We start from the raw sequence: 127500 nt of genomic DNA, 5'->3' as shown, positions 1-127500 counted from the left end.
CGATAATTTATTGATACTATTATTGAAACATGAACATGTTGAAGCCTTAAACTTCCCAAATAAAATCTACTTATTTTATTTTAAAACATCAATTTTAATTTCTGAAGATATAGGATAAACATTGAATTTCAACTTTTTAATATTTTTCAAAGTTTACTAAGATGTGGACAGAAGTAAAGATTTGGAGTTATAGACTTTTTATTTAAAAAATATCAAAATAGATAATGATATATTTTTTTATTTATCAATTTATCGGTTTTTAGTTATCAGGTGATAGATTTATAGCCAATTACCGATAATTGATTTTTTCATTTTTGTATGTGGGAGTAGATAACTGGCCAGGGACGACAAAAAGAATAAATAAAAATGTTAATTTAATTGCCAGTTCTCGTGCAGGTCAGAGAGAGGCAACAAAGAAGGATAAATGTCTAAAATCTCCCTCTGATTTGAGTTTAAGTCATAGGAAAATGGAAATTCAGTAGCAGGTACAGAGTTCCAGAGTTTATCAGAGAAAGGTGTGAATGATTAAAAATATTAGTTAGTTCCTGCATTAGATGGTGGACAGAATACGGGGAAAGACTTGTGCAGCGAACCCGTGGGATTAAGGAGGCAAGCAGTTAACAAGATCAGAAGAACAGTTGGCATTAGAAATAACGATAGAGGATGCAACTTTGCGGCTGTGAGAAAGAGGCTGAAGCGAGTCAGTCAAAAGAGAAGAACTGATAAGACAAAAAGCTTTTCATTCAACCCCTTCTACTAAAACTATGTGAGGGGAACCCACATACATGCGAAGAGCTAGTGCTCCATACATAAGCACATAAGGCTCTTGTACAGAGAGCAATTGGGTGGAGCTAGGAAAACTGGCAGAGACGCTTAAGAGTGCCTATCTTCATAGAACCTATTTCAACAGGAGATGAGATATGACTGACTGACTGACTGTCTTCAGTGTCTTTCTCACCGCCGAAATGTTGCATCTCTTTCTATCTTTTGTCACTACTTTCATGCTAAATGTTCTACTGATCTTGTTAACTGCATGCTTCCCCCCTCTTGTGGCCTCGCTGAACAAGGCTTTCTTCTTCCTCTCATCTCTATTCTGTCCAGCTCTCCAATACAAAAGTTAACCAAAACTCTGGAACTCCATGCCTGCTTCTGTATTTCCATCTTCCTACGACTTGACTTCTTTTAAGAGGGAAGTTTCAAGATATTTGTCACATACTTTCTACTAAGTCTTTACTATTCCTTTAGGGAGCTTGCATTATATGACAATCAGTGAAAGCGGCTACAATGTGTTTTTTTCTTCTTCTTTAAAAGTTATGCCATCTGATTATTCTTTACTTTCGACTGCAATATCTCAATGGATTGTTGTCATAGGTCAAGTACAGCAGAATGGGGTGGTAGAGCACGATGATGCAAACTTCACTCTCTGTTACTGCAACTGTACGTCTACTTCCTTCGTACAGGTTCTTGGTCCCCCTAGTGGGTATTTTGTACGTGGCAGGAGCAGCATTCTCGTTCCATCTTCCCGCTGCCCAGTTCCCGATCTCCCTTAACCTCCTTGCTGGGTAAGACAACATTGCCTTCTCCACTCTGACTATCTTGGTGTGTTTTTATTTTTTTATGATATATATATATATATATATATATATATATATATATATATATATATATATATATATATATATATATACATTTTTTTTTCTCTCTCTCTCTCTCTCTCTCTCTCTCTCTCCATATATGTGTATATATATATATATATATATATATATATATATATATATATATATATATATATATATAGAGAGAGAGAGAGAGAGAGAGAGAGAGAGAGAGAGAGAGAGAGAGAGAGAGAGAGAGAGAGAGAGAGAGAGAGAGAGAGAGAGAGAGAGAGAGAGAGAGAAATTATTTTCTATTATGTGTGTCCTCACAAGAACTTTGGCACGGTGTTTTACATGTTAGGAAAGCTTTGTTTATTCAGAGTAAATGTTTATTCTTATTTATGTCCTTTCTCTGCATAGCCTTTTGGCTTTTAGACAATACTTGTGTTGAAATTATTGCAGAATATGATATGAGGTAAATTTATTATTTTCGTAAATCTTTATTTCATTCTACACAAACTTCAATGTCGTTTGTGTTTGTTAAAGTGGAGTTGTCACAATCAGCAATTCACCTGTACACTATGTACTGTTTTGTTATCTAGACTCTCTGTCTCACTCCTTTTGTTGTTGTTTTTCTGTGTGTCTCAACAGTTTTTGCCTATCCGTATTTACGTTTCACTTTTGGAGGTGTGTTCCGATTTGTTTCTGCCTTTCCATATTTTTTTTTTATTCATCCACTTTTTTTTTCACCCTTTAATGTCTCTCCATCCCTCCTCCATTTTCACGTTCACTTTATATCTCTCTTTCCAGATTCGGTTCTTCATTTACCTCTATGTTTCTCTCCAGTTTCCTCTCTTCCCGAGCCTCCCCATTTCCACTTTCATCTACTGATACCTCAACTTTCCTTCAGTCTTCTTCACTTCCTTCCACTTTCCTCCACTTATACACGCTTGTGCCCACACTTGTCTAATCATACCTGCACCTTCTTCCATCTTCCATCTCCTCTACTCTTCTCATCACCTATATGTGTCCTCTCTTCCCTTCACCTGTGCCTTTAAACTCCCCTCTGACTTCATCCACTTTATCCCACTGTCCTCTCCACTCTCCCATCTCTCACCGGTGTCTCACTTCTGCAGGGATGTGGCTTTTGACCGAGTTATCCATCCACGTCTTGGAACCACTGATGATGATAATCCACGCACGGTGAAGTCCATCTCTGCTTCTCATTATGATTTGTCTCCGAATGAGCGTGATGGTTCTCTAAGTCGTAGTGCCGCTGTATCTGATTCTAGTTCACGTATGATGAGATCCGACTCTAATTCCAATTATGATTCTAATTCTTCAAATGATTCACGTATGTTGAGATCCAGTTCTTTTTCTCATTCTGATTCTGATTCAATTTCTTCAAATGATTCACGTATGATGAGATCCAGTTCTTTTTCTGATTCTGATTCTGATTCTAATTCTATGATTTACGTATGATGATGAGATCCAGTTCTTTTTCTGATTCTGATTCAATTTCTTCAAATGATTCACGTATGATGAGATCCAGTTCTTTTTCTGATTCTGATTCTGATTCAATTTCTTCAAATGATTCACGTATGTTGAGATCCAGTTCTTTTCTGATTCTAATTCTAATTCTAATTCTATGATTCACGTATGATGAGATCCAGTTCTTTTCTCATTCTGATTCAATTTCTTCAAATGATTCACGTATGTTGATGACATCCAGTTCTTTTTCTGATTCTGATTCAGATTCAATTTCTTCAAATGATTCACGTATGATGAGATCCAGTTCTTTTTCTGATTCTGATTAAATTTATTCCCATTATCTCAAAGAAGACTAAGAAAGGACTTATCACAAGTGTTTAAAATCATCAAAGGAATTGATAGCATGACTGCAATAAGTGTTTCACTATACATTATTCAAATTACATACGAGGAAATGGTTACAAAATTAATAGAAAATTCTTCTACTCTCATGAATAAAAAAAAAAAAATAGTTTCCTTGGTATCGTCAACCTTTGGAATAGGCTTCCTTCAGACATGATAGACTGCAATACAATACAGAATTTTAAATGCCGTCTTGATTAATATTTTCCCTCAAACTCGCGGTTAATTAACAGCGTACTTCTTGTTAGAAATTAAAATTCTTTGCCTCCAGAAAATGGAAGCATTTCTCTTCATTTATTTTCATTCTTTCGTACAAAAATCTCCATCGTGTTTTTACTTCTCTAACACAATAAGGTATTTATTTCCAATCTATTTCCTGTACTGCTTATATAGGAGAGAGTGGAGAGTGGGGAGAGAGCTTTGTTTTTCTGTCCTTTTCCTATACTATGAAATATTCATAGAGTAGATCACCTCGTGAAGACTAAAAGGTCTGTTGTAATCTATATCTATATTTGCACATAACATTGACCCATGTGGTCCTTCCGTTCGTCGGTCTTGTATTCGACTGTCTTGTGACTAGTGATCCCCTTAATTCATGAGAGGCAATGGTGCCTCTACGTAACTCAAAAGAACCAACAGTTATCTTTCTAATTCAAGAGAACCCGTGATCTCTTTAAATAAAGATCACTTAAGGAGAAAAAAAAATTTTACTCAAGAGAAGCAAAGGTGCCTTCAATTCCAGAGTCGATATAATCCACCTAACACAAGAGAATCAACTATCCCTCTAATTCAGAAGAAAGAGTGTTAGTTAGAAAAACGTTTGCAGCAAGATTGAGGCTGACAGTGAGCACTGATACCAACGAAGAATGAACACTATGAACGTACAGCTGAATACACGATGAGTGACCACAATCATGAAGATGGACCACGCCTCTATGTAACCACTTGTGCTACTGGGCGAGTAATTGTGATCATAATCCATGGCACCAAGTAAAACCAAAATATCCATTCCTTTATCTCCTCTCATTTACAATCAAAGATGTAAACATGGAGAGTAAATAAACTATCAATTGGCTGATGTTTTCTTTGTATTACCGTTAGAACTAAAGAATGAAGTGGTCAGTCAGTGATGGAGGTAATTAAGACGAAAGGTGCTGATATACAGTGAGTCTTTCGGAAAGAATTAGCTCGTGCAAAACATGACAAGAAGGGCAAGACGTTAGTTTACTAAGGTGATCCAAAAATCCAGACGTAAAAAAAAAAAATATATGTTTTTAGTATATTTCTTCAATATTTGTATCTCAAGTTCTGTGTCCACCATAAGAGATGCAAAGTTTCTTACATTTTCTTCTGAGGAGCACGTGAAACCAATGCAGTAGCAAATGAGAATACGTAATAACAGTAATAAAAACAATTATAGAAGCAACAACAATAACAACGAAAATAGTAATACTAATAGTAGTAGTAGTAATACTAGCAGCAGCAGTATTATTATTATTATTATTATTATTATTATTATTATTATTATTATTATTATTATTATTATTATTATTATTATTAGTAGTAGTAGTAGTAGTAGTAGTAGTAGTAGTTGTTGTTGTTGTTGTTGTAGTAGTAGTAGTGGTAGTAGTGGTAGTAGTAGTGAAAGCAGTAACAGTACTAGATTTTTTTTATGTAAAGTAGAGCGAAAATTGGCCAAGGGCAACAAAAATGATTGAACCAAAACGCCCACTAAAATGACAGTTCCTGAACATGGTTGTAAGAGTTACCCAAAATAATAGGATAGTAGCTGTATGTTTTGAAACCTCTCTCTTAAATGAGTTCAAGTCGTTGGTAGATGGAAATACGGAAGCAGATAGCGAGTTCCGAGCTTTCTAGAGAAAGAGATGAATGAACGATTGAAGGTACTTGTTAACTCTTGGGTTAAAAAGGAAGACTTAGAATATGGATGAGAGGAAAAAGGTCTTGTTCAGCGAGGCCAAGGGAAGATGGGAGGCATGTGGTTAGTAAGATCAGAAGAACAGTTAACATGAAAAAAAGCGGTAGAGAATTGCAACATTGTGGCAGTGAGAGAGACTGGAGACTGTCAGTCAGAGAGGAGTTGATATGAAAAAATCTTTTGATTTCATCCTATCTACGAGAACCATATGAGTGGAAGCCTCCGTACAGTTGTGGATTAGGTCCATGTACTGAGTTGGCAGTTGGAGGATTGAAAAAAAAAAAAAAAAAAAAACTGGCGGAGACGACTTACAACACCTAACTTCATAGAAGTTGTTTTAGCTAGAGACGAGGTGTGAAGTTCCAGCTTAAATCATAAGTAAAGGACACATCAAGGATAATTCACTGTAGAAGAGGGGGACAGTTGAGTATCATTGAAGAAGAGGGTATGGTTGCCTATAAGGTTGTATCGAATTGATAGGTGGAGAAATTGAGTTTTTGAAGCATTGAACACAATTATTATTTTCTGCCCAAAGCAGAAATCTCAGAGAGATCAGAAGTCAGGTATTCTGTGGCGTCCCTGCGTGATCATAATGTAAGAATAGCAAATTTCGGCTAACTCTTTCGGAGTTGCAAGGGAACTGGCAACTAAATGGGCATTTTTTATTATAAGTTGGCCTTGGCCAGCTTTCCCCTATTACATAAAGAAATATAGTTGTCATGCATATTCTATAGAAAAAAGGGATGGATTTAATTGAATCTTATACTGGGGTAGTAATTTTATGTACAATGGAGCCAAACCAAAGACAAAAAGCAAAATAATTGAAAGAGGTTCGCTATTGTATCCTTGTAGCTTATTGTGATGGGTGTATTTGCATCGTGTCTCCCTTTGTGGCGGTAATGACACAAAGTCCAGAGTTTCTTTCTTTGCTTAAAGTAGAAAAGAGGCTGACAACACAAAGCGTGGCCCTGCAGCTTGCAGTAGCGCTGACTAGAAGATACAAATGTTTGGTGAGCAAAGGCCTCAGTGTGGTGGTGGTCGCCTTGCTCCGCTCGCTCTGCACGCCTACCCACGTCTTGCCCGCACCTCATCTGTCTTGTGGTCCCAAACTAGACAGTCGGTACCACGCCGCCGGTTACCAACAAACTACCATAGTGCTAGTACAACAATCAGAACATCTAACAATACAACAATGGTATGGAAAGCACAAACACACACACATCAAAAGTCCGCACACGCACACGCACACTCACATACACTCGCACTCGCACTCACGCCCTTATATATAGAGAAATATATATTGATACTCCATCTGTTTACTGAAAGGCTGTTACTAAAAACCACATACGATTATTATTATTATTATTATTATTATTATTATTATTATTATTATTATTATTTTATGATTATTATTATTATTATTATTATTATCATTTTTATTATTATTATTATTATTATCATTATTTGTTTTCATTATTTTTTTCTAATAACTATAGTTACTGTAGCATTCTAGCATAGTACACAAACAGTTTGTGGATTTTATGTTTGGGATCTGTTGATTGTATTTGTAGAATTACTTGAGATATTTTTTATATAAGGAGGAAAACTAGCAAGGACAACAATAAAAGTAAAGGAAAATGCCGATTTATAGTTGCTGATTCCCGTGCAGGTCTGAGAGAAACAGCGAAAAGAAAAGGATAAGTATCTTGAAACCTCCCTCTTCTTTAAATGAGGACATGTTCATAGGAATATGGAAATACAGAAACAGGTAGGGAGTTCCATAGTTTACCAGAAAAGTTATGATTGTAATTACTGCTTAACTCTTGCATTAGAGAAGTGTATAGAATAGGAGTCAGAGGAAGAAGAAATTCTTTTGGAGGGAGGCCGCAGAAGGTGAAGAGGCATGCAGTTAGGAAGATTAAAGGCGGTATCTCACTACCACTTTCTCCGTCGTTGTCTATGATTTCTGTCGTTTTTTTACTGTTTCGTCGACTGTTTCCGTCGTCTTGAGTCAGACGATGGGCACCGTTTTTCTCTATCACCAATTTTTTTTCTTTTCTTTTTTTCTTTTATTATGCAGGAGGGGCAACTGGCCAAGAGCAACAAAAAAAAAAAGCCTCACTGTGTTGCCAGTTCCTTGAAGGTCAAGTGAGTTATCCAAAATTCAGGGACAAATGTCTTGAGACCTTCTTCAAAGAAGTCAAGTCGTACCAAGATGGAAGTACAGAAGCAGGCAGGAAGTTCCAGAATTTAACAGAGAAAGGTATAAATGATTGAGAATACTGGTTAACTCTTGCATTAGGGAGTTGGATAGAATAGCGATGAGAGGTCACAGAAGGAGGAGAGACATGCAGTTAGCAAGATCAGTAGAGCAGTTAGCATAAAAACAGCGATAACAGATAGAAAGAGATGCAACATTTCGGCCGTGAGAAAGAGGCTAAAGATAGTCAGTCAGAGGGGAATTGATGAGACGAAAAGCTTTTCATTCCATCCTATATAATAAAACTGTGTGAGAGAAACCCCCCCCCCCCAAATATGTGAAGAGCACGCCATACAAGGACGGATATGGCCCTTGTATAATTAGCAGTTGGAGAGGCGAGAAAAACTGGCGGAGACGCCACAGAACGCCTAACTTCGTAGAAGCTTTTTAGCAAGACATGAGATGTAATGTTTCCAGTTAATATTATGAGCAAAGGACAGGCCGAGGATATTCAGTGCAGAAGATAGTCAAGTGTCATTGCAGAAGAGGGGATACTTGTCTGGAAGGTTGTGTCGAGTTAATAGATGGAGGAATTAAATTTTTGAGGTATTGAAAACTATCAAGTATTTTTCTGCCTCAATCAGAATTTTTTTTCTTTTTTAATATTATTATTATTTCTTTTTTGTTTTTATGTTATGGCCAATAGCGCCTGTAGGCATACTTGAAGAGTATATGTGAGAAGCGCTGTTCAGCTTCCGCCCATTAGTGGCGCAGGCAATTTTATTTATAGTGGTAACCATATTAGGGCCCATATCACCGATCCCACGCTCACCTTATCCACTGCGCCACTGCCACCCTTAAAAAGATCAGAAGTCAGGCGTTCTGTGGCGTCCCTGCGTGATCTGATGACTTCCTGAAGGGTGATATTATCAGCGTAGGAGTAGATAGGGCAAGAAGTTCGGTTAAGATAATTAATGAATAATAGAAAGAGAGTGGATGACAGGACAGAACCCTGAAGAATACAACTATTAACAAATTTAGGAGAAGACCAGTGGCTGTCTACCACGGCTGCAATAGAACGGTAAGAAAAGAAACTCGAGATAAAGTTGCAGAGAGGATAGAAACCGTAAAAGGGCAGTTTTGGAATCAAAGCTTTGTGCCAGACTCTATCAAAAACTTTTGATATATCTAACGCGACAGAAAAAGTTTTACCGAAATCTCAAAAAGAGGATGACCAAAACTCATTAAGGAAAGCCAGAGAATCACTAGTACAGCGACCTTGACAGAAGCCATACTGGCGATCAGATGAAAGATTGTGAAGTGACAGATGTTTAATAATCTTCCTGTTGAGCATAGATTGAAGAACTTTAGACAAACAAGAAATTAAAACTATAGGACGGCAGTTTGAGGAGTCAGAAAGATCACTCTTTTTAGGAAAAGGCTGAATGTACTCAAACTTTCAGCAGGAAGGAAAGGTAGAAGTCGATAGAAATAGTTGAAACAGTTTGGCCAGGCAAGGTGCAAGCACGGAAGCACAGTTTTTGAGAACGATAGAAGGGACCCCATCAGGTCTATAAACCTTCTGAGGGTTTAGGCCACCTAGGGCATGGAAAACATCATTACGAAGAACTTTAATTGTAGGCATGAAATATTCAGAAGGACGAGGAGAGGGAGGAACAAAGCCAGAATCATCCGAGAAGGACTTGTTAGCAAAGGTTTGAGACAGCTTTAGAGAGAGAAGAGATGGCAGTGGTGCCATCAGGATGAAATACAGGAAGGAAAGATGAAGAAGTATTTAAAATGTTTTCAGATACAAACTACATAGATGTGAGATCTTTCTTTACCTTAGAGGAGGGAAGTAGGACTAGAAATTATGGCAGGAAGATTAGAAAGCAAGGCTGCAGGTTAGATATAAGAAAATATTTCTTTAGTAATAGGGTGGTAGACTTCTGGAATGCATTGCCAGAGAGGGTTGTAAATAGCAGTAGTTTGACAATGTTTAAAAACAGATTAGATAAGCACTTAAATTTATTAGATTTATAATTATGTATAGCGCTGCATGATAGTTTTTATAAGAAATATACTATAGTTAAACAAGACATGATCCCCATGTATGGGGATCACAGATTGTTGAGGAATTCGCTGCAGGACTTAGCCCTGTTAATGGGCCAAATATTCAGAATTATTATATAATGTATTGTGTACTTGTAAGTGTATCTTTAAGTACTGATGACGAGGTCGCTGTGCGACTGATACAGGATAACCTAGATGGGCCCTGGTGGCCCTTTGTTATCCTATTATTTATATTATATGTTATGTTATGAAGTAAGGCTATTGGAGATTTTTTGGGCAGATGACATAAATCAGGAGGGGAGTTGGAGTTTGAAAAATTTTGGTATTTTCCATTTATGAAAAAGTGTTTGGCAAGTTGAAGAACAAATAGATATAGAGATGAGATTTAGGAGATGGAAGACTCAAATACTTTTGTGGGCAACCTCTCTATCATGTATAGCACGAAAACAGGCTGTGTTAAACCAAGGTTTAGAAGGTTTAGGTTGAGAATAAGAATGAGGAATGTACGCCTCCATGCTAGACACTATCACCTCTTTAATGCTTTCAGCACACAGAGATGGGTCTCTGACATGGAAACAGTAATCATTCCAGGGAAAATCAGCATAATACCTCCTCAGGTCTCCCCAACTGGCAGAAGCAAAACGGCAGAGACACCTCCACTTTGAGGGATCTTGAGGCGGAATTGGAGAAACAGAACAAGATACAGAAGTGAGATTGTGGTCGGAGGAGCCTAATGGAGAAGATAAGGTACCAGCATAAGCAGAAGGATTAGAGGTAAGGAAAAAATCAAGAATGTTGTGTGTATCTCCAAGATCTATGGTTTCTAATCAACTTTATTACATTGATTCTTTTTTGTTTTTGTTGCTGATTGGAATGGTACTATAATGCCAACTTAATAGTATCTTAATAAATAAATAAATAAATAAATAAATAAATATATATATATATATATATATATATATATATATATATATATATATATATATATATATATATATATATATATATATATATAATTTATTCATTTATTTATTTTTTTTATTTATTTATTCATTTCTTTTTTTTTTTGTAGCATAGCAGTGAAAAGTGGCTCAGTTATTTATTTACATTTCTCTGGGACTGCGACGCTCCAAGGCAGAACTAAGTAGGAACTAGCTAAGATGAGCTGCTCTGTTCTTTATCAGCTAGTGCATAATGCTTTCTGAATAGTTGCTCATAGAGAGCATTAGATGCCAAAAATAGGAACGGCAAAATTGCTGGGGGTGAAGGGGCAGCCATGTTAGTTTACAGTTGACAAACGCGACAGAGGCGGAAGCAAGCTTGTGTGTGACGAGAAACGTTGTCAAAAGTCGACAGTCTTCAGAAAGCTGACAGAATAAGTTGACGGAAAAGTGCTAGTGTGGCACCGCCTTAAGAGTGCAGTTGTCATGGAAATAGTGGTGCAACATAGCAAGAGAAGCAGCATTGCGGTTGTGAGAAAGAATCTGAAGACAGTCAGTCAGAGGAAAGGAATTGGTAAAAAAACAAACTTTAGATTTCACCCAATCTAATAGAACTGTGTAAGTGGAACCCTGCCTTACATGCGAAGAGTACTGCATACATATAATGTATGTGGATAAGGCCCTTGTACAGTGTCAATAATTGGGAAAGTGAGTAAAATTGGCAGAGATGACTCAGAATGCCTAACTTCATTGAAGGTGTATTAGCAACAGATGAGATATGAAGTTTGCAGTTTAGATTACAAGTAAAGGACAGACTGAGAACTTTTAAGGGGGTATCACACTGGCCTACGATACGTGGAAAGAGGAACATTCGCTCCAGGTGGCTGCAACTTTCCTGAGATTAGCGGAGCAAAGTTGGGATGGCTTCATATCCTTTCCAGTTCTCCATATGCTATCCTAATAAAATGATAAACATAAGATATGTAATAAAAACCTTTTGTTCAAGCTGAAAAGAAGGTGCCTAAATTTCTCATATAGGGACATTAAATAATATTTCATCAATCTAGAAATATATATATATATATATATATATATATATATATATATATATATATATATATATATATATATATATATATATATATATATATATATATTATATATATATATATATATATATATATATATATATATATATATATATATATATATATATATATATATATATATATATGATAGGAAAACACAAGTTGAGACAAGGTACTTACCCTCTCTGATTTCCGCCAATCACGGGCCATCATACCCACCCACCCGGCAGGCTGACTTGCCAATACAGTATATAAGCTGCCATTTTCCGTTATGGCAAGAGATCTCGCTCCTGGAGACCCCAGGAAAGATGCTGGAGAGGGTGATCACGAGGCGCTGCAAGGCCACCTGGAGAGAGCTGGCGCCTACAGTCCAGGGCAGTATGGATTCCGGAGTGGGGTGGGGACGACCCACGCTATCGCGGTCGCCACCGAGACTCTGGTGGTCCAGGAGGCATCGGGCAGCCGATGCAACCTCGTCCTCCGGGATGTCAGCAAAGCATTCGACAAAGTGTGGTATCTTGGCCTCAAGTACAAGATCCTACACCTGGGGCTCCCGGGCCCCGTAGAGCGTCTGCTTTGCGACTTCCTGGAGGATAGGATGGCCAGCATCAAGGTGGGTGGCTGCGCTGGACGGCCGTTTCCTCTCTGCTCTGGCGTCGCCCTGGGGAGTGTACTCTCCCTACACTGCACACCATCTACACCTGGGACTGCCCTGAGTCTGCTGCTGGTCTCAATGTTCAGTATGCAGGCGACGTCACCCAGCTCGTGTACCACCCAGGTAGGTCCTCCAGGATGCTGAATTCCAGGACCGGGAGAGAAATTGCCAGAGTCAACACCTATGAGGCTGAATGGCGAATTCAAACCAATCATCACAAATTCGCCGTCATAGCCCTGGCCACTCACAACTTGACACCCCTGCTGGTCAAAGAGGAGCTGGTTGACTTCAGTCCCAGTGGGAGGTTCCTCGGCCTCAAAGTCTCGGGAAGAGGCTACTCCTCCCACATTAACAGTAGGGTCCGCCAAGCCAAGCATGCCCTGGGGTCCCTTTACAGGTTCCAGGACCTGGAGCCCAGGTTAAAAATCCGCCTCATCAAGACTCTGGTGCTCCCGGTACTGATGTACCCCCCTGTCCCCACTCACGCTCTCAGCAGGGCCGCCATCAGCAGGCTCCAAAGAGTACAGAACGCAGCACTACGGTTCGCCTTGGACATCCGATGGGATGACTTCTGTACGGCGGAAGCCATGCACATCGAGGCCTCTGTCCCAGCCCTTAATGTCAGACTGCATGACCTCGCGGTCGGAGTCTGGCAACGCCTGCAAAACTTGGGCTGGGAGCAATACAACTCCCTTCGTGAGCTGCACCAAGATGCCCGTCAGCAGCAACACGCATGGTTTCCGTGGAGCCTGCTAGCACTAGAGCGAGACCCTGACCTGGAGCCTCGATACCGGTAGATGAGCCAGGTCACGAAAGAATATCGTGTTCACCATCGTGTACAATAACCACTATATATATTTATCTGCGAATGCCCATTGTATATATTTAGTTTATTATGTATGTAAATCTCTTCCTCTCGCCTCTGATAACATATCTGTATTTCCTCCCCTTCCTTTTGTTTCTACTCCTATTCCAGTCCTCACGACCTCTCTACAAACTCACCCTTGCTCTCCTCCACATCCGATCTTCATCACCTCCTCCTTACAAACCCTGTTTCTCCATTAATATCCCACCCCCTCTCACTATATGTGTGTGAATGTACATATATGTATCTAGCTATCATTAGCTTATCTCATTAAATCCTCACCATTGTAATCTTATATATGTCAACAATATCTTATATGTTTATCTTCATCACTATTAAAAAGCAGCTTCCCGGACTGCCCAGAAACTTTCACTCTTCTACTGTATTTCAATATTTCACCTTCTTTATAAGCCCCACTCTCCCTATCCCACCCCCCTACTCCTTTGTATCCCAACTTTTCTACTAAAAATTTGAATTTGAATTTGAATTTATGTCTTGGGCAAGATGGCAAGCCAGCAGCACCACGGCCAGCTGAAGTGGTACAACTTCAAGTGCGGCTACGGCTTCATCACCGACCTGAGTACAAAAACAGATGTTTTTGTACACTTCTCCGGCCTGAAGAGGTCTTTACAAAACGTCTCCCTCGTGAAGGTGACATGGTTCACTTCACCATCCACAACGGAGACAAAGGACCAGAGGCCCGAGATGTTTCGAGGAACGGCAAGAGCTCCAAGGCATGTGCTTCACGCTCCACACCACCTCGCAGGAGTTGGAATATGGAAGCTAAGGTAACAGCTGGCATTTGCACGGCAAAAGCCCTCGCTGGCAGCAATGTCCGTCGCTTGCAAGTCTAAGAGAATTAAGGAAGAATTAAAAACGGTAAGAGATCTGTTCAAAAATCTAAATGATGATGAAAAAAAAAGACCTACAAGAAGAAGTGGAAGAGATCCATAGACTGGGTCTGTATAACAGACCAATGTAGTACTGAAGTCACAACAATCTGCAGAGGATATCCTATATAGAACATCAAAGTTAAGAGAGATAGAAGGTTGTAAAGAGGTGTTTGTGAGAAAGAATAGAAATGAGGAAGAGAGGAGAAGATATAAGGAATTGGTGGAAGAGGCGAGAAGGAAAAATGATGAGCGGTCTGAGGAGGAAAGAGAACAGTTTTTTTGGAGAGTTATAGGAGAGAGAGTCAGAAAGTGGTATGTGGAAAGAAGGAATACGGAGGAACCCCTAGAGGGAGCAGTGGGTGGACCGTAATGTATACTAATATAGATGGGATACTGTCAAGTAGATTGGAATTGCAAGACTATATGATGGTGGAGAAGCCTGATATAGTGTGTTTGACTGAGACAAAATTGCATGAAAAACAAAGATAAATTTGGATAATAAATATAATATATGGAGAAAGGATAGAGAGTAAAGGTGGAGGAGGAGTTATGATTATGACGAAGAAATAAATAAATGTGGATAAGGTTTGGTATGGGAAGAACAACGCAGAAGTGATAAGCATAAGGATAAAAAGTGATGGAAAAGAATTAATAATCATGGTGACCTATGTACCTCCTAAAACAAATTCTTGGACATTAAGGGAATACGACAATATGATCAAGGATACTTTACAGAGTTTGGAAAGTGTATTATCTGGAAAAAGAAAGGTGATACTAGTAGGAGATTTTAATTGTAAGGAGGTGGATTGGGAAAATCTAGTAAGTGGTGTTGGAGAGGAAGCATGGGAGAGAGATTTCTTAATCTAATGATGGAAAATATGATGGAACAGAGGGTGAAGGAAAATACTAGATATAGAGGAGATGATGAACCGGCTAGACTGGATTTGGTGTTAACAAGAGAAGTGTACCTATGTGGAGATATACAATACAAGTGTCCTTTGGGAAAGAGTGATCATGTGGTTATGGAAATGCAGATAGCAACAACACAGCGAAGGAAGGACGAGACATACAGGAGTGGTAGATTGAATTATAGAAAGATGGACACAGAAAGTTTGAAAAATTATTTCAGAAAATTAGATTGGGAGGAGATGTTACAAATCAGAGAAGTGCAAAAGAAATATGAGATTTTTATGAAATATTATAAAGAAGGAGTTATGAAATTTGTACCAAAGTATAAACCGAGAGAGGAAGGAAGAAAGGATTGGTTTAATGCAACTTGTGTTAAGGCTAAGGAAAAGAGAGATGTGGCTTGGAAAAGATGGAAAAGAGCAGGAATATACTAAATAAGGAGAATTATAGAGTGGCGAGAAATGAGTATGTGAGGGTAAGGAGGAGGAAGAAAGAAAATTTGAAAAGATATTGTAGACAAGAGTAAGGAACATCCAAAATTGTTTTACAGGTTCATAAATGGTAAACTTAAAAGAGAGAGTCCATTGAAAGATTAAAAGGAGAGCAAGGGATAGTAGATGACCCTAAGAATATAGCGGAATTGCTAAATAATAGGTTTCAGCAAGTATTTACTGAAGAAACAATGTTTGTAAAGCCTCAGAATGTACAAGGAAATGTGCACATGGATGACATTAAGATACCTAAAAGGAGTTATATAAAATGTTGGAGGAACTTAAAGATGATAAAGCGATGGGACCAGATGAAGTTTCAGGAAAATTATTGAAGGAGTGTAGAGAAGAATTGATTGATCCATTATATGATATTATAAGGTGTTCATTAGAAACAGGGAAGTACCAGTAGAGTGGAAGAGAGCTGAAGTGGTGCCCATTTATAAGGGAGGCAGTAAGGAAGAGCCTCTTAACTATAGACCTGTGTCTCTAACAAGTGTGGTCGGTAAGATTTGTGAGAGGGTGATAAAGAAATATTGGATACGGTTCCTGGAGGATCATAAGTTATTATCGGATCATCAATTTGGCTTTAGGAAAGGGAGGTCATGTGTAACAAATCTACTGAGCTTTTATTCAAGAGTGGTTGACAAAATACAAGAGAGAGAGGGATGGATGGACTGTGTATATTTGGATTTAAAGAAAGCTTTTGACAAGGTACCTCACATGAGACTGTTATGGAAATTAGAGATTTATGGAGGACTGAAAGGAAAAGTGTTAAAGTGGATGGAAAACTACTTGAGATGGAGGGAGATGAGAACGGTAATAAGGGATGCAAAGTCGGACTGGTTGGTGGTGGAGAGTGGAGTCCCACAAGGCTCAGTGCTGGCACCAATACTTTTCCTTGTATATATTAATGACATGCCAGAGGGAGTAAACAGTTATATTAATTTGTTTGCGGATGATGCGAAGTTGTGTAGGTGTGTGAAGAGTGAAGAAGATTGTGAAATTTTACAGGCAGATCTGGATAAGATTTGGGAGTGGAGCAAGAGGTGGCAAATGGAATTTAATCTGAGCAAAAGTCATGTGATGGAGATGGGGAAGAGTGGAAGACGGCCAAGAGGGTCATATAAGATGGGTGAAGAAGTAGTGTTGAAAAAGGTGGAAAAGGAAAAGGATTTGGGAGTGATAATACAAGACCATGGGCAGTTTGAGGCTCATATTGATAAGATGTTTGGAGAAACGTATAATTTGATAAAAATATTGGATTAGCCTTCCATTATATGGATAAAGATATGATGAAGAAATTAATTAGTATGGTAATTAGACCAAGATTGGAATATGCTGGAGTGGTTTGGTCCCCTTATAAAAAGAAGCATATAAGGAAGTTGGAGAGATTGCAGAGAATGGCAACAAAATGGTTCCGGAATTGGCAGAAATGACCTATGAGGAGAGATTAAAAGAAATGAATTTGCTTACCTTGGAACAAAGAAGAGAAAGAGGAGATTTAATACAGGTTTATAAACTGTTGAATGGACTGGATGAAGTGGATAATGAGCAAATGATGTTGAGAGAGGAAAACTTAAATAGAACTACAAGATCGCATAGTAAAAAGATAGCCAAGGAATATGCTTGAAGGATGTGAAGAAATATAGTTTCCCACAAAGATGTGTGGAGGTGTGGAATGGTTTGAGTGAGGAGGTGGTGTCAGCAAGGAGTGTGCATAGTTTTAAAGGAAAGTTGGATGTGTGTAGATATGGAGACGGGGCCACACGAGTATGATACCCAGGCCCTGTAAAATTACAACTAGGTGAATACAAAACACTCCTCCTAAACAGTGAATACACACAAAAGTTTGACAATTCCTCAAACACGTACGAGTATGTTGGTGTCTTGGAAGTGTTTGTAACTTGTTGTTGAGTAGGAATTATGAATTATGAATTAAGATCAAAGTCATTTTGTAACAACACTTCAAAATTTTACAGGTTTCTCGCGGAACCCCTGGTGATGGTAGGCGGAACCCTGTATTCCGCGGAATCCCGGTCGAGAATCACTGTTCTAATGGCTTTTATCCTTTCTGTGCAACATCATCCCAAGTTTCCTCTCCGACCGTTCTCTTGTTGCTGTGGTAGACGGCTACTGTTGTTCTCCTTAACTTATTAACAGTGGCATTCTTCAGGCTTTTGTCCTGTCTCTCACTCTCTTCCTATTATTCATCAATAATCTTCTAAGCCAAGCTTCTTGCCCTATCCACTCCTAAGTTCATCCTATCACCCTACACTTTCCTACGTCTTTACAGAGACGACCAAACCTTCAGGATGTAAACATATCATGCAGGGACGCCACAGAACGCCTGACTTCTGATCTCTCTTTTTCTGAATGTGATAGAGAAAACCTAATAGAATTCAATATCTCAGACTCAATATCTCCATCTATAGTATCTACGTACTTGGTACAACCTTCTAAACAACTATTCCCTCTTCAATAACACTCTTCTGTTCCTCTTCTACTCGTATACTAAGAGGGTACCACACTGGTCTATGATACGCCAAAAAGTGGGTCATAGTTCTTGGTGCGAAAGCAGGAACATTATTACACACAATCTGTTCGCGTTCTTGCTATGCTAGGCAAACGGCCCAGCAACCAAGACCAAACCTTATCAAAACAAACCAGAACAAAACCATGCCGCTTATACCTCAACATGTGCTTCATGCTGGAATTGCATTTGCACTTCCTATTATTCAGGAAAACAAAGAAAGAAAAAAAATCTAGAGGAGAATCGAGAAGTGAGCGACGGCAACTTTGGAGTCGGGGATGGTTGTCATGAGCCCAAACTATCGACATGATATATATATATATATATATATATATATATATATATATATATATATATATATATATATATATATATATATATATATATGTGAGTATTGAGTGGTATAGGAATACACAAGTTGAGACAAGGTACTTTATTCTCTAACGTTTCGGTCACAAGACCATCCTCAGAGATAGTGTACAGGCAAGGAAATAGGAATAGGAATATAGATAGAAAAGGCGGAGGGGGAGAAGTATGGATAGGGGAAGAATAGGTGGGTGATAAGAAGGGAGCTTTAGTACGAGAGTAAAGTCACTGGGGCTTGACCCAGGCGCAAGATGATGATGTGTTATGAGCTACTCTTCTTCAGCAGAGGTGGTGCAGTATTTCTTCAGCGTCGTTGAGTCGGTGGGCAGGAGAGACAAGGTCTTGTCAAGTAGGGCCGCAGCGTCGGTGGTGTCAGGAGTGGAGAGGACGGCTACGTAGTGAGTCCTCCACGGCGGGCAAGTTGGCGGATTGTGTTCTGGTTGGTTGTCCGCTTCTTCGTGTCTAGCTGGTTCTTGTCGAAGTCCATCTCTGCTTCTCATTATGATTTGTCTCCGAATGAGCGTGATGGTTCTCTAAGTCGTAGTGCCGCTGTATCTGATTCTAGTTCACGTATGATGAGATCCGACTCTAATTCCAATTATGATTCTAATTCTTCAAATGATTCACGTATGTTGAGATCCAGTTCTTTTTCTCATTCTGATTCTGATTCAATTTCTTCAAATGATTCACGTATGATGAGATCCAGTTCTTTTTGTGATTCTGATTCTGATTCTAATTCTATAATTTACGTATGATGATGAGATCCAGTTCTTTTTCTGATTCTGATTCAATTTCTTCAAATGATTCACGTATGATGAGATCCAGTTCTTTTTCTGATTCTGATTCTGATTCAATTTCTTCAAATGATTCACGTATGTTGAGATCCAGTTCTTTTTCTGATTCTAATTCTAATTCTAATTCTATGATTCACGTATGATGAGATCCAGTTCTTTTTCTCATTCTGATTCAATTTCTTCAAATGATTCACGTATGTTGATGAGATCCAGTTCTTTTTCTGATTCTGATTCAGATTCAATTTCTTCAAATGATTCACGTATGATGAGATCCAGTTCTTTTTCTGATTCTGATTAAATTTATTCCCATTATCTCAAAGAAGACTAAGAAAGGACTTATCACAAGTGTTTAAAATCATCAAAGGAATTGATAGCATGACTGCAATAAGTGTTTCACTATACATTATTCAAATTACATACGAGGAAATGGTTACAAAATTAATAGAAAATTCTTCTACTCTCATGAATAAAAAAAAAAAATAGTTTCCTTGGTATCGTCAACCTTTGGAATAGGCTTCCTTCAGACATGATAGACTGCAATACAATACAGAATTTTAAATGCCGTCTTGATTAATATTTTCCCTCAAACTCGCGGTTAACAGCGTACTTCTTGTTAGAAATTAAAATTCTTTGCCTCCAGAAAATGGAAGCATTTCTCTTCATTTATTTTCATTCTTTCGTACAAAAATCTCCATCGTGTTTTTACTTCTCTAACACAATAAGGTATTTATTTCCAATCTATTTCCTGTACTGCTTATATAGGAGAGAGTGGAGAGTGGGGAGAGAGCTTTGTTTTTCTGTCCTTTTCCTATACTATGAAATATTCATAGAGTAGATCACCTCGTGAAGACTAAAAGGTCTGTTGTAATCTATATCTATATTTGCACATAACATTGACCCATGTGGTCCTTCCGTTCGTCGGTCTTGTATTCGACTGTCTTGTGACTAGTGATCCCCTTAATTCATGAGAGGCAATGGTGCCTCTACGTAACTCAAAAGAACCAACAGTTATCTTTCTAATTCAAGAGAACCCGTGATCTCTTTAAATAAAGATCACTTAAGGAGAAAAAAAAATTTTACTCAAGAGAAGCAAAGGTGCCTTCAATTCCAGAGTCGATATAATCCACCTAACACAAGAGAATCAACTATCCTCTAATTCAGAAGAAAGAGTGTTAGTTAGAAAAACGTTTGCAGCAAGATTGAGGCTGACAGTGAGCACTGATACCAACGAAGAATGAACACTATGAACGTACAGCTGAATACACGATGAGTGACCACAATCATGAAGATGGACCACGCCTCTATGTAACCACTTGTGCTACTGGGCGAGTAATTGTGATCATAATCCATGGCACCAAGTAAAACCAAAATATCCATTCCTTTATCTCCTCTCATTTACAATCAAAGATGTAAACATGGAGAGTAAATAAACTATCAATTGGCTGATGTTTTCTTTGTATTACCGTTAGAACTAAAGAATGAAGTGGTCAGTCAGTGATGGAGGTAATTAAGACGAAAGGTGCTGATATACAGTGAGTCTTTCGGAAAGAATTAGCTCGTGCAAAACATGACAAGAAGGGCAAGACGTTAGTTTACTAAGGTGATCCAAAAATCCAGACGTAAAAAAAAAAAATATATGTTTTTAGTATATTTCTTCAATATTTGTATCTCAAGTTCTGTGTCCACCATAAGAGATGCAAAGTTTCTTACATTTTCTTCTGAGGAGCACGTGAAACCAATGCAGTAGCAAATGAGAATACGTAATAACAGTAATAAAAACAATTATAGAAGCAACAACAATAACAACGAAAATAGTAATACTAATAGTAGTAGTAGTAATACTAGCAGCAGCAGTATTATTATTATTATTATTATTATTATTATTATTATTATTATTATTATTAGTAGTAGTAGTAGTAGTAGTAGTTGTTGTTGTTGTTGTTGTTGTAGTAGCAGTAGTAGTGGTAGTAGTGGTAGTAGTAGTGAAAGCAGTAACAGTACTAGATTTTTTTTATGTAAAGTAGAGCGAAAATTGGCCAAGGGCAACAAAAATGATTGAACCAAAACGCCCACTAAAATGACAGTTCCTGAACATGGTTGTAAGAGTTACCCAAAATAATAGGATAGTAGCTGTATGTTTTGAAACCTCTCTTAAATGAGTTCAAGTCGTTGGTAGATGGAAATACGGAAGCAGATAGCGAGTTCCGAGCTTTCTAGAGAAAGAGATGAATGAACGATTGAAGGTACTTGTTAACTCTTGGGTTAAAAAGGAAGACTTAGAATATGGATGAGAGGAAGAAGGTCTTGTTCAGCGAGGCCAAGGGAAGATGGGAGGCATGTGGTTAGTAAGATCAGAAGAACAGTTAACATGAAAAAAAGCGGTAGAGAATTGCAACATTGTGGCAGTGAGAGAGACTGGAGACTGTCAGTCAGAGAGGAGTTGATATGAAAAAATCTTTTGATTTCATCCTATCTACGAGAACCATATGAGTGGAAGCCTCCGTACAGTTGTGGATTAGGTCCATGTACTGAGTTGGCAGTTGGAGGATTGAAAAAAAAAAAAAAACTGGCGGAGACGACTTACAACACCTAACTTCATAGAAGTTGTTTTAGCTAGAGACGAGGTGTGAAGTTCCAGCTTAAATCATAAGTAAAGGACACATCAAGGATAATTCACTGTAGAAGAGGGGAAAAGTTGAGTATCATTGAAGAAGAGGGTATGGTTGCCTATAAGGTTGTATCGAATTGATAGGTGGAGAAATTGAGTTTTTGAAGCATTGAACACAATTATTATTTTCTGCCCAAAGCAGAAATCTCAGAGAGATCAGAAGTCAGGTATTCTGTGGCGTCCCTGCGTGATCATAATGTAAGAATAGCAAATTTCGGCTAACTCTTTCGGAGTTGCAAGGGAACTGGCAACTAAATGGGCATTTTTTTATTATAAGTTGGCCTTGGCCAGCTTTCCCCTATTACATAAAGAAATATAGTTGTCATGCATATTCTATAGAAAAAAGGGATGGATTTAATTGAATCTTATACTGGGGTAGTAATTTTATGTACAATGGAGCCAAACCAAAGACAAAAAGCAAAGTAATTGAAAGAGGTTCGCTATTGTATCCTTGTAGCTTATTGTGATGGGTGTATTTGCATCGTGTCTCCCTTTGTGGCGGTAATGACACAAAGTCCAGAGTTTCTTTCTTTGCTTAAAGTAGAAAAGAGGCTGACAACACAAAGCGTGGCCCTGCAGCTTGCAGTAGCGCTGACTAGAAAATACAAATGCTTGGTGAGCAAAGGCCTCAGTGTGGTGGTGGTCGCCTTGCTCCGCTCGCTCTGCACGCCTACCCACGTCTTGCCCGCACCTCATCTGCCCAAAATTCAGGGACAAATGTCTTGAGACCTTCTTCAAAGAAGTCAAGTCGTACCAAGATGGAAGTACAGAAGCAGGCAGGAAGTTCCAGAATTTAACAGAGAAAGGTATAAATGATTGAGAATACTGGTTAACTCTTGCATTAGGGAGTTGGATAGAATAGCGATGAGAGGTCACAGAAGGAGGAGAGACATGCAGTTAGCAAGATCAGTAGAGCAGTTAGCATAAAAACAGCGATAACAGATAGAAAGAGATGCAACATTTCGGCCGTGAGAAAGAGGCTGAAGATAGTCAGTCAGAGGAGGGGAATTGATGGGACGAAAAGCTTTTCATTCCATCCTACATAATAAAACTGTGTGAGAGAACACCACCCCCAAAAAAAAAAAAATATGTGAAGAGCACGCCATACAAGGACGGATATGGCCCTTATATAATTAGCAGTTGGAGGGGCGAGAAAAACTGGCGGAGACGCCACAGAACGCCTAACTTCGTAGAAGCTGTTTAGCAAGAGATGAGATGTGATGTTTCCAGTTAATATTATGAGCAAAGGATAGGCCGAGGATATTCAGTGTAGAAGATACTCAAGTGTCATTACAGAAGAGGGGATACTTGTCTGAAAGGTTGTGTCGAGTTAATAGATGGAGGAATTAAATTTTTGAGGTATTGAAAACTATCAAGTATTTTTCTGCTTCAATCAGAATTTTTTTTTCTTTTTAATTATTATTATTATTTCTTTTTTTATGTTATGTCCAATAGCGCCTGTAGGCATACTTGAAGAGTATATGTGAGAAGCGCTGTTCAGCTTCCGCCCATTAGTGGCGCAGGCAATTTTATTTATAGTGGTAACCATATTAGGGCCCATATCACCGATCCCACGCTCACCTTATCCTATCCACTGCGCCACTGCCACCCTTAAAAGATCAGAAGTCAGGCGTTCTGTGGCGTCCCTGCGTGATCTGATGACTTCCTGAAGGGTGATATTATCAGCGTAGGAGTAGATAGGGCAAGAAGTTTGGTTAAGATCATTAATGAATAATAGAAAGAGAGTGGATGACAGAACAGAACCCTGAAGAATACAACTATTAACAAATTTAGGAGAAGACCAGTGGCTGTCTACCACGGCTGCAATAGAACGGTAAGAAAAGAAACTCGAGATAAAGTTGCAGAGAGAAGGATAGAAACCGTAAAAGGGCAGTTTTGGAATCAAAGCTTTGTGCCAGACTCTATCAAAAACTTTTGATATATCTAACGCGACAGAAAAAGTTTCACCGAAATCTCAAAAAGAGGATGACCAAAACTCAGTAAGGAAAGCCAGAGAATCACTAGTACAGCGACCTTGACGGAAGCCATACTGGCGATCAGATGAAAGATTGTGAAGTGACAGATGTTTAATAATCTTCCTGTTGAGCATAGATTGAAAAACTTTAGACAAACAAGAAATTAAAACTATAGGACGGTAGTTTGAGGGATCAGAAAGATCACTCTTTTTAGGAACAGGCTGAATTTACTCAAACTTTCAGCAGGAAGGAAAGGTAGAAGTCGATAGAAATACTTGAAACAGTTTGGCTAGGCAAGGTGCAAGCACAGAAGCACAGTTTTTGAGAACGATACAAGGGACCCCATCAGGTCTATAAACTTTCTGAGGGTTTAGGCCAGCTAGGGCATGGAAAACATCATTACGAAGAACTTTAATTGTAGGCATGAAATATTCAGAAGGACGAGGAGAGGGAGGAACAAAGCCAGAATCATCCAAGAAGGACTTGTTAGCAAAGGTTTGAGACAGCTTTAGAGAGAGAAGAGATGGCAGTGGTGCCATCAGGATGAAATACAGGAAGGAAAGATGAAGAAGTATTTAAAATGTTCTCAGATACAAACTACATAGATGTGAGATCTTTTTTTTTTATCTTAGAGGAGGGAAGTAGGACTAGAAATCATGGCAGGAAGATTAGAAAGCAAGGCTGCAGGTTAGATATAAGAAAATATTTCTTTAGTAATAGGGTGGTAGACTTCTGGAATGCATGCCAGAGAGGGTTGTAAATAGCAGTAGTTTGACAATGTTTAAAAACAGATTAGATAAGCACTTAAATTTATTAGATTTATAATTATGTATAGCGCTGCATGATAGTTTTTATAAGAAATATACTATAGTTAAACAAGACATGATCCTCATGTATGGGGATCACAGATTGTAGAGGAATTCGCTGCAGGACTTAGCCCTGTTAATGGGCCAAATATTTAGAATTATTATATAATGTATTGTGTACTTGTAAGTGTATCTTTAAGTACTGATGACGAGGTCGCTGTGCGACTGATACAGGATAACCTAGATGGGCCCTGGTAGCCCTTTGTTATCCTATTATTTATATTATATGTTATGTTATGAGGTAAAGCTATTGGATATTTTTTGGGCAGATGACAGAAATCAGGAGGGGAGTTGGAGTTTGAAAAGATTTTGGTATTTTCCATTTATGAAAAACTGTTTGGCAAGTTGAAGAACAGACTTGCCATGATTCCGGGCATAGATATAGAGATGAGATTTAGGAAATGGAAGACTCAAATACTTTTTGTGGGCAACCTCTCTATCATGTATAGCACGAGAACAGGCTGTGTTAAACCAGTGTTTAGAAGGTTTAGGTTGAGAATAAGAATGAGGAATGTGCGCCTCCATGCTAGACACTATCACCTCTTTAATGCTTTCAGCACACACAGATGGGTCTCTGACACGGAAACAGTAATCATTCCAGGGAAAATCAGCATATTACCTCCTCAGGTCTCCCCAACCGGCAGAAGCAAAACGGCAGAAACACCTCCACTTCGGGGATCTTGAGGCGGAATTGGAGAAACAGAACAAGATACAGAAGTGAGATTGTGGTCGGAGGAGCCTAATGGAGAAGATAAGGTAACAGCATAAGCAGAAGGATTAGAGGTAAGGAAAAAATCAAGAATGTTGTGTGTATCTTTAAGATCTATGGTTTCTAATCAACATTATTACATTGATTTTATTTTGTTTTTGTTGCTGATTGGAATGGTACTATAATGCCAACTTAATAGTATCTTAATAAATAATATAAATAAATATATATATATATATATATATATATATATATATATATATATATATATATATATATATATATATATATATATATATATATATATATTTATTTATTTATTCATTTTTTTTTTTTTTTTTTGTAGCATAGCAGTGAAAAGTGGCTCAGTTATTTATTTACATTTCTCTGGGACTGCGACGCTCCAAGGCAGAACTAAGTAGGAACTAGCTAAGATGAGCTGCTCTGTTCTTTATCAGCTAGTGCATAATGCTTTCTGAATAGTTGCTCATAGAGAGCATTAGATGCCAAAAATAGGAACGGCAAAATTGCTGGGGGTGAAGGGGCAGCCATGTTTGTTTACAGCTGACAAACGCGACAGAGGCGGAAGCAAGCTTGTGTGTGACGAGAAACGTTGTCAAAAGTCGACAGTCTTCAGAAAGCTGACAGAATAAGTTGACGGAAAAGTGCTAGTGTGGCACCGCCTTAAAAGTGCAGTTGTCATGGAAATAGTGGTGCAACATAGCAAGAGAAGCAGCTTTGCGGTTGTGAGAAAGAATCTGAAGACAGTCAGTCAGAGGAAAGGAATTGGTAAAAAGACAAACTTTAGATTTCACCCAATCTAATAGAACTGTGTAAGTGGAACCCTGCCTTACATGCGAAGAGTACTGCATACATATACTGTATGTGGATAAGGCCCTTGTACAGTGTCAACAATTGGGAAAGTGAGTAAAATTGGCAGAGATGACTCAGAATGCCTAACTTCACAGAAGGTGTATTAGCAACAGATGAGATATGAAGTTTGCAGTGTAGATTATAAGTAAAGGACAGACTGAGAACTTTTAAGGGGGTATCACACTGGCCTACGATACGTGGAAGGAGGAACATTCGCTCTAGGTGGCTGCAACTTTCTTGAGATTAGCGGAGCAAAGTTGGGATGGCTTCATTTCCTTTCCAGTTCTCCATATGCTATCCTAATAAAATGATAAACATAAGATATGTAATAAAAACCTTTTGTTCAAGCTGAAAAGAAGGTGCCTAAATATTTCATATAGGTACATTAAATAATATTTCATCAATCTAAAAAATACATATATATATATATATATATATATATATATATATATATATATATATATATATATATATATATATATATATATATATATATATATATGAATATTGAGTGATAGGAAAACACAAGTTGAGACAAGGTACTTACCATCTCTGATTTCCGCCAATCACGGGCCATCATACACACCCACCCGGCAGGCTGACTCGCCAATACAGTATATAAACTGCCATTTTCCGTTATGGCAAGAGATCTCGCTCCTGGAGACCCCAGGAAAGATGCTGGAGAGGGTGATCACGAGGAGCCTGCGAGGCCACCTGGAGGGAGCTGGCGCCTACAGTCAGGGCAGTATGGATTCCGGAGTGGGATGGGGACGACCCACGCCATCGCAGTTGTCACCGAGACTCTGGTGGTCTAGGAGGCATCGGGCAGCCGATGCAACCTCGTCCTCCGGGATGTCAGCAAAGCATTCGACAAAGTGTGGTATCTTGGCCTCAAGTACAAGATCCTACACCTGGGGCTTCCGGGCCCCGTAGAGCGTCTGCTTTGCGACTTCCTGGAGGACAGGATGGCCAGCATCAAGGTGGGTGGCTGCGCTGGACGGCCGTTTCCTCTCTGCTCTGGCGTCCCCCTGGGGAGTGTACTCTCCCCTACACTGTACACCATCTACACCCGGGACTGCCCTGAGTCTGCTGCTGGTCTCAATGTTCAGTATGCAGACGACGTCACCCAGCTCGTGTACCACCCAGGTAGGTCCTTCAGGATGCTGAATTCCAGGACCGGGAGAGAAATTGCCAGAGTCAACACCTATGAGGCTGAATGGCGAATTCAAACCAATCATCACAAATTCGCCGTCATAGCCCTGGCCACTCACAACTTGACACCCCTGCTGGTCAAAGAGGAGCTGGTTGACTTCAGTCCCAGTGGGAGGTTCCTCGGCCTCAAAGTCTCGGGAAGAGGCTACTCCTCCCACATTAACAGTAGGGTCCGCCAAGCCAAGCATGCCCTGGAGTCCCTCTACAGGTTCCGGGACCTGGAGCCCAGGTTAAAACTCCGCCTCATCAAGACTCTGGTGCTCCCGGTACTGATGTACCCCCCTGTCCCCACTCACGCTCTCAGCAGGGCCGCCATCAGCAGGCTCCAAAGAGTACAGAACGCAGCACTACGGTTCGCCTTGGACATCCGATGGGATGACTTCTGTACGGCGGAAGCCATGCACATCGAGGCCTCTGTCCCAGCCCTTAATGTCAGACTGCATGACCTCGCAGTCGGAGTCTGGCAACGCCTGCAAGACTTGGGCTGGGAGCAATACAACTCCCTTCGTGAGCTGCACCAAGATGCCCGTCAGCAGCAACACGCATGGTTTCCGTGGAGCCTGCTAGCACTAGAGCGAGACCCTGACCTGGAGCCTCGATACCGGTAGATGAGCCAGGTCAGGAAAGAATATTGTGTTCACCATCGTGTACAATAACCACTATATATATTTATCTCCGAATGCCTATTGTATATATCTAGTTTATTATGTATGTAAATCTCTTCCTCTCGTCTCTGATAACATACCTGTATTTTCCCCCCTTCCTTTTGTTTCTACTCTTTATTCCAGTCCTCACGACCTCTCTACAAACTCACCCTTGCTCTCCTCCACATCCGATCTTCATCACCTCCTCCTTACAAACCCTGTTTCTCCATTGATATCCCATCCCCTCTCACTATATGTGTGTGAATGTACATATATGTATCTAGCTATCATTAGCTTATCTCATTAAATCCTCACCATTGTAATCTTATATATGTCAACAATATCTTATATGTTTATCTTCATCACTATTAAAAAGCAGCTTCCCGGACTGCCCAGAAACTTTCACTCTTCTACTGTATTTCAATATTTCACCTTCTTTATAAGCCCCACTCTCCCTATCCCACCCCCCTACTCCTTTGTATCCCAACTTTTCTACTAAAAATTTGAATTTGAATTTGAATTTATGTCTTGGGCAAGATGGCAAGCCAGCAGCACCACGGCCAGCTGAAGTGGTACAACTTCAAGTGCGGCTACGGCTTCATCACCGACCTGAGTACAAAAACAGATGTTTTTGTACACTTCTCCGGCCTGAAGAGGTCTTTACAAAAACGTCTCCCTCGTGAAGGTGACATGGTTCACTTCACCATCCACAACGGAGACAAAGGACCAGAGGCCCGAGATGTTTCGAGGAACGGCAAGAGCTCCAAGGCATGTGCTTCACGCTCCACACCACCTCGCAGGAGTTGGGATATGGAAGCTAAGGTAACAGCTGGCATTTGCACGGCAAAAGCCCTCGCTGGCAGCAATGTCCGTCGCTTGCAAGTCCTTATCCCACTCCTGCTGAAGCACAACAATCTACCTGGCATAAGGATACCACAACAAGCCTTCGGAGCCTCCCACACACCAAAACCGCCAAAAAGTCACCAGCCGCTTCTCCACGACGTTCACCCTTGCCGTGAAGAGCCAGTTGAAGAGCCAGTGGAAGAGGCTCCGACCGTCGAGGAAGAGGAGGAAGACGAGATCGTAGATGTGGAAGGCAGCGACTCGGACCAGCCACCTCCAGACGTCGAGCCCCCTCCAAATGAAGAAGGCTAGACAACAACCAAGAGCAAGAACAAGAAGAAGAAAAAACAAGGACGAAAGGATGAGACAGAGAACCAACCAGCAGAACTAAACATCTCCACTCTTGACGCCACCAACAACAACGCTACAGCTCTCCTTGACTGGGCCCTGCCTCCACGCCCCGCCCATCCACTCAACGACGCTGCTCAACAACACCCAACATCACCTTACGCTTGGGTCAAGCCCCAGCGACTTTACTCTCCTACTAAAGCTCACTTCTTAATACCCACCTATTCTTCCCCTATCCCCACTTCCCCCTCTGCCTTTTCTATCTATATTCAATTCGATTCGATTATGGCAAGATCAATAAATCAAATAACTATCATCACCACTCAGCAATGACGGTCAGCCCGTCTCCTTTTTCTCTTCTACTTTCTTTCATATCTTCACCAAACCTTTCATCTTCCACCTTATTACCACTTCCTTCATCCCCACTGTCTATCCCCACTAAAAAAAAAAAAAAAAAAAAAGGCAAGCCAGCAGCATCACGGCCAGATCAAGTGGTACAACTACAAGCGTGGCTTCGGTTTCATCAGCGATTCCAGTACAAAAACAGATGTTTTTGTACACTTTACCGGCCTAAAGCGGTCCCTACAAAGACGTCTCCCTCGCGAAGGTGATAAGGTACAGTTCACCGTCTGCGAGGGAGACAAAGGACCGAAGGCCCGATATACCGCGAGGACCGGCAACAACACCACCAAACCATGTGCTTCAAGCTTAAAATCACCCCTCAGGATGTGGGATATGGAAGCCAAGATATCAGCTTGCATCTGCATGGCTAAAGTCCTTGCTGGCAGCAACGTCCGTCGCTTGCAAGCTCTTACCCCACTCCTGCTTAAGCACAATAGTCTACTCGGTATAAGGATCCCAACACAAGCGTTCAGAACCTTATACTCCTACACACCAAAACCGCCGAGAAGCCACCAGCCGTCTCGCCAAGACGACGTTCAACCTTGTCGTGAAGGCCCAGCGGAAGAGGTTGCGACCATCGGGGATGACGAGGAAGAAGATGAGTTCGTCGACGTGGAAGGCAGCGACTCCGACCAGCCACTTTCACCTGTCAAGCCTCCACCAGCAGACGAAGAAGGCTGGACAACACCAAAGAAAAAAAAAGAAGAACTCTACCTCCAAAACACCCGCAGCCGAAGCTGAACTGACTCCCCAGCCAAGCCCACAGAGTGAGACGACTGACCAGGACAACGCGGAGGAACTTCACACCATCCACTACCTACTGAGAAGGAAGAACACGGGCACCAGACGTGAAGACACACCGCCCAACAAAATAACCTTCTCAGATATCATAAAGAAGGGATACGACAAGAACCAGCTAGACACGAAGAAGCGGACAACCAACCAGAACAATCCGCCAACTTGCCCGCCGTGGAGGACTCATTACGTAGCCGTCCTCCACTCCTGACACCACCGACGCTGCGGCCCTACTTGACAAGACCTTGTCTCTCCTGCCCACCGACTCAACGACGCTGAAGAAATACTGCACCACCTCTGCTGAAGAAGAGTAGCTCACAACACATCATCATCTTGCGTCTGGGTCAAGCCCCAGTGACGTTACTCTCGTACTAAAGCTCCCTTCTTATCACCCACCTATTCTTCCCCTATCCACACTTCTCCCCCTCCGCTTTTTCTATCTATATTCCTATTCCTATTTCCTTGCCTGTCCACTCTCTCTGAGGATGGTCTTGTGACCGAAACGTTAGAGAATAAAGTACCTTGTCTCAACTTGTGTTTTCCTATACCACTCAATACTCACATTATTTATATATATATATATATATATATATATATATATATATATATATATATATATATATATATATATATATATATATATATATATATATATGTCGATCATTCTGCCTTCTCGATTCTCCTCTAGATTTTTTCTTTCTTTGTTTTCCTGAATAATAGGAAGTGCAAATGCAATTCCAGCATGAAGCACATGTTGAGGTATAAGCGGCATGGTTTTGTTCTGGTTTGTTTTGATAAGGTTTGGTCTTGGTTGCTGGGCCGTTTGCCTAGCATAGCAAGAACGCGAACAGATTGTGTGTAATAATGTTCCTGCTTTCGCACCAAGAACTATGACCCACTTTTTGGCGTATCATAGGCCAGTGTGGTACCCTCTTAGTATACGAGTAGAAGAGGAACAGAAGAGTGTTATTGAAGAGGGAAAAGTTGTTTAGAAGGTTGTACCAAGTACGTAGATACTATAGATGGAGATATTGAGTCTTTGAGATATTGAACACTATTAGGTTTTCTCTATCTCATTCAGAAAAAGAGAGATCAGAAGTCAGGCGTTCTGTAGCGTCCCTGCATGATATGTTTACATCCTGAAGGTTTGGTCGTCTCTGAAAAGACGTAGGAAAGTGTAGGGTGATAGGATGAACTTAGGAGTGGATAGGGCAAGAAGCTTGGCTTAGAAGATTATTGATGAATAATAGGAAGAGTGAGAGACAGGACAAAAGCCTGAAGAATGCCACTGTTAATAAGTTAAGGAGAACAACAGTAGCCGTCTACCACAGCAACAAGAGAACGGTCGGAGAGGAAACTTGGGATGATGTTGCACAGAAAAGGATAAAAGCCATTAGAACAGTGATTCTCGACCGGGATTCCGCGGAATACAGGGTTCCGCCTACCATCACCAGGGGTTCCGCGAGAAACCTGTAAAATTTTGAAGTGTTGTTACAAAATGACTGTGATCTTAATTCATAATTCATAATTCCTACTCAACAACAAGTTACAAACACTTCCAAGACACCAACATACTCGTACGTGTCAGGTACTACCATGTATATAGTCATGAGAACAAATGATATGCGTGAACAGGAGTTACTGCTCTTAAGAAGACACCCGTATACCATATATAGGGGTTCCATGGAACAAGAAAAATTATTATGGGTTCCTCCAAAGTACAAAGGTTGGAAGTCACTGCATTGGAGGGCAATTTGGAGATCAAGGCTTTGGGCTTGACTCTATCAAAAGGTCTTGATGTGTGTAAGGCAACATCAAAATTTACACCAAAATTTCAAAAAGAGGATAACCAAGACTCAGTAAGGAAAGTCAGATCGGTAGTAGAGCAGCCTTGACGGAAGCCAGATATTGGCAATCAGATAGAAGATTAGGAAATGACAGATGTTTTATAATCTTTCTGTTAAGGAGAGATTAAAAAACTTTAGATGAGCAAGAGATTAAAGAATTAAAAGCGGTAGCTTGAGGAATTGGAACGGTCAAACTTTTAAAAAACAGACAAGGCAGTTTGAGTTTGAAAGATCTTGACATTTTCTGTTTAGGGAGGAGTGTTTGGCAAGTTGAAGAACAGACTTGGCATGATTCCGAGCAGATTCAGGATATGGAAGGCTCAAGTGTGTGTGTGTGTGTGTGTGTGTGTGTGTGTGTGTCTGTCTCCGCTACAACCCGCCTGAAACCCTCACCGTGTCAGTGTTCATATTCCCTCTCTGCATCAGCCCAAGAGGGACTGGCTCCCTCATGTGCTGCACGACATGTTCATGACTAAATTGTCCAAGTACCCACACGTTCAGGCTATTCATGTTTATTGTGATGGGTCAGTCAATGGCAGCAGGTCCGGATGTGGGCTGTTCATCCGCGACTACAGTATAGTATATCTCTGCCAATCACTACACTGACACTGAGGTTTCCAGGCGGCTCCCTACACACACATGTCTTCTACTAGGACAGAACTGAATGCTGTACTGGAGGCGCTCCATATTGTAGCGCCTCTCCAAAAGAATGGTTATTTCTTTGTTGACAGTCAGGCTGCTTTGTATGCTCTTCAATCCACCTCCCCCATGGACTGTGATAAGTGTCTTGATCTCTTTCACGCCCAAGAAGGTGCTGGTGCCACGGTCCACTTTACCTGGGTACCCTCTCATGTGAGTATCCCGCTAAATGAAAAGGCAGACCGCCTTGCTCAGTGTACCCTCCAAGATAACACAATGAACCCCAGCACTGGGTACACTGTAGGTTATGTTAAGAGTAGCATAAAGGACTTTGTACATAGTAGCATTAGTGATCAGTTGGAGCTTTGTTGCCATAGAGGCAGTGGCACTAGTCTTCACTATGCACGTGTCTGCCAGCTGTGCTTACGTATATACACCTATGGGAGACACACTGCATCACATGACAGGGTGGCAATGTTCGTTCGAGGCTCAAATTAGACTACAAATACTTCTGGGAAGTCAGTGCTTCTCCTGGTTTGTGCTGCGTGCTGTGTGCTGCACCAAGGGGACACACTCTGCCTCACTATATCATGGAATGTCCTCTCATTGCTAAATTTAGGCCACAAGGTCAACATGACTTGTATAGCCTAATTGACCATCTAGACTCAACCACTCTCAGGTATATACTCAGGGAATATCCTCAGTTTGCTCCCAGACTGTAGGATGTTTAGGCAGTAAGGTGTGCAATATCTTTATTTATTTGTTTAAGTACTTGTATTCCTGTTATGTATACTGTCTATCTATTTATTATTGATACATTTGCCCAGTGGGTGGGTGGCAAGGTCCATCCTTCTCGATCCTTTCCTTTGTTGTATTGCATTATTAATGCAACAATAAATATATCAATCAAGGAGGTTAGATTATAAGAAGGCGGCGTGACGTCACAGAAGTGAAGCCAGCGCTATTGGTGGGAGGTGAGAGGTGGGAAGCTGTCTTTGGGGCAAACTTATGACTAAGAAAGGTCATGTACACATGTCAATATACATGTGCATGTAGATGTAAACATGTATCTGATTCTAGTTCACGTATGATGAGATCCGACTCTAATTCCAATTATGATTCTAATTCTTCAAATGATTCACGTATGTTGAGATCCAGTTCTTTTTCTCATTCTGATTCTGATTCAATTTCTTCAAATGATTCACGTATGATGAGATCCAGTTCTTTTTCTGATTCTGATTCTGATTCTAATTCTATGATTTACGTATGATGATGAGATCCAGTTCTTTTTCTGATTCTGATTCAATTTCTTCAAATGATTCACGTATGATGAGATCCAGTTCTTTTTCTGATTCTGATTCTGATTCAATTTCTTCAAATGATTCACGTATGTTGAGATCCAGTTCTTTTTCTGATTCTAATTCTAATTCTAATTCTATGATTCACGTATGATGAGATCCAGTTCTTTTCTCATTCTGATTCAATTTCTTCAAATGATTCACGTATGTTGATGACATCCAGTTCTTTTTCTGATTCTGATTCAGATTCAATTTCTTCAAATGATTCACGTATGATGAGATCCAGTTCTTTTTCTGATTCTGATTAAATTTATTCCCATTATCTCAAAGAAGACTAAGAAAGGACTTATCACAAGTGTTTAAAATCATCAAAGGAATTGATAGCATGACTGCAATAAGTGTTTCACTATACATTATTCAAATTACATACGAGGAAATGGTTACAAAATTAATAGAAAATTCTTCTACTCTCATGAATAAAAAAAAAATAGTTTCCTTGGTATCGTCAACCTTTGGAATAGGCTTCCTTCAGACATGATAGACTGCAATACAATACAGAATTTTAAATGCCGTCTTGATTAATATTTTCCCTCAAACTCGCGGTTAATTAACAGCGTACTTCTTGTTAGAAATTAAAATTCTTTGCCTCCAGAAAATGGAAGCATTTCTCTTCATTTATTTTCATTCTTTCGTACAAAAATCTCCATCGTGTTTTTACTTCTCTAACACAATAAGGTATTTATTTCCAATCTATTTCCTGTACTGCTTATATAGGAGAGAGTGGAGAGTGGGGAGAGAGCTTTGTTTTTCTGTCCTTTTCCTATACTATGAAATATTCATAGAGTAGATCACCTCGTGAAGACTAAAAGGTCTGTTGTAATCTATATCTATATTTGCACATAACATTGACCCATGTGGTCCTTCCGTTCGTCGGTCTTGTATTCGACTGTCTTGTGACTAGTGATCCCCTTAATTCATGAGAGGCAATGGTGCCTCTACGTAACTCAAAAGAACCAACAGTTATCTTTCTAATTCAAGAGAACCCGTGATCTCTTTAAATAAAGATCACTTAAGGAGAAAAAAAAATTTTACTCAAGAGAAGCAAAGGTGCCTTCAATTCCAGAGTCGATATAATCCACCTAACACAAGAGAATCAACTATCCTCTAATTCAGAAGAAAGAGTGTTAGTTAGAAAAACGTTTGCAGCAAGATTGAGGCTGACAGTGAGCACTGATACCAACGAAGAATGAACACTATGAACGTACAGCTGAATACACGATGAGTGACCACAATCATGAAGATGGACCACGCCTCTATGTAACCACTTGTGCTACTGGGCGAGTAATTGTGATCATAATCCATGGCACCAAGTAAAACCAAAATATCCATTCCTTTATCTCCTCTCATTTACAATCAAAGATGTAAACATGGAGAGTAAATAAACTATCAATTGGCTGATGTTTTCTTTGTATTACCGTTAGAACTAAAGAATGAAGTGGTCAGTCAGTGATGGAGGTAATTAAGACGAAAGGTGCTGATATACAGTGAGTCTTTCGGAAAGAATTAGCTCGTGCAAAACATGACAAGAAGGGCAAGACGTTAGTTTACTAAGGTGATCCAAAAATCCAGACGTAAAAAAAAAAAATATATGTTTTTAGTATATTTCTTCAATATTTGTATCTCAAGTTCTGTGTCCACCATAAGAGATGCAAAGTTTCTTACATTTTCTTCTGAGGAGCACGTGAAACCAATGCAGTAGCAAATGAGAATACGTAATAACAGTAATAAAAACAATTATAGAAGCAACAACAATAACAACGAAAATAGTAATACTAATAGTAGTAGTAGTAATACTAGCAGCAGCAGTATTATTATTATTATTATTATTATTATTATCATTATTATTATTATTATTATTATTATTATTATTATTATTAGTAGTAGTAGTAGTAGTAGTAGTAGTAGTAGTAGTAGTAGTTGTTGTTGTTGTTGTTGTAGTAGTAGTAGTGGTAGTAGTGGTAGTGATGGTAAGAAACAGTAACAGTACTAGATTTTTTTTATGTAAAGTAGAGCGAAAATTGGCCAAGGGCAACAAAAATGATTGAACCAAAACGCCCACTAAAATGACAGTTCCTGAACATGGTTGTAAGAGTTACCCAAAATAATAGGATAGTAGCTGTATGTTTTGAAACCTCTCTCTTAAATGAGTTCAAGTCGTTGGTAGATGGAAATACGGAAGCAGATAGCGAGTTCTGAGTTTTCTAGAGAAAGAGATGAATGAACGATTGAAGGTACTAGTTAACTCTTGGGTTAAAAAGGAAGACTTAGAATATGGATGAGAGGAAAAAGGTCTTGTTCAGCGAGGCCAAGGGAAGATGGGAGGCATGTGGTTAGCAAGATCAGAAGAACAGTTAACATGAAAAAAAGCGGTAGAGAATTGCAACATTATGGCAGTGAGAGAGACTGGAGACTGTCAGTCAGAGAGGAGTTGATATGAAAAAATCTTTTGATTTCATCCTATCTACGAGAACCATATGAGCGGAAGCCTCCGTACAGTTGTGGATTAGGTCCATGTACTGAGTTGGCAGTTGAAGGATTGAAAGAAAAAAAAAAAAAAAAAAAAAAAAAAAAAACTGGCGGAGACGACTTACAACACCTAACTTCATAAAAGTTGTTTTAGCTAGAGACGAGGTGTGAAGTTCCAGCTTAAATCATAAGTAAAGGACACATCAAGGATAATTCACTGTAGAAGAGGGGGACAGTTGAGTATCATTGAAGAAGAGGGTATGGTTGCCTATAAGGTTGTATCGAATTGATAGGTGGAGAAATTGAGTTTTGAAGCATTGAACACAATTATTATTTTCTGCCCAAAGCAGAAATCTCAGAGAGATCAGAAGTCAGGTATTCTGTGGCGTCCCTGCGTGATCATAATGTAAGAATAGCAAATTTCGGCTAACTCTTTCGGAGTTGCAAGGGAACTGGCAACTAAATGGGCATTTTTTATTATAAGTTGGCCTTGGCCAGCTTTCCCCTATTACATAAAGAAATATAGTTGTCATGCATATTCTATAGAAAAAAGGGATGGATTTAATTGAATCTTATACTGGGGTAGTAATTTTATGTACAATGGAGCCAAACCAAAGACAAAAAGCAAAATAATTGAAAGAGGTTCGCTATTGTATCCTTGTAGCTTATTGTGATGGGTGTATTTGCATCGTGTCTCCTTTGTGGCGGTAATGACACAAAGTCCAGAGTTTCTTCTTTGCTTAAAGTAGAAAAGAGGCTGACAACACAAAGCGTGGCCCTGCAGCTTGCAGTAGCGCTGACTAGAAGATACAAATGTTTGGTGAGCAAAGGCCTCAGTGTGGTGGTGGTCGCCTTGCTCCGCTCGCTCTGCACGCCTACCCACGTCTTGCCCGCACCTCATCTGTCTTGTGGTCCCAAACTAGACAGTCGGTACCACGCCGCCGGTTACCAACAAACTACCATAGTGCTAGTACAACAATCAGAACATCTAACAATACAACAATGGTATGGAAAGCACAAACACACACACATCAAAAGTCCGCACACGCACACGCACACTCACATACACTCGCACTCGCACTCACGCCCTTATATATAGAGAAATATATATTGATACTCCATCTGTTTACTGAAAGGCTGTTACTAAAAACCACATACGATTATTATTATTATTATTATTATTATTATTATTATTATTATTATTATTATTTTATGATTATTATTATTATTATTATTATTATCATTTTTATTATTATTATTATTATTATCATTATTTGTTTTCATTATTTTTTTCTAATAACTATAGTTACTGTAGCATTCTAGCATAGTACACAAACAGTTTGTGGATTTTATGTTTGGGATCTGTTGATTGTATTTGTAGAATTACTTGAGATATTTTTTATATAAGGAGGAAAACTAGCAAGGACAACAATAAAAGTAAAGGAAAATGCCGATTTATAGTTGCTGATTCCCGTGCAGGTCTGAGAGAAACAGCGAAAAGAAAAGGATAAGTATCTTGAAACCTCCTCTTCTTTAAATGAGGACATGTTCATAGGAATATGGAAATACAGAAACAGGTAGGGAGTTCCATAGTTTACCAGAAAAGTTATGATTGTAATTACTGCTTAACTCTTGCATTAGAGAAGTGTATAGAATAGGAGTCAGAGGAAGAAGAAATTCTTTTGGAGGGAGGCCGCAGAAGGTGAAGAGGCATGCAGTTAGGAAGATTAAAGGCGGTATCTCACTACCACTTTCTCCGTCGTTGTCTATGATTTCTGTCGTTTTTTTACTGTTTCGTCGACTGTTTCCGTCGTCTTGAGTCAGACGATGGGCACCGTTTTTCTCTATCACCAATTTTTTTTCTTTTCTTTTTTTCTTTTATTATGCAGGAGGGGCAACTGGCCAAGAGCAACAAAAAAAAAAAAAAGCCTCACTGTGTTGCCAGTTCCCTTGAAGGTCAAGTGAGTTATCCAAAATTCAGGGACAAATGTCTTGAGACCTTCTTCAAAGAAGTCAAGTCGTACCAAGATGGAAGTACAGAAGCAGGCAGGAAGTTCCAGAATTTAACAGAGAAAGGTATAAATGATTGAGAATACTGGTTAACTCTTGCATTAGGGAGTTGGATAGAATAGCGATGAGAGGTCACAGAAGGAGGAGAGACATGCAGTTAGCAAGATCAGTAGAGCAGTTAGCATAAAAACAGCGATAACAGATAGAAAGAGATGCAACATTTCGGCCGTGAGAAAGAGGCTAAAGATAGTCAGTCAGAGGGGAATTGATGAGACGAAAAGCTTTTCATTCCATCCTATATAATAAAACTGTGTGAGAGAAACCCCCAAATATGTGAAGAGCACGCCATACAAGGACGGATATGGCCCTTGTATAATTAGCAGTTGGAGAGGCGAGAAAAACTGGCGGAGACGCCACAGAACGCCTAACTTCGTAGAAGCTTTTTAGCAAGACATGAGATGTAATGTTTCCAGTTAATATTATGAGCAAAGGACAGGCCGAGGATATTCAGTGCAGAAGATAGTCAAGTGTCATTGCAGAAGAGGATACTTGTCTGAAGGTTGTGTCGAGTTAATAGATGGAGGAATTAAATTTTTGAGGTATTGAAAACTATCAAGTATTTTTCTGCCTCAATCAGAATTTTTTTTCTTTTTTAATATTATTATTATTTCTTTTTTGTTTTTATGTTATGGCCAATAGCGCCTGTAGGCATACTTGAAGAGTATATGTGAGAAGCGCTGTTCAGCTTCCGCCCATTAGTGGCGCAGGCAATTTTATTTATAGTGGTAACCATATTAGGGCCCATATCACCGATCCCACGCTCACCTTATCCACTGCGCCACTGCCACCCTTAAAAAGATCAGAAGTCAGGCGTTCTGTGGCGTCCCTGCGTGATCTGATGACTTCCTGAAGGGTGATATTATCAGCGTAGGAGTAGATAGGGCAAGAAGTTCGGTTAAGATAATTAATGAATAATAGAAAGAGAGTGGATGACAGGACAGAACCCTGAAGAATACAACTATTAACAAATTTAGGAGAAGACCAGTGGCTGTCTACCACGGCTGCAATAGAACGGTAAGAAAAGAAACTCGAGATAAAGTTGCAGAGAGGATAGAAACCGTAAAAGGGCAGTTTTGGAATCAAAGCTTTGTGCCAGACTCTATCAAAAACTTTTGATATATCTAACGCGACAGAAAAATGTTTCACCGAAATCTCAAAAGAGGATGACCAAAACTCAAAGGAAAGCCAGAGAATCACTAGTACAGCGACCTTGACGGAAGCCATACTGGCGATCAGATGAAAGATTGTGAAGTGACAGATGTTTAATAATCTTCCTGTTGAGCATAGATTGAAAAACTTTAGACAAACAAGAAATTAAAACTATAGGACGGTAGTTTGAGGGATCAGAAAGATCACTCTTTTTAGGAACAGGCTGAATTTACTCAAACTTTCAGCAGGAAGGAAAGGTAGAAGTCGATAGAAATAGTTGAAACAGTTTGGCCAGGCAAGGTGCAAGCACGGAAGCACAGTTTTTGAGAACGATAGAAGGGACCCCATCAGGTCTATAAACCTTCTGAGGGTTTAGGCCAGCTAGGGCATGGAAAACATCATTACGAAGAACTTTAATTGTAGGCATGAAATATTCAGAAGGACGAGGAGAGGGAGGAACAAAGCCAGAATCATCCAAGAAGGACTTGTTAGCAAAGGTTTGAGACAGCTTTAGAGAGAGAAGAGATGGCAGTGGTGCCATCAGGATGAAATACAGGAAGGAAAGATGAAGAAGTATTTAAAATGTTCTCAGATACAAACTACATAGATGTGAGATCTTTCTTTACCTTAGAGGAGGGAAGTAGGACTAGAAATTATGGCAGGAAGATTAGAAAGCAAGGCTGCAGGTTAGATATAAGAAAATATTTCTTTAGTAATAGGGTGGTAGACTTCTGGAATGCATTGCCAGAGAGGGTTGTAAATAGCAGTAGTTTGACAATGTTTAAAAACAGATTAGATAAGCACTTAAATTTATTAGATTTATAATTATGTATAGCGCTGCATGATAGTTTTATAAGAAATATACTATAGTTAAACAAGACATGATCCCCATGTATGGGGATCACAGATTGTTGAGGAATTCGCTGCAGGACTTAGCCCTGTTAATGGGCCAAATATTTAGAATTATTATATAATGTATTGTGTACTTGTAAGTGTATCTTTAAGTACTGATGACGAGGTCGCTGTGCGACTGATACAGGATAACCTAGATGGGCCCTGGTGGCCCTTTATCATATGTAGCACGAAAACAGGCTGTGTTAAACAAATTTTTAGAAGGTTTAGGTTGAGAAAAGAGTGATGAATATACGCCTCCATGCCAGACACCATCACCTCTGTTATGCGTTCAGCACACAGAGATGGTCTCTGACACGGAAACAGTTATCATTCAGGGAAAATCAGCATGATACCTTCTCAGGTCCCCCAATGGTCGGAGGAGCCTAATGGAGAAGATAAGGTAACCAGCATAAGCAGAAGGATTAGAGGTAAGGAAAAAATCAAGAATGTTGTGTGTATCTTTAAGATCTATGGTTTCTAATCAACATTTATTACATTGATTCTTTTTTGTTTTTGTTGCTGATTGGAATGGTACTATAATGCCAACTTAATAGTATCTTATAAATAAATAAATAAATAAATATATATATATATATATATATATATATATATATATATATATATATATATATATATATATATATATATATATATATATATATATATATATATATATATATATATATATATATATATATATAATTTATTCATTTATTTATTTATTCATTTTTTTTTTTTTTTTTTGTAGCATAGCAGTGAAAAGTGGCTCAGTTATTTATTTACATTTCTCTGGGACTGCGACGCTCCAAGGCAGAACTAAGTAGGAACTAGCTAAGATGAGCTGCTCTGTTCTTTATCAGCTAGTGCATAATGCTTTCTGAATAGTTGCTCATAGAGAGCATTAGATGCCAAAAATAGGAACGGCAAAATTGCTGGGGGTGAAGGGGCAGCCATGTTTGTTTACAGCTGACAAACGCGACAGAGGCGGAAGCAAGCTTGTGTGTGACGAGAAACGTTGTCAAAAGTCGACAGTCTTCAGAAAGCTGACAGAATAAGTTGACGGAAAAGTGCTAGTGTGGCACCGCCTTAAGAGTGCAGTTGTCATGGAAATAGTGGTGCAACATAGCAAGAGAAGCAGCTTTGCGGTTCTGAGAAAGAATCTGAAGACAGTCAGTCAGTGGAAAGGAATTGGTAAAAAGACAAACTTTAGATTTCACCCAATCTAATAGAACTGTGTAAGTGGAACCCTGCCTTACATGCGAAGAGTACTGCATACATATAATGTATGTGATAAGGCCCTTGTACAGTGTCAATAATTGGGAAAGTGAGTAAAATTGGCAGAGATGACTCAGAATGCCTAACTTCATTGAAGGTGTATTAGCAACAGATGAGATATGAAGTTTGCAGTTTAGATTACAAGTAAAGGACAGACTGAGAACTTTTAAGGGGGTATCACACTGGCCTACGATACGTGGAAAGAGGAACATTCGCTCCAGGTGGCTGCAACTTTCCTGAGATTAGCGAAGCAAAGTTGGGATATGGCTTCATATCCTTTCCAGTTCTCCATATGCTATCCTAATAAAATGATAAACATAAGATATGTAATAAAAACCTTTTGTTCAAGCTGAAAAGAAGGTGCCTAAATTACTCATATAGGGACATTAAATAATATTTCATCAATCTATATATATATATATATATATATATATATATATATATATATATATATATATATATATATATATATATATATATATATATATGAGTATTGAGTGATAGGAAAACACAAGTTGAGACAAGGTACTTACCCTCTCTGATTTCCGCCAATCACGGGCCATCATACACACCCACCCGGCAGGCTGACTCGCCAATACAGTATATAAGCTGCCATTTTCCGTTATGGCAAGAGATCTCGCTCCTGGAGACCCCAGGAAAGATGCTGGAGAGGGTGATCACGAGGCGCCTGCGAGGCCACCTGGAGGGAGCTGGCGCCTACAGTCAGGGCAGTATGGATTCCGGAGTGGGATGGGGACGACCCACGCCATCGCAGTTGCCACCGAGACTCTGGTGGTCCAGGAGGCATCGGGCAGCCGATGCAACCTCGTCCTCCGGGATGTCAGCAAAGCATTCGACAAAGTGTGGTATCTTGGCCTCAAGTACAAGATCCTACACCTGGGGCTCCCGGGCCCCGTAGAGCGTCTGCTTTGCGACTTCCTGGAGGATAGGATAACCAGCATCAAGGTGGGTGGCTGCGCTGGACGGCCGTTTCCTCTCTGCTCTGGCGTCGCCCTGGGGAGTGTACTCTCCCTACACTGCACACCATCTACACCTGGGACTGCCCTGAGTCTGCTGCTGGTCTCAATGTTCAGTATGCAGACGACGTCACCCAGCTCGTGTACCACCCAGGTAGGTCCTTCAGGATGCTGAATTCCAGGACCGGGAGAGAAATTGCCAGAGTCAACACCTATGAGGCTGAATGGCGAATTCAAACCAATCATCACAAATTCGCCGTCATAGCCCTGGCCACTCACAACTTGACACCCCTGCTGGTCAAAGAGGAGCTGGTTGACTTCAGTCCCAATGGGAGGTTCCTCGGCCTCAAAGTCTCGGGAAGAGGCTACTCCTCCCACATTAACAGTAGGGTCCGCCAAGCCAAGCATGCCCTGGAGTCCCTTTACAGGTTCCGGACCTGGAGCCCAGGTTAAAAATCTCCGCCTCATCAAGACTCTGGTGCTCCCGGTACTGATGTACCCCCCTGTCCCCACTCACGCTCTCAGCAGGGCCGCCATCAGCAGGCTCCAAAGAGTACAGAACGCAGCACTATGGTTCGCCTTGGACGTCCGATGGGATGACTTCTGTACGGCGGAAGCCATGCACATCGAGGCCTCTGTCCCAGCCCTTAATGTCAGACTGCATGACCTCGCGGTCGGAGTCTGGCAACGCCTGCAAGACTTGGGCTGGGAGCAACAACTTCGTGAGCTGCACCAAGATGCCCGTCAGCAGCAACACGCATGGTTTCCGTGGAGCCTGCTAGCACTAGAGCGAGACCCTGACCTGGAGCCTCGATACCGGTAGATGAGCCAGGTCACGAAAGAATATCGTGTTCACCATCGTGTAAAATAACCACTATATATATTTATCTGCGAATGCCCATTGTATATATTTAGTTTATTATGTATGTAAATCTCTTCCTCTCGCCTCTGATAACATATCTGTATTTCCTCCTTCCTTTTGTTTCTACTCCTATTCCAGTCCTCACGACCTCTCTACAAACTCACCCTTGCTCTCCTCCACATCCGATCTTCATCACCTCCTCCTTACAAACCCTGTTTCTCCATTGAATATCCCACCCCTCTCACTATATGTGTGTGAATGTACATATATGTATCTAGCTATCATTAGCTTATCTCATTAAATCCTCACCATTGTAATCTTATATATGTCAACAATATCTTATATGTTTATCTTCATCACTATTAAAAAGCAGCTTCCCGGACTGCCCAGAAACTTTCACTCTTCTACTGTATTTCAATATTTCACCTTCTTTATAAGCCCCACTCTCCCTATCCCACCCCCCTACTCCTTTGTATCCCAACTTTTCTACTAAAAATTTGAATTTGAATTTGAATTTATGTCTTGGGCAAGATGGCAAGCCAGCAGCACCACGGCCAGCTGAAGTGGTACAACTTCAAGTGCGGCTACGGCTTCATCACCGACCTGAGTACAAAAACAGATGTTTTTGTACACTTCTCCGGCCTGAAGAGGTCTTTACAAAAACGTCTCCCTCGTGAAGGTGACATGGTTCACTTCACCATCCACAACGGAGACAAAGGACCAGACGCCCGAGATGTTTCGAGGAACGGCAAGAGCTCCAAGGCATGTGCTTCACGCTCCACACCACCTCGCAGGAGTTGGGATATGGAAGCTAAGGTAACAGTTGGCATTTGCACGGCAAAAGCCCTCGCTGGCAGCAATGTCCGTCGCTTGCAAGTCCTTATCCCACTCCTGCTGAAGCACAACAATCTACCTGGCATAAGGATACCACAACAAGCCTTCGGAGCCTCCCACACACCAAAACCGCCAAAAAGTCACCAGCCGCTTCTCCACGACGTTCACCCTTGTCGTGAAGAGCCAGTTGAAGAGCCAGTGGAAGTGGATGAGGAGGAAGACGAGATCGTAGATGTGGAAGGCAGCGACTCGGACCAGCCACCTCCAGACGTCGAGCCCCCTCCAAATGAAGAAGGCTAGACAACAACCAAGAGCAAGAACAAGAAGAAGAAAATACAAGGACGAAAGGATGAGACAGAGAACCAACCAGCAGAACTAAACATCTCCACTCCTGACGCCACCAACAACAACGCTACAGCTCTACTTGACTGGGCCCTGCCTCCACGCCCCTGCCCATCCACTCAACGACGCTGCTCAACAACACCCAACATCACCTTACGCTTGGGTCAAGCCCCAGCGACTTTACTCTCCTACTAAAGCTCACTTCTTAATACCCACCTATTCTTCCCCTATCCCCACTTCCCCCTCTGCCTTTTCTATCTATATTCAATTCGATTCGATTATGGCAAGATCAATAAATCAAATAACTATCATCACCACTCAGCAATGACGGTCAGCCCGTCTCCTTTTCTCTTCTACTTTCTTTCATATCTTCACCAAACCTTTCATCTTCCACCTTATTACCACTTCCTTCATCCCCACTGTCTATCCCCACTAAAAAAAAAAAAAAAAAAGGCAAGCCAGCAGCATCACGGCCAGATCAAGTGGTACAACTACAAGCGTGGCTTCGGTTTCATCAGCGATTCCAGTACAAAAACAGATGTTTTGTACACTTTACCGGCAACCTAAAGCGGTCCCTACAAAGACGTCTCCCTCGCGAAGGTGATAAGGTACAGTTCACCGTCTGCGAGGGAGACAAAGGACCGAAGGCCCGATATACCGCGAGGACCGGCAACAACACCACCAAACCATGTGCTTCAAGCTTAAAATCACCCCTCAGGATGTGGGATATGGAAGCCAAGATATCAGCTTGCATCTGCATGGCTAAAGTCCTTGCTGGCAGCAACGTCCGTCGCTTGCAAGCTCTTACCCCACTCCTGCTTATGCACAATAGTCTACTCGGTATAAGGATCCCAACACAAGCGTTCAGAACCTTATACTCCTACACACCAAAACCGCCGAGAAGCCACCAGCCGTCTCGCCAAGACGACGTTCAACCTTGTCGTGAAGGCCCAGCGGAAGAGGTTGCGACCATCGGGGATGACGAGGAAGAAGAGGAGTTCGTCGACGTGGAAGGCAGCGACTCCGACCAGCCACTTTCACCTGTCAAGCCTCCACCAGCAGACGAAGAAGGCTGGACAACACCAAAGAAAAAAAAAGAAAGAACTCTACCTCCAAAACACCCGCAGCCGAAGCTGAACCGACTCCCCAGCCAAGCCCACAGAGTGAGACGACTGACCAGGACAACGCGGAGGAACTTCACCATCCACTACCTACTGAGAAGGAAGAACACGGGCACCAGACGTGAAGACACACCGCCCAACAAAATAACCTTCTCAGATATCATAAAGAAGGGATACGACAAGAACCAGCTAGACACGAAGAAGCGGACAACCAACCAGAACAATCCGCCAACTTGCCCGCCGTGGAGGACTCATTACGTAGCCGTCCTCTCCACTCCTGACACCACCGACGCTGCGGCCCTACTTGACAAGACCTTGTCTCTCCTGCCCACCGACTCAACGACGCTGAAGAAATACTGCACCACCTCTGCTGAAGAAGAGTAGCTCACAACACATCATCATCTTGCGTCTGGGTCAAGCCCCAGTGACGTTACTCTCGTACTAAAGCTCCTTCTTATCACCCACCTATTCTTCCCTATCCACACTTCTCCCTCCGCTTTTCTATCTATATTCCTATTCCTATTTCCTTGCCTGTCCACTCTCTCTGAGGATGGTCTTGTGACCGAAACGTTAGAGAATAAAGTACCTTGTCTCAACTTGTGTTTTCCTATACCACTCAATACTCATTATTTATATATATATATATATATATATATATATATATATATATATATATATATATATATACACTTCTCGATTCTCCTCTAGATTTTTTTTTCTTTCTTTGTTTTCCTGAATAATAGGAAGTGCAAATGCAATTCCAGCATGAAGCACATGTTGAGGTATAAGCGGCATGGTTTTGTTCTGGTTTGTTTTGATAAGGTTTGGTCTTGGTTGCTGGGCCGTTTGCCTAGCATAGCAAGAACGCGAACAGATTGTGTGTAATAATGTTCCTGCTTTCGCACCAAGAACTATGACCCACTTTTTGGCGTATCATAGGCCAGTGTGGTACCCTCTTAGTATACGAGTAGAAGAGGAACAGAAGAGTGTTATTGAGGAGGAAAAGTTGTTTAGAAGGTTGTACCAAGTACGTAGATACTATAGATGGAGATATTGAGTCTTTGAGATATTGAACACTATTAGGTTTTCTATCTCATTCAGAAAAAGAGATCAGAAGTCAGGCGTTCTGTGGCGTCCCTGCATGATATGTTTACATCCTGAAGGTTTGGTCGTCTCTGAAAAGACGTAGGAAAGTGTAGGGTGATAGGATGAACTTAGGAGTGGATAGGGCAAGAAGCTTGGCTTAGAAGATTATTGATGAATAATAGGAAGAGAGTGAGAGACAGGACAAAAGCCTGAAGAATGCCACTGTTAATAAGTTAAGGAGAACAACAGTAGCCGTCTACCACAGCAACAAGAGAACGGTCGGAGAGGAAACTTGGGATGATGTTGCACAGAAAAGGATAAAAGCCATTAGAACAGTGATTCTCGACCGGGATTCCGCGGAATACAGGGGTTCCGCCTACCATCACCAGGGGTTCCGCGAGAAACCTGTAAAATTTTGAAGTGTTGTTACAAAATGACTGTGATCTTAATTCATAATTCATAATTCCTACTCAACAACAAGTTACAAACACTTCCAAGACACCAACATACTCGTACGTGTCAGGTACTACCATGTATATAGTCATGAGAACAAATGATATGCGTGAACAGGAGTTACTGCTCTTAAGAAGACACCCGTATACCATATATAGGGGTTCCATGGAACAAGAAAAATTATTATGGGTTCCTCCAAAGTACAAAGGTTGGAAGTCACTGCATTGGAGGGCAATTTGGAGATCAAGGCTTTGGGCTTGACTCTATCAAAAGGTCTTGATGTGTGTAAGGCAACATCAAAATTTACACCAAAATCTCAAAAAGAGGATAACCAAGACTCAGTAAGGAAAGTCAGATCGGTAGTAGAGCAGCCTTGACGGAAGCCAGATATTGGCAATCAGATAGAAGATTAGGAAATGAGAGATGTTTTATAATCTTTCTGTTAAGGAGAGAGTAAAAAACTTTAGATGAGCAAGAGATTAAAGAATTAAAAGCGGTAGCTTGAGGAATTGGAACGGTCAAACTTTTAAAAAACAGACAAGGCAGTTTGAGTTTGAAAGATCTTGACATTTTCTGTTTAGGGAGGAGTGTTTGGCAAGTTGAAGAACAGACTTGGCATGATTCCGAGCAGATTCAGGATATGGAAGGCTCAAGTGTGTGTGTGTGTGTGTGTGTGTGTGTGTGTCTGTCTCCGCTACAACCCGCCTGAAACCCTCACCGTGTCAGTGTTCATATTCCCTCTCTGCATCAGCCCAAGAGGGACTGGCTCCCTCATGTGCTGCACGACATGTTCATGACTAAATTGTCCAAGTACCCACACGTTCAGGCTATTCATGTTTATTGTGATGGGTCAGTCAATGGCAGCAGGTCCGGATGTGGGCTGTTCATCCGCGACTACAGTATATCTCTGCCAATCACTACACTGACACTGAGCCAGTTGAAGAGCCAGTGGAAGTGGATGAGGAGGAAGACGAGATCGTAGATGTGGAAGGCAGCGACTCGGACCAGCCACCTCCAGACGTCGAGCCCCCTCCAAATGAAGAAGGCTAGACAACAACCAAGAGCAAGAACAAGAAGAAGAAAAACAAGGACGAAAGGATGAGACAGAGAACCAACCAGCAGAACTAAACATCTCCACTCTTGACGCCACCAACAACAACGCTACAGCTCTCCTTGACTGGGCCCTGCCTCCACGCCCCCGCCCATCCACTCAACGACGCTGCTCAACAACACCCAACATCACCTTACGCTTGGGTCAAGCCCCAGCGACTTTACTCTCCTACTAAAGCTCACTTCTTAATACCCACCTATTCTTCCCCTATCCCCACTTCCCCTCCGCCTTTTCTATCTATATTCAATTCGATTCGATTATGGCAAGATCAATAAATCAAATAACTATCATCACCACTCAGCAATGACGGTCAGCCCGTCTCCTTTTCTCTTCTACTTTCTTTCATATCTTCACCAAACCTTTCATCTTCCACCTTATTACCACTTCCTTCATCCCCACTGTCTATCCCCACTAAAAAAAAAAAAAAAAAAAAAGGCAAGCCAGCAGCATCACGGCCAGATCAAGTGGTACAACTACAAGCGTGGCTTCGGTTTCATCAGCGATTCCAGTACAAAAACAGATGTTTTTGTACACTTTACCGGCCTAAAGCGGTCCCTACAAAGACGTCTCCCTCGCGAAGGTGATAAGGTACAGTTCACCGTCTGCGAGGGAGACAAAGGACCGAAGGCCCGATATACCGCGAGGACCGGCAACAACACCACCAAACCATGTGCTTCAAGCTTAAAATCACCCCTCAGGATGTGGGATATGGAAGCCAAGATATCAGCTTGCATCTGCATGGCTAAAGTCCTTGCTGGCAGCAACGTCCGTCGCTTGCAAGCTCTTACCCCACTCCTGCTTAAGCACAATAGTCTACTCGGTATAAGGATCCCAACACAAGCGTTCAGAACCTTATACTCCTACACACCAAAACCGCCGAGAAGCCACCAGCCGTCTCGCCAAGACGACGTTCAACCTTGTCGTGAAGGCCCAGCGGAAGAGGTTGCGACCATCGGGGATGACGAGGAAGAAGATGAGTTCGTCGACGTGGAAGGCAGCGACTCCGACCAGCCACTTTCACCTGTCAAGCCTCCACCAGCAGACGAAGAAGGCTGGACAACACCAAAGAAAAAAAAAGAAGAACTCTACCTCCAAAACACCCGCAGCCGAAGCTGAACTGACTCCCCAGCCAAGCCCACAGAGTGAGACGACTGACCAGGACAACGCGGAGGAACTTCACACCATCCACTACCTACTGAGAAGGAAGAACACGGGCACCAGACGTGAAGACACACCGCCCAACAAAATAACCTTCTCAGATATCATAAAGAAGGGATACGACAAGAACCAGCTAGACACGAAGAAGCGGACAACCAACCAGAACAATCCGCCAACTTGCCCGCCGTGGAGGACTCATTACGTAGCCGTCCTCTCCACTCCTGACACCACCGACGCTGCGGCCCTACTTGACAAGACCTTGTCTCTCCTGCCCACCGACTCAACGACGCTGAAGAAATACTGCACCACCTCTGCTGAAGAAGAGTAGCTCACAACACATCATCATCTTGCGTCTGGGTCAAGCCCCAGTGACGTTACTCTCGTACTAAAGCTCCCTTCTTATCACCCACCTATTCTTCCCCTATCCACACTTCTCCCTCCGCTTTTTCTATCTATATTCCTATTCCTATTTCCTTGCCTGTCCACTCTCTCTGAGGATGGTCTTGTGACCGAAACGTTAGAGAATAAAGTACCTTGTCTCAACTTGTGTTTTCCTATACCACTCAATACTCACATTATATATATATATATATATATATATATATATATATATATATATATATATATATATATATATATATACTTCTCGATTCTCCTCTAGATTTTTTTTCTTTCTTTCTTTGTTTTCCTGAATAATAGGAAGTGCAAATGCAATTCCAGCATGAAGCACATGTTGAGGTATAAGCGGCATGGTTTTGTTCTGGTTTGTTTTGATAAGGTTTGGTCTTGGTTGCTGGGCCGTTTGCCTAGCATAGCAAGAACGCGAACAGATTGTGTGTAATAATGTTCCTGCTTTCGCACCAAGAACTATGACCCACTTTTTGGCGTATCATAGGCCAGTGTGGTACCCTCTTAGTATACGAGTAGAAGAGGAACAGAAGAGTGTTATTGAAGAGGAAAAAGTTGTTTAGAAGGTTGTACCAAGTACGTAGATACTATAGATGGAGATATTGAGTCTTTGAGATATTGAACACTATTAGGTTTTCTCTATCTCATTCAGAAAAAGAGAGATCAGAAGTCAGGCGTTCTGTGGCGTCCCTGCATGATATGTTTACATCCTGAAGGTTTGGTCGTCTCTGAAAAGACGTAGGAAAGTGTAGGGTGATAGGATGAACTTAGGAGTGGATAGGGCAAGAAGCTTGGCTTAGAAGATTATTGATGAATAATAGGAAGAGAGTGAGAGACAGGACAAAAGCCTGAAGAATGCCACTGTTAATAAGTTAAGGAGAACAACAGTAGCCGTCTACCACAGCAACAAGAGAACGGTCGGAGAGGAAACTTGGGATGATGTTGCACAGAAAAGGATAAAAGCCATTAGAACAGTGATTCTCGACCGGGATTCCGCGGAATACAGGGTTCCGCCTACCATCACCAGGGGTTCCGCGAGAAACCTGTAAAATTTTGAAGTGTTGTTACAAAATGACTTTGATCTTAATTCATAATTCATAATTCCTACTCAACAACAAGTTACAAACACTTCCAAGACACCAACATACTCGTACGTGTCAGGTACTACCATGTATATAGTCATGAGAACAAATGATATGCGTGAACAGGAGTTACTGCTCTTAAGAAGACACCCGTATACCATATATAGGGGCTCCATGGAACAAGAAAAATTATTATGGGTTCCTCCAAAGTACAAAGGTTGGAAGTCACTGCATTAGAGGACAATTTGGAGATCAAGGCTTTGGGCTTGACTCTATCAAATGGTCTTGATGTGTGTAAGGCAACATCAAAATTTACACCAAAATCTCAAAAAGAGGATAACCAAGACTCAGTAAGGAAAGTCAGATCGGAAGTAGAGCAGCCTTGAAGGAAGCCAGATATTGGCAATCAGATAGAAGATTAGGAAATGACAGATGTTTTATAATCTTTCTGTTAAGGAGAGAGTAAAAAACTTTAGATGAGCAAGAGATTAAAAAAACAAAGCGGTAGTTTGAGGAATTGGAACGGTCAAACTTTTAAAGAACAGACAAGGCAGTTTGAGTTTGAAAGATCTTGACATTTTCTGTTTAGGGAGGAGTGTTTGGCAAGTTGAAGAACAGACTTGGCATGATTCCGAGCAGATTCAGGATATGGAAGGCTCAAGTGTGTGTGTGTGTGTGTGTGTGTGTGTGTGTGTGTCTGTCTCACTACAACCCGCCTGAAACCCTCACCGTGTCAGTGTTCATATTCCTCTCTGCATCAGCCCAAGAGGGACTGGCTCCCTCATGTGCTGCAAGACATGTTCATGACTAAATTGTCCAAGTACCCACACGTTCAGGCTATTCATGTTTATTGTGATGGGTCAGTCAATGGCAGCAGGTCTGGATGTGGGCTGTTCATCCGTGACTACATCTCTTACAGTCTTTACACTGACACTGAGGTTTCCAGGCGGCTCCCTGCACCCATGTCTTCCACTAGAGCAGAACTGTATGCTGTACTGGAGGCGCTCCATATTGTGGCGCCTCTCCATAAAAATGTATATTTCTTTATTGACAGTCAGGCTGCATTGTATGCTCTTCAATCCACCTCCCCCATGGACTGTGATAAGTGTCTTGATCTCTTTCACGCCCAAGAAGGTGCTGGTGCCACGGTCCATTTCATCTGGATACCCTCTCATGTGGGTATCCGCTAAATGAAAAAGCAGACCACCTTGCTCAGTGTGCCTTACAAGATGACACAGTGGACCCTGGCACTGAGTACACTCTGGGTTATGTTAAGAGTAGCATTAAGGACTTTGTACATAGTAGCATTAGTGATCAGTTGGAGCTTTGTTGCCATAGGGGCAGTAGCACTAGTCTTCACTATGCACGTGCCTCCCAGAGCTGTGCTTACACCTGTGGGAGACACACTGCATCACATGACAGGGTGGCAATGAGGCTCAGATTAGGCTACAAATACTTTTGGGAAGTCAGTGCTTCTCCTGGTGTGTGCTGTGTGCTGTGTGCTGCACCAAGGGGACACACTCTGCCTCACTATATCATGGAATGTCCTCTCATTGCTAAATTTAGGCCACAAGGTCAACATGACTTGTATAGCCTCATTGACCATCTCCTAGACTCAACCACTCTCAGGGATATACTCAGGGAATATCCTCAGTTTGCTCCCAGACTGTAGGATGTTTAGGCAATAAGGTGTGCAATATCTGTATTTATTTGTTTAAGTACTTGTATTCCTGTTATGTATACTGTCTATCTATTTATTATTGATACATTTGCCCAGTGGGTGGGTGGCAAGGTCCATCCTTCTCGATCCTTTCCTTTGTTGTATTGCATTATTAATGCAACAATAAATATATCAATCAAGGAGGTTAGATTATAAGAAGGCGGCGTGACGTCACAGAAGTGAAGCCAGCGCTATTGGTGGGAGGTGAGAGGTGGGAAGCTGTCTTTGGGGCAAACTTATGACTAAGAAAGGTCATGTACACATGTCAATATACATGTGCATGTAGATGTAAACATGTACATACGTACATGTGCATTTAAATGAAGGATTAATAAACTGTATATCAGGTGAAATTTGGCCTGAAGGTTGATTTTTCTTGGTATAGCAATTACTTAACACGTCAAAATCTCTCTCTCTCTCTCTCTCTCTCTCTCTCTCTCTCTCTCTCTCTCTCTATATATATATATATATATATATATATATATATATATATATATATATATATATATATATATATATATATATATATATATATATATATATATATATATATATATATATATATATATATATATATATATATATATATATATATATATATATATATATATATATATATATATATATATATATATATATATATATATATATATATATATATATATATATATATATATATATATATATATATATATATATACATTTATATATATAAGAGATATACATTAATTAATACTCCCTCTCTCTCTCTCTCTCTCTCTCTCTCTCTCTCTCTCTCTCTCTTATATCACCACAAGCTGTAGGTATAGTAAATTTTTTTCAACCTCTCTTAAAAAAGAAAATTCAGATATCGGTATTACTGGCATTTTGATGAATTACTGGTATACCGATATCATGTTTTCGTTTTGCAAAGACCAGTACCGCGGTACATTTCACAATATCGGTAATACCGATACCGCATATCCATTATGTAGTAACTAGGTCGCGACGCTGCAGCCAAGATGGCCCTCTCCGCAGTAAACATCTCACCACTGCCTCTCCCAGCTCTCCACCACCGAGCGCCTCATTGCCCAAGTCTGCCACTCCACCTGGAACAACACGCTTCATGATTCCCTGCGCACCACATGCACGGGCCAATATTGGACGGACTCCTCCCTGCAGCCTTGGATACGGCAACACTCCCGTGTGTTAGATGTCGCCATCGGCCGCCTCCCCCTGACAGACTGTGCTCACTAGCGGTGCTTACGTCTGTCTCCTGATGTCCTCTGTCCTTGGTGCAGGGCTACCCTGAGACCATCGAACATTTCCTGCTGCCCTGCCCACACTTCCTGGCTCTCCGGATCACCACAACACTTGACTTGCCCACTGTCTTGGTGGTCACAGGCATCTAACCTTCCAGCTAGCCTGCCACCCTACGCCTCACACAACGCCTCACCTATGCCTTTCTGAGCAAGACCAGCCAACTGCCACGCTTGTGATAGTGTCACAGGGTTACCTGAAGCTCATGAGGATCACTAGATCTCAGCCGTCACAGCAACAAGTCAGTTACCCGCCAGACACTGCCTTGCTGCTGGTCCAGTGCAAGAGACTGAGTGGCAGTGCTGCCCTGTAGGTGAGTAGTGCTTACCTGCCCAGGTGTCTCGCCAGTTTGTCCCTTCAGCAATGTGACATGACAAAGTAACCCCTTCACTACTGGGACACATTTTTACCTTGAGATTTGTGTACAATTAGACTATTTTATTTGCATTAGGAGGTCAGAAGATTAATGGCCACAGTGTTCACTATTTTAATACCCCACATGAGTTTCTGAAGCTGTATAAAATCACCAAATAGTAAGCAGATTGAATGTAGAAATGCATCACAGTACTGTAGGGCTTAAATGGTCACAGTTTTCACTATTTTAATCCCCTCCATAAGTTTCTGATTTTGTATAAAACCACCAAATACTAAGCAGAATGAATATGGAAACATGTCATGGCAGTGAAGGGGTTAATGAGGTAATGTGACTGCAGTGTGGGCATGGACTGTGGGCACACCAGTTCATGTTCTTTACTCTAATTGGTTGTGTAAGTGTAATTGTGTAATGAACTGGGTTATTTTTTATTTATGAGTTTGAGTTTTGTGGTTGTTTAAGAATTATGGTAATGCTTCACTATAACTCTGGTGCATTATTATTTTTTTTTTACTAGTTATTTCCTTCAAGACCTTCACTAAACCCATTTCATGCATACATATTACATTGTAGTATGAAGTGGTGGAAAAATGTCACAGACTCTTAATGATGTACAAGTGACTCCGGATTTCTCACGACTCAGACTGTTGCATCTCCCAACAAATGGGACCTGTTGGAATGTGTAGTTTTCGGGTGGGATACAACCAAAAACAAATATTTTCCAGGAAGTAAATTATTAGAATCAGCAAAAATATGACCAAAATCATATAAATTCACCCATAAAGCACATCCTGCCATCAGTTTTCATTTGATTTGATTTGATTTATTTATTGAGACACCAAATTAGGTATGTTACATATGATATTGACACACAGCTCAAAAGGACAATGGTACACAAGTATCCACCGTCCTGATCTAATTATGTAGGATGTGGATAGTATAATCATTGTAACGTTATGAAAAAACATCTCCTTAAAATTACTCTTCAGTTCATCTACAAACTGAAGTACTACATAAGCAAACACATCAACTAACACATAGCACATCAATGTTAATGCACGTACACACAGCTACATTATACATAGCTATATACAGTTTCATATTAGCTTAGTTGAATATTTATTGCCCAACCTTAGCTTAGTACAAATGCTGTCTTTCCATGCCACTCTGTGTCTTCCATACATAAAGTTTGTTGCATTTACCACTTGCACTTAATGTCTTAATGTCTCGTTAGTATCACATTTAGCTATGTATCTCAGCTTTTTTTTTTACTTTCTGCATTTACACTTCTTATTTGGGTTTTTATTTGCTGTAAAGTTAACAAGTACTGAAATTCCACACCCATTTTGTGTGCTCCACTTTTTTGCAAGTCCATCAGTCTTTTCATTTCCACTGATTCCAACATGTGATGGAATCAATAAAGAATTGACCTGCTGCTGTGTTCCCAGGGACTTAAGTATGTCTTTACACTCCGTGGCAAGTCTCACAAGTAGCAGCTGAGGGTTTTGCAGTGTTTGTAGTGCTCCTCGACTGTCACTAAAAATGCACACCTCTCCAGCCCCTCCTTGGATCACTGTGAGGATGTAGCGGATGGCACAAAGCACTGCCTGGGTGGAAGACACACAATTTGTCATCTGATAGCTGTAATCTGTATCTTCATGTCCCCATTTCCTGAGAAGTGTTTCATGAGGACACCATGCCCTGCCTTCCCATTGTCCTTCAGAGGTCCCCTATTTTCTCCCCTGTTTTTTGATGAGGACAAACTTCAGGAGGCTCTTCATTCCTGTAAGAGCAATGCTGATATGGCTCTTCATAAGGCCAGTGTTGGTGGAGCTTGGTTAATGGCCTTCTTCCACAAGGACCAATACTTTGACCACCTGAACACCAGCCCTGTCTTTTCGCCCAAAGGATCTTCTGAGTCCCTTTCCTTTCATCCCAGTGGGGTAGGAGGTTGACAACCCTGAAGGTTGTCACAAAAAAGTGACAACCTTCAGGGGAGTTATGTCTGCAATACGTCAGGATAACTGGATGGTATCTCTGGATCTGGAAGATGTCTCCCTGCATTTCCCTATCCACTCAGACAGCTGGCACTTCCTTTGCTTTCTACTGACCCACAAGTCTTTGCTCATCTCATGGCTCCTGTCTCTGCTGAGTTCCGTCACCAGGGCTTCTGCATCCTCCGTTATCTGGATGTTTGGCTGAATCTCCAAATATGTCATCCCACTTCCAAGAGTTTTTAAGCCAGTTTTAGCTTGCTTGATTTCAATTAAACAGTAATTAAAAAGTAGAGGAATGTTTTTCATCTGATGTGTGTAGCATTTTACTCCTATACATGTAAGCTGTCATTTTATATTAATATTTTCTTTCTTCGTCAAAAAACAAAAGTAATACAAAAAAATTAAACAAAAACAAAATCTAAATAAAAGATTCTAATGGAAAAACAATTCATAACAAAATGTGTCTTTGCCATAAAAAGATGAAAGATGAAGGTTGTGGGGTTTATGATAATGACCATAATGCTTGTAAGTTTTGGTAGAGGCTGTTGAGGTTGGTGGGGCTAGGGACTAGAATGGGACTGAATGTCTAAAATTGATATACATTTTGTCAGTTCTTCACAATATAAACAATAAGAGTGATTGATGTTTGTTTACCTGAGATGTGGAAGCATTGTTCCTACCCGGATGCTCCCTTTAATTGAAATTTTTGTTGGTCTTATCTGTTTTCTCTCTTACATAAGAAATGTCAATTAGTGGTGCTATAAAACTTTTATTCCATTATGCATGTTAGATTAATGGGCAGGAAACATCTTGGGGGATTTACAAGTTGCTTTTCTTCTGTTAAATGCTGTTGGCCTGGACAGGACAGTCTTTGGAAAAAAGTCACTTTTCTTTTTATACGATGTGGGCTTTTCACAGGAATTTATAGGCTAAAGGGGATGCTTTGTGGGGTACCTCTTATCTCAAAGCCCACCCGCTAGGAAACCATTGCCCCGAGTGAGGAAGCCCAACCTACACTCGGACCGTGGACAGGATTCAAACCCGTGTGCTTGGAGACCTCTCAGACCCCAAAGCATGCATAGCTCCACTGTACCACGGCGGCCCACCTGACTTAAAAGAATCTCACTTGCTAATAAGCCATGGAAAGTAAATGCATTTTTCAGATTAGGATGAGAATCAAGAAACATCTTTTGAAATTTGTAAGTTTTTCTTTTCTTACTGTTTTTTTTTATTCCCTTTCTTCAAAACTATATATACTTAGAAAAAAAAATATTGTGGTTATAAGCCATAAAAAAATTCCTTCACTTTGCTGGTTAGAAAGCAATTTAGGAAACATCTTATATAATCTTTAGTTTCACTGAGGTTTGTTGCCCTTGTCCAGAAGTCATCCATTGAAAAGATTGTAATGAAAAATTTCATTTTCCATCATACAGGTGAGGACAGGATTTATGAAATGGTGTTCAATGTTTTCTTTTCCCTTTTTTTTTTTACCAGCTTTTGTTACCTCTGGCTAGTGAATTTGTATAAAAAAACGTTTAAGACATAAATGAATGAATCTGTTGTGCAGATTATAATAAGATTTAGGAAAAGTCTTGTGTAATCTATATGTTGATTTTTTTTAACAGGTTGTGTTGCCCTGATCAGAGGTTTTACACAAAAAAAAAAAAATATACAGATTATTGTTTTAGTGAGGAGAAATGGGAGGCAGGTGGTGAAGGAAACATGAGCAAAGGGGGCAATCCTTTAATCCTGATTAAATTCACAGCAACTTTATCAGCTAGTCTTCTTTTGATGCTTCTCTGAAGAAGCTAATGCAGATCTAGTCTGGAATTAGAGAGATACTCATTTCTCAGCCTGTTTCAAATTGAAATCTTAATTCTTTTATTTTCTCTTGCAGAACAGGGGAGGAGAGCTTATCAGCTGACCAACAATCTGTCAGATCCTTTCACACACACACACACACACACACACACACACACACTTACATTACAAGATGTTTCGCCGCTTCCTGGTTGACTGTCAGGGACTTGTGCTTCCCAGGTTAGTGTGTTTACCGTGTTTTTGCCTCTTTTTCATTTCTCTCAGGACTTGTGATAACTGAGCTACATTCAACCTTGCTAACTTGATGCCTTCTATTCTGTGTTGCCTTGCTGCACTTGGCTCTCTCTCTCTCTCTCTCTCTCTCTCTCTCTCTCTCTCTCTCTCTCTCTCTCTCTCTCTCTCTCTCTCTCTCTCTCTCTCTCTCTCTCTCTCTCTCTCTCTCTCTCTCTCTCTCTCTGACTCCTCAGTTGGCCTTTTTTTAGACTTTTTATATATAAGAGGGGAAAGCTGACCAAGACAACAGAAAGAATAATAAAAAAAAAGGTCTGAGAGCGTTAGCTGAAAGAAAGGGATAAATGTCTTAAAACCTCCCTGTTAAATAAGGTCAAGTCATAGGAAGATGGAAATATAGAAGCTGGTAGGGAGTAACAGAGTTTATGAGAGAAGGTTATGATTGATAAAGAGTACTAGTTAATTCTTGCAGTAGAGAGGTGGACAGAGTAGAGGTGAGAGGAAGAAGAAAGTCTTGTGCAGTGAGGGTGCGGGAGGAGGGAAGGCATACAGTTAGCAAGCTGACAAGAACAGTTGCCATGAAAATAGCAGTACAGATAACAAGAGATGCAGCATTGTGACAGTGAGAAAGAGGCTGAAGACTGGCAATCAAGTGGGCTTTTTTCTTGTAATTTTATGTTGCCCTTGCCCGGCTTCCCCTCTTGCATTAGAAAAAAAATCAGACAATAGAGGCCTGTTTTTGCATGAATACACAAGTAATGTCAATTCAAACATCAGTGGAATTTTTTTTTTCTTCTTTTTTTTCACACAAGGGGAGACTGGCCATGGGCAAAAAAAAATTGAAAAAAAAAAATGGCCCACTGGATTGGCAGTTCCCTTAAAACTATTAGGAGTTACCCAGAAGTAAGGGACAAATGTCTTGATATCTTCCTCTTAAAAGAAGTCAAGTCGTAGGAAGACGGAAATACAGAAGCAGGCAGAGAGTTTCAGAGTTCAGCAGAGTAGGCAGGGAGTTGCAGAGTTTACCTGGCTCCTCATGTTGGTTTGCAATGCTCAGGATATGGTGAAGAATGTGCAAAACCATAAGGACTTTTGAATGGAATATTCAAAGGAGATGGACCTAATGATCACTAAACAGAGCTTGCATCTTCATTAGCTGTGTGTTTTTCTTTTATGTAAGAGTGGAGGACTGGCCAAGGGCAACAAAAAGGTGAAAAAAGGCCCACTCTGTTGCCAGCCTCCTTACAGAGCTTATAGTTAGCCAAAGGACAGGGACAGATGTCTTAAAACCTTAAATGAAATCAAGTCATAGGAAGTTGGAAATAGTACAGACACCGGCAGGGAGTTCCAGAGTTTACCAGAGAAGGCTATGAAAGATTGAGAACACTAGTTAGAGAGTTGGACAGAAAAGGGGTGAGTGGAAGAAGAAAGCTTTGTGCAGCGAGGCCAATGGAGGAGGGGAGGCATGTAGTTAGGAAGATCAAGAGTGTGGTTAGTATGAAAACAGTGGTAAAAGATAGCTAGAGGTGCAACATTTCAGCAGTGAGAGAGAGAGGCTGAAGACAGTCAGTCAGAGGAGAGGAATTGATGAGATTGCTTCTCAGGCCACTGCCATGTGCTAATGTCACCTGTAGTTCTTTATTTCAATCTACTTCTCCTTCTAACCTCTGGCTTTGTCAGTGTTTATCACAGGGCTTGTGTAGTGGAGAAAAGGTGCTCATAGGTCCAGGTTACGAAACTTTACTGGGTCCTGAGAGAATACTTAACTTTTGAGATATGTAGGAAGTGTGTAAGTGTTCAGTGAATAGCTCTTAGCATAGATATGGACTGCTTAAGGACTTACAAAATACGTAACTCTTTAGTGAATCCTGCCCGTGGTCTTTTGAGGTGTACAATTTCATATCTTTCTTCTTTTAACAAAGGGATGGAGGAAATGATGAGATGCTCTCTATATTTTTGTCTGGAATCATGCCAAGTCTGTTCTTCAATTTGTTAAACACTCTTTAATTAACAGAAAATGCCAAAATCTTTTGAAACCCAACTCAAGACCTATGCATCAGGCATCAAGCTAAAAACATCTCCACTAACTTTACTTCTTCATCTTTCCCTCCTGTATTTCATCATGATGGCACCATTGTCATTTCATCTGCCTCCAAAGCTGAACTTTTCTCTTAAGCCTTTACTTATAACACTACCTTGGATAATTCTAGGCTTGTTCTTCCCTCTTTTCTTTCCTCTGACTATTTCATGCCTTTGTTTAAAATTCTTTGAAGTTATGTTTTTCATGCCTTTTAGCTAGCCTGAATCCTCAAAAGGCTTATGGACCTGATGGGGTTCCTCTTATTGTTCTAAAAAACTGTGCCTCTGAATTTGTGCCTTGCCTGGCCAGCCTCTTTCAACTCTGTCTATGGACCTCTATCTTTCCTTCTTGCTGGATGTTTGACTACATTCAGCCTGTTTCTGAAAAGGGTAATCATTCTCATCCATCAAAATACTGCTGTATAGCTTTAATCTCCACCTTATTAAAAGTTTTTAATCCATCTTCAATAGGAAACAATAATTTCACAATCTTTTATCTGATTGTCTGTATGACTTCTGTCAAGACCACTTTACTGGTAATCTTCCGGCTTTCCTTACTGAGTTTTTGTTACCCTCTTTCAGAGATTTTAGTGAAACTTTTGCTGTTGCCTTGGACCAGGTGTAGGCAAACTACAACCCACAGCCTGCATGTGGCCTGACAATTGGTAGTGAATTTGAAAGAGAAAGTTGATAAACAAATGCTGAAAAATATTGTGAGCATTTAATTTTTTTCCCGCAGGTGTGCTTTGGCGAGTGGCTCTTTCTTTGCAAGCACAAGCCTTTTATTTTGTATTTTGAATATTAATCATTTTTGTTTAATATAGCTTGTTGTCCTATGAGATTGTGATTTTTTAATGTGGCCCTAGTACTGGAAAGTTTGCCCACTCCTGCCTTAGACATATTAAAAGCTTTTGATATGGTTTGGAAGAAAACTTTGATATTGAAACTACCCTCATAAGGTTTCTATCCTTCTCTCTGCATTTCATATCAAGTTTCCTCTCCAACCATTCTTTTGCTTCTGTGGTAGATGGCCACTATTCTCCTAAATCTATTAACAGTGGTGTTCTTTAGCATTCTGGCCTGTCACCCACTCTCTTCCTAGTATTCATCAGTGATCTTAACCAAACTTCTTTCCAATCCATTCCTATAAAGTTGATATCACCCTATACTTTTCCATGTCTCTACAGAGATGACTAACCTGTCAAGTTAACAGTTCCTGCAGGGATGCCACAGAATGCCTGATTTCTGATCTTTCTAAGATTTCTGATTGGAGCAGATAAAACAAGTTCAATGTCTCAAAAACTCAATTCCTCCATCTATCAACTTGACACAATCTTCCAGACAACTATCCTCTTTTTCTTCAATGACGCTCAACTGTTCTTCTACGCTGAATATCCTTGGTCTAGCCTTTATTTATAATCTAAACTGGAAACTTCACATCTCATCTGTTGCTGAAACAGCTTTATGAAGTTGAGCTTTCTGAGGCATCTTCATCAGTTTTTCTCAGCTTTCCCCCATTCCTGCCCCCCCCACCCCAACTGCTAGCTCAGTAGAAGGGACTTATCTCCCCTTGCACAGGGTACTCTTCACATGTATGGTGGGGTTCCATTTTTATAGTTTTATTAGACAGGCTGAAATAAAAATCTTCCTTTCTTATCAATTCCTCTTCTCTAACTGACTTTCTTTAGCCTCTTTCTCACTGGTGTTGTGTTGCATTCCTTGCTATCTTCTACAGCTATTTTCATGCCAACTGCTCTTCTAGTCTTCCTAACTGCATGCCTTCCCTCCTCTTGTGGCCTTGCTGTTCTGTACAAGACTTTCTTCTTCCTCTTACCCATATTCTGTCCACCTCTGTAATGCAAGAGTTAACCAGTATTCTCAGTCATTCATACCTCATTCTGGTAAACTCTGAAACTCCCTATCTGTTTCTGTATTCCCATTTTTTTACAACTTTGCCTCATTTAAGATGGAAGTTTCAGGATATTCATCACATTTTTTTGGCTAACTCTCTCAGACCTACATGGGGACTGGCAACTAAGTGGGCCTCTTTATTTTTACTCTTTTTGTTACCCATGACCAGCTTTTCCCTCTTACATTAAAAATAGAATAAATGTCTATTGTTATGGACTTGGTAGGATAGGGGAGCGTTGGTAGCAGTGTCTACTTCCGCCCCTTACCGCTATGGTTCATCTGGTGCATGGTCCGAGGAGTCTCCAAGCGCACGAGTTTGAATCCTGTCCACGGTCCGAGTGTAGGTTTGTGCTTCCTCACTCAGGGCAACGGTTTCCTAGTGGGTGGGCTTTGAGATAGGAGGTACCACAAAAAATTTCCCCTTTAGCCCAGAAATTCCTGTGAAAAAGCCCACATGGTATATAAAAAAAAAGGCATTAAGTTTTGGCTGTAAATTAATATTTTCATGTTTGGATCATCATTGTTTGCATTAACAGACTTTTTAGGTTAGGTTAGGTTAGGTTAACAGACTTCTACTGTAGATGGATTCAGTAATGAAGGAAGTGCTGTACATGTCATTCAGGAGCTTGAGGAGAAGTTGAAACAAATTTATAGTGGAGGATGATATATGGAAGACATGTTTTATGTAGGGACTGATATGTATAAATATGAAAGCTTCTTGCATCTTCCTTTATTTTCTTATATTTTTGAAAATAAAGGAAGATGCAAGACATAACTATAATATGTAGTGCACAAATATATCATCATACTGTATCATAATACTATCCAAGTATCTTGTCTCTGTGTTGTCATACTAATATTTGTAAACCAGAAAATTCTTCATCTTTGAAATGCTTAAATTTGTCATCAAAGCATAACTTTGCATCATGTTTATTAGCAGTGGAATGAAAAAAAGGTCTGAATAGGAAAAAAAGGGCAGGAAATTTTTATTAAGTCTTATTTCCTTCTGTTATTTTGTTTATCACAGAAACAAACAACACTAATACAAAAGGAATATCTGCTTCATTGACAGTGCCTCAAGGGTGACAGCCAGGGCCGTGAAGATACCAGGCAGACCTATTGCATCACCACAACTACTGCAACACTGTCGCCAGCAACACACTGATGACCGGAGTGTTGTGAAAGTATTGAACATGGAGAGTGATGCTGGATTGATGGTGGATGCCATCAGCCAGGTGAGACGTTTGATTTGATTGTTTTTTGTTTTGCAATATAGTATTATCCATGTTAGTGGGTTGCAAAAATAGTGGAAAAGACAGATCTTACCTTACCACAGTACTGTGTCTAGTTGACATTGGCAACAATGGAGTGCCAAACTCTTCTCTCTTTGTATCATCTTGATTCCATGCATGGTTTTCACTCTCTGTCTCCCCTGTGTTCTCTTCTCAATCACCCCCAAAAGCTGGTCTCTCTCCACACTATCTCTTCTCAGAATATGCTCCAGATACCCAAGCTGTCTCCTCATCACGGTGATTAACTCCCTTGTCCTGCCACCCAACTGCAACACCTCATACTCAGGACCCTCATAATTTTTTCTGAAGAACCACATCTCTGCTGTCTCCAGTCTCTTCTTCATTTCTTTACTAACAGTCTAGGTTTCACAACCACATGTAACTTTTTAAAATTCTCAGCCAGATCCTAGTGGTCAGCATTAATTTACCACCCTTATACTAATTAATCTGTCACCAAAAATAGTTTTCTTTTTTGTTCTTATATAACTCAAAATGTTACAAAACAATAAGAAAAGAGTTAAAGTTTAAAGTTCTATTCTTAAATGCCCTCTTGGAGGTTTAAATATGCCTTTCACAGTGATGCTGGCTTAACTCATCAAAATTATAATCTTGTGGCTTAATATTTGCCCCATCAATCTAGTCCTATCTAACAGCAGGCCTAACTGGGTCAGTGCAGCTGTTACCTTCATCCTATCCCAGCAAAGTGGTGTTATGTGGAGGCTGGACAACAAAGGACTGCATGTTTGCCCATATGCCATGTGTCTCAACACTGCCTAGCTGCTGTGTGGATACTCTAGAGTCAAGATCATCAGACTCATCATTGGCATTATCATCTTTTACTTACAACAACAGATGATTGTTGCTTTCTACTTGATTATGGCCTAGATTTGTCATGGTGATTTTTTTTTTTTTTTTTTTTTGGCGTGTGTGTATGTGTGTGTGTGTTTGTGTTTGTGTCCTTCATCACATTTCAAAAACACTTCCTCCCGACAACATTCAGCGTGACTGTTTTCATCCATTTCTTCCCAATTTACATGTGTGCAATGTAGGTCTACTACAAGTAGCACTCTTCTGTCCTTCCTGGCATATTATCCAAGCAATTTAGCACTTTACTTTGCATTTCTTTATGTACATCAAGCCTCCATGTATTAGTCTTTGGTTGGACATGTGTTACTATGATACCCCTCCTTTCCCTCCCACTGGTCTTCATTGTTATGCTTTTAACCTCAGCCAGTTAATTTCCGAACAGTAGTTCCTCCATGTATACAGTATATCCTCTTGAGCCATTATCAATATTCCTCCAAATTTTTCTCCTCCTTTCTCTCCTCTAAACATTCTATCCCTGCTCACTAAAATTTACTTGGATATCTTCACTTAACTTTGTTTCTATTATACATACCAAGTCTGGTCTTTTTTCCAATATATAATCTCTCACTTCTAGCATTCATGAAATCAATCTGTCAATGTTTGTAGTATATATAACCATTAGTGTATTTCTTCCTCTTTCTAGACATACCATTTCCTCAGTCTCATATCTTACTCTCTCTCCAGTAATATTTCTTCTGCTCTGCCTCTGTCCTTCTCTCATTTTTTCCTTAGCTTCATTCCTCAGTTCTTTCTTTCCCTTTCTTTCTGGTTCATCCAAATGTTGCTATATTCTGTCTTTCCATCCAGTTTCCCAGTCCTCACTAGTATTTCTTCAACTACTCGAAATCTCATTTGAACTTTTAGTGGCCTTTTAGTTCCCTCTCTATATTTTCTAAGTGTACATGTTTCTTCAGTTTCTTTTGCTACACCCTGTTCCCCATCCTGAACATCAAAATAATTTATTTTAACCTCCTTTTCCCTCACAAGTTTCACTGGATTTTTCTTTTCTTGTAGTCCAGATATAACCATACACTTCTTTTTTGTCCACCTTGTCTCTCTCTTGCTCTTTTTTTTCTTTAATCACTTATATAAATATATCCTTGGTTTTTTCATGTTTCTGCTGTTTGACTACTTTTGCAAAGCAAACTTTTTTTCATTTTCATGTTCTTTTTTTTTCCATGCCTTCTCCCACTCCTATGACTCCACACCATTTTGATTCTTCGTCTTTTATCACTGTTCTCATTTCTCTGTCTTTTAAGAAGTCTGTTATTCAATCCAATACCTCTCCCTGTAAACAACCTATGTTTTTAATTTTCCATAGCAATCTTTAATGCGGTACTTTATCAAAAGCCTTTTTTTTTTTTAGATCCAAGTAGACACAGCTTGCTCATCCGTCCCTCTCTTGAATTATATCCATTGCTCTACTATAGAAACTCAATAAGTTTATGTAACATGAATTATATATATAGTAAACATTATAAACATTTTACTATCAATGTAATGTGACCCACTTGTGGGCGTATGAACTTTATGCCCACCGGTGAGTTGCATCACAGTGGTACTTTTTTTCTTTTTCTAGTGTAATATGATCCATCGGTGTTCATACAGTTTTATCTTCCCAACACACTCTGCAGACATTTAAAAGTATGCATACCTCTTCTTACATCGATTTTGCAAACCACACTGGCTAACAAAAGTTCTTGTTTCCTCAAAGGAGTCGGCCATGCTGCTAACTGCACTGAATGTGTTAAATATTGCCAAAATAAATCAAAACCATGACACAAGAAGGCTTGTGATCACACCTGGGCTTATATCACTGTAATCCTTATTCATGGTCAGACTGTCCACTGCTTTGCTGAACTCACTGAAGATAAATGGATCATCCAACACTGGAATATGAAGTGAATTTGCAAATGCATTTTCAAATTTTTTTTGTATATTAGTGGGATTTAATGCACTTTAAACTGTTTATCTTTTGGCTATTTAACACCTTGTTTAACTCCTTTACAGTTTATTGATTTCCATGTGTGTGGTTCACACAAGCAATGTTTTCCTGTGTTCAGGCAGCAATTTGGTGCCGGAACACTGTTTCGGCACCGTTGCTTGTGTTCCCGCCACCACTTTGGCCGTGTTCCCAAGGTTCTGCCAGGATGATCATTTTGTTCCTGCATTGCCCATGTTCTGGGATCTTCTGGTAGCTCTCTCACGTCAAAAAATGCATAAATCATGTCATGTGAGCTGGTGTAGCCAAAAAGTGTGGTAATACCCCTCTGTAATTTGGTAGAATGACGTAAACCTAACTGGAAGACTTGAACAAAAAATTTTGATAAAACTGATATAACATTACTAGTAAATTTTTGGATAAGTGCATCCCCAAAATCTTTGTCCTTGAAATCTCTTTACTAATTTCATCACAACCAACAGTTTACTTTAACATTACCTGTGTTACCCAAGCCAAACCTAATCAACTCCAAAGCTGTAAGAATTTTAGATGCACTGCCAAAATATGTAACATCTTTGTCTAGCCCAGGGGTTCCCCATCTCTGCACATCAAAATACATTCAGTAATAATGTCGTGCGAGTTAATGTGGCCAAAAAGTAAGGCTGAGAGAAGGGAAATGGTATGATATGTAAGTGGAGTATATTAACAGAATTTACTCGCCCAGATTGAAAGGTAAAATTCCTAGTGTCTACAGTTTTGGGAGAAAATACGTAATTAAGCCTTGTAAATCCACCAAGTAGAGTTCTCATACTCTGTACAAAACTAATATCTTGTATGAAGATAAAGAAGGTAGTCTTAGACAAATTTTATAAACAAATGTATTTCTTTATTTCTTTTTTATTTTTATTTATTTATTTATTTTTTTTATTTTCTGTTATATATATATATATATATATATATATATATATATATATATATATATATATATATATATATATATATATATATATATATATATATATATATATATATATATATATATATATATATATATATATATATATATATATATATATATATATATATATATATATATATATATATATATATATATATATATATATATATATATATATATATATATATATATATATATATATATATATATATATATATATATATATATATTTTTTTTTTTTTTTTTTTTTTTTTGAAGTGTTAGTAGAAATGACCAGCCAATAGGTGTGCTGCCACTCACAGTAATAAATTCCTATACCATGTGAACAACGAGTGTTTGGCTGTTCAGCAGGCAGGGAACAAGTTGGTAAGGAAATGGGAACATGTGATGCCAGTACTGAGGAAACATTGCTCATGAGTACCACGCTTAAAAGTCCAGCAAATTTTTTCACCTTGGTTGTGTTTCATCCCATTCATGTTGGTATCTAAGTGAGACAGAGTGAAAGTGGCAGTAGTGTTTATAATCATCCCGTGACAGCCGTGACAAAGGCTCACTGTTCACCAGGAAACATAATTACAATTTATAAATGAACATGAATTGAATAATGGAAGCAAACACAAATAGGTACATGAACAAGTATTCTGGTCACCTCACCCACTGTATCACTGTCACCAGGTTGGGTTTCGTCTGAACAATGGCCTATCAGTTGTGGGTCCTGTGGCTCTGTTCCCTAAGACAGTCCTCAGCTGGAGAGTGAGGAGTGTGGCAGACATCAATGAAAACTCCTTATCACTTTTCTATCTACTGGAGCCCAAGATTGGTAAGTGGAGTAGATTGATGTACTCAGGGCTATTCTGTCCACCTATTTGATGCAAGACTGAACAAATATTATGTCATTTATTATTTTATCTTGTGAACTCTGGAATTCCTTGCCTTCTATATTTCATTCTTCTTATTCCTTATATTCTTTCAAAAAGGAAGTTTGAAGATTCTTATCCTCCAATTTTGGGTGAAATTTTTTTTATGCTTCTTTTTGGAACTGGCATCTCAGCTGGTCTTTTCTTTTCTCTATCCTTTGACCAGTGTCCCTTTCACATTAAAAAAAATAAATAAATAAAAAAATTTATATATACATTATATATATATATATATATATATATATATATATATATATATATATATATATATATATATATATATATATATATATATATCTTTATATATATATATATATATATATATATATATATATATATATATATATATATATATATATATATATATATATATATATTCTTTATATATGATATATATATATATATATATATATATATATATATATATATATATATATATATATATATATATATATATATTCTTTATATATATATATATATATATATATATATATATATATATATATATATATATATATATATATATATATATATATATATATATATATATATATATATATATATATATATATATATATATATATATATATATATATATATATATATATATATATATATATATATATATATATATATATATATATATATATATATATATATATATATATATATATATATATATATATATATATATATATATATATATATATATATATATATATATATATATATATATATATATATATATATATATATATATATATATATATATATATATATATATATATATATATATATATATATATATATATATATATATATATATATATATATATATATATATATATATATATATATATATATATATATATATATATATATATATATATATATATATATATATATATATATATATATATATATATATATATATATATATATATATATATATATATATATATATATATATATATATATATATATATATATATATATATATAAACAGGTGATCCTCGCTATATGAATTTTCACTCATATTTATGAAATCCATGTTTTACAACCCTTTGTCTGCTTATATGAACTTGCTTTGAGTTTACAAATCTTAAATTCCCCGCCCGGTGCACCGGTGGCCCTAGAGATGCACAGCAGGCGGTTCCACAACAACAACGTAAACAAACGCTCCTGTTCCTGCTATCTGCTCTGTTTGTCTGCTTATAATCTACATTTTTCATAATTTTTGCATCAATTCCATACAGTAAGTACTGTACTGTGGTATGTATTATTTTTATTCTAGCATCATTCATTAATAAGTAATTTATGAGGGTAAAGGGAACTATCTTGATAGCCTATTTTCTGTGAATCATGTAGATGTGAGAAAACCAATGCAGAATTGCTGTTCAGTTAGAATTATGCTTGATAAAACCAATGTGCATGGTAGAGGCTGTTGGTTATGGTACAGGAAAGTTCACTGGAAATACCTAACCACTCACGTTGGAAAATATTTGAGGTTCCTCACCAATGGAAAAATCATGAAAATTTTGGTATAGACAGTTTTTTAGTTTTACTACTTTTTTACAGGTACTATTCTGAATATTCAGAGTAAATAAAATAAACACAGTGTATGTACAAGTGCTTTTTCATAGCCTCTATGCATGCTACAATATTGATAATTTCTTTTTGTACTTTAATAGGGTGAATACAGTATTGTTTAGACTGAAAAATCTTATGTCTGTGAACATAACCTCTATTTTTGTATTGCTTTAGTTATTTGCGATACAAATTTTCATTATACGAAAGGATTTTCAGGAACCTAACCATTTCATATAACGGGGATCACCTGAAGAGTAGGGAGAGTGGGGCACGTTGAACAGGTTTTGGACATATCTGGTCATAGGCAAATATCTTTCGGCTAAACTTATGTTTCTCCCATGCGATATTCATCTTCATCCTTCTACCCAAAGTTGACAATAGGAATGATTGATATATCTTGTTTTCATAGTGGAAAATTTGGCAGATTATTTTTTTTTCTAAAATGGTTCAAACTGCCCCATAGGCGGGGTACATTGAACCATGCTATGGGGTAGATTGAACCATGTCTTTAAACTTTAATAATGAAGGCAAAATAAAAAACAAAGTCTAGAAATAAAAATATTTTAATAATTCATTCAGAATACACATATTTTCTCCCTCTTTTGATGTATACAAAATATAAAGTTCCTTTTTATTATAATCGTACATGGCATGCTTAATGTAGAAGGTAAACATGTAAAATAAACGCTATAATACCTACTCTCCTTGGTATGAATGACTCATAATGTAAGCAGCATTTGCCTACCTGACTGGACTAGTATCACAAAATAATAAGTGCTAAGACAAATAAATCTAATACTCTTCTTGGTATGAATGACTCATAATGTAAGCCGCACTTGCCTACCTGACTGGACTAGTCATATCACATAATTGTAAGTGCTAAAGACAACTAAATCTTCAAGAAATTATATAAAAGAAATCTAGTGACATTTATATTCCTCCAAGTTTAGAGGAAACTTCAACATTGACTGCACTCGCTTGGTACCACCAGTAGTGATAGGTTTGGGCAGACACATAACTATTTCATTTTTCATGACTTTTGCTCTATCCTCATTAGCTGGTTTGACGAACCTTCCAGGTAACTTCTTAGACTGTCGGTAAAATCAACATCATAACATGTTTCTTCTTCATCCTTAATCCTTTCTTTTATTTGGCCAACATAAAATACCCATTTATTCTCTGAATTTTCAAGCTTCAATTTGATAAGAACATAGTCTTCATCCTCTGGGTCTTTTCTTGACTGATCATCTGTCTGATCATCAGCAAAATCCTCTTCATATTCACTTGATTCCCCATGCATTGATATGTTTTCCACTTCATCATCTGAACTTTCATCCTCAACAACTATTTTTTTCTGTGCTTTTCGTAACTTTTGTAACTTCTCTTCATAAATCCAGCCATCCAGTCCTTTCCTGCCATACAGTTATGTTTCCAAGAATCTGGGCAAGTTTTATCTCTCTTCATTGCATATTCAAATGCAAGTCGTCTTACTGCTGTCAAGCCAAGGCCATGAAACAACTGGGAGCAAGTTACGATATATTCAGAAAGTCCGTCTTCTTCTTCTTCAGTAAATACCTAAAGCAGAAACACAACTCGAATTAATAATAATAATAATAATAATAATTATTATTATTATTATTATTATCATCATTATTATATTGTCAATGAAAATATAATATCTGTTCCATTTCTAGCATGCATTTATAATAAATTCAGTTAACATGTATAAGGCAGTCAACCAACTTGTCTGGTATTGTAGTTAGGAGCATAGTCTTTTGTTTTTTCAGCTTGCCCTGCTTGGAATTTCTTAACATATCTTGACAATGTAATCCGGTTTACATCCAGCAAACGACTAACTTCCCTGATGGACTTTCCTTTGACAACTTCGTCAACAGCTCTCTCCATTAAGTTCCCATCGGCTCTTCCTCGATCAGTTTTTGCAAGATACTTTCGCACCATTTCCTGAAATGAAAACAACATCAAGCTCATTCATTAGATGTTAAACATTAGGAACCACTTAGCCTATTATTTTCTATTAATAGTCAGTATGTACAACAACTAGAACATTACCTAATAATAATAATAATAATAATAATAATAATAATAATTAATAATAATAATAATAATTTTCAATAATAATAACAATAATAATAATAATAATGAAAATCATAACAGTAGGCCTATAAATAAGAACAAATCAATTACAATGCTATGGGGTACATTGAACAGTATTGTGGGGCACATTGAACCATATTTCAATGTGCCCCTATTTTAATGGTTCAAAGTGCCCCATTTCCAGCCATTACAAAAACATGTGTTTCAGAGAATAGCAAAGTTGAATTCAAATTTGTTTGGTATCCTGTAATAAACTTCACTTACCACGTAACTCACTCGAATAATTTGATCATAAGCATCAGTTATGTGGAAAGTGTTAGAAGGTTTGGTACTTACCTCAACAGATGAACAAAGTAGGTCAAATATTAAAAAAAAAAAAAACCAGCACGTCCTCCCTCAATGAAGGCTGCCACTCAACTGGTGCTTGAGTGGAGCTTCTGAAGAGCGTTGTACACAAGAGACATCTGCTGATTGGGAGACAAACTATTCCTGAAAAATCCAATGGTTCAATGTGCCCCTATGTTCAACGTGCCCCACTCTCCCCTACTGGTTAACTCTTGCATTAGAGAGGTGGACAGAATATCAGTAAGAGGAAATGAAAGTCTTGTGCTGTGAGACCATGGGAGAAGGGGACACATACAGTTAAAAAGTTCAGAAAAACAGTTGGCATTAAAATTATGATGGAAGATAGCAAGAGATGCAACATTGTGGCAGTGAGAAAGAAGCTGAAGACAGTCAGTTAGACCAGAGGAATTGATAAGACAAAAATCTTTTGATTCCACCTTATATAAGAAAACTATGAATGGAACCCCCCCTGACACATGCAAAGAATACTCCATACATAGACAGATAAGGCTCTTGTACAGAGTTAGCAGTTGGGTGGGTGACAGAAACTGAATGAGTTGCCTCAGAACGTCTAACTTCATAGAAGCTGTTTTAGCAAGAGATGAGATTTTCTGTAAAGGTCAGACAGGATATTCAGTGTAGAGGGGGACAGTTGAGTGTCATTGAGCAAGAGAGATAGTTGTCTGGATGGTTGTATTGAACTGATGGATGGAGGAATTAAGTTTTTGAGGCATTCAACAATACTAGGTTTTCTTTTCTCCATTCAGAAATCTTAGGAAGATCAGAAGTCAGGCATTCTATGGCATCCCTGCAGAATCTGTTAACTTCCTGAAGGGTTGGTCATCTCTGAAAAGAAGTTCAATTTAGAGAAACGACGAATGCGAGGAGACTTACTTGATCTGTTTAAAATGTTTCAGAGATTTGACAACATAAATGTAAACAACTATCATTGACAGTTCCAACACCAATAGAATATTAGTTACAAGATTATAGGTAAATGTTTCAGATCAGGCGAGGCTAAGCATTATTTTTAATAGAATTGTAAATGTTGGGAACTCTCTCCCAGCATATGCTGTCCATAGTAATACAATAGAAACTTTTAAACAAAGGTTTAACAATCACCTTGCATCAACCTCTCAAATAACGTACTTTGTATGAACATTAATTTTTTTTTTTTTTTTTAGTTACTGGATTAGAAAGTATCATTTCTCTTTCAACCTTTTATATCACATCTTTGACTTTTTCCCAATTCTCTCATGTTTTCCTTCCTTGAACCCTAGTGTCCTTCAGCCTCCAATTTGCAGAATCTGTAGTGATAGAATAGACACACAGATAGCCTCTTTAGGCCCAGTAGGGCTGTTGCTGTCTGTTCTTTCTTTTGTATTCCTTTGTATAAAAGGATAGGAATGGATAGGTTTAATTTGGTTTAGAGCAGGGGTTCTCAACCTTTTTCTCATTAAGAACCTTCTGAGTTATAAGGCTGTCTACCTGAATCCCCAGTCATCTGACTTAGAACAGAATGATTAGCCTTCAATATACAATGGTACTGCAAAGGATGTTATTAGATCAGTCATTTAAGTAGCCCTGGAAGTCTTACAGAATGTTAATTTAATGAGTGACACTTACTCAATATGCAATGGTACTGCAAAGTATATTATTAGATTAGCCATCTAAGTACCTCTGGAAATCTTTTTGTGAACCCATGAGGGTTCATGAACCTCAGGTTGAGAACCCCCTGGTATAGAAGATCATTGATGAATAATAGGAAGAGAGTGGGTGACAGACAGAACCTTGAGGAACACCACTGTTAAAAAGATTGAAGAGAAGAATAGTGACCATCTACCATAGCAGCAATAGAATGGTTAGAGAGGAATCTTGTGATAAAGTTTCAGAGAGGATAGAAACCATAGGAGTGTAGTTTGGAGATCAAAGCTTGGTGTCGGACTCTCTCAAAAGCTTTTGATATGCCTAAAACAAAAGCAAAAGTTTCACCAAAATTTCTAAAAGAGGATGACCAAGACTCAGTAAGGAAAGCCAAAAGATCACCTTAGAGCGACCTTGATGGAAGCCATACTGGTGATCAGATAGAAGATTGTGAAGTGAAATGTTTAAGAATCTTCTTACTAAAGATAGATTAAAAATTTTAGATAAGCAAGAGATTAAAGCTATAGGGTGGTAGTTTGAGAGATTAGAACAGTCACTTTTTTTAGGAACAGGCTAAATGTAGGCAAACTTCAAGCAAGAAGAAAAGATGGAAATTGATAGACATAGTTGAGAGAGTTTGGCTGGGCAAGGTGCAAGCACTGAGGCACACTTTTTGAGAACGATAGGAGGAACCTCATCAAATCCACAAGCCTTCCCAAGGTTTAGACCAGCAAGGGCATGGGAAACATATCATTGGGGAGAATTTTGATCGTAGGTATGATATAATCAGAGGGAGGAATCATCCAAGGTATTAGCAAAGGTTTGAGAGAAGAGTTCAGCTTTAGAGATAAGATGAGGTAGCAGTGGTGCTATCAGGTTGAAGTAAAGGAGGGAAAGATGAAGTAATGGTATTGGAGGTGTTTTTGGCCAGATGCCAGAAGTTCCAAGAGGGAGTTGGATTTTGAGGGATTTTGACATTTTCTCTTAATGAAGGAGTGTTTAGCTAATTGGAGAACTAACCTGGCATGGTTCTGGGCAAGAAGATAAGGCATATGGGATTCAGGTGACAAGGTTCATGTGTCTTTTGTGTTATCTACTTGCTACTGGCGTACAGGGATACATATTAGAAGCTTAGCTCTCTGCCTTGTTGCACCCACGACTCAAACCCAGGTCTTCAGTATTGTAAGCTGAGCATTCTGACAACTGCATTATACTGTATTTATCTACTTTCATATCACTGGGTTCAATCATTGCTCATAATGTCCTGTCTCCATATCTACATTTAGCCAACTTTTCTTTAAATGTTTGTATGTTAGTTGCTCTAATGACTTCCTCATTCAAGCCATTCCAAATATTCCACATAGAGTTCTGGAAAATTAATGAAGTACACAAGACTTACCATAGGTCAGTTGAAGTATGCCTGTAATTTTATGAGGCAAATCATCTCTATTAGAGAGGAGCATTCACATGAGATGTACTGCATCCCATCACACTGGTAGACTTTGAAATATATGACCACCTATATGGCAAAACCAAGAAGGTACCATTTTATAAAGGAATGCAAGTTGTGGGGTGAGTGGAGGGCATGTGAAAGCTCTAATTTACCTTGTTAAATTACTAGCACACTTTAACTGACCTATGGTAAGTCTTGTGTACTTCATTAATTTTACATTGTCAAATAATTTGTTGAGAGGAGCTACCCCCATGAGGCTTTGAGGCCATATAGGTGTCAGACCTTGATGTATAAAGAAAACTCCAAAGCATAAGTGAACATAACTATTATTAATTGTACTTTTTTGTACCCATATGTGTAAGTTTATTTACAACATTTGAAAAAAAACACACTGTGTGTAATTCAAACACATGACTCATGACATGAATGTAAACATCCAAGAACAAAATGTACTTATTCTAGTACTGTTTGCTGAAACGGTCAGAAGTAGTGGTCCACGGTAATGGGCTTGTCATAGTAGTCAGCGAAAGTGGTCTCCCTTGGCAATCCAGCTTTAGCCATAATGAAAGGTACAGACACAACCATAACCTTGGACTTTAATGCCACAGTTGGCCATACATTACTGGCAGTGAATTTTTGTTATGTCTATCTTAGACTTACCAGTCATGGACTTAACCCAACATACAATTGTGTCCTTTGTTAAAGTGACGTTTGGCTTGATGAAGCTGATAAGTTTATCATCTATTTGATTTCCACTTTGTCTAAGCTCCTTAGGCTTCTCAATATACCTAATTAAAGTTTTATAAACACACAAGCTGATATCTTCAGAATAATGTTTAAAATTTACCATTCTAATGCTAAATATAGGCCTGGATTGTTTGAGATTTTCCCAAACTGAACTGAAATGCAATCATGTCTATTGCAGATGTCCTTGAGTGATAATAAGTGAAAAGTTTCAATTCTGGATGTTTGGGTCAGCACCAACAACATGACATGTTTTAGAGTTGACACTTTAGTGACAAATTTTGCAAAGGGAACTTGTTTAATGTTTCAAGTCTCAGTATACCTGGGTCTGTGAATCCTTAGGTTTAACACACTTTCTGTGAACATGACAGCCAGCGGGTGGTTGCCTGCTCTGCATCCACCACCAAAATGCCCAGAAAGGACAGGGCACCCCTTGCGTCGTTGAAGTACTCATAACATACTTCTCTATTGAAAGTTTCCATAAAAAAATTTTGGATACATTGGGATTAAGGGAATTGATGTCCTGTCTACCACAAAAGTGAGATCATCTTTTGACATGTGGTCAGTACTGGTTCCCTCTACAGTGGAACCTCTGCTCACAAATGCCCCAGTGCACAAAGAAATTGGTTGATGAACCAGATTTTTTAACAAATTTTATATTGGTTCATGAACAGAGTTGTTAGCTTTGGCACAAGATGGCATCACATGGAGCATCAGTTGTTCTCAAGGTACCACACCATAAACAGTGTTTCTTGTGGTGCTGTTCTTTCTTTTTGCTTTTTGCATTAAATTAGCCCTCATTATGTCTCCCAAGCTTGTGAAATGTGTTAGTGATAGTGGAGCTATGAAGCCGAAGCATATTACGATAGAAATAAAGACTGTTTTACAAGCAGAGCATCTTGAAAATACTACTACCATTCAGTTGAATCCACATGAAGAAAGATAAAAGAAATAAGAACTTTGTTACAAATGTGGAACACAAGAAAAAGTATTATTTCCAAGATGCTTTGCTGATATCACAGGTCTCGGGAGTCACAAGATTCCTGGAGAAAGGAAGGTGCATGTTGAGTTAACACAGCCTTTGGGTCCAGGAACAGATTAATCTATTTTACATTGATTCCTATGGAGAGAATGGTTTAGGTTCACAAACATTTTGGTTAGCAAAGTTCCTTCAAGTTAGATATTTCTGGCAAGCTGCCTTGTACCATATCCTACCTACAAGTTCTACCATATGTACTGGTTTTATCAAGCATAATTCTAACTGAACAACGATCCAGCAATAGTTTTCACACATCTACATGATTCACAGACAATTGTCTACCAAGATTGCTTTATCCTCACAAATTAGTTATTAATCAATGATACTACAATAAAGATAATACATACTACAGTACAGTACTTACAGTAGAAAACTGATGAAAAAATTATGAAAAATGTGGAGCAGAGCAGATAGCTTAGGGACACAGTGGTGAAAGCACTACAACACATTCTGGCTGTTTTGGCTTCAGCCACACATTTTTTTTTTCTCCATAAAGAAAACTGAAAAAATTGCACTACACTTTCCTTTTAAAGCGTTAACCTCTCCAGAGGCAAGGTGAAATGTATGTTAAGATTTTGTGATGTATTAAAGTCTAAGAACTCAAGAGTTTGGTACACCAGGCACATGTTAGTTGCATAAACTCAAGTAAATATAAAGAAATACCTTGATAAAATAACAACAGAAAAATACTGGAAGAAGTAAAAAGCTTGGTAAATCAATAAATAGATACATTGTAATATAGCTTTAAGAGTTGGCTATTCTTTACATTGCTGAATTAAACCAACTCTTGAACACTAAAAACTCAACAGTTTGTGTCCTCTCCTATTGTTCTTTACACTCCTTCAGTGTCCAAGCTGACACTCCATCAGGCTCCATTGATTTTTTGTCATACAAGTTCTCTAAGAATTTCCCAATTTCCTGTTGTTGCACCATGACTTATCTTAACCATTCCTGCTGCACTTCATTACTTGGGTCTGAAAATCCATTTCATCCTTAAGCAGACCTAGAACTTATTCACAGGTTTATTAATTTCCTCAACCATTTGTGTGTGTGTGTGTGTGCATTTGTGTGTGTGTGTGTGTGTGTGTGTGTGTGTGTGTGTGTGTGTGATTTGTATTTACCTATTTGTGTATTACAGGGCCCGAGCTAAGCTCTCTGTGACCTGTCTCCTTGGCCACTCCTGTCATATCTCTCTTTCATCTGATTGACACACACTGCTTCAACGACATCACTGCTCAGTTTATTCCACTTATCAATGCTACGATGCGGGAAACTGTATTTTCTTACGTCATTTAGACAGATGTCCTTTATTAGCTTTTTTCCATGTCCTCGGAGATAATTACTTGTGGTCACCTTTATCAACTCTCTGTCCAGTATGTCAATCTTGTTCACCAATTTATACATAGTTATCATGTCTCCTCTTGTTCTTCTCTCTTCTAATGTGGTCAGCCCCAGCTTCCTCAGTCTTTCCTCATAGTCTAACTCCCTGAGTCCTGGTACCATCCTTGTTGCCAGCCTCTGTACCCTTTCCACCTTCTTCACATTTTTCTTCATATGCAGTGACCAGACACATGCTGCATATTCTAACTGGGGTCTTATTAAGGTACATAATATCTTCTTCATCATTCCTTCATCTAGGTAGTGGAATGCAAGGCCAATATTTTGAAGCATGTTGTATGTTTTCCAAAAAATCTTGTTAATGTGTTTCTCCGGTGACAAGGTGTTTTGCACGGTTACTCCTAAGTCTTTCTCCTCATTGGTCTCTTTAATTTTCTCATCACCCAGCCTGTAATCCCAGTTTGGTCTGTATCTACTTCTTCCCATTTTCATAACATGGGTCTTGTCTATATTAAATTCCATCTGCCACTCTTTACTCCACTCATATATTTTATCAAGATCTTCCTGTAACTTGTTACAATCTTCCACATTCTTTACTCTCCTCATAATTTTAGTATCGTCCAAAACATGTTCATGTAACTGTCAATTCCTACTGGCATATCATTAACATAAATCAAAAACATGATGGGACCCAGCACTGACCCTTGTGGAACTCCACTGGTTACCTTCTTCCACTCGGACTTCCTTCCTCTCACCACTGTTCTCATTTCTCTTCCCATTAAGTAATTTTCCATCCATTTTGCTAGTTTATCATTTACTCCTCCAATCATCTTTAGTTTCCACATCAGTCTATTGTGTGGTACTTTATCAAAGGCCTTTCTCAAGTCCAGGTAGATAGCATCCACCCATCCCTCTCTATGTTGTAGTATGTCAGTCACTCTTGAATAAAAACATAATAAATTGGATATGCACGATCTTCCTTTTCTGAAACCAAACTGCCTTTCACTCAGAATGTTTTCACTTTCTAGATACTCACTCCACTTAGCTTTAATTACTTCTTCACATACCTTGCACAATATACTAGTCAATGATACTGGTCTATAATTTAGCGGTTCCATTCTACTACCATTCTTATATATAGGCACAATGTCAGCTCTTTTCCACTCTTTCGGGACTAATCCTGTTCGTATGGAGGTTTCCACAATATCAAATATGGGGTTCAACAATTGATCCTTACATTCTTTTAGCAACCTCCCAGATATGCCATCAGGCCCCATTGATTTATTAATATCCAGATTGCTTATAATTTTCCTTACATCTTCTTTAGTAACCATGATGTTCTGCATTTGCTTTATTTTCGTAGGCCTTCCTCCCATAAAATGCTCCTCCTTTGTAAACACTTTGCAAAAGTTGTCGTTCAAAATTTCAGCTATATCTCCAGCATCTCATATACTTCTTCCCATTTTTACCTTTTCTATTGCCTCCCTTTTATTTAGTTTTCCATTTATGAATTTGTAAAACATTTTTGGGTCACTATCACAGTTTTCCACCACCCTCTGTTCATATTCCTTCTGTGTGTGTGTGTGTGTGTGTGTTTTTACCTATTTGTATTTACCTATTTGTGTATTACAGGGCCCGAGCTAAGCTCTCTGTGTCCTGTCTCCTTGTCCATTCCTGTCATATCTCTCTTTCATCTGATTGACACACACCGTGTCAACGACATGACTGCTCAGTTTATTCCACTTATCAATGCTACGATGCGGGAAACTGTATTTTCTCACGTCATTTAGACAGATGTCCTTTATTAGCTTTTTCCATGTCCTCGGAGATGATTACTTGTGGTCACCTTTATCAACTCTCTATCCAGTATGTCAATCTTGTTCACCAATTTATACATAGTTATCATGTCTCCTCTTGTTCTTCTCTCTTCTAATGTGGTCAGCCCCAGCTTCCTCAGTCTTTCCTCATAGTCTAACTCCTGAGTCCTGGTACCATCCTTGTTGCCAGCCTTTGTACCCTTTCTACCTTCTTCACATTTTTCTTCATATGCGGTGACCAGACACATGCTGCATATTCTAACTGGGGTCTTATTAAGGTACATAATATCTTCTTCATCATTCCTTCATCTAGGTAGTGGAATGCAAGGCCAATATTTTGAAGCATGTTGTATGTTTTCCAAAAAATCTTGTTAATGTGTTTCTCCGGTGACAAAGTGTTTTGCACGGTTACTCCTAAGTCTTTCTCCTCATTGGTCTCTTTAATTTTCTCATCACCCAGTCTGTAATCCCAGTTTGGTCTGTATCTACTTCTTCCCATTTTCATAACATGGGTCTTGTCTATATTAAATTCCATCTGCCACTCTTTACTCCAGTCATATATTTTATCAAGATCTTCCTGTAACTTGTTACAATCTTCCACATTCTTTACTCTCCTCATAATTTTAGTATCGTCCGCATGTTCATATAACTGTCAATTCCTACTGGCATATCATTAACATAAATCAAAAACATGATGGGACCAAGCACTGACCCTTGTGGAACTCCACTGGTTACCTTCTTCCACTCGGACTTCTTTCCTCTCACCACTGTTCTCATTTCTCTTCCCATTAAGTAATTTTCCATCCATTTTGCTAGTTTATCATTTACTCCTCCAGTCATCTTTAGTTTCCACATCAGTCTATTGTGTGGTACTTTATCAAAGGCCTTTCTCAAGTCCAGGTAGATAGCATCCACCCATCCCTCTCTATGTTGTAGTATGTCAGTCACTCTTGAATAAAAACATAATAAATTGGATACACATGATCTTCCTTTTCTGAAACCAAACTGCCTTTCACTCAGAATGTTTTCACTTTCTAGATACTCACTCCACTTAGCTTTAATTACTTCTTCACATACCTTGCACAATATACTAGTCAACGATACTGGTCTATAATTTAGCGGTTCCATTCTACTACCATTCTTATATATAGGCACAATGTCAGCTCTTTTCCACTCTTTCGGGACTAATCCTGTTCGTATGGAGGTTTCCACAATATCAAATATGGGGTTCAACAATTGATCCTTACATTCTTTTAGCAACCTCCCAGATATGCCATCAGGCCCCATTGATTTATTAATATCCAGATTGCTTATAATTTTCCTTACATCTTCCTTAGTAACCATGATGTCCTGCATTTGCTTTATTTCCGTAGGCCTTCCTCCCATAAAATGCTCCTCCTTTGTAAACACTTTGCAAAAGTTGTCGTTCAAAATTTCAGCTATCTCTCCAGCATCTTCATATACTTCTTCCCTGTTTTTTACCTTTTCTATTGCCTCCCTTTTATTTAGTTTTCCATTTATGAATTTGTAAAACATTTTGGGTCACTATCACAGTTTTCCACCACCCTCTGTTCATATTCCTTCTGTGCTGTTCTCCTTACTTCAACATATCTATTCCTTGCTGTTTTGTAGCCTTCCTTTGATAATACATCACTGTTTTTCTTAAGTTTCTTCCATGCCTTTTCTTTGTTCTTTTTTGCTTCTTCACAATTTCTATTAAACCACTGTTTATTATTTAAAGTCCTCTTTCTGTAATATGGCACAAACTTTTTCACAGCAGAGTTATACAAATCCATAAATTTATCGTATTTCAATTGCATATCTCTTTCCTGGTATACCACGGACCAGTCAATTTCATTAAAGAACTCCCTTATATGGTTATAATTTGCCCTAGTATAATTTAATTTTTCCTCCTGCGTTCCACAATCTTATTCGTGCTTAATTCTGTATCCAGCTCAAAGCTTAGGACATCATGATCGCTTTTCCCCAAGGGACTTTCATGTTCAATTTCCTCTTTTAGAGAGATTCCCCTGGTAAATACCAAATCCAACCTTGCTGCAACATCTTGTCCCCTGCACCTTGTTGGTGATCTCACCCACTGTGCCATCAAGTTATTTGTTGCTACCTTTAACAATTCTTCTGCCCACTCACCACCATTCACCACTTCGTAGTCTTCCCACACTATTTCTTTGCAATTAAAGTCTCCAACTATCATCACTCTATCCTTTCTGATGAGTTCTTGCTTCATTCTGTCTAGAGTATTTCTCATCACCATTTGGTACTGTTCATATTCCCAAGCACTGGTTCTGGGTGGTATGTATACTGTTATAATATTAATGTCCCTCTTGCCATCTGTTATAAGCATACTTATCACTTCCTCATTTCTCTTACTATAGTTCACCTCCTTCACTATCAGATCTTCCTTAGTAAGAACCATTATACCACCACCTCCTTTATTTTTCTATCATTTCTCCATACTTTGTAGTGTTTTACAACAAACCAGTCTAGCTTTATTTCGGCCTTAGCTTTGTTTCCACTACACACATTATGTCCGGTTCGTTATTTCTTAGGTAATCCATACATTCTAGCCTCTTAGACAGAAATCCATCTATGTTCGTGTAAGTCACTTTTATTCCATTCCTAGTCTCATTCTTCCATGTAATGCCTATTCCGTCTGTTTTATCCACCACTTCTTTAGCCTCCCATTTCTCATCCTCCAAAAACTTGGTCTTTTCCTCCTCTGTTCTTTCGTCATTCCTCTCCTTCACTTCAGATACTAGCTCCTTCATTTTCATTCTCTCATCTTGTGACATATTTCTTCTTATGTAAATTGTTTTGGTTTCCTCAGAGTCCTTAAGTTTCCAAGCCCTCCTCAACAAGGCCTCCGCTGCCACCTGAGACTTTAATTTCAATTTTAATGGTCTATTCTTGCCTTCCTCAAAAGCTCCCAATCTCACACTTTCTTCTACCTCAGCATATAGGTCCTCTTCTTCCACAGAGATCTTGTTCAGTAAAGACTTAATCTTGTCATTTTCCTTATCCCTCCTGTCCTGCCAGTTCCTGTTAGTTTCCTCCCGCAATCCTATTATGATCACACATTTTTTCTTTTCAGCAATATCTCTCACCACATACTCATTTTCCTTTAGTGCCTTTACCATTTCCTCTGCGTAATCCCTTTATTTTCCTCTTCCTGCTTTTTTACTATCTCCCTAAACGACCTTTGTACCTCCAGATGTTCATGATTCACTTCTTTCATCCTGGTGTCAATTAGATTAAGACATTCCTCTTTCTTCAAGTCCCCTTTGGATATTTTTATCTCCATTTCCATGAGTTTAGCCTTCATTTCTTCACATTGTTTCCTTAGTTGTTGGTTTTCTTTCTCCATCTCTACTTTTTCCTTCAACAGCTCTTTATTCGCTAGCGTTAACAAGTAGATCTCTTTTTTGAATGAATCATTCTCGGCTAGAACTCTATCCAGTTTTTCTTCTATTGACAAAATGTTTAGGAACTTACTCTCCAGCGCCTGGATTCTTGCATCCATGTCAAGTTTCTGCAGTCCTTTTGGCGTAGTAATAAAACCTTTGAAGTCTCTAGTTTGCCTGGACGCCATTTTTGTTGTTGTCAGCTGATTACGGCCAGAGCGATCACCGTCCACACTCCCCTCTCAGGGATCACTCTCCATATCACTCACTTTCAACACTAAGAGACAGTAGGACATTTACGGAATCAAAACTTAGAGTTACCTGGGCCCTGTAATACCATAGGTATTTTCTTTCTTCCTGTACGCAGCCGGAGACGAGCCGTCCTCTCTCAACGACGGCGACGGTGTGTGTGTGTGTGTGTGTGTGTGTGTACTAATCCTTTTTGGGAAAGTACTGAGTCTCCTTTCATGATCTGAATGTGTTGTGTATGTATTGTTCAATATGTATTGTGGATAATATTTTAAAACACTCAGCCACACTTCCACTACATTCAAAAAGTTGTAGTTGAAGTCATAAGGATCTTCAAGGATGTTTAATGGTTCTAGTGATAGATTATCAAGATTTCTACATTCTGACAGGAGAAACACTTAATCCCTTCAGTACTATGACTCATTTTCCTACTCATTCTAGTTACTATTTGGTGATTTTCTACAGCTTCAGAAATTTATGTGGGGGATTAAAATAGTGAAGACTGGCCATTAATCTTCTGACCTCCATAGACTCTTCCTGATGTCAATAAAATGGTCTAATCACACACAAAACTCAAGGTAAAAATGTGTCCTAGTACTGAAGGGGTTAAGAATTTGGGCTATTATCTTTGTAGCCTTTGAACATAGTGGCAGTAAGAGAGCAAAGCATTTCAGAATACTGTTTTATCACAAGTGCCTTCCAGTAACATTTTCCTTCATCACACAGATCCTACCTACAGAAAGTGCCTGCACCACCTTCAACTTTCTCAATCAGGAGAGGCGGTATGTGGCAGCTGGCCTCATCCCTCCCTATAACCTGGCCAACACAATAGATGATCACTTGAGGGCCCAGCGCGATGCCAAGACTCTCTTCTTGGCCAGACATGATGACTAGGAGTGAGTGGTACGAGTGAATCAGACTGTGGTTGGATGACTTGGAAAGTACTTCTGTGATGAGTTAGGGTGTGGAGGGTTGTCTTAGGAAGTAGTAGTTGAGCAGTGCAAAATTGATGCAGGGAGTACTGTATATGCTGGACTAAGATGATTCCATGTATAAGACGACCCCCAAATTTTTTTAGTGAAAAATTTAGCTAGTATTGGATATAAGACGACTCCTTAAATGGTGGAGGGAGCTGTTGCTCACATGGTTGGCTGAAGGGTCCTGAGGAGCCATACTGTGGCCATTCTCTCACTACTACTGTTGCCAGTTTCAAAATACAGCCACCTTTTTTTTTTTATTAATCCAATAAACAGTTAACTCAGACTCAAGTACCTAGAAATATAAGAACTTAAAGGATATAAAGAACCAAGTATTCTTTATTGCTTTTATTTAACAATATAGATAGGTAATTTTTAAAACATGCCTAAGAAAATGTGGCTGGGTGCATTGACACATGACACCGTCAGTAAATATTTGACAGCTCTAGAGAGAAAAGCCCGCTCTGTCATCCACCCAATAAATTGTGTACATTGTCACAGGCCCCACATCCCAACTAGCTTACCTTACCTTTTTACTCTCTTCTTACCTTTTGCTGGGGTTATTATATTAATCTCTACATATCCAGGTGCAAGGGTCCTCAGAAAACAACAATGTCATCATTTAGTCAAAATTTATTTACAAAATATGCAATGAACAGAATCTGAACTGCCAGAAGGGCCAATGAATTAAATATTAGGATGAATTTACGAAGGAACAAATGAACATATATAAAAAAGAAGGAACAAGATCACGAGCATCACTTAACCATAGGAAAAAAAATAGAAAAAAATAATGGCACCAAAATAATATTAATACTAGAGCAAAAGTTCCTTATTGAGAAATAAATATGGCTTACCAACCAAGTAAACCAGACACAAACCAATCTTCAAACACACATAGAAATATTACACCAAAAAGATTACACACAAAAAAAAAAGGAATTGCGCAAAAGAAAGACACAAAGACACACACTAAAAATAATAAATAAATCACAGAACATAAAACACAAAACAGAAACAGAAAAACAGGAAGATGAGGCCCAGATACACACAAACCCAAAACTCAAATCTCCTCTTTCCACTTAGTTAGGTTAAGTGATCAAAGAGCCTAAAAATTTACCCCAAAAGAACACATGTTATACTCCAGCATATACAGTAGTGGAGTGAGTCAGCAAGTGGTTGAGGGACTCGGGAAGTAGTGGGGTGCTTCAAGGAATGGTGGATTGAATCAGTGAGTTGTGAAGCGTATCAGAGTGTGGTGTGGACTTTTGGGAGTGACAGGACGAGTGAGGGAGTGGTGGTGTGTGTGGAATGAAGTGTTACGTGTGGTGTCATTGCATATATCATGAGATCCTTTTTTTGTGAATGATTTATCTGTAGTTATTTTTAAACTTGTAATTAATGTTCCTTATATTTCATATTTTCTGTTTATATTTTTGTTTCTATTATTCTGTTTATTCATTGCTAGATGTATTGTTATTGATATTATCATCATCATTATTACCATTATTATTATTATTATTATTATTATTATTATTGTCATTATTATTATTATTATTATTATTATTATTATCATTATTATTGTCATTATTATCATTATTTATCTATTATTGTTATTATTATTGTCATTATTATCATTATTTATCTATTATTATTGTTATTATTATTATTATTATTATTATTATTATTATTATTATTATTATTATTATTATTATTATTATTATTATTATTATTATTATTATTATTATTATTATTATTATCATTATTAATTTTTTTATGTCATTTTGCTCAGGAATGAATCCCACATGGGGTGGCCAAGAAGAAGCACCACACACTCCTTTGCATTACAGAGCAGATAAACAACAGCATCACCAGTCACTCACTCACTCACTCAGTGCTGGTGGGACACTTGTTCTGATATATTTCCATCTCCTGAACAGTCCACCCACATTAGTATTCAGATTTTGCAGTCCAGCTTGTCGTTAAGCCCTTTTTATTGCAATATCAACAATTCACATTTGAAATTACCCTTTTTTTGAAGTGCAATACAATACATGATATCAGTATGTTAATGTGTATAGTACTATGTATGTATGTAATATCACTATGAATTATGTAACTCTCGCCAGTAGGCAGAGTGTTGGTGGTAGGGTGCCAGGGTTTATAGATAGTTAATGGGAGGAAGGCTCAAAATTACACAACTTTTACTCTTGGTACTGACTTGATACTACAAGAGCAGATATGTTGTGCTATAGTGAAGCTGGTCACTGAGTCAAACACTGTGGTGGGGTTAAATTCAAGTCCCAGATAAAGGAGATACTGGAAATACTGAGATGCTGCTACACACGTGCACACACACACACACACACACACTTGAAGAGAGAGAGAGAGAGAGAGAGAGACCTATCCCAAGATCGAAATAATGAGCTCTGAGCTCGCTGTGGTAATCTGGCTGTCTTCAGAGACTGCAGCAGATCAAACAGTCATCATGTTTGTAACTTGACTAGAATTTTTGACAATTTATCTTTATTTACTTAGAAAAATAGTGATTTATTTATTTATTATGATTTTTTTAGTTTATTTTTTTTTGTATGAATATGTACTAGTATTCACAACGTAGTAATTCCAGCTTAAGCAAATTCTCATGTAATTCCACAACATGAATAAGAACTTTAAGATGTCCCTGTTGCTCTAGGAGTTGACAGTGTTCATCTCTCATCTTGACTGTCTTGTGAATGCATCATTGAACATCCTCCATGGCCTGTAGCTGCCAGCTCACCACACCACCTGTATTCTTACCTGCCTTCAAGGCATGTTCAGCATTGTTGATCTTGTCACACTTAATCCTTTGACCATTTGCTTGAACCATTCTTTCTTTTGATCATGATCATATTTTAATTTAAAAATTTTTTTTATCAGAGTCCCTTCATATAAAAAACAAATCTGATTTGTCAAAAGCACAGTACGTATCTCATTACTCCTCAGGGCGACTAGTCTTACAAGTCCTTCTGATGTAAATAGTTTTAAGAAAATAAAGTGTCTTTATGTAAAGAAAGTTTGTACAGTGTAAATAGTTATTGTGAAATTGTCTTTTTTTTTTTTTTCTTGTAAACTTAGAGTTAAAGATCCATGCGTGTGTTCCCCTCTCTCTCTCTCTCTCTCTCTCTCTCTCTCTCTCTCTCTCTCTCTCTCTCTCTCAGCCAAACACTGGAGGAAATGTGATATAAAAACAGGAGATAGAAAGGAAATGGATAATAAATGGAAGAAATGGAAAAGAATAGGATATAATGGAAATGGATGATGAATGGAGGAAATGGGAATAAAACAAGATGTAGAAAGGAAAATGAATAACGAGTAGAGCATGCTAGTTACACTGTGTTTAAAGCATGCTAGTTACACTGTCTTTCCCTGTGAAGTAAAGTTCCTTTCGGCATTCCCTCATAGTGATGGTAATGGTAATGGTGTTAGTAATAGTGATGGTAATGGTAATAATGATGGTAATGGTAATGATGATGGTAATGGTGTTAGTAATGGTGATGGTAATGGTAATAATGATGGTAATGGTAATGATGATGGTGATGGTAATGGTGATGGTAATGGTAATGGTGTTAGTAATGGTGATGGTAATGGTGTTAGTAATGGTGATGGTAATGGTAATAATGATGGTAATGGTAATGGTGTTAGTAATAGTGATGGTAATGGTAATAATGATGGTAATGGTAATGATGATGGTAATGGTGTTAGTAATGGTGATGGTAATGGTAATAATGATGGTAATGGTAATGGTGTTAGTAATAGTGATGGTAATGGTAATAATGATGGTAATGGTAATGATGATGGTAACGGTGATGGTACCCGTCAGTGAGTGGCGGCGCCTGGCCCTGGAGGCTCCTTATCTAGCTGTGATAGTGTCATGTCCACCCTGCTGCTGCTGCTGCTGCTCTCTCTCTCTCTCTCTCTCTCTCTCTCTCTCTCTCTCTCTCTCTCTCTCTCTCTCTCTCTCTCTCTCTCTGCCAATTTTCCTCCTTGTTTTTCTCTTTAATTCCCACTCTCCCAGTCTTTCTCCCACTGAAATCCGACACCTAGCCACTCCCACTCGCTTTAGTCTCCCCTGTAATCCTCGTTCTAATCTCCCCTGCAGAACTATGCGTTGGTGATCCCGCTGCAAAATGACCATTGATTCCATTCGCTGCACACCGAATCGGCCCTTCCCGCAGTCCGGAAGATGGCGAGCAGCTCATCTTGCCACGACACCGGCGGCGAGCTGGTGGCTCATTTTGAATATTTGTTTGTACTGTATATGTACGGAATTATGTATATATCTATGTATGTGTGTATCTGGTAGACATACTCAATAAACCTTTAATACTAAACAAATTATGTCTTTATTATACTGTACCGGGAGCTGGATAAACAACAATAAATAGCTAACCAAGGAAAAAAAAGAAAAAAAAAAAAAAACTAACGAATAAATATGTATTTTTAAGAGGCTGTCATTTGATAGCGACGTATTACTACGATCTGAATCAGCTGGCTCGAGTCAAAAAGACGTCTTCACACAGCTCCAAACAGCTTCTCATAAGTCTGGGTGTTAAGTATAACTGGTAACTAATGAACTATATAACAACAACTAAGCACCATTCGCTCATTCGCTCTTTAAAATCATTCCTCACCAACACAACACCCTCTCATGTTTCGCTGTCTACAATTCTCCAAAGACATCTTTACACAGTTACGAACAGCTTCTCATAAGTTTGGGTGTTGAGTATACAGTATAGAGTAGGTAATTAACGAGCCAACTACCACTAAGCACCATTCGGTCATTCGCTCCTTCATATCTTCACCAACACAACACCCTCTCTTATGTTTCGCTGTCACAATTCTCGGCCCAAAGACGTCTTTACACAGTGCCAGACAGACAGCAGCAGCATATCATAAGTTTGGGTGTTGAGCAGCCGTTTATATATTCACTAGAATTTATTTTCGCGTCTCTCTTCACTAGAATTTATTTTCGCGTCTTTTCACTAGAATTTATTTTCGCGTCTCTTCACTAGAATTTATTTTCTCGTCTCCCTTCACTAGAAATTATTTTCGCGTCTCTTCACTAGAATCTATTTTAGCGTCTCTCCACTAGAATTTATTTTCGCGTCTCCCTTCACTAGAAATTATTTTCGCGTCTCCTTTCACTAGAAATTATTTTCGCGTCCTTCACTAGAATTTATCTTCGCGTCTCTCTCTCTCTCTCTCTCTCTCTCTCTCTCTCTCTCTCTCTCTCTCTCTCTCGGTCGTTAATTACATTTTTATCCTTGTATGTTTCCTTAGTTTTTCGATGATACTCTTAATTTCGCTTTTTTTACGGATTAAAATTTTCGCTTTCTTTTTATTTATTTGTTCTCTTCATGTTTCTTCTGTCTTTATACGTTTTTTATTATCTTCTCATTCTTACTTTTTTTCTATAATTTTTTCTTCATTTGCTTTTTCCAGTCACCCCTTTGTCTTCTCTCACTCATTCAAGGACAAAATGAAAAATAAATAAGTAAACAAAGTAAACAAACACCAAGACAGAAAAGTATAGACCAGGCACACACCACCACACGGGAAATAATGAGCTCTGAGCTCGTTCCGTAGGGTAACGTCTGGCTGTCTCGTCAGAGACTGCAGCAGATCAAACAGTGAATTACATACACACACACACACACACACATACATACGTACACACACACACACACACACACACACACACACACACACACACACACACACATACATACGTACACACACACACACACACACACACTCCTGTTGAACCTGTTGAACGAAGTTTTGAGCAGATAGTACTGCCCAAGGCCACGGTGATGCGCCGCCATTAGTAGATGCCGTCTGCTCGTTGTAGCGCCAGCTGGTCAGTGATGCTATTGCTGGCAGCACGAATGGGGTAGTGCGGCAACTTGGGTTGGTCTGGTACCGAACGAAGAAACTTGTCTAGATTGTTTGAACTGGTCCGGGCTGATGTTTGAGTCGCGTAGGTGCCTTGGTAGAGCGTTGAAGAGCAAAGGTCCTCTTGTCCCAAAAGCGTTCTCCTTATGTGTTTTTATATTTGTGGCCGCTCTGGGGTTCGGTCGATCCCCTTGGCAAAATCGTCCCAGTCGTTGGTTTATAAATGTTCTTATATTGAGGTTGTTTATGATATGGCCAGTTATAATTTTGTATATGTAAATGATGGCATACCGTTCCCTGCGTCTTTCTAAGGAGAATAAATCGAGTTTTTGTAGTCTTTCCTAGTAGTTCAAGTGTTTGATAGTTGTGATCTTACTTGTAAAGTTTCGCTGAACAGCCTCTAGTGATTGTATTTCACACTTTCCATGGGGACCAGAGCTGACAAAAATACTCCAACTGTGGCAGTACGAATGTTTTATAGTGTCAACATAGGTAAGGCGTCTCTTGTTATAAAGGTGCGCAGGATCCAACCTGCCTGGCCTCTCGCTTTTTTTTTGTCACATTAGTTATGTGATTGGTAAAACTGCCATCACAGGTAAGGGTAATACCAAGGTCTCGTATGCATTCTTTGGAGTCAATATTAGAGCCATCTTGTGCTGCATAAACATGTATAATATTATTTACACCTTGTGTGTAACTCATGTGTTCAAATTTATTATTGTTGAAGGACATGTCACTTGCCCATTGATATAAAGCGGAGAGGTCTGCCTGCAGCTGAGTCGCTTCAAATTTTGAAGTTACCTCCTTTAGTACCCGGGTGTCGTCTGCAAAGGATGCAACAGAGGAGTAGTGAACGTGTTGATTGATGTCTGTTATGTGGATGAGGAAAAGCAAGGGCCAAAGGACTGAGCCTTGAGGTACCCCACTGATGACTACAGATGACTGGGTAACAGCATCCCCCAACAGAAACTGTTTGTTCACGGTCAGTGAGGAAGCAATGTAGCCAAACACCAATTTTTCCACATATGCCCATATCTTTGATTTTATGAAGCAAGATGCCATGATCAACTTTGTCATAAGCTTTGGCGAAATCTAAGTATATGACGTCTATGTTTCTTTTATGTTCTAGTGCTGCTAGTATTTTTTCATGATGGGCAAGGAGTTGTGCAAGGCATGAACGGCCTGCACGAAAACCATATTGGTCTTGATTTAATTTGTTGTTTTCTTCAAGGTATGATGACATGCCTTTCACTAGTAACTTTTCAAAAACTTTTATAATATGGGATGTCAAGGCTATGGGACGATAGTTGTTTGGGTCCGATCTCGGGCCCCCTTTATACACTGGTGTTATCCTTGCATTTTTAAGCTGTTTTGGAATTTGTCTACAATCCAGAGAATTTCTGTAGAATATACACAAGGGGATGCTTAGCTCTTTATCACACTTTTTAAGGAGTAGAGTAGGAAATTGATCTTGGCCGGTTGTTGCATTATTACCAATATCCTTAATTGCTTCTATTATGTCATTCTCTGTGAAATTAATGTTTGTCAGATTCGGTGAAGTTTCCGTGTCACTCGCAAAAAAGTCTCTAGATGAGAGGATAATCTTCTCTTCAGAAGGGACACTAAACACATCCTCATATTTCAGTTTTAGTAGCTCTGCAATCTCTTGTGGATCTTTTATGAGATGACCCTGCTCATCTTTCAATGGTCCAACTCAGCTTTCACCTTGGATTTTGTCCTGGCGTATTTATAGAAGAATTTAGGGTTAGTCTTTATACGTGACACGGCTAGTGATTCTCTGCTTTCATTTTCGGTATCAACAGAAATTTTCAGCTTCTCTTCAATAACTTCAACATTGCTTGCAATCTTGAGTCTGGTTGACATATTTGTAGTGTGTTTCAGTTTTTTCGTAATTTAGTACGTTTCCTCATCAGGATCTTACAATCTCGTGGTATACGCTGCTTGTTAACTTTGCGCCTCAGAGGAACGTATCTGCTAGAGATCTGTAAACATGTGGATAGTATTAAGTTATATTGTGTTTCACAATCTGAGTCTCGCATGAGTTCATGCCAATCAACCTCCCCGAGATCACTCTTGATTTTTTCCCAGGACACAGATTCACTGAAGAAGCTGAGTTGGTTAAAACCAGGAATTATATCCGTTGCTGTGTTGCCCTTGTTTAGGTGATCATCCTTGTTTATATTTGTTTGCAACTTTGTGGTCTGATAGGTGTGTTTCTTCAACACTGTAATCATGTGTAAGTTGGTCATCATTGGTCATAACAATGTCAAGTATATTATTGCCTCTAGTAGGAGTAGTGATATATTGGTTGAGACAGAATTCTGCTGCCAGGATTCAATACTGCATCAGCTTGGATTCGCATGTCTGCTGCTCCACTATAGACCGTCTCTGAATCCCAGTTTATAAGGGAGAAATTTAGGTCTCCTGTAAACATGATTATAGGCATTGGTGAAGGAAAATTCTGTAGTACACTTTGGATTCTCTTGAGTGGTTCAAGAAACTTTGTGGTAGGACATGCAGGAGGGCGATATATGTTTATAAGCATCATATTTCAAATCTTGTATGTGCAATATTTGAGCTTCCGTGTAAGAGTTTGATTTAGACAAAAAGCATTACAGTAGAGGCTGCTAACTGGCTATGTATGTATGTGATAGCACCGCCTTTTCTTCTTTGATCCGATCTGTCAGTTCGAAACAATACATAGTTCGGAATTGTAACTTCAGCTTCTTTTATATTTTCTGACAAGTGTGACTCGGTAAGAGCTATGATAAGGGCCCTTTCTTCTTGTGCTAATTCAGAAAGCAACTGTAGTTTAGCTTTAAATTTAGATGGTAAAATGCCCTCAATATCAAACATAATTACTTTATGTAGGGGGTTTGCGTGGGGCCTAGATATTGTGGAAACTGTTGTGTTGACCATTGTGTAAGGGGGGAAGCCTCCCTGCCATGGAACTAGCTTTAGAGCATTCATTATTTGCTGTTGTGTGTGTTGTATTTGCTGTATCTGTTGCACTAAAAAAGAAACCGATTCATTATGATGGTTTAGGGTCTGAATTGGCTGAGGAGGTAGCTCCCCTGTGTCAAGTCGAGGTGGAGCAGACAGGCAGGCAGTAGTTGGATGGGATGGTAGGGTCGCTTGTTTAGGTGGGGGTTGCTGCTGCTGTTCCAAGAATAGGTAACGGCGAGTCCCCTTTAAATGAAGTCTTTTACACTCTAGGTTCAGGCATTCACGCTTCGTGTTCGAACCGTAGCAAATGGAAGGGTGGAAATAGGTACACTTATTACCCTTTTTGCATCCTTTCACTGGGTGTAATCCATTTGTTTTATATCTAAAACACAATTTTGGGGGCGCAAATGGGCAATCACGACCAATTAAGCCAAACTTGCAGCGGTATTGTTTATAGAAATTACACACAACAACCGGCTGACCACTGCCATTATTTATGCCTTGTTTGGCTTTTGGATGTTTCTGACCGTCACGACACACTTCCAAGTTAGGGTCCGATTCTCGGGGTTCACCTTGCTCATCGGTAATAACTTTTGAGTTATCATCACCATTTTCATTTTCGGGATCACTTTGCAACACTCTTTTCCTTTTCGTTTTCTAGTAGGGTATGTATTAAGGTAAACACTGAGTCGTCTTGGAGGTTTCTTACACAAGATAAGCACGTGAATTGAATTCTGGTCTTGAAAAAATTCACAATGGCGTATACTGGGAGTTTTGAACAATCTGTATGCACATAGGATTTACACTTTGCACTTTTTAAGCACTCTAATAAGCATTGCTGGTTGCATACCGAGCAGTAAGTGTCTGGGGGTGGCAAATTGTCTTCCATATCATTAATCACAGACACTATCAGGTTTCATGGAGCAATCACAAACACGTCCGCACCCGACGACGACGAGACACACACACACAAGAAGTGAGGGAACTGGCTGGGAACAGAGGATTCTGGCACTCCATTGTCGCCAACGTCAACTAGACATGGCACTGCGGTCAGGTAAACTAGATAGTATCATTTCTCTTTCACACACACACACACACACACACACACACACACACACACACACACACACGCACGTTATTAAGTGTAAATGAGTGTGTGTGTGTGTGTGTGTGTGTGTGTGTGTGTGTGTGTGTGTGTGTGAAAGAGAAATGATACTATCTAGTTTACCTTACCGCAGTGCCGTCTCTAGTTGACGTTGGCGACAATGGAGTGCCAGAGTCCTCTGTTCCCAGCCAGTTCCCTCACTTCTTCCATCTTCTCTCTTCCCACCATCTCCTTCATGTCATCCATATATTTCATTCTCTGTCTTCCTCTCGCTCTACGTCCCTCAATCATCCCCAACAGACAATCTCTCTCCAAGCCATCTCCTCTCAAAACATGCCCCAGATACCCCAGCTGTCTTCTCACTGTGGTCAATAACTCCCTTGTCGTACCAGCCAGCTGCAACACCTCCCAATTTGTCCTTCTTGCCACCCAAGGAATCCTCATTATTCTTCTGATAAACCACATCTCTGTTGCCTCCAGTCTCTTCTTCATCTTTTTACTAATGGTCCAGGTTTCACATCCGTATAATAACACTGACCATATGTAGCACTTCAGGGTTCTTAACCGGATCCCACTACTCAACTTCAAATTTGTTAGTATCCCTCTCATTTGCCCAAAGCTTGCCTTTGCCATTCCAATTCTTGCTCTTATTTCTGCATCACATCTACCATCTTCGTCCACCAAACTTCCGAGGTATCAAAATGATCTAACTTGCTTCACTGCTTGACCACCTATACTCACGTTCACCCTTAGTTGCTCCCTTTTCTTGCATGGTTACTCCCATCACCTCTGTTTTACCAGTGTTAATCTTCAATCCAACTCCCCTACATTCCATATCCAATCGATCCACCAGTCTTTGTAACTTTTCCTCCGTGTCTGCAATCAATACAGTATCATCCGCATATCTGATGTTATTTACGTTCAATCCTCCCACCTTAATTCCCTCCAAATCCACTATTTCGTCCATGACGGTTTGTGAATAGAGTGAAAACAAGTCTGGTGATAGAACACATCCCTGTCTCACTCCTCTTTCTATTTTGATCCAATCACTTTTGTCCTCTCCAATTCTTACCACAGCTCTCTGCCCTCAGTATAGGTTGGTCATTATCCTTATGTCAGCAGTATCTACACCCATCTTCTCAACCTTTCAACCAATATCTCATGACGCACCATATCTAGTACAGTAACTAAAAACAAATATTCTATGTAGGCGCGAAGTACCTTATTTGAGGGGGAAAAGGAAGATGATGAGGAAGAGGAGGAGAAAGAGGAGGGGGAGGAGAAGAGCATGGGAGAGGAGGAGAAACGATAACAAGGAAAGGAAACCAAAGATTTGAAAGATTAAATGGAGAGAGAGAGAGAGAGAGAGAGAGAGAGAGAGAGAGAGAGAGAGAGAGAGAGAGAGAGAGAGAGAGAGAGAGAGAGAGAGAGAAGGGGGGAGGGAGATCCACCTTTCCTTATGAGCGAGGTACATCTCTCTGTTCCTGCCTCGGTCCGTTCAGGCCTGCAAGCGTGTGGTGTGGCCCCGAGCACTGAGTCCTGAGCACTGACCACTGTGAGAGGGAGGAGAAACGTACCTCGCTCAAATAACACCCCGGTGCACTCTGGAAGGAATATGCTCATGCAATTTTGGCCGTTTCCGCAGCGTCACCGCCATCCTCACTGGTACACCCCGAGAAATCCTCTTATTGCTCACTAATACTTTCCTTATTGGAACGCATTTTTATCATGAAATTTAGGTGTGATTAGATGATTTTATCGACACTAGGAATGGTCTGTGGAGGTCAGAAGATTAATGGTCACAGTCTTCACTATTTTCATCCCTCCATATAAATTTGTGAAAATACATAAAATCACCAGATAATAACCAGAAGTATTTAAACGCGTCGTGGTACTGAAGGAGTTAAAGTCATAGTCATATTCTAGATAACGGACACGCACTACCCTCCCCCTCCTCCTCCTCTACTTTAGTGTATCTTTCCTGAACAAAGTGAAGTGAACTACCATCACCATCTTTCCTTCTCACAGCTAGGAACATTCCTGTGTGTTGAGTGTTGACACCGTGACCTCACCTGACCCTAGCCTCACCACCGCCACAACAAACGCCACCCAGACCAATGTCCTCTCCCATTTACCTTCCTTCTCTTCCATCCGTCCTCCTCCTCCTTTTCTCCTCTAAAACTCGCCTCCATCCACGTTCCTTTTACCTTCGCTCCTCCTCCTCCTCCTTTTCTACACTATTCTTACCTCACCTCCACCGCCTCCTACTCCTTCCTCTCATCTTCTGCCTTTTCTATAATGCTATATTGTTATTCTCCTCTCCGTTCCCAGGCCCCCATTCTCCCAATTTGGATAAGATACAAGCCAATCAGTCAGTCAGTCAGTCAGTCAGTGTCTCTCTCTCTCTCTCTCTGTACGCCTACGCCCTCCTTCCGTGGGTGAGCAGACCTTCCGACTGCTCCTATTCACAACACAGATTACCACTCACTGTAGGGTCCCTGGCTGCGCTGGGTGTAGCTATCTCGTGAGGTCAGGGCTTCTACAAGGTGCGCCACAAGTAAAACTGCACGCCGTTCCATGGAATTGCAACCCAAGCAACAACTACCTAAACTTGCTCAACAAGAGGATGACTACGGAAGTGATGAGCTGAAGCACCTGGTTGACTCCTTGTCAGAGGAGTCGAAATCCCATATTAAGATCCTTAAATTGATCATCACAGATCAGCTTAAGAAAGAACTTGAAGTAGTAAAAGAAAACTTTGTGAAAAAAGACAAATTAGTGAACTTAAGGAAGAAGTAAGTGCTTTAAATGAAAAATTGTGCAACCTCGAAACGAACATATAGTGCTGACCAATACGAGCGTAGTGACACAGTTATCATTAGTGGTTCAATGGTGCCTGACGAATCACATCTCGAAAACCCTAAAAAACATCATCACAAATATTATCAGAGAAAACCTGAAAAGAAAAAAAAAAAAAAAAATGGGTGACATCAATGTGGCTCACAGACTTGGTCCCAAAAACTCTCGCAAAGAAAACGCCCTATAACAGTAAAGTTAGACACCAGATCCCTGAAGTATGATCTTGTTGGGGCGCGTATACAGCTGACAACAACTGTACAAAAATGAAAGCTTAACACCCAAGCGACTCGCACTCTTTAAACAAGTTTTTAACACTAGAAAAACACATAACGAAAAATTTCAAGTGTCATAGAAAGGATGGCAATATAATTATAAAAAAAGAAAATATCAACCAGAAGGCACGAAATTATTGACAATAGGTCACTGCACAACTTTTTAGATAATTATCCAGAGATGAGACAAATTCACCTTCAGACATCTTCCCCTCTTTATTTTTTCCCTCTCACAAGTAAATCGCTTCGTGTTAATGTAGATCGCTGTGTGTGTGTGTGTGTGTGTGTGTGTGTGTGTGTGTGTGTGTATCCTTAGGTGGTGTGTATGTGTGTAAGAGCTTCTATTTTGTGTAACTACCATTGCCACTTCCATTATTACCACTTCTATTAATGTAACTATAACTGTCTCTAACAGTAACACTTGCCTTGTACAATTAATATCTATTTTAAGGTTTCTAGCTCTATCATTGTTACTGATACGGTAACTTGTTTATTGTTTCTTTTGTGATAATGATCCTGAATTATTTCGATTACTGATCATCAATTTAAGGCTAATGCTAATATTAATAAATTACTTCCACTACTACTACTACTATTACCTTTATTACTACTACTACTACTGCCTTTACTACTACTACTACTACTACTACTACTAATACTACTAATACTATCTGTACTGCTACTACTACTACTACCTTTATTACTACTACTACTACTACTACTATTACCTTTATTGCTACTACTAGTACCACTATCTTTACTACTACTACTACTACTACTACTATCTTTATTACTACTTCTACTACTACTACCTTTACTACTACTGCTACTACTACTACTACTACTACTACTACTGCTACTACTACTATATTTACTACTACTACTAGTACTACTACTACTACTTCTTCCTTTACTACTCCCCCCCAACCTCCTTGTCGTGGTGGGGGTGCTTGCGTGCCCCTGTGACCTGGCGAGCTAGGCTAACGGGAGCTTAGGCCCCTGCTTTGCCTTTTCGAGGGGAAGAGGGCTACCCATGATAGTATGGTCGCCAGTGAGGGGCCAGACTAAATGGTTCCTACGTAAGCTGCCAGTGGAACAGCTGAGCCACCCGCTAGAGGGATCGTCCAATAGGGGCCGTCCTGTGCTGGATGGTTGGGTGTCCAAGTTAGGATGCTTTGGGAGGGGGGTCTCAGCTCTATCGTGGACGAACATTCTGCATCATGTGGGGCCTTTTTTTAAAACGATTGGTCCGCATGGGGACGAGGTACCCCGTCCACGGCAGCCAGCGCTCGCTCCCATTGTCGTCCCAGTAGGTGGTTTCCCTTGCCTATGGAGCTATTCTTTTGTGTTACTTTTTTTCTTATGGGAAAACAAAAAAATTTCAGGTTCTCTTGAGGTGGCTGACCTGGCCCGCGAGACGTCATCTTCAGGTCTGAGTAGGAAGGAGGATTCCCCTCCACAAGTGCCTCCCACAGCAGTCTCCTGTTCTGGGAGTTCTACTGAGGGACGTATTTCTGCTGCATATGACTCCCTTTTGATGGTAAATGTTAATCCATCATTTTCCTATCATGCCTTGCACTCACTTCTCAAGGTGTATGGTACGGTTGTTCGCATTCGACTGGTTTATGATAAGGACTTTCCTTCTAACCGCTGCTATGTAACGTTTATGTCATGTGATGAAGCCCATTTGGCTTATGAACATGTAGCATCTCTGCCCCTTGCTGGCTCTGGCTTTAAAACTGAATTTCTCCAGTCACGTAATATTTCAGACAGTGACATGGATTACATCCCAAATGTTTTTGAAAACTATTAGAGAATTCAGTTCCAGAAGTCCGCCAGATCCCGCCTCCACGTTGGTTTGTGGCGTACTACAGAAATGGGCGCGGGAATTTCATCCATGCTTCCCGGTACCTGGCCAAAGAGATCGGCACGATTCCTGAGGGGAATCTGAAGAAATACGGTAAGGGGGTGCTCGTGCGGGCTAAAGATATTACGCAAGCGAGGATGTTGCAACATCTCCCCTGCCCTAATGACAGCATGTTTGAAACCATAAAGGCCCATCCCACCTTTAATTATAGTAAAGGTTGTGTGTACAGTCAGGATCTTTACGAATTTCCTGAAGAGAAAATACTGGCTATGTGTCCTAACTCAGTCCAGAAGGTGACTAAGATGAGGAATTCTTCCAACATGGTCCTTCTCACTTTCTTTGGTTCCACCCTCCCAGACCGTGTTCATATTGGTCCAGTCAATCTTGGGGTGAGGCGTTTTGTTTCTCACTCTCCTCAGTGTTTCTCATGCTATGGGTATGGTCACGATAAAGGCTCCTGTAAGGAAGCTTCTCAATGTGGTAATTGCTCTGCACTAGATTCACACTCTGAGGACCATTGGAATGCGGCTGCTTACTGTTTCCATTGCCGTGATGCTCACCAGGTACGTTCCAGGCAATGCCCTAGGTATCGCCTGGAGCAGGACATTTTACAGCTTGCTAACAGTCAATTCATCAGCCTTGGTAGTGCCCGCCGCGAACTCCTGTACCGCCAGAAGAATGGTACTGGAGCGACAACCTATGCTTCATTGGCCGCTCGCTTTTCAGCTGAGACTGCAAGACCGAAGATGACAACTTCTGCTACCTCTCGCTCTGTTGGGGCGGGTGGTCCTGTTCATTTGGCCAATAAATTTGCCCTTTTGTCCGATGACTCGGTTGAGTCATCTCTTAGAAGTGGCAAGAAAAATACGGACTTGACCAAAGTCACCCATGTAGTGGATGTCCATTTGCTCCCTGTATCGCCTAAGCCTTTGAAGGGCCTGACCAAATGGCACCGCGGCTCTGCGGAGTCGATAGATTTAGCTCAGCCTAAGTAATCTAAAGTTTCTCCCGATGCACATGATCGTGAGTCCTCCAAGGACCGCTCTGCAATGGTAGCTCCAGTAGTTTCTGTCCAGCCTTCTGTGACGCCCTCCATCTCAGATCGGGCTTCTTGTGATGAGGATGGTCTTAGCATGGAGACGTCCGATGATATTGTCACAGCCGTCCCTCGTGGACCCACTGTGTCGAAAAGTGCAGTTCAGCCTGATCCTCGTCCTCCGATGACCGGTAGAAGTGATGATGGTTCGCATCACTCTCTGGTAGGCCGAAAGGCAGCGGTCCAATGACCCGGCACATCACAACTCCCGGTGTCTTCTCGTCAGTTGATTATTTCTAGTCAGGCGAGTCATGGGCAGCCCCTTCAAAAGGCTCGCCCGTCCACTGAACCTAAATAGTCATCTTCAAGCTTTTACAGTGGAACTGTAGAGGCCTTCGCGCCTTGTTGGGGGAACTCCGAGGTTTACTGTCGGAGTTCTCTCCAACCTGTGTAGCTCTACAAGAGACTATGCTAGGTGACAGTACTTATTCTAGTCCTCCTGGCTATCGTGCCTTTTTTAGCACTCCTTTTCCCGAACAGGGCCACCACGGTGGCACATCTATCCTAGTCCGTCAAGACATACCTGTTGTCCCCTTGCAACTCAACTCTCCCCTTCAGGTGGTTGCTGTTAAGGTTTTCATGGAACGATCCTACACTATTTGCAGTTTATATCTCCCTCCTCGGGTTCCTGTCTCCAGGGGTGAGCTTGATGGCCTGGTGCGTCAGCTGACTCCGCCTGTCCTCTTGTTGGGAGATTTTAACGGCCGTCACCCTTTGTGGGATGAAGGTGCTAGTAATCCTCGTGGGGTTTTAATCGGTTCTTTTATTGAGGATGAGGGATTGGAGGTTTTAAATTCTGGGGATGTTACACATTTCCACAGTCCTACTGGGACTTTTACAGCGGGTCCTACCGGTTTTACACGGTAGTGACCAGTTTCCGATTTTATTACAATCTGTGAACTCTGAGCCACAGTCCCGGCCCCCACGCTGGGTTTTAGACAAGGCAGATTGGCCTCGATTCACAAACCTTAGCTCTTTTATCTGTCAGCTGGCTGACTTTTCTACTTGTGCTGAGGCTATTGATTATTTTCCTGATTTTTTACATTCAGTAGCGCTTCAGACAATTCCTAGGACGTCCGGCCGCTTTACTAAGCGTCCCGTTCCTTGGTGGAATGCAGCATGCACTAACTCTGTGAAAGAGAAACGGGCGGCTTTCTTTCGTCTCCGGCGACATCGTGGGGACCCACACTGCTTGGAAGCTTTTCGACGCTGCTGAGCTCGGGCCAGCCGCGTTTTGAAAGAGGCACAAAGAGCCTCTTGGAAAGCCTATGTCTCTTCCATAAACGTCTGCACCCCTCTTACGGATGTCTTCAACAAAGTCCGCCGAATTGCTGGGAAGTATTCTGCTCCTTCCCCACCAGTTTTGTTGTCTGCTGTGGCAGATCCTAGGACTGTCGCCGACTTTTTCGTGGAGCACTTTGCCAGTGTTTCCTGGAGGCATCCTGCAGCCCCGGGCGTACGTCACCGCCAGAGAATGGAATCTCTCGGCATAAATTTTTCTTCCACTGGAGGGGAGTCTTATAATGTCCCCTTCTCTGCCTCCGAGTTGCGGACTGCTTTGTCCCAGTGCCATGACTCTTCTCCTGGCCCAGATGATATTCCTTATGCCTTCTTGCGCCACATGTCTGACAGTGCTTTTAATTTTTTATTTAAAGATTTGGAAGTAGAGAGAGAGAGAGAGAGAGAGAGAGAGAGAGAGAGAGAGAGAGAGAGAGAGAGAGAGAGAGAGAGAGAGAGAGAAGGTGGGTGGGATAAATGGAATCATAAATGGTACTTACTTGATTTAGCTTGTGCAGTAGGTGAGTGAGATGGTTGTTCACCAAGCCGGGGAAATTTGACCCTTTCACCAGGACACCTGTCTGCTTCCCCGTCAGGAGGGTTATCAGCTTCACTTTTTGTAATGTCATCTGAAATACAATGCAAAATATATATATAATTATGATAATGATGACCATTATAATAATGAAAGATAGTAGTAATAGTAATAACAATTATTATTATTATTATTGATAATTGTTATTACTATTACTACTATTAATATAATTATAATAATAACAGCATTAATAACTATAATAGTATAATAATAATGATAATAACTACAGTGCCGTATCCAGGATTTTCCAAGGCGGGCGAACACTTGAAAAGTGAAATTAAGAAAATTTAACCGCCCAGTAATTTTAGATTCAAGCCATTGGATCCATAGCACACACATACACACAGAGAGAGAGAAGATGAAGAAGAAATAATAATAATAATAATAATAATAATAATAATGATGATAATAATAATAATAATAAAGAAGAATGAAGGATAAAGCCATTTTCCTTGACCTGACTGAGACCTGACGCTGGTTGCACGTGGTCCTAAGCTGCAGGAGGGGCTCTGACCCTCTAGAGATTTCCACACCCCTCTCACTCCATCCTGACTACACCTTGACTCTACACTCACTACTTATAAACTTTTTTTATGATATATAGATAGTTTGTTAGATATATTGATAGATCCAAGGCGCCCATTGGAGAACCTTGGCGCCTCAAATATATAATAAATATTCTTATCACCGCAGCTCAGACTTTAAAACTCAACATATGCTGAAATAAAATCCATGATTCAATTTAATAAGAACCTAACCTAACCTAACCTAGCTCAACCTTAGAAACTGGGGCGCTTTGACTTATTACAAGGTGTAGCACATGCAAATAATGAGACAAATATCATGTAGAAATGAAAAAAAACAAAACAAAATAAACTTACCTTCACACAAATTGATGGAAGGAACTGCATCTTCCTTGAGTATTCTTATATTTCTTGATAGTTCTTTTCCAAGTAGACGGTGCGTGTTCAGTAGATTATGGTTGTAGACACTTGGAAGGAAGTGGATGGAGCACACCATTGCATTACTTGCATTGAAATTGGAGTCTGTCACACAACAAAATCCATCTTTTTCTGTTTCTCATCTCTAGGGAAACGGAAAAACCTTGTAAACCTTTCGACTTCTTTTTCGTGTTATGGCAGGAGCGCACAGCACAACCATTGGGCAATATAAGGCGAAAAAAATCTGGTCTCAAGATTGCGGGCGAGGTCAGATTGCGGCTTGGGGAACTGAGGCGCGGCGCGTGCGAAATGAACTGAGGTCAAGTTCAGACCGAGTGAATGAGCCCCAGCTTCCAGTGTTGCGCTGCCGGCCGGACCACATTATTGTACCGCAGTGTTAAAATTATGGAATTTGCCTATAAATTATGGCAGATTTTGTGTATGAATTATGGCAGTAATTATGGCAACTTGATTAACTCAGTTTCTTAAAGCAGACTGGAATAATTCCATTTCTAGTGTTGATAATATATGTAAAGAAAAAGATGGCTGATAAAGATGCGTATAATATCCTTTATTTCAGTAGCACATCTCTCTCATACATTCTATAACACACACACACACACGCAATTATATATATATATATATATCTATCTATCTATCTATCTATCTATCTCTCTCTCTCTCTCTCTCTCTCTCTCTCTCTCTCTCTCTCTCTCTCTCTCTCTCTCTCTCTCTCTCTATATATATATATATATATATATATATATAGAGAGAGAGAGAGAGAGAGAGAGAGAGAGAGAGAGAGAGAGAGAGAGAGAGAGAGAGAGATTTGATTTGATTTGATTAATTTATTGCGCAATTGCGCCAGGCAACACAATACATTATACATATTAGCAATGCAGCCAACATGGAGCACCCACATTCACACACACACACACACACACACACACATATAGGCAAACAATGCCACGCAGGGCAGAGAGTTTATATTATCAAAACCTTAATAAATGCCATGCAGGGCAAAGGGTTAGTATCCACAAAATCCCGGATGTCTTAATAACACTTCCTCCAGAACGTTATGAGCTAGAAGATAGCGGCAAACAGCATCCAGTGACAATCTTTGGGGCAGGAGATGGCTGACAGCGGGGCATTCCATGCAGTAGTGCTGAATGGTGTTGGAGAGAGGAGCTCGACACAAACGACAATCGGTGTAGGGAGGCTCGCCCTCCACCCCGGCAATCTGCCACGGTGGACGGAAGCCCAGCCGTAGACGTGCTGAGACCACATTGTGCCTGCGAACCATGAGACCCCGGCGGCGATAGGTGTACTTGTGGCGGCAGACAGACTCGTAGTGTTGGATGGTGACACTGTGGGGCCTCTCGTTATCCCGGTGGCGTTGCTCAGGCAAGAGAGCAGCGGAGCGTATCTTGGAGAGGTAGCATGGCAGAGAAAGAGGGATACCATCAACACGAAAGGGAAGACAGCAGGCTTCCTTCGCTAGGCGATCCACCGTGGCATTGTCTTTCACTCCTACATGGGAAGGAATCCATATGAACTTGATACATAAACCTTGGGTAGCTCCTAAGGACAAAAGTGATAGAATTTGTTGCGTAACCAGGATGTGAGTGGGGTGAACTGCGGAAAGGGACTGGAGGGCAGGTTTAGAGTCACAAATCACTACAGCGTTTACCCGTCTGTGACAAATAAGCCTGACAGCATCCAATAGAGCATACAGCTCGCACAGCGTGGAACTGGAGTTGTCACGGAGCCGCCGGCCGATCCAACTCCCAGGAGGTGGCTGCAAGTCAGGTGAGAAGATAGCGCTGCCAGCCGCACCATCCGACTGTAGTGACCCGTCAGTGTAGAGACGATGAGGGGCTGTAGTGGAGGAGGTTACCTGGGCAATGTGGTCCAAGGCTACTTGCAGCTACAGAGGAGGCAGGGCAGACTTGTTGGCTGGAGTGAAGCTTACTACAGGTGATGGCAAGGCCCATGGGGGCAGCCCTGGAGGTACGTCAGCTACAGTTACTTGCAAATCAAGGCTACGAAGCATGGAAGAAACAGACCTGATAAGGCGACGCCCAGTGGGTAAAAGAGGGGGAACTGGCGAAGTGGGGCCAAGACAAGTCCTGCCCACCTGTGCGTAGTGCGGCGAGAGGTGTGGAAAGTGGAGACACTTGACTGTCAGGCACATAACGTTAGAATGAATGCGCTCAACCAGGGACGGAAGCCTCAACTCCTGTTGCATGTTGACAATTCTGGTTGACATTGGGCACCCAAAAATAATCCTCATCGCTCTGTTTTGAAATACTTCCAGGGGCTCCAAGGCACCGCGAGGAAGCTGAAACAAGGCAGGAGAGAGGTAATCAACAACAGATCGGATGAAGGTTACATAGATTGTCCTGGCCACATGGATGGAGACGCCAGAAGAGTTGTTGGCGAGCCACTGAAGAGAGAGAGAGAGAGAGAGAGAGAGAGAGAGAGAGAGAGAGAGAGAGAGAGAGAAAGAATGTAGTAAAACATCTTAATGACGTCATTAAGTACATATTATTAATTATAGATGTACTATAGCCTTACATATACATATACGAGTATACAAGAGATTATACTAAAAAGCTGATCGAGATGGCCTATCTGTTTCGAAGTAAACAATGTCATCTTCAGCTTCAAGCTCGTGGGAGTCCTGACACTCCTGTGGTCTAGTGCTCCTCGTTTCACTTTCTTGCTTGTATAAAGTTGAGTAGTTCATTTTCTTTACCATGTCTTGACTTGGCTCAAATGAAATGCAACCTCTTTCTCCTTCCTTAATTAATGCACTCTGATGTAAGGAGCAAGCTATTGATTGTGTTGGTATGCAGAGTGTTCCTAATCTTTGTTTTAGTTAACCCTTTCGGTCCGGGGACGTATATATACGTCATGGTGGCTACGGGCGCCAGTCCAGTGACGTATATATGCGTCCACAAGCCTTACCTCCAGTTCGGGGACGTATTTTTACGTCATGCGGGCCATAAGCGTTTTAGATGAGTGTACCCAAGAAAACCAGCAGCCGCACGTTCTCTTAGATTTGTATATTATCTAGGAAAATGAATATAGGTAACTATTATATCGCAGACACGAATATGTTTTCGCATGAAGGTTTATTTTTTCTTTGTTTCGTCAGCTGTAGCAGCCACGGCCACCAGCTTACAGACGGAGAGAGAGAGAGAGAGAGAGAGAGAGAGAGAGAGAGAGAGAGAGAGAGAGAGAGAGAGAGGGGGAGCTATAAACCTCCGTATACACACACACACACGTGCTTGAGTCTTTGCCTGGAGATATCTCCATCATCCCTGGGGGTTTTCGTAAGGAATCATCATTGATTAGAGTTTTTTTTTCTTTTTTTTATCCAGGGATGGACTCCTTCCTCTACCTCAGAAACCTTACAACCCGGTTATTTTACTGCGTTCTCCTGCGTTTGCCTTACAACCCGGTTATTTTACTGCGTTCTCCTGCGTTTGCCACTTGTGGTTGGTTGTGGCTCACCCTCTTCACGTTGATTGTGCCACTCACGGTAGTGGTCCATGCAGCACAGTCCTGGCTGCGTTGGACATGCAGGGCAGTAATACCGTGTGTCCTTTCTTTTAGGGTAACAAACTCTGCATCTTTTCTGCTTTTTACCCTCAAGTGTCTTCAGGGTGTGTCCTGTAGGAGCCTCTGGTTCGTATACTCTAGCTGGTGGGTCAAACAGCTTCCTGGCACCATCGTTGTACTGACAGAGAAGCTCTCTTGTTGTCTGTAGGATGAAGTTCATGAAGTCTTTTCTGTAGTTAGCAATAGCCTTGCAGGTAATAAAAGTGTTCAGCAAAATGCGGAAAATGAAGTGGATCCCGAGCTTCTTGAACCAAGCAAGGCTCTTCCTGTTTGTTTCGTACGGCTCCAGCATCTGGTCTGCACAGTCAACGCTGCCCATCCTGCTGTTATATTTGTCAATATGTAGTGGTTTGTAGTAAAATTCCACTCTGTTCCCAAAGTGTGTTCTGCACTGTTCAACCATGTTCGCCTCGTATTTTGTTGTCAGAACAGTCACTTGGTTTCTGTCTTGGAACTTCACTACCAATGTATTTCCTTTCCTGGCAAAGCATGACTGTCGCCTACTCAGTGGCTGAGCCATTAGTTCTCTAGGGGGATCTCTGCCAGCTCTGACAACTCCAGTAATCAATGTTTTCCTTGTCAGCAGGTACTCAGCCAGTCGCAGACTTGTGTACCAGTTGTCTGTGAAAACTTGTCTGCCTTCATCAATCAGGTCTTTCATTATATAGACCACTATTTTCTCTGATATAGACAAGGCAGATGCTGATGGATCAGGAAGGAAAAATGAGTCTTTTCCATAGTATACGATGAAGTTCCAAGAATATCCATTTCAGGCCGTATCTGAAGGGCACTACATGAAAACTTTTACACCAAATCTTGATCTTTTGATTTCATGAACTGACGGAAGGACAATCGGCCTTTCCACAAAATCAGTGCCACATCCACGGCAAAACTTTTGTGTGGTCACATTACCCATTGGCTTCGCTCACGCAGCATTTCCAGATAAGGCTCAATCCTCGTGCCGGGCACAGCTTTCCTCACTTGCTGCACAGAGGAAAATCTCAAAAATTTCATGATGCTCAGGAAGTGATTACGGCTCATCACTTCTTTGCGAAAAATAGGAGGTCCAGAGCACAGCATATCCCTTTTCCAGTACATGGAATAACGGGGAAGATGTGTGATTCCCATAACCATCAGGAGGGAAAGGAATGAAAATATGTCATTGATTGTCACTGGTCTCCGGATAAGCCCGTGAACTCTCCTGTTTTTCTCTGGGTTCTTTTGAAAAAAAGCTTCTGCTTTTTCATTTGTCCAGCGACACATGGCAGATACCAGTTCATCATAAAAAACTGCTGAAATGCAGCACCTGGTCTTGAAAATTCACCTTCCGTAAGGAGGGGATTTATTCCTGCATATTCCGATGTGAAGGGTTTAAATTCACTTTGCTGAACACTCGTTCTCATTCAGCATTGGAGTGGGGCAAGCACAGTGCATCCAGGGAGAACTGCGAGAGATGAATAAACTCCCTGTCACCAGATGGTGTTTGTTCTGCTAGGCAGGCTGTGTAGGGCCAATGAACTCGCTGCTGCACGTTTGGATTTATTTTGTTCAACCTGCAAAACATGCAGGTTCCAACATCTTGCAAATAATATTCCTGACAATGCTTCACACACAAATCATATCAATAGAGAAGACTCAATAACTGACATTTGCACTTAACAATAATCATTTAAATCCTTGAACCAACTCTTAACATAGTAACACACCTAACCTGATAAGCACCTTAACTCAACACACAAGGAGTCACTGTCAATTTGCATAAGCCCAAATATTAATCAGTATGCACATAGCACCAAAACAGTAACGGAAATCACTATCACTGCATAATCACATCCCGACTATCCAGCCAGCAAAACAATGAGACAATAAATAAACCCAACACTCTAAAACTCGTATCATCATTCCATATTTCCTTAGCACTATACACCAATAATACTCACACTATGCGAGACCACGGAATACAGCCGCCTGCAGAAGGATAGCACCCTAGAACTCCAGTACACAAACAGAAGCCGCCACTCGCTCGAGTCAGCCACTGTAACATGTCATGGTTACCCTCTTTTAGGGGTAACCATGACTCAGTTAGAAGAGCCAGAAGATCACCAGCAAAGCGACCTTGACGAAAACCATATTAACGATCACATAGAAGATTGTGAAGTGACAGATGTTTAAGAATCTTTCTAGTAAGAGTAGATTTAAAGAATTAAGACAAATAAGAAATTAAAGCTATAGGGCAGTAGTTGAGGGATTAGAACGATCATTTTTGGGTGTCATGGGATGAATGTAGGCAAACTTCCAGCAAGAAGAAAAGATAAAAGTCGATAGACAGAGTTGGAAGAGTTTGGCCAGGGAAGGTGCAAGCTCAGAGGCACAGTTTTTGAGAACAATAGAAGGCACCCTGTCATATCCTTAGACCTTCTGAGGGTTTAGGCCAGCTAGGGCATATAATACATCATTGCCAAAAACTTTCATTGATGGCATAAAATAGTCATAGGGAGGAGGAGAGGGAGGGACAAGACCAAAATCATCCAAGGTAGAGATGTTAGCAAAGGTTTGAAAGAAGAGTTCAGCTTTAGAGACAGAAGAGATGGCAGTGGTGCCATCAAAATTAAATAAATGAGAGAAAGATGTAGAAGTAGAATTACTGGGGATATTTTTGGTCAGATGTCTGAAGTCTCAAGGGAAGCTGGCTTTCGAAAGATTTTGAGATTTTTTGTTAATGGAGGAGTGTTTGATAAGTTGGCATGATTCCGGCCAGAAATATGAATTGCACGAGATTCAGGTGATGAAAGGTTCACTTATCTTTTGTGGGTAACCTCTCTCTATCATGTATAGCGCAATAATAGCCTGTGTTAAACCAAGGTTTGGAAATTTTACATTGAGAAAAAGAGTGACGAATATACGCCTCCATGCCAGAAAATATCACCTTTGTTAAGCGTTCAGCACGTAGAGACACAGAAGCAGTGATCAATCAAGTGAATATCAACATATTACATCCACAAATCTAGGGCCCCTAACTGGCAGAGGTGAAACACCAGACACCTCCGCTTTGGAGGATCCTGAGGAGGTATTGAAGAAATAGGACAAAATGTAGATATGAGATTGTGATCGGAGGAACTAAACAGAGAAAATAGGGTAACAGTATAAGGTGAAGGATTAAAGGTAAGGAAAAAGTCAAGAATGTTTGGCGTAGCTCCAAGACGATCAGGAATACGAGTAGGGTGTTTCATCCCTTGCTCTAGATCATGGAGAATAGCAAAGTTGAAGGCTAGTTCAAAAGGATGGTCAGTGAAGGAAGAAGAAAGTCAAATCTGGTGGTGAATATTAAAATCTCCAATGATGGAAATCGCAAGGGGATGGAGAAAACTGGTCATTTTAAAAGTTATCTCCCATGGACTCGAATGTTTACAAACGATGGTGCTAAAATCCTCCTATCCACAGTACTCCGCCCCAAACGACCAAAATTCCTACACAGGACGACCACACATGCTGTACATTGATCCGTACTGACAGACTATTACATGGAAAGCATTTAATTTGTCTCTTCTCTGAAAGACCTTTCATGCAGTGGAAGCCCTCTTTCCTTAAAAATGTGAAGATCTCTCTAGCCCCTTCAGGTACGTAATCCAGCTCACTTCAGCCCTCCATAGAGAAGTTATCTTTTAAAATAGTACCACAAAACAAATTTATCATACAATAGCCGTCCGTCTTAGGGAAATTAAATATCAGAGAGAGAGAGAGAGAGAGAGAGAGAGAGAGAGAGAGAGAGAGAGAGAGAGTGCTGAATGAAAAACATGGTTCCTTGAATACAACTTTATTGTTGAGGATGCATGGAAATAACGAGGGAAAAAAAAACTGTATGGTTATCGCAGAACTAAGGTGTGTAGAACTTCTAGGAGAAGAACTTGTAAGCTGGCACCCAACCCACACAAAAGCAACACAAACATGACCTGTGAAAATAATTTTCAGCTTTCAAGTTTTTCCCCCTTAACAATACATATTTACACACACACACACACACACAGATGATATTGGATTTCTCTAAACCCATCTAAGAATAAAAAGGAATGGCGCAAGTACTGTTACAGGTAGCCTATATATATATATATATATATATATATATATATATATATATATATATATATATATATATATATATATATATATATATATATATGACTTGCACACGGTACAGGAGAGAGAAGACTCACAAAAGGACGGTTGGTTATTTTCATTATATCCACTTCACACAATGTCTCGGGAAAGTACATATCCCATCTTCAGGTGTACAAGAAAACACTGTAAAACCACACATAAAACTTTAAAACATAACCTAAAAAAAATTGAGAATTTTCTTATGCTAAAATATTTCTGTAATAGACTAACTGTTTTACATCATACTTTTAAATTTTCCTCTTTTTTGCATTAGCTATGACATATTAGAATATTGTGTTATATATTGTATTGGATAGGAAACTTTTAGTTAACAAATCAGAATTTGCCAGCTAGTGAGTAGGAGCTTATAAATATTGGTAAGCCAGTCTCCCTCCCCACTTACCTGTTGGAGGAACTAGTAGCAGGACCACTGCGTCTGGTCATGTTTTAAAGTTTTACGTGTGGTTTTACAGTGTTTTGTTGTACACCTGAAGATGAGATATGTACTTTATCGAAACGTTGTGTGAAGTGGATATAATGAAGATAACCGTCCTTTTGTGGCTCTTCTCTCTCCTGTACCGTATATATATATATATATATATATATATATATATATATATATATATATATATATATATATATATATATATATATATATATATATATATTGAGAACAATACGAGGGACTCCATCAGGTCCATAAGCCTTCCGAGGGTTTAGGCCAGCGAGGGCATGGAAAACATCATTACGAGGAATTTTAACTGAAGATATGAAATATATATATATATATATATATATATATATATATATATATATATATATATATATATATATATATAATATTACATCTAAAGGTGAACTCTTCTCTCAAACCTTTGCTTATAACTATTTTGGATGATTTTAGGTTTGTCCCTCCCTCTCCTTCTCTCTCTGACAATTTTATATCTTCAGTTAAAATTCCTCGTAATGATGTTTTCCATGCCCTCGCTGGCCTAAACCCTCGGATGGCTTATGGACCTGATGGAGTCCATCGTATTGTTCTCAAAAACTGTTTCCGTGCTTGCACCTTGCCTGGCCAAAGGAAAGGTAATTGTTATTACCTTTCCTCCTTGATAGGATTTTACTTACATTTAACCACTTCCTAAAAAAAAGAGTGACTGTTCTAATGCCTGAAATTACCGCCCTATATCATTAATCTCTTGCTTGCATAAGGTTTCTCATTTTATCCTTAGTAGGAAGATTCTTATACATCCGTCACTTCACAATCTTCTATTTGATCGCAGTATGGCTTCCGTCAGAGCCGCTGTACTGGTAATTTTGTGGCTTTCCTTACTGTTACGTTCACCGGTTAAACTGGTAAGATTGGCATCGGAGAGCCGGTGAACAATAACAATAAAAAAAAACACTGCAGGTTCAACTAGTGAGGAAATGCAAATGGGGGTTACTTTAAAAAGCTATTTTAATAACCCATAATGAAATTGACACATATATAACATATGAAACACAGATATATAACATGAAACACAGGAAAAAAAACAAAGTGTTGGAGTGAAAAAAAAAAAATCCGCTGGTTGCCAGGCCCTGTGAAGAGGAAAGTAGGAGAAAGAGAAAAAACAAAAAAATCTAAAAGGAGGGTCCAGTTAACGTAAGAGGTGTCTTGACACTCCTCTTTTGAAAGAGTTTAAGTCATGGGCAGGTGGAAATACAGACACAGGTAGAGAGTTCCAGAGTTTACCAGTGTAGGGAATGAAGGAGTGAAGATACTGGTTAACTCTTGCATTAGGAAGATGGACAGAATAGGGATGAGAAGAAGTAGAGTGTCTTGTGCAGCGAGGCCGCAGGAGGGGGGAAGGCAAGCAGTTAGCAAGTTCAGAAGAGCAGACAGCATGAAAACAGCGGTAGAAGACAGATAAAGAAGCAACATTGCGGCGGTGACTTACACATATACATATAACACAGTAATAAATACAACAATAAAGAACCCAACTTAATACCTAACGATAATCCTAATCCTATATAGAGGCAATGTGGAAAACACGGACGAGGGGAAGTGATACTTATGCGGTGTCGCAGTGGTGAAATGCTGGGTGATGGTTGATCCCACGGTAGACCCAAGAGGCGTGGTGTTCACTGGTTGAGGCTTGGATCTCAACTCCCAATCCAGAAAACCAAGAGCTGGCTCAACACTTTCGGTTGAGTCGAAAGGGGCCGCGTGAATCCAACTTCGGGACAGTAGCCGGGCTTCATGAAACGGTGACGTGGAAGGTTCACGAGACGGTGACGTGGAAGGAGGCGGAGAGGTGGCGAACGAGGTAACAAGCGGAGGAGGTGATGGTAGTAATGCATGTTACGGGCGGGCCGTAACATTTCCTCCCCCCTAAGACCTCCGTAATGGGCTCATGAAGGAGGTGAGACGGGAGATCTTGATAAGGCGTCGGCGATGATGTTGTCCACCCCCACCACCAGACACAGCACCTCGCAAAGGAAGAACCTGCAGAAGCTTGAAGCGCACATCGGAGGAGACGATGACGAGGAGGCGATACACGAGCCAGACAGCGGTGATGGTGGTGAGAGAGACCAGCCAGAACCAGATGAAAATGTAGATCTTCTCGTTGATGATGTTAACCGCCAGCACACACATGGTGTCGTGGGTCTCGATGGTTCCCGAAGGCCGAACTTCCTCAAGGTGCACTTGGTGACTCTGGGAAGATGCGTGTCATGGGATCGATGCGCTTCTCGGGGTCCATGTCAGGGAAGTTGATGACCTCCGTGCCGTAGGTGAGGAAGGTGCCGCCCAGGAACAGGTCGTGAAGTAGATGTTCCTCCAAGTCCTGAGTTATGTAATTTATAGCCCTCTGGAAGGTGGCGGGAGCATTAGACAATCCAAAGGGCATCACTGTGTATTGGTATAGTCCGAAGGGGGTGATGAAGGCGGATATTATTTGGGCCTCGTCCGAGAGGGGAATCTGGTAGTAACCTTTAAGCAAGTCTATAGTGGTTACAAATTTGGCTACTCCTATACTATCTATAAGGTCCTCTATCAAGGGCAATGGGTAGGAGTCTGGCACCGTCACTTTATTTAATTTCCTGTAGTCGGTGCAAAATCGACTACTACCATCTGGCTTAGATGTTAACAGGCAGGAGAAGCCCAGGAGATATACTAGGTTCTGCAAGGTGATGACAGAGCAGATAGTCTACCTCTTTTTCATCAAGTCTCTTTTAATGGGTGAAATGCGATAGGCTGGTTGTCTTATAGGCTTGATGTCATTAGATATTAATGTTATGTCATGTTGGATAGTATTACAAACTCCTGGAAGGTCACCTGTGATTTCAGAAAAGTCTAGCAATAACTTTTAAGATCAGACTGTTGTGAAGGTGTTAAGGAAAGAAACACCTCATCAAGGTTGGACATGATTTGGCTGTTTGAGGGGCGTCCTTTAGGTGACGAGAAGAGGAATTCGATGTCGGACTCTTCCTCGGGGGGCACAGGACCAGACTCCTTCCCTACCAGACATACAGGTACAGCGCGAGACAAGTCGTCCTCTGGTTCTCTGGAGTGGTAAGGTTTCATTAGATTAATATGAACTAGTTGGGAATCCTTACGACGGTCAGGAGTGTGGACCACATAATTTAATGGACTTAGTTTTTGAGCCACAACATAAGGTCCCATGAACTTACTGTGAAGAGCATTGCCTGGAGTGGGGAGAAAAAGTAAAACCTTGTCTCCTGGTTTGAAACTTCTCATGACAGATTTGGGAAGAGAATTCTGTTGCATTTTAGTTTGAGATTTGAGGAAGTTTGATTTAGCAAAAGATCTGACTTCACTGATTTTATTCTTAAGGTTACTGATGTAGTCAGACACACTGGGGCTTGAAGGAGTATTTTGAGTAAACCATTGATCCTTTAATATTTTGAGAGGCCCCTGATCTGTCTACCATAGAGTAATTCAAAAGGGAGTAACCTAAAGAATCTTGAGGAGATTCTCTTAAAGCGAAGAGAAGGAAAGAAATACTTTCATCCCAGTCTCCTTGATGCTCCAAGCAATACTTCTTCATCATGGATTTTAATGTTTGGTGAAACCGCTCCAGACAGCCTTGGGATTGGGGTGGTAAGCCGAGGAGGTAACATGGTCGATGTTTAGCTCATTCACTATCTGTTGGAAAAAATGGCTAGTGAAATTGCTACCCTTGTCAGACTGAATTTGTTTTGGAATTCCTACCGAGGTGAAAAATGTATTAGATGTTTTACAATGGTCTTTGATGTGATGTTCTTAAGAGGGAATGCTTCAGGGTACCTGGTAGTGGGATCCATGAGGGTTAACAAATACTGATTCCCTCGTTTGGTTTTGGGTAAGGGCCCTACGCAGTCTAGAATGATCTTTTCGAAGGGCTCCGTCTGAACTGGAATAGGCGTCAGAGGAGCTGGCACAAGGCGTTCGTTAGGCTTACCCACAATTTGACATATGTGACATGTTTTACATAGTGTGACACATCCTTTTCATTCCTGGCCAAAAAAATGTTGAAGAGCCTTCTTGTAGGTTTTTGGATGCCTAGATGACCTGACAATCCATCATGAGCTAGTTCTATAATGGCTGGTCTTACAGACAAGGGATGACAACTTGATGTGTTTCTGACCAGGTGTCTAGTTGTTTCAGTTCAGGAGGTCTGTAGGCACGCATCAGGACTCCTTCCTGATAATAAAAACAAGGCAATTTAGACATATCCTTTGTCTCACTGGCAACATGTCTGATCTTAGCCAAAGTGAGATCCTGTTCCTGAGCATTAATCAAATTCTCCTTTGAAATGATGTTATTATACAAGTTGTCAGTAGAGGCAATCATTGGTGGAGGAGGTGATGAAAGGGCAGGGGACTTGGACTGAGACCTGGTGACTGCACACACTGGGAAGAAGTGAGGGATGTTTCGTCCAGGGTCTTAGTGGGACTTTCTGTTAAGGGAGAATCAAGAACAATTAAGTTTGGAACAGCCAAGTTACCCGCAAGATCATTACCCAGTACAAGATGTACCCCGGTACTGGCAGTTCACCAGGTTTAATGGCTACCTCAACCTCTCCTGAAATGAACGGGCACTGTAAGCTAATATTAGCCAAGGGATAGGAGAGCTGTGATTCGAGACCTGTAAGGATCACCTTCTCCCCAGTGAAAGCCTGTTTGATGTTAGGGATGACATCTTCCCTTAAGATGGATTGGGCAGCACCTGTATCACGCAGAACCTTGATATTTATTGCCTTGTCTTTACCATCAGTCAGGACACTTTACCTTGATACATGTACGAGTCATAAAGTTCTAGAGGAGAGTTGACAGGGTTAGCTAGGGCCACTGGTTTCTTGTTCTCAAATGTGTTAGGTTTAGGGGACACAAAAGAAAATTGACGTTGAGAACCCTTGCAATTTGGGTGTCTACATTTCTGGATCGTGTGACCTGGCTTCTTACAGTATGTACACCAGGGGGAATTATATGCATTTGGCGAGAATCCGGTTGGCTTACCACCCGCGCCTCCAAAACCTTCCCCAAAGGAGGACCTAACATTAGACAGTGAACCACGACCTCTACTACCCAGGGATCCCATCAACAAAGCAAACGCATCAGCCACTTTAGCGGCAGACATAAGATCACTCTCTCCCGTTCTTCCACATGCCTCAGAATATTAAAGGTAACTTGTTCTTCCATTCTTCCAGGACCATTAGATTGAGCAACTCCGAAAAGGTGGTAATGTTAAGGGCGGCTAACCATTTCTTAAATTGTCTTAGTTTCTCACTAGCGAATTCAACATAGGTGTGAGACTCTGGTTTCACATACTTTCGAAACTGTTGTCTGTATCCATCAGAAGTGATAGAGTAGGCGTCTAGAATGTTACCTTTGATCTCTTCATATTCTACCTCATCACTAAGGCCGTTGTATACCCTATAAGCTTTTCCTACTAGCTTAGGGACAAGGAGAGACACCCACTGATCCTTGGGCCATTTATTCCTATTAGCAATGCTCTCAAAAGCGCGAAATGACCCGTCAACATCAGATTCATCAAAAGGGGGAACTAGCGGAGCAGCTGTAGCAGGATTAAAGCTTGCTAACTGTTTCTTTATATCTATTTCTTCCCTCTAAACTTAGCGTCATTTCGTAGGGCTAACTCCTGAATTTCTAACTCTTTCTCCTGCCTTTTAAGTTGTAACTGAAATTCTCTCTCTTGTAGTTGCTTTTTTTCCTGTAGTTCTCTCTTGTAGCATTTCTTTGCTTTTTTTCTGCCTGTAGTTGCATTTGTTTTCATGCATCCGGTATTCTAGTTTAAGCTTCTCAATTTCCCATTGACTTATCCTACTCTTATCCTGTTCTTCCTGGGGACTGTGTATTATAGTCCTCGTAGAGGCTGACATGGGAGTTAACTCTTCTATGGCATTTCCTAGCAACTGACCTTCTTGCACTAGATGTTCAACAACTACATTCTTAATGACCTCTTTAGTCATCTGAGACGTGATGGGAACATCAAAATGTTTAGCGATGGTCTTCCATTGGTCCTTCTTTATATTAGCATCTTTAAGTTGTTCCAGAGAAGGGTCGGCACAAAAATCTTCAACGTTAAACTGAGCGGAAGCCATATTAAATAGATGTTAAACCACAACAAAAAAAAATGATAAGCGAATTACTTAAGTGAGGAACTTGGCAGAGTGATAATAAAGGCAACCTTGAAATTACCTAGATTATACTTAAGTAAACACTTATGAGTACAATCACTAATGAGGGGTAAACTAGAGAGTTACGGCATTAAGAGGGATCCGGATTACTCTAGTTACGAGACTTGAGAGTGAGGAGCGAATTGTACTGAGACTTGTTATTGATAAGGAGGCGGATTAGTCTGAGAGACTAGTTAAAATGGCCGATTCTAACTAGCGAGAAAAATGATCCGCGAAGTGAGGGATTGAGGGTTCGCATGAACATATGATGATCCCAACACTTGGATAACACTTATTACACACCTGCCTATGTGCAAAAATAGAGATAAGTGCTATCGGTGAACACGCCTTTCTACCTGGTTTCCTGCTCTACCACTGCTATGCGATACCAATGAAAGTCACGAAGCACGTTTAACCCAAAAGGAGCCACTTGATCGCACAAAGGTAAATTTAAACCACACGCAGAGTAAGTCACAGAAAAAAAAACACATCAGAGTCACAACACCACAGAAACACAAGCAATCACAGAAAAAAAGTCACTGGAAAAATGGAACACTGAACATGGGTTATAATGGTCCTGTCACGGTCGCCAATTGTTACGTTCACCGGTTAAACTGGTAAGATTGGCATCGGAGAGCCGGTGAACAATAACAATAAAAAAAAAACACTGCAGGTTCAACTGGTGAGGAAATGCAAAAGGGGGTCACTTTAAAAAGCTATTTTAATAACCCATAATGAAATTGACACATATATAACAAGAAACATGAAACACAGATATATAACATGAAACACAGGAAAATGACATACACATATACATATAACACAGTAATAAATACAACAATAAAGAACCCAACTTAATACCTAACAATAATCCTAATCCTATATAGAGGCAATGTGGAAAACACGGACGAGGGAAGTGATACTTATGCGGTGTCGCAGTGGTGAAATGCTGGGTGATGGTTGATCCCACGGTAGACCCAAGAGGCGTGGTGTTCACTGGTTGAGGCTTGGATCTCAACTCCCAATCCAGAAAACCAAGAGCTGGCTCAACACTTTCGGTTGAGTCGAAAGGGGCCGCGTGAATCCAACTTCGGGACAGTAGCCGGGCTTCATGAAACGGTGACGTGGAAGGTTCACGAGACGGTGACGTGGAAGGGGAGGCGGAGAGGTGGCGAACGAGGTAACAAGCGGAGGAGGTGATGGTAGTAATGCATGTTACGGGCGGGCCGTAACATTACTGAGTCTTGGTTATCCTCTTTTAGAGATTTTAGTGAAACTTCGCTGTTGAGTTAGACATAACAAAAGCTTTTGATAGACTCTGGCACAAAACTTTGATCTCAAAACTAGTCTCCTATGGATTCTATTCTTCCTGTTTTAGTATCTCTAATTTTCTCTGCAATCGTTGTGTTGCTGCTGTGGTAGACGGCCACTGTTCTTTTCTTAAATCTATTCTTCAATGGTTCTGTCCTGTGACCCACTTTCTTCCTATTATTATTCATTAATGATCTCCTTAACCAAACTTCTTGCCCTATCCACCTTTACGCTGATGACTCCATCCTGCACTTTTCCATGTCTTTTCCGAGACGTCTAACCCTTCAATAAGTCAATAGGTCATGCAGGGACACCACAGAACGCCTAATTTCTTATCTTTCTAAGATTTCTGATTGGGCAAGACAAAACTTAGTTGTGTTCAATGCTTCAAAAACTCATTTCCTTCATCTATCAACTCGACCCAACCTTTCTGACAACTATCCCCTCTTCTTCAATGACAATCAACTGCAGGTTTCCCATTTTCTACACAGATTATCCTTGGCCATATATTTAAACTAGAAACTTCACATCTCATCTCTTGCTGAAACAATTTCAATGAAGTTAGGCGTTCTGAGGTGTTTTTCTCACCTCCCCAACTGCTAACTCTGTACATGTTTCTGATCCGCCCATGTATGGAGTACTCTTCTCATGTTTGCGGGGATTCCACTCACACAGCTCTATTAGATAGGGTGGAATCAAAAGCTTTTCCTCTCTTTAATTCCCCTCTTTTGACTGACTGTTTTCAGCCTTTTTCTCACCATCGGAATGTTGCTTCTCAAGCTATCCTTTATCGCTATTTTCATGCTAACTGATCTTTTGATTTTGTTAACTGCATGCCTTCCTTCCTCCTGCGATCTTGCTCCACGAGACTTTGTTTCTTTTTACTACTACGCCTATTTTTTCTAACTCTATAGGCGGATTCACACGTGCCAATTTGCGAATGAAAATGCGAGCCGCCAGAAGAAGCGACTGAGCCCTTCTATTCGGAAAACGTCATACATAGCGACTGGAAAGCATCGACTAAGTTGCCGCCTTGGCGGGAAATGAATGTAAACAAACAGCGTAGCAGAAGAGTCAACAAAAAGAAAATGCCTGTGAATACGTCCCTGGCTAAGTAGAAGGAAAGGAAGAAGTGTCTACCATACAATAATCTTAAGAAGACTATCCACAATAGCGATCAAATTAAATCCTGACAAGACTTCAATCCTCACCTCCAACACAGTTCTTTGAAAGTGGCTGCTATTTCGTCGAACGATGATTTGCCCAAGCTTTTCTTTTTTACTGTAAAATTAATTTCTGGGGTCCCAGATGTGTTCTTTTACCTTCGCCAACTGTAATATCTTCTCTACATCGACACAACATTTTCAAAGCTTACTCCGTGACTTTTTTGTTGCCCTTGACTAGTCCTCCTCCCTTATATATTAAAAAAAAAGTTTCACCAATATCTCTAAAAGAGGATCACCAGGATTCAGTAAGGAAAGCCAACCAGATAAGAAACACAGCAGACTTGAATGAAACCATACTGGCGATCAGATAGAAGATTATTAAGTGATTTTCTGACCCAACACTCTAAAATTTAGAGTGTTGGGTCAGAAAATTTTACATAGGCATGTTAGGGTATGTATTTTCTTGCTTCCTCACAAAACAGCCGTAGGAACTGATCTAATGTCTGTCTGTCCCTATGAATACTTATTCTTTTCCACCTCAAACACATATATCAAGGGACCATGCAGAGTTCAGCATCCGTTCTCACGGCTCTGTGTGAGGATCTGTTGTTTAAAATGTATGTGTCTCAGCATCCGAGGTCTACTTAAGTACTTACGTAGGGTGACATACATTTTTTTTTTTGTGTGTGTACAATAATATGTTCTTTTCTTTTTAATCAGGTATTATGTAATATTGTAACTTGTATACCAGATGTATTAGGAAGTGTTCTTATATTTACAAGTCGGTCAATGGTGTCAGCAAGGAACACTGACTAAGGTATACAGTGAATTTGACCGCAAGAAGGAGTCTTCATGTAGCTCTGTGCAGATGTTACTCCTAGCGACTGCCTTGGCGCTGTGTGTGTGTGTGCAAGACTGACTTGGTGAAATGTAAATAACTGTACATTTACCAAGTCAATATAGTGAAAAGATTGCATGTGTCTGTCTTGCCATCCTCGGGAGACAATGCTGAAAGAGTCCTTGAGCGAATAACATTGGTGAATCGGTTACAACTCATAATATAACATAGACATTAACAGGCAGGAAATCAAATTAACAGAAGGGTTGATTTGAGGGATTAGAACGGCAAGCCTTAAAAAAAAGAAACTAGATTAATGCAGAATAACATCCAGCAAAAAAGGGAGGCAGGTGTTGATAGACACGTGCGGAGACAATTTCTGAGAACAATAGTGGAAAAGTGATGGGTGTACGTATTGTTACGGCCCGCCTGTAACATACTCCACTACCATCACCTCCTCCGCTTGCTACCTCGTTCGCCACCTCTCCACCTCCCCTTCCACGTCACCGTCTCATGAACCTTCCACGCCACCGTCTCATGAACCCTCCACGTTACCGTCTCATGAAGCCCCGCTACTGTCCCGAAGTTGGATTCACGCGGCCCCATTCAACTCAAGCGGAAGTGTTAAGCAAGCTCCCGGCTTTCTGGAAGTCAGTCGAGGTCAAGGCCTCGACCAGTGAACACAACGCCTCTTGGACTACCGTGGGATCCACCTCACCCAGCACTTCACCACTGCGACACCTCATAAGTATCACTTCCCCTCGTCCCATGTTTTCCACATTGCCTCCATATAGGATTAGAATTATTGTCAGGTATTAAGTTGGGTTCTTTATTGTTGCATTTATTTATTTGTTATATGTATATGTGTATGTCAGTTTGATGTGTTTTATGTTATATCTATGTGTATATCAGTTTCATTGTTATTAGATTATATAATAGCTTCTTAAGTGTCCCCCTTTGCAATTCCTCACCAGTTGAACCTGCAGTGTTTTTTTTATTGTTATTGTTCACCGGCTCCCCGATGCCAATCTTACCCGTTTAACCGGTGAACGTAACAATTGGCGACCGTGACAGGACCATTATAACCCTTGTTCAGTGTTCCATTTTTCCAGTGACTTTTTCTGTGATTACATTATTTTTTTATGTGTTTCTGTGGTGTTGTGACTTTGATGTGTTTTTTTTCTGTGACTTACTCTGCGTGTGGTTTAAATTTACCTTTGTGCGATCAAGTGGCTCCTTTTGGGTTAAAAATGCTTCGTGGCTTTCATTGGTATCGCATAGCAGTGGTAGAGCAGGAAACCAGGTAGAAAGGCGTGTTCACCGATAGCACTTATCTCTATTTTTTGCACATAGGCAGGTGTGTAATAAGTGTTATCCAAGTGTTGGGATCATCATATGTTCATGCGAACCCTCAATCCCCTCACTTCGCGGATCATTTTTCTCGCTAGTTAGAATTGGCCATTTTAACTAGTCCCTCAGACTAATCCGCCTCCTTATCAATAACAAGTCTCAGTACAATTCGCTCCTCACTCTCAAGTCTCGTAACTAGAGTAATCCGGATCCTCTTAATGCCGTAATTCTCTAGTTTACCCCTCATTAGTGATTGTACTCATAAGTGTTTACTTAAGTATAATCTAGGTAATTTCAAGGTTGCCTTTATTATCACTCTGCCAAGTTCCTCACTTAAGTAATTCGCTTATCATTTTTGTTGTTGTTTAACATCTATTTAATATGGCTTCCGCTCAGTTTAACGTTGAAGATTTTTGTGCTGACCCTTCTCTGGAACAACTTAAAGGTGCTAATATAAAAAAGGACCAGTGGAAGACCATCGCTAAACATTTTGATGTTCCCATCACGTCTCAGATGACTAAAGAGGTCATTAAGAATGTAGTTGTTGAACATCTAGTGCAAGAAGGTCAGTTGCTAGGAAATGCCATAGAAGAGTTAACTCCCATGTCAGCCTCTACGAGGACTATAATACACAGTCCCCAGGAAGAACAGGATAAGAGTAGGATAAGTCAGTGGGAAATTGAGAAGCTTAGACTAGAATACCGGATGCATGAAAAACAAATGCAACTACAGGCAGGAAAAGAAGCGAAAGAGATGCAACTACAGGCAGAAAAAGGAAAGAAATGTAACTACAGGCAGAAAAAGAAGCGAAAGAGATGCAACTGCAGGTAGAAAGAGAAGATAGAGAGAGAGAACAAGAAAGGCAAATGCAACTACAGGAAAAACAATGCAACTACAGGCACAAAAGGAAGAGAGAGAATTTCAGTTACAACTTAAAAGGCAGGAGAAAGAGTTAGAAATTCAGGAGTTAACCATACGAAATGACGCTAAGTTTAGAGGGGAAGAAATAGATATAAAGAAAAAGTTAGCAAGCTTTCATCCCGTTACAGCTGCTCCGCTAGTTCCCCCTTTTGATGAATCTGATGTTGACGGGTCATTTCGCGCTTTTGAGAGCATTGCTAATAGGAATAAATGGCCCAAGGATCAGTGGGTGTCTCTCCTTGTCCCCAAGCTAGTAGGAAAAGCTTACAGAGTATACAACGGCCTTAGTGATGAGGTAGAGTATGAAGAGATCAAAGGTAACATTCTAGACGCCTACTCTATCACTTCTGATGGATACAGACAACAGTTCGAAAGTATGTGAAACCAGACTCTCACACCTATGTTGAATTTGCTAGTGAGAAACTAAGACAATTTAAGAAATGGTTAGCCGCCCTTAACATTACCACCTTTTCGGAGTTGCTCAATCTAATGGTCCTGGAAGAATGGAAGAACAAGTTACCCTTTAATATTCTGAGGCATGTGGAAGAACGGGAGAGAGTGATCTTATGTCTGCCGCTAAAGTGGCTGATGCGTTTGCTTTGTTGATGGGATCCCTGGGTAGTAGAGGTCGTGGTTCACTATCTAATGTTAGGTCCTCCTTTGGGGAAGGTTTTGGGGCGCGGGTGGTAAGCCGACCGGATTCTCGCCAAATGCATATAATTCCCCTGGTGTACATACTGTAAGAAACCAGGTCACACGATCCAGAAATGTAGACACCCAAATTGCAAGGCCTCTCAACGTCAACTTTCTTTTGTGGCCCCTAAACCTAACACATTTGAGAACAAGAAACCAGTGGCCCTAGCTAACCCTGTCAACTCTCCTCTAGAACTTTATGACTCGTACATGTATCAAGGTAAAGTGTCCCTGACTGATGGTAAAGACAAGGCAATAAATGTCAAGGTTCTGCGTGATACAGGTGCTGCCCAATCCATCTTAAGGGAAGATGTCATCCCTAACATCAAACAGGCTTTCACTGGGAGAAGGTGATCCTTACAGGTCTCGAATCACAGCTCTCCTATCCCTTGGCTAAAATTAGCTTACAGTGCCCGTTCATTTCAGGAGAGGTTGTGGTAGCCATTAAACCTGGTGAACTGCCAGTACCGGGGGTACATCTTGTACTGGGTAATGATCTTGCGGGTAACTTGGCTGTTCCAAACTTAATTGTTCTTGATTCTCCCTTAACAGAAAGTCCCACTAAGACCCTGGACGAAACATCCCCTCACTTCTTCCCAGTGTGTGCAGTCACCAGGTCTCAGTCCAAGTCCCCTGCCCTTTCACCACCTCCTCCACCAATGATTGCCTCTACTGACAACTTGTACAATAACATCATTTCAAAGGAGAATTTGATTAATGCTCAGGAACAGGATCTCACTTTGGCTAAGATCAGACATGTTGCCAGTGAGACAAAGGATATGTCTAAATTGCCTTGTTTTTATTATCAGGAAGGAGTCCTGATGCGTGCCTACAGACCTCCTGAACTGAAACAACTAGACACCTGGTCAGAAACACATCAAGTTGTCATCCCTTGTCTGTAAGACCAGCCATTATAGAACTAGCTCATGATGGATTGTCAGGTCATCTAGGCATCCAAAAAACCTACAAGAAGGCTCTTCAACATTTTTTGGGGCCAGGAATGAAAAAGGATGTGTCACACTATGTAAAAACATGTCATATATGTCAAATTGTGGGTAAGCCTAACGAACGCCTTGTGCCAGCTCCTCTGACGCCTATTCCAGTTCAGACGGAGCCCTTTGAAAAGATCGTTCTAGACTGCGTAGGGCCCTTACCCAAAACCAAACGAGGGAATCAGTATTTGTTAACCCTCATGGATCCCACTACCAGGTACCCTGAAGCATTCCTCTTAAGAACATCACATCAAAGACCATTGTAAAACATCTAATACATTTTTCACCTCGGTAGGAATTCCAAAACAAATTCAGTCTGACAAGGGTAGCAATTTCACTAGCAATTTTTTCCAACAGATAGTGAATGAGCTAAACATCGACCATGTAACCTCCTCGGCTTACCACCCCAATCCCAAGGCTGTCTGGAGCGGTTTCACCAAACATTAAAATCCATGATGAAGAAGTATTGCTTGGAGCATCAAGGAGACTGGGATGAAAGTATCTCTTTCCTTCTCTTCGCTTTAAGAGAATCTCCTCAAGATTCTTTAGGTTACTCCCTTTTGAATTACTCTATGGTAGACAGATCAGGGGGCCTCTCAAAATATTAAAGGATCAATGGTTTACTCAAAATACTCCTTCAAGCCCCAGTGTGTCTGACTACATCAGTAACCTTAAGAATAAAATCAGTGAAGTCAGATCTTTTGCTAAATCAAACTTCCTCAAATCTCAAACTAAAATGCAACAAAATTCTCTTCCCAAATCTGTCATGAGAAGTTTCAAACCAGGAGACAAGGTTTTACTTTTCTCCCCACTCCAGGCAATGCTCTTCACAGTAAGTTCATGGGACCTTATGTTGTGGCTCAAAAACTAAGTCCATTAAACTATGTGGTCCACACTCCTGACCGTCGTAAGGATTCCCAACTAGTTCATATTAATCTAATGAAACCTTACCACTCCAGAGAACCAGAGGACGACTTGTCTCGCACTGTACCTGTATGTCTGGT

General features: G+C 40.1%; 5 protein-coding genes and 1 long non-coding RNA gene across 14 annotated transcripts in view; 4 read left to right on the top strand and 2 right to left on the bottom strand.

The window, feature by feature from the left end:
- Positions 1–20678, top strand: part of LOC123514603 (suppressor protein SRP40-like) — a 22736-nt gene extending 2058 nt beyond the window's left edge. Inside the window, exons 2-6 of one of the 8 annotated variants that reach the window (XM_045272603.1) lie at positions 1461–1562; positions 2732–2850; positions 18967–19119; positions 19239–19328; positions 19951–20678. In XM_045272603.1, coding sequence (XP_045128538.1) covers positions 1461–1562; positions 2732–2850; positions 18967–19119; positions 19239–19328; positions 19951–19994 — 508 coding nt within the window. In that variant the 3' untranslated portion in view covers positions 19995–20678. Of the gene's footprint in view, positions 1–1460; positions 1563–2731; positions 3059–3357; positions 4567–18966 lie in introns of those variants that run through there. The other 7 variants (XM_045272593.1, XM_045272627.1, XM_045272584.1 and 4 more) reach the window with 7 other exon arrangements.
- A 4351-nt stretch (positions 20679–25029) lies between these two features.
- Positions 25030–29716, top strand: LOC123514394. Its single transcript, XM_045272309.1, has 2 exons — positions 25030–25525; positions 28718–29716. The coding sequence occupies exon 2, from the start codon at positions 28718–28720 to the stop codon at positions 29333–29335; it is 618 nt and encodes a 205-aa protein (XP_045128244.1). The 5' UTR covers positions 25030–25525; the 3' UTR covers positions 29336–29716.
- A 14920-nt stretch (positions 29717–44636) lies between these two features.
- LOC123514036 lies at positions 44637–45239 on the top strand. Its single transcript, XM_045271618.1, has one exon. The coding sequence runs from the start codon at positions 44637–44639 to the stop codon at positions 45237–45239; it is 603 nt and encodes a 200-aa protein (XP_045127553.1).
- Positions 45240–54409: 9170 nt separating this feature from the next.
- On the top strand, positions 54410–90217 carry LOC123514030. The gene is made up of 8 exons (XM_045271608.1): positions 54410–55032; positions 58987–59129; positions 64204–64366; positions 68866–69038; positions 73925–73992; positions 78884–78906; positions 85449–85759; positions 89982–90217. Exons 2-7 carry the CDS (start codon positions 59083–59085, stop codon positions 85755–85757), a joined length of 783 nt encoding a protein of 260 aa, XP_045127543.1. The 5' UTR covers positions 54410–55032; positions 58987–59082; the 3' UTR covers positions 85758–85759; positions 89982–90217.
- Positions 71243–73833, bottom strand: LOC123514580. Of its 2 annotated transcripts, XR_006677642.1 has the most exons (3): positions 73149–73803; positions 72441–72659; positions 71243–72272 (listed from the first exon to the last, which is right to left on the bottom strand). It is a non-coding gene; the product is annotated as an uncharacterized LOC123514580 (long non-coding RNA). The 2 variants fall into 2 exon arrangements; XR_006677641.1 differs by having other exon boundaries at positions 72441–73833.
- A 21996-nt stretch (positions 90218–112213) lies between the features above and the next one.
- LOC123514024 (probable glutamate receptor) overlaps positions 112214–127500 on the bottom strand; it is a 77129-nt gene continuing 61842 nt past the window's right edge. Inside the window, exon 15 of the mRNA XM_045271594.1 lies at positions 112214–112334. Within this exon, the coding sequence (XP_045127529.1) occupies positions 112248–112334 (87 nt within the window). The 3' untranslated portion in view covers positions 112214–112247. The remainder of the gene's footprint in view (positions 112335–127500) is intronic.

The sequence above is a fragment of the Portunus trituberculatus genome, chromosome 5 (genome assembly GCF_017591435.1).
Source record: "Portunus trituberculatus isolate SZX2019 chromosome 5, ASM1759143v1, whole genome shotgun sequence".
Lineage (NCBI taxonomy): Eukaryota > Metazoa > Arthropoda > Malacostraca > Decapoda > Portunidae > Portunus > Portunus trituberculatus.
This window is presented reverse-complemented; position numbering and strand designations above follow the sequence as displayed.

Coding starts and splice junctions, on each gene's coding strand:
- LOC123514394 (XM_045272309.1), top strand. CDS start 28,718: ATGGCAAGCCAGCAGCACCACGGCCAGCTGAAGTGGTACAACTTCAAG.
- LOC123514036 (XM_045271618.1), top strand. CDS start 44,637: ATGGCAAGCCAGCAGCACCACGGCCAGCTGAAGTGGTACAACTTCAAG.
- LOC123514030 (XM_045271608.1), top strand. CDS start 59,083: ATGTTTCGCCGCTTCCTGGTTGACTGTCAGGGACTTGTGCTTCCCAG. Junction 64,367..68,865: donor TGGTGGATGCCATCAGCCAG/GTGAGACGTTTG, acceptor CACTGTCACCAG/GTTGGGTTTCGTCTGAACAA. Junction 78,907..85,448: donor CCAAGCTGACACTCCATCAG/GCTCCATTGATT, acceptor TCAAGGTAAAAA/TGTGTCCTAGTACTGAAGGG.